The sequence below is a fragment of the Humulus lupulus genome, chromosome 8 (assembly GCF_963169125.1).
Source record: "Humulus lupulus chromosome 8, drHumLupu1.1, whole genome shotgun sequence".
NCBI lineage: Eukaryota > Viridiplantae > Streptophyta > Magnoliopsida > Rosales > Cannabaceae > Humulus > Humulus lupulus.
The window spans coordinates 72,197,141-72,341,319 of NC_084800.1; the positions used below are offsets into that span (position 1 = coordinate 72,197,141).

The 144,179-nt window shown below is 36.2% G+C and overlaps 6 protein-coding genes and 1 long non-coding RNA gene across 9 annotated transcripts; 2 read left to right on the forward strand and 5 right to left on the reverse strand.

The window, feature by feature from the left end:
- Nucleotides 1-8,988: 8,988 nt before the first annotated feature.
- On the reverse strand, nt 8,989-12,808 carry LOC133797768 (uncharacterized). Its single transcript, XM_062235806.1, has 5 exons — nt 12,683-12,808; nt 12,250-12,568; nt 11,090-11,301; nt 10,703-10,982; nt 8,989-9,496 (listed from the first exon to the last, which is right to left on the reverse strand). Exons 1-5 carry the CDS (start codon nt 12,694-12,696, stop codon nt 9,188-9,190), a joined length of 1,134 nt encoding a protein of 377 aa, XP_062091790.1. The 5' UTR covers nt 12,697-12,808; the 3' UTR covers nt 8,989-9,187.
- Nucleotides 12,809-22,890: 10,082 nt separating this feature from the next.
- Nucleotides 22,891-26,603, reverse strand: LOC133797769 (uncharacterized). Of its 2 annotated transcripts, none has more exons than XM_062235808.1 (6): nt 26,432-26,603; nt 26,201-26,315; nt 25,241-25,513; nt 24,524-24,735; nt 23,667-23,871; nt 22,891-23,339 (listed from the first exon to the last, which is right to left on the reverse strand). In XM_062235808.1, the coding sequence occupies exons 2-6, from the start codon at nt 26,273-26,275 to the stop codon at nt 23,043-23,045; spliced, it is 1,062 nt and encodes a 353-aa protein (XP_062091792.1). In that variant the 5' UTR covers nt 26,276-26,315; nt 26,432-26,603; the 3' UTR covers nt 22,891-23,042. The 2 variants fall into 2 exon arrangements, with proteins under 2 accessions (XP_062091792.1, XP_062091791.1); XM_062235807.1 differs by having other exon boundaries at nt 23,667-23,943; nt 26,432-26,602.
- A 983-nt stretch (nt 26,604-27,586) lies between these two features.
- On the reverse strand, nt 27,587-34,091 carry LOC133797771 (probable sodium/metabolite cotransporter BASS4, chloroplastic). Of its 2 annotated transcripts, none has more exons than XM_062235812.1 (14): nt 33,857-34,091; nt 33,528-33,639; nt 33,356-33,400; nt 33,077-33,144; nt 31,692-31,770; nt 31,506-31,564; nt 31,340-31,408; nt 30,997-31,110; nt 30,246-30,267; nt 29,741-29,808; nt 29,229-29,314; nt 28,266-28,395; nt 28,003-28,104; nt 27,587-27,926 (listed from the first exon to the last, which is right to left on the reverse strand). In XM_062235812.1, the coding sequence occupies exons 1-14, from the start codon at nt 34,031-34,033 to the stop codon at nt 27,852-27,854; spliced, it is 1,206 nt and encodes a 401-aa protein (XP_062091796.1). In that variant the 5' UTR covers nt 34,034-34,091; the 3' UTR covers nt 27,587-27,851. The 2 variants fall into 2 exon arrangements, with proteins under 2 accessions (XP_062091796.1, XP_062091794.1); XM_062235810.1 differs by having other exon boundaries at nt 33,293-33,400.
- A 1,975-nt stretch (nt 34,092-36,066) lies between these two features.
- Nucleotides 36,067-42,263, forward strand: LOC133797772 (probable aspartyl aminopeptidase). The gene is made up of 11 exons (XM_062235813.1): nt 36,067-36,293; nt 36,399-36,483; nt 36,925-37,060; nt 37,444-37,716; nt 38,178-38,319; nt 38,903-39,142; nt 39,543-39,675; nt 39,925-40,106; nt 40,815-40,927; nt 41,254-41,421; nt 41,865-42,263. Exons 1-10 carry the CDS (start codon nt 36,084-36,086, stop codon nt 41,360-41,362), a joined length of 1,623 nt encoding a protein of 540 aa, XP_062091797.1. The 5' UTR covers nt 36,067-36,083; the 3' UTR covers nt 41,363-41,421; nt 41,865-42,263.
- LOC133797773 (uncharacterized) lies at nt 41,705-42,987 on the reverse strand. The gene is made up of 2 exons (XR_009875690.1): nt 42,609-42,987; nt 41,705-42,205 (listed from the first exon to the last, which is right to left on the reverse strand). It is a non-coding gene; the product is annotated as an uncharacterized LOC133797773 (long non-coding RNA).
- A 20,719-nt stretch (nt 42,988-63,706) lies between these two features.
- Nucleotides 63,707-68,863, reverse strand: LOC133797774 (uncharacterized). The gene is made up of 5 exons (XM_062235814.1): nt 68,213-68,863; nt 66,884-67,601; nt 66,043-66,412; nt 64,124-64,509; nt 63,707-64,018 (listed from the first exon to the last, which is right to left on the reverse strand). Exons 1-4 carry the CDS (start codon nt 68,487-68,489, stop codon nt 64,462-64,464), a joined length of 1,413 nt encoding a protein of 470 aa, XP_062091798.1. The 5' UTR covers nt 68,490-68,863; the 3' UTR covers nt 63,707-64,018; nt 64,124-64,461.
- A 67,680-nt stretch (nt 68,864-136,543) lies between these two features.
- LOC133797775 (nifU-like protein 4, mitochondrial) lies at nt 136,544-141,425 on the forward strand. The gene is made up of 6 exons (XM_062235815.1): nt 136,544-136,776; nt 137,082-137,243; nt 138,320-138,495; nt 138,966-139,069; nt 139,202-139,313; nt 141,074-141,425. The coding sequence occupies exons 1-6, from the start codon at nt 136,569-136,571 to the stop codon at nt 141,140-141,142; spliced, it is 831 nt and encodes a 276-aa protein (XP_062091799.1). The 5' UTR covers nt 136,544-136,568; the 3' UTR covers nt 141,143-141,425.
- Nucleotides 141,426-144,179: the final 2,754 nt, after the last annotated feature.

Sequence of the window (144,179 nt, forward strand, 5' to 3'; positions counted from 1 at the left end):
AACAGTTTTCGGCACGATGATTTTTTTTATAACCGTGTATATTGTAGTTATTTAGAGCATCCTGTAAATTTTCAGAAAATTCCGAATAGTTTACAGTACCGAAAACTATATTCAAATATGTTGTTTTTCACGCGCATAAAAAAAATTAGTCACGCGTACAACACATGTTTGAACCTAGTTTTCGTTATTGTAAACCATTCAAAATTTTCTGAAAATTTGCAGGATGCTCTAAATAGCTAAAATATACATGGTCATAAAAAAAATCACATCAAAAATTATTCATGGGTTGTAAAGACCGAGAGCCCTACCGGTAGGGCTTAAAGTGAAGCTCCTATAAGAAAATTCCCCCACAATATATATATTAAAAATACAAATGTTAGTTTTTAGTTACATGGGTAACTTAAAATCTTAAATAATAAACATATTAAACAATTGATATGTATATGTATATTAGAAAACCCATGACAAGTAAAAATTATATCACTAAGCTATTGTGGAAGTTACAATGGATTATGGTTTATGGAGCAATGTCATTACTGCCTGATTTGGGCAATCTGCTCCAAATACAAACGAAGAACCAAGCCAAGAGCTACTCAATGGCGCCCATCGCTTTGGAAAGCCAGATTGAGCAGAGCCCAGATTAGCACATCGCCTGTCTTCCATGCGAGCTCTGTCTCGGCTACTCTTCCACCACTTCTCGCCACTCAAGTCGTCCTCAGTGCAAACAATGAATATGTATATATATATATATATATATATATATCACTATATGTGTGTACGCAGCTCACCAAGAAACTTGGTCTTCTCCTCCATAACCGCCAATCGCACAGCACCATAGTTTCCACCATGCTGGCCTTTGACGCGTGCCACCACCCCTAGGCCTTTCCACTTTGATGAGTACCACTGCGCATGCAGCCACGACAGAGATGTTCAACTTCGATGCAAACTGATACCGAGAATGTGTCCACCACCGCATGTGCTTCATCGTTCGTTGTTAGCCTCCCTCCTCCACCGAGCCACATGATTAGGACGTTTGCGTCACGTTATTCTAAGGAAAGTATTTAACATATATTTTTTAAATCCAATGCTGGCAACAAAAGACACAGGACAAAACCAAAGTTTCTTTAATTTATAACCATTTTAATTAAATAATATAAAGTAAAAACACAACACAAATTGAAAGGTTTCTGTTATATTTTGATGACAGTTAATGTATTGGGGTTAATTGCTACTGTTTTATAAACATAGGGACGTAATTGCCAAAAAAAAAACTCAGGGACCAAATTGACAAATCATGACTAACTAAGGGGTAACAGTGCTAAAAACCCAACATTATATTAAAATAGTAAATACCATAGAAATATCCAATCACATATAAATAAATATATATATTCTCTTGGAAAACGTGTATCATTAACAAGAAAAACACTCCCAAAGAGGGAGGAATGAGGCATCTCATTTACAAGAAAACTACTACTATTTGTAATGAATCAATGTCCTAATAAGATTTAGGACTTTGATTAGGAGACTAAGAGAGCTATAATTGATTTATTATGTTATTAAATGACTATATGCATGTTTATGTGAATTATATTATTATATGATGATAAATGCATGTATATGAGTCAATTTTTTATTATAAGGGCATTTTGGTAATTTGGCCCGTTGATGGCATATTTGTATATTTTCATGCATGTTGGTGAATTATGAATAAGAACACATTATAATGTGGATTTGTTCGAGCCATTCGACAAGAGACGATCTTTTAATGCAGATTAGTGGTTTGGTCATAACGGGGTTGATTTCGAAGCTCGGGGTGAGTCTCGGGGTAATTTGGTAATTAGAACATTACCGAAAATTAAAGGGTAATGGGATATGATTTATTAGCATTAGAAAATATTGGGAATAACGGTAATTGGAGGGTGTTAATTATGATTAACGAGATAGACGGGAAATGATAGTTTTACCCTTGGTGGCCTTAAGAGGACTTTAAATAACCTAAGGGTATTTTAGTCTTTTGACCCTAAAGGATATATATCAGCCATTAGAAGCTTACAAGGCTGTAGAAAATAGAGCATCACTTCTTCTTCATCTGATCATCTTCTTCCCTTCATTTCTCTTTAAATTTTGAAGCTCATTTTGAGGAACCAAGCTAGAGAACCAAGCTTTGATAATCTAGGGTTATGTTCTACCATTGAAGATGGTGTGATTATGAGATTGAGGTGAGTTTTTAGCAATTAAAACTCTGGTTCTTTCCATGTTTTTCATTTGGTTTTCAGTTGGATAATGGGAATTGATGGAAGTTTTTGGCAAGGGTTGCTTGGGTTATGATGCCTAGAACTTGTGTAAATGGTTTTTGGATTCAATTGGGAGTTTGAATGAGGTTTGGAAGCTTGTTTTTCAGGTTGGGAATGGAAGAATCGTAGGAGGGAAAAACCAGGGCAGTTCTGCCTGGTCCTAGCGCTACAGCGCCCAAAGGATGGCGCTACAGCGCTAGCTAGGGCAAAAACTCCCCTGCTTGTAGCGCTGGGGCGCTAGGGGGGCAGCGCTACCTTGTTTTTCCTGATGCATATTTTGGGCACTTTGAGGGTTTTTTCTCGGGGTTTCAATTCGTAAGGCTTGGGATCGAATCTACTCACCATTTGGGTACAATTCGAGGTCCCAGGAGTGAGGTTTAGGTCAAGAACCTTTTATTGTTGATTTCATTAATTGGATTCCATATTTAGTTATGACTAGGTGACCACTAAGGAATTAACGGATTGATCATTCTCAAGGGTTGTTCTTAACGTATTTCTCGCTCGAACCAGAGGTAAGAAAACTGCACCCCATATTTGACATGCATGGTTATTAATGAGGCATGTTGAGTGTTTAAATGTGGACATTGATTGCATATCAAGTGCTTGGCATTTGCTATCTGTTAATGGTACTGACTTATTAGTCAGAATCGACAATGGTGTCAGTATTAACTGTGAAGTTGTGGCTCATTAGTCAGGTTCAGCAGTAGTATTGAGCATTGGTCGTATGGTATTGGCTTAAGAGTCAAGAACGGTTTTAGCATGTTTAATGCAAGCCAAAAAGATTAGATCTAATCGACATAAGCATTATGATCAGAAGCATGAAATGTCTGACCGACCTTAAGTTCGATGAAAACTAAAAGCGCGTGTCTAGTCTAAAGGCTAATTATTTAGAGCCAGAAAGGCTAAGGTGACCTACACGTCACATGCCTCGGAGGGTATGGGACCTCAGAGACAGACTTATCAGTCATCTGACCGAGATAGACTTATAGGTCATCTATACAGAGATAGACTTATCAGTCATTTATTTAGAAAGTGACTTATTAGTCAACTATTCAAAGAGAGACTTATTATTCATCTACCTCAGAGCGGGAGACTTATTAGTCATCTACTCAGAGCGCAGGACTTCATAAATATTTATTTGTACTTGCTTGCATGCATGAGTAGGGCTATTAGTGTTAGGCATGCCTGTTGAGACTTAGTAACATGTTATTACTTGTTCATGAGCATATTGAGTTTTCTTGCTGAGCTTCGGCTCACGAGTGCTATGTGGTGCAGGTAAAGGATAAAGAAAGCTGGACTATACTTGAGTTGGAGAGCTTAGGTTATGACGTGTACATATGCAGCTGCTCGACCGCCATGGCCGAGGGTTGAAAGAGGAACTAGGGTTAAACCCTATTTTGACGCTTAGGTCGGCTGGTTGTAAATATTTTGTTGTAATTAACCTTTAAATTATATTTTTGGGATCTCAATGTATACAGTAAATGTTTTAGTCAAATATTGTATCTTAACCAAAAAATTTAACCCTAAACTGCTAATCATACTTAGTTACACGATTATGGCCAAATGACTCGATTAGCGAGTTTAGCACTGTTTAAAATGCACATCGTAACAGTCCCTGGAGATTAGGGCATTACACTACTGGTTGAAGACATCGATAGTCTAATACCTCTTGGCTAAACTACATTAGATTGTCTAAAGATGGACATAAGATAAAAGAGCCATACCATACCATACCATATTAAATATTAAACAGACTAATTACAAAATGATACGTGTTCGTCCAATCGGCATCTAGTAATGTAACACATGGAAATCGACGAAATAATTGCTTTACTAAATACTAGGGGTGAACAAAAAAACCAAGAAACCACTAAAACCGATTACACCGACTGGCCATGCACCGAAAAAACCAACACCGAATAAACCGAACACCGAAAAAACCGTCGTAGGTGTAAACCGAGCTTAAATGGCCTGTTTTGAAACTTTCTGCACGTCGACCATTTGAAACTGAAACCGACCGAACACTTATATTTATATATATATATATATACATCAATACCTTAAAATGGTACACAGCCGGCCCTAACAACTGGAATTCCAAAACCTAAAATATCACTCATCTTATTCTTTTCCTCCACCTTCATTCTCTTTGACCCATGCCCAGTCAGCAGCACACTAGCCTCTTTTCTTTCTCTCTCAGTCCCATCCATGGTGAACAACGCATGAGAACTCTCCTTCCCTCCCTCTCATTTGCACGGTCTCTCTTTCTGTCACTCAGCTAATGCCTCTCCCTCTCACTGTCGATTCAAGGTAAGCTTCAACTTCTTTCATTTAATTTACTCAAAGATTTTTCATGAACTTAATTGTAAATATATTGCAGTTGAGTATATAAATATATATCTTATCCGTTTTAATATATACAATTTTATTTGCGTATATAATTATATATAAATAGCATTTTTATATTTATATTGTATTTATATATATAGTTTAGAGATTTGTGGATATATATAATCTTGTATGTACATATGCGATACTCTGCATTTCTATTTCCACAGCTAAATGGGGCCTGGTTTCTTACTAGTTTTGTTATTCTTTTGCTTTTCTTTTCTTTTTTTCCATCTTTTAACGTTTTTGTTAGTTTTTAAAAAGAACCCACCAATAAAATGGATCACCTTAGTCAAACGAGATAAAACTATGATGTCTTTATTGTTTTATTATTTTTGAGTTAGATAAGGATTGACAATATAATATAGATAGATTTTAGTAGTTTGTTGACTTTGTTAAGTGTTTTTATTTTCTTTTGTTGATTTTGCTTGTCAAAGTAATATTGGGTCTTGTTTCTTCCCCAGTTTCAAGTAGTATTATGAAATATATATGCTCTGTTTTAGACATTACATTGTATATGTATATAATTTGTTAATATTTAGTGTTTACGGTATATTTGTGGATTTGTGGAGATATTTTTAGTTGGGAAATTTTAATATGTATGCGTGATAAGAGTTATAATTACAAAAAAATACTAGGCATATTAAAATTTACAAAATAATGCTAATTTTTTGCACATTACCCAAAATGCCCTTTTCACTTCTTCCTCATTCTCATTTCTCATTTCTCTCTTCTCTCTTCTCTCTTCCCTCTCTCTCTCTCTCTTATTTCACTCTCTCTCACCTCACAACACCACCACCACACTAAATATTATATTTCGAACAGATTTGGACATGATTTTTGGGTTTTTTTTGCGATTTTTTTCAGATCTGAAACTCTGAAATCTGCAAAAAATCGACATTGCTCGATGGTGGTTCGATGGTGCTCGATGCCAGCTCGATGAGACCTTCAAAATCATGATTTTTCATAAAAAAATGACTTTGCTCGATGGTGGTTCGATAGTAGTTCGATAGTGGCTCGATAGTGCTCGATGCCAGCTCGATGAGACCTTCAAAATCATGATTTTTCATGAAAAAATGACTTAGCTCGATGATGGTTCGATGGTAGCTCGATAGTGGTTCGATAGTGCTCGATAGTGCTCGATGCAATTCTTGTAAGAGACATAATTTTTCACTCGGGTGTCTGTTTGGGGTGATTTTTTTTTTAATTTTGGGTATTTTTTCAAGATCTACACGTTTGACATGTTAATATGCACATTTGGGAAGTGTAACACTTGTAAAAAATAGAAAAGTGCAAACATACCTCATGTTTAAGACATCTTTTGGTATATTTTTATGTTTTAAACTTCCCAAATGTGCATATTAACATGTCAAACGTGTAGATCTTGAAAAAATACCCAAAATCAAAAAAAAAAAATCACCCCAAACGGACACCCGAGTGAAAAATTATGTCTCTTACAAAAATTGCATTGAGCACCATCGAGCCATTATCGAGCTACTATCGAACCACCATCGAGCTAAGTCATTTTTTTATGAAAATCTTGATCTTGAAGGCCCCAGCGAATGGTGGCTCGATGCCAGCTCGATGAGACCTTCAAAATCATGATTTTTCATGAAAAAATGACTTAGCTCGATGATGGTTCGATGGTAGCTCGATAGTGGTTCGATAGTGCTCGATGCAATTCTTGTAAGAGACATAATTTTTCACTCGGGTGTCCGTTTGGGGTGATTTTTTTTTTTGATTTTGGGTATTTTTTCAAGATCTACACGTTTGACATGTTAATATGCACATTTAGGAAGTTTAAAACTTAAAAATATACCAAAAGATGTCTTAACCATGAGGTATGTTTGCACTTTTCTATTTTTTACAAGTGTTACACTTCACAAATGTGCATATTAACATGTCAAACGTGTAGATCTTGAAAAAAAACCCAAAATTAAAAAAAAAATCACTCCAAACGGACACCCGAGTGAAAAATTATGTCTCTTACAAGAATTGCATCGAGCACCATCGAGCACTATCGAACCACTATCGAGCTACCATCGAACCATCATCGAGCTAAGTCATTTTTTCATGAAAAATCATGATTTTGAAGGTCTCATCGAGCTGGCATCGAGCACCATCGAGCCACTATCGAACCACCATCGAGCAAAGTCATTTTTTCATGAAAAATCATGATTTTGAAGGTCTCATCGAGCTGGCATCGAGCACCATCGAACCACCATCGAGCAATGTCGATTTTTTACAGATTTCAGAGTTTCAGATCTGAAAAAAATCGCAAAAAAAACCCAAAAATCATGTCCAAATCTGTTCGAAATATAATATTTAGTGTGGTGGTGGTGTTGTGAGGTGAGAGAAAGTGAAATAAGAGAGAGAGGGAAGAGAGAAGAGAGAAGAGAGAAATGAGAAATGAGAATGAGGAAGAAGTGAAAATGGCATTTTGGGTAATGTGCAAAAAATTAGCATTATTTTGTAAATTTTAATATGCCTAGTATTTTTTTGTAATTATAACTCTTATCAAGCATACATATTAAAATTTCCCTTTTAGTTTTAGTTTTAGTTTTAACATTCAAGGAATTAAGAAAATATGCAAATGTGCTTTTGGAATAATACTTGTTATTATGCGATGGGGTTTATACTAATTAATGCTAAGTTTTGAATTCTTAACAAGTTTCTAATATTTTAGCTGTAGGGTCATTAAATTATACTAAGTAACTTAATATTTTAGTTTCTATGAAATTTAATAGATTAATTTCTCAATATTATTATTTATTAATGTATTTCTTTGTTTTTGTCTTAGGTACATTGCTTATCAGCTTTGGATAAATCTTGGATTTTGGAATTTGATTTGTATTTGTTTAAATTTGAACTTTTATTTTTAATTTGGATGAACTTTTTATTAATTAGTTTTTGGAATTTATCAATATGTTTCTGTAATTTTTATTTGGACTTTCCTATTATGTGATTAGGTGATGTGAACTTTAGTTTAAAATTTTGACTTTATATGTTATGGACTTTAATTGTATAATTTTTATTTTGTTTATTTGCATGAGTATGAATTGTAATTAGTTATCAAAACAATATTTTAATTTTTTATTTGTTTGTTGTTTAGATTTTTTTATAAAACATAAATAAATTTCAATCTCTATTATAGATTTTAAATTTTAAATGTATTCCAGCAATTTTTAAAAAATATATATATATAATAAAGAAATGTAACTCAGTTTTGGACGTTTAAACCGCCTAAACCGAGGTTTAAAAATGGTCAGTTTTTTTGTGTACAAATTTTGGTCAGTCAGTTTTTGGATCGTTACACAGTAAACTGAGAACTGAAATTTGGATTTTAAATTGGTTAAAAATTGACTAAACCGACCGTTGCTCACCCCTACTAAATACTAATATTAGGTACTTTCCCCAAACAAAAAATTTAAGTCCATGTCGCATACAATTACCAAACATTGGGTAGTTTTATCGCATTTGTGCCCATTTTGAATATAATTCATACTACAAAAACACATAAAAAAAGATATAAAATATATTTAAAAAGAATATGAAAAAATAAGCTTTGTCGGCAGGGTCGGTCCTAAGCATAAGTGGGTCAGGCTTGTACTTAGAGCTCCTAGTTAAAATGAGCCCAACATTTAGAAAAATGTAATTTTTCTATACAAAATGTCCTCGTATTTTACAAAAATACCACTATATATAAATAGGACAAAATGCTTCCCCCCAGGTTCACGGTCTGGGTTCAGGGCCAGGAGCCGGGGCTAAGGGCCGGGCCAGGGCTTAAGTCGGGGCTAGGGCCGGGGTCGAGGGTCTGGGTCCGGGCCACGGTCGGGCCAGGGATTGGGGCTAGGGTCGAGGTCGGATTCAGGGTCAAGGTTAGGGGTCGGGGATAAGAGCTGGAGTGGGGGCTGGGGTTCAAGGTTGGGGTCTAGGGCTGGGGTAGTATCACATATGATATCGATTTTAAATATTTATTTTATTTAGTTTTAATTATTACAATACAATACAATTGCGTACCAAACATAATATAATTTAATACAAGTAAATATCAAACATAGTGTTGTATTAAACAAATATTATATAATACAATAATATACAATCTTATATACAATACAATATGGCGTACCAGACGTATCTTTAATTTGTTGTTTTTATAGTACAGTGAACAATGTAAAAATTTATTTATTTAAAAAAATGCAATTTGAAACAAGTGGATGAAGATACTAATACTCTTGGCTAAGCCACATAAGATAAGAGACCTAAGAGACCATACTAATACTAAATAGAGTAAATCATAAAGTAGCCAACAATAGAGTCCCACAATTATCTATTCATATATAAAGATACCAAAAATTAGCATAAAATCAATTTTAGTAATAAAATACTCAAAAATAGTCAAGTTAACATATATCCTCTTCCTTCTTTTTTTTTTTAAGAAAATATTAATAAAAACTTTCAGTCCATTCCTGATGAAAAAATAAAGTGAGCATTAAAATAGATTAGTTGTGATTGTCATCATCCCCAATTAAGAATTGCTTTAAGATAGTTTCACCCACTCCATGAGCACTCGGAAAAAGATGACCAGCACCAGGCAACTCATGGTAGTGAATCCATGGAAGCTTATCAACAATGTAACGTTGAAGCTCCAATGGGACAAGCTTATCTTCTTCCCCTTGCCATAGATGGACTGTTCCTTCATTGTTGGGAAAAGGGTTCTTTAGATCTGTTGGGTCAAATTCCCATTTCCCAAATCCAACCATCATGGATCGATGGAATGACTCAAATTCTCCTTGTTGTGTCACTTGTTGCTGCAAACACAAAAATGTTCTATGTTGTCACATAGCTAGTTTAATTTGAATTCAAACTAAGCCAATAGTAGATGAACAATACAAAATGATTTGTGATATACAAGGTAACTTTTAGGTGTCGAACACTATATAAATAGAGATGCATGTAGAACGGGGAATTGGCGAGGAGTGTTCTCTCATCTCGTCCCAATTAACCATTTAAATCCCTATTGTCGTCCTCATCCTTGTTCTTATTCCCGCTTTTTTTTTTGTTACGGGTGAGGTGGGGAATTTTACGAGATCCATTTATTTAAAAATAAATTTTAATTTAAAATTTTTAAAATAAAAAAATAAATCACATGAAATTTAAAATTTTACACAATGTTCATAATTCAAAATACTAAATATTATTTCAAATAAATTTTAAAATACTTAAAATGTGATTCGTAAACTACAAAAACATATAAATAAGGGTTTATATTTATTTGGACTCTATGTTTTTACCAATTACCTTTTTGGACCCTGTGTTATAAAAAAATTCATTTTTGGACCTTATATTTTGTAAAATTATTCAAATAGACTCATAAACTCAATTTTGATGAACAAAAAATTGAATATAACAACACAATTTTTAAGCAAAATAATTTTATTTTTGTTCTAAATTGTTAGTTTGGTGAATTATTTGTGATTTCAGTTGAGAAAACTTTGACCAAAATAAGATTTAGGGTTCTATTTAAACTATTTTACAAAACATAAGGTCCAAAAAGTAATTTGTCAAAACACAAATTCCAAAAATATATAAACTCTATAAATAAAGATATAAAATATATTTTTAAAAATATAAACAAATAAATAAATGGGCCATGTTGACATGATCAGTTCTAGACATAAGTGGATTATGTTTGTGCGTAGGGCTCTAATTAAAAGGAGCTCAAAATTTAGAAAAATGTCATTTTTCTATACAAAAGTGGCTTCCACATTTTACAAAAAATATAATTTTATATAAATATTATAAAAATATAAAAAAAAAAATTCTTAAACCCCTCCATCTCCTCACCCACCCTTGCCTTATTTAATATTCAAGAATAATTACCCCTGCTCTCTATTTAAATAGATGGAACAAAAATATCAAAAAAATGTCATTAGGGGCCCACACTATAAGTTATCTTAACTAGTGTTTGGAAGTTACTTATTATAGCAACACTTTTATAAAATGATTAAGTATACCTTCTGCTTTTCCTTTTCTGGAGTCATTTTTGACAGTGAGCTGTTAAAAATTTTGAGATCTTGAGCAGAGAAATTGATAGGACTTTTAGATATAACGGTGGAAGACGGTAACCAAGTTTGAGTGTTCCACCAATAGGTCAACCATGGCATGTAGTAAGCAACTCTTAGTGCCCATTGGTCTCCTTTGGGCTGTCTGTAATAGCACTCTCTCGACAACTCAGCTGGCAATGATGGCCACCGGTAGTTTATAACAGGAGCCATTAGTCCTGCTCCTGCAAGCCTATCCAAATCCCATATACCATTTTTTTTTAAGAAGACCTATATAATATGACATAATAATTAAAACAATAAAAAACATAAATTGGGTATGTGTTAGTTTTTTCTTACCTATGAGGAATGTACTTGAGACAGCCCCATACAGCTTGGCCGCCCATGGAATTTCCAAGCACATAGAATTTGGATCCAAGTCCCAAATTATCAGCAAGCTCTTCAATATCCAAAGCCAAACTCTTCACTGTTTGTTTAGGATTGGGGTCACTTTCTCCATACCCTGGTTTGTCAAATCCCACCACGTACACACCTAGTTCTTCAATAATTTCCTGACCACATTATATATGAATACTCGGTAAATAAAAATATACATTGTTATTTTCATAGAACTACAGTAAAAAAGACTTGGTGAAGCTCGACTAGAAGTGTTAATTGCCTCTATTATTATTTTATGTCTTTTGCTCAATTAATTGTACCAGGCCTGTGACTAGCCCCACACAATAAAGCTCTAAAATTTAAAAAAAAAAATGTCATTTTTTACACAAATATCCTAAAATTTTAAAAATTGTTACTTCGTAAAATTATATATATATATATTAAAATAATATATCTTGTATAGGGGTCTCCCACAATTTACGGCGGCCCTATCTTCAAGTTTACTTGGGGTTAATTATCTCTCGACAAAGAATTAATGAAAAAGTTAGTGTAGTACCAACTTAGCTTCCCTTTTAAAATTGTTTCATCAAACTAAATAGATATACATGATTCAACTTGTTGCCTCTTTTGTAGAAATTGATTATTTTTTTTTGCCTAAACTAGAAACCTTAACATAAAAAAATTAATATAAATTTATTAAGAAGAGAGTTTTAATTAATTAACACCGGACAAGAAATGAATATAAATTTATTTAAAATTTGGACCTAAATGAGAAATTTCAACATGAAAAAGTAATATTAATTAGTAGGCAGACAAGGAATTAATGAAAAAGTCATTAGTTGGGGTTCCAACTATTAGCTTCTGTTTAAAAATTGCTTAATCAAACTAAATAAATACACACTATTATTCAACCTTTGTTTCCTTTCCTTATAAAAATGGACAAATTTATAAAACGAAATAAAACGATTTTAGAAAGGATATAATGAAATTTTATGATTGTTTCTTCCAATAAATTTTTTTTTTTTTATTTAACCGGTAGAGACCGCTATCTTGATTCATTAGAAATTGGACCTAAACGGAAAAGTTATATATATTAAGAAGAGAGTTTTAATTATTAATACCGGACGATGAGAAAGATCAGTGGAAAGAAGTGATGCAGTATGTCTAGAGGAAGAGAAGCCATGGATGAAGATGATCTTGTAATTGACATGTTGTTTAGGGACACCAAATTCCTTGTAAGCCAAATGTCTTCCATCCCTTAACTTGACTCTTGGAGCTGTGATTTGAGGCCTTCCTTTAGACCCACATATTTTTGGTGGTGGTGGCCTCACTGCTACTATAGCTGCCTTGTATCCCCATGACACCACCAACCCCAACCCCATCCCCATCACCACTGCCGGAGCCACAATCCCCTTAAACATCTCCATCTTTGTCCAATCCCTGAAAATTAATTATTTGTAATAGATGATCATGATCATTAATCCAAAACAAAAACAATAACCAGATATGCATAGATTTATATAGTAAGGCTGTGAAATCAAATCATCAACATACCAGAGAGAAGACATCAGAGAGGGATAATCTTAGGGACAGGCGTGCTCTTTATTTCTTTTCTTTATTATATAGTTTATTTCTATATGACCCTTTTGCTAAGGCTGTTTAATTAATTACATATATATATGTGTGTGAATGTATATAGTTTGGTTGGAGGAAAAAGTTGAATTTGATAGTGCATAATGTGTTTGGTGAGACGTGGATAGGTCGCTGAACTGATCCAGGTACAAACATAGTGCTGTTTGTTCAAGCTATTTTACTTACGAGGAATGTTCTCTCTTCTTTGTATTCTCTTTTTTATTTTGTGACAAGTGTCGTGTTCTAATTAATAATTAGTTATATATTATATTATACTTCTATTACATTAATATCACTCTAACTAAATTACTCTACTAAATTTTTCACTTAGGCCAAGATAATAGGAAATATCACCACACAAAAAAATAGTAGTGAATATGTTTTTCTCAATCATAATAAATGTATAAATAGAACAATAAGTGTTTTTTAACAATATCATTAAATTTAATAAAATTTATTCTACATTGTATAAAAGTTAACATGTATATTTTCCAAGGAGAAAATGACATATTAAAGCATATTTCTACTCAGTACTCGCAATATATATGTTTTGGATCATATATGAAAGAAGGTATATTTTAATCTCAATTTTTATTAATTATTATATTGTATACTATTAATTTGGATTTAATATTCACTTTATTAGAGTTGTTTTTGAGATTATATTTATTTTGTTGATTATTTCATGCATTAATGTTTAAAATTGAGTCTGTATGCCCGTTAAGCAAATAATTTTTTTCTGTATGTAACTTTAGTGGTGTGTTTTTTTTTTATGTTCTTTAGTTTATTTTCCAACAATAGAAAATATAGATTTTAGTTTTAGGTAGAAAATTAAGTATTTGCTTTGTTGTGCAATTTAATTAATTGCTTTTTGCTATATAATGAAAAAAACTTCTAAATATTTATTGTGTTTTTTTTCATGATTAATTTTTTTATTTTCCCTTAAGCTAAAAAAAATTAGTAGAGTAATTTAGTTAGAGTGGCATTAGTGTAATAAAAGTATAATATAATGGCTAATTATTAAGTAAAAATAAGCTTTAATTAAAAGGTGACACTAGTCACAAAACTAAAGAGAAATCGTGCAAAAGATAGTGAAGAAGGGAGTCTTCTTAAAGCACTCCAAATGAATGAGCTAAAATGCCTAATTCTTTATAATATAGAGAAAAAATGGTTAAATAATCTTGTAATGGGTGATGTAAACTTATATTTTTTTTACCTAAATGAATAGTATTTCTCTATATGTAGTGAAACAGTATATCAAGCTATAAATATTTTATTATTTTTTTATAAACTTTTGTATATATATATATGAGTGTGATACTATTATACTTAATTATTTTATTTCTTCAAATGAATCAAATATTTTTTTAAAATTATAATATTTAAATGATGTAAAGAAAAAATAGAGAAGTTGATGTATGGTATAAAAGTTTGAGATAAATTATAAAAAAAATATGTTTTGGTGATGTATTTTGCAATAAACTTTCTCTATAATATTTAGCTAAAACTCACAAAAACGTCTTTCATCAGCTCCTTTATACATATATTTATAATAGCTATGCACAAACTCCAATTAATCTATATCTACATTTACATATCATTTATATAATATTTTAATATTATTATTTTTCTTTATAAGCTTTATCTCTCCCATTTAGTATATATTTATTATTTCTTTTTTCTTTTTCAATTATTTTATTTTACTTTAATTAATAAAATATGTTTAAAGATATAATATATAAATAATGTAGAGAAGCTGGTGTATGATATAATGTAAAACTTGGAAGTAAAATAGAAAAATGTATGTTTTAGGGAGGTATTTTAAATAATGGAGTAGAGCATCCATTGGGAGTGCTCTTATCACTTCTCTTTACTTATTTTATTTCTAAATTTTAGCTGACTTTATTAGTATATGACTCCTCTATTTTTTAGAAGTGTTGCTACTTGGCACCTTAAGATGTCCAACACCACATAAGGTGACACCATTTGATTGGTTAGCAATACCCCATAATACTTATTAAATTCAAATAAGAGGGACCCGATATTGGATTGCACCAATAGCAGTGGTGTTGGGCACCCCCTTAGCAATTCTCTCTTTTTTAGGGGCTCTATTCATTTATATATATATATATGAATTTTCTTATGTATGGCATCACTTTTGCACTTACCATAGAAGTGTTTTCTATTTTCGGCACTTGGAGAAATTATAACTATTTTTTTTTGCATGATGTCATACATTATAGTTATAATAGGCATCCTGCCAATTTTCAAAAAATTCTAAATAATTTACGGTGCCGAAATCAAAGTTCAAATAGTCAGTTGCACGAGTGCTTGGTTTTTTTATACTCGTGGAAAACAGACTATTTGAACTCTGATTTCGACACCGTAAATTATTCGAAATTTTCCAAAAATTGATAGGATGCCTTCTATAACTATCATGTACGATGTCATATAAAAAAATAGATTATAATTTCTCTAAGTACCAAAAATAAAAAAAACGCCCCTACATTAGGGGCAAAAGCAATGTCTCTGTAATGCCCCAACTCTAGGGACCGTTACGGTGCACATTGCAAACAGTGCTAAACTCGCTAATCGAGTCATTTGGCCATAAACGTGTAACTAAGTATGATTAGCGGTTTAGGGATTAAAAATTTCGGTTAAGATATAACGTCTCACTAGAACGTTTACTGTATACATTGGGATCCCAAAAATATAATTTAAAAGTCTATTACAAGAAAATATTTACAACTAGCTGATATAAGCGGCAAATCAGGGTTCAGCCCTGGTTCCTTTCCTTCAAACCTCGGCCGTAGCGGTCGAGCAGCTGCATATGTACACATCGTCACCTAAGCTCTCCGACTCAAGGATGATCCAGCTTTCTTTTGTCTTTACCTACACCACATAGCACTCGTGAGCCGAAGCCCAGCAAGAAAACTCAACATTTCATATAAACATTATCAAATGACTATCATTATAATCACACAGAGCTTATATGTAACGCCCTACTCCCTTAGAGTCGTTACCAAGTGAGTTTTAAAAGAAACTTTGTGCAAAGAACTCGCTAACCGAGGTTTTTAAAACCAAAGTGTGATTAAGTAAAAGTTAAGGCTGTAATCTTTAAAAATGCGTTGTTTCATTGAAAACTTCTAGTATTTAACATCTGGGATCCCAAAAATAAGGTTTGAAAACTATTTACATCTTAAAATAAGTTCACAGTTGATTAGTTATTAAAATCACAAATTATTACAGCAATTTCTCGAAAATACCCCCAACCAAACCAGTCGGGCAGGCCAAACATGTACGCGTCACTTCATGCTCTCCGTACTCATGGCTGGTTGACTCAATTCTTGCCCTTTCCTGCAACACAGAGCACCCGTAAGCCGAAGCCCAGCAAGAAAACTCATACAGTTCATAACATATGCAAATTATACAGTTAACATATGAGATAGTCCACAGATAAACAGGTCATCCATCAGACTAAGCAAACACGGCCATGCCGCCCCAGAAGCCTTACCAAAGCCTGGGGTCTCGGTTCTCACCGTAAGGATATCTCATGTATCCATTGGGTCCTACCCTGACTGTAAGCATCCCATGTGCCAAGTGTTACTTCCGGCCTTGCTGCCATTCTCGGCCTTTCGCCGTTCTCGGCTCCATTGCTGTTCTCGGCCTGGCCTCTCTTGGCCTTAGTCGTTCATTGCACTATAATCACACATATAATACATTTCGAAATAATCATTCAAACATATAATAATTCATTTAAGGTTATACATTAGCACATAATACAATCTAGGGTCATGCCCTGTAATAACACTATGGGCCCATGCCCTATTCTCGGGTGCTACAGTTTTCTTACCTGTATCCCGAGCTTTCCGATGCACCAAGGCCACAAGCACGGTCCTCTAGCACGAGCCTCTCTGAAATTCTAGTCACAACACACATAAAACACTTTTTAATACTAACCAACCCAAAACCACTTCCCGGGACCAATCCCGCACTCTCGGGACCTCTAATTCCTTAAAACAATACATTGGAACCATCCCCCGAGTCCCCGGGCAAAAGCCCTAAAAACCCAAAATTTTGCCTGTCAAAATGGCCTAGGGCCGCAGCACTCCCCTCAAGGGTCGCGGCGCCTAGCGGCTAGTCCCAAATCCTGATGCAACCTCGCGCCGCGGCGCCCAAGAACAGGGCCGCGGTGCTCCTACGCGAACCCAGAATTCTGGGTTTTTCCTTTGCATTTTCTCTAGCCAAAACACTCCCAAATCATCCCAAACTTACACCTAATCCCCAAAACCAACTCAAAACTCCAAATAGACCATTCAACAACCCATAAACATCATAGCCCAACTCAATAACACAATCACACTCAAAATCCACCAATTTGATTTCAACTTCAGAAATTTAAACCCATAAACCAAAACTTGAAAAACTTAAACCATGCTTCAAATTTCCTAAACCACAACAGAAACAAATCTTAAATTTACATAGAATCCTTACCTTGAATGAAGAATCCAACCCTAAGCTTCCTTGATTCATCTCCTAAGTCTCCAATTTCAGCTCATTCTCCTCTTCTTCTTCTTCTTCTTATTCTTTCAAATTTTTTTTTATAAAACCCATAATATGTCTAAGCCTAAACCGTGTACCCCCCTATATCCCAGCTGAAACTTATCTAATCCCCATGCCAAATGACCATTTTACCCCTTCATCAAAACCCTTTGCTAACTAACCTCAAGGGCACACTAGTCATTTCTCCTATATTGCAATTCTACCATTTCTTTCACCTAAACTTGTTACTCTCAGCAGTAACTAATGGTTACCCAGGTTACTCAATCACCAATAACCATTAACCGCTAATTCTCTACCTAACCATAAAATTCCCAAAGTACCCCTAGGCTCCTCCTGAGCCGGATATAAAATCCCGTTGTGAATTTGAAGTTAACTTGCTCTCTAGGACCGTCTTGGCACGTGCATCACAATAATATCACCACACTCACGTGGTACAAATTATATAATACAATTATCACATAACGATACAGTTATGCCCAAAATGGCCAAAATTACAATTATGCCCTTCTAACACAATCAGGGCCTACATGCATACTAATACACATAGTCATGCATCTCAAATAGTCATATAACATGCTTTAAATCATAACCATGCATTTTACTCATTAAAGTCACACATAAATCCCACCATGCCCTCTTGGCACGCTAATCAAGGCCCTTAAGCTTTATTAGCGAATTTGGGTCGTTACATTATAGCTCTTAAGCAGATGAGTGAATATCACTTTGTGGTTCTAGAAAACCATACTGGGTGACTGACAAGCAAGTCACTAATTTAAACAGAAGAGTGGCTGCTAGGTAAGCCATTAGCCTTAAACAAACAAGAGACTGATAGGTAAGTCTCTAACTTTAAACAGAAAAGTGGCTGCTAGGTAAGCCACTAGCCTTAAACAAACAAGAGACTGATAGGTAAGTCTGCTAGGTAAGCCACTAGCCTTAAAGAAACAAGAGACTGATAGGTAAGTCTCTAACTTTGAACAGAAGAGTGGCTGCTAGGTAAGCCACTAGCCTTAAATAGACAAGAGACTGATAGGTAAGTCTCTAACTTTACAGATGAGTGACTGATAGGTAAGTCACACAAGCGCTTATAGTATTCATCGAACTTGAGGTCGGTCCGACATTAATGTTCTTTGAGTCATTCAATGCAGATATCGATTAGATCTAATCTTTATTGGCTTGCGTTGAACACGCTAAGGCCGTCCTGACTTATGAGTCAGCACCGTGTGACCAGTACACAGTACCACTGCCGAACCTGACTAATGATTCACAGCTTCACAGTTGATACTAACACCTTTGCCAATTCTGACTAATGAGTCAGTACCATGCACAAGTAAGCAATGCTACCAAACATATGTCATATGTCGAATATTCAAACGCAGGGCATTCAACATGCTTACTTAACAGTTGCTAGCACAATTATGATCATGCACAAACACAGAGACTCAAGCTCTGATCAATCTCACAGTTAATACACATGGCATGCCCTAATCACATGTTTCTTGTGCATCACACTCAATCATCCAGCATGCCTCAATAATAATCATTTGCAAATGAGCAAGATTGCTAAGCATTCAATATGCTATCAATGTTTACATTTAAACATCCAACATTCATCAAGAATAACCATGCATGTCACATAAGGGATGCAGTTTTCTTACCTCGGGTTCGAGCAAGAATTAGTAAAAGAACGACCCTTGAGAACGATCAATCCTTTGGTCCTTTAGCGGTCACCTAGTCATAACCAAATATGGAATCCCATCAATAAAATAAATCATAAAAAGGTTTATAATCTAAAACCTCACTCCCGGGATCCATCCCGCACTCTCGGGATTCTCAATCTGCCCAAACGGGGTAAAGGAACCAACCCCCGAGCCTTAAAAGTCCTCCCGGGCCCTAAAAATAGGTTGCTGGAAAAATCACTAGCGCTGGGGCGCTGCCCCAAAGTCAGAGAGGCCGAAAACCAGCCCTGCCTAGCGTTGGGGCGCCAGGAATTTGACAGAACTTTTAGCATGTGACAAATTTGGCACAACTTTTGGCACACTATCGGAGCAAGATTTTTTGTAAAATGAGTTATATTTTAGCAATACATTACCAATTCGGCACTCCATTAGAAATGCTCTTACGTTATAATATAATCGGATTTGAGTTACGTTGATAAATTTGTACTTGTACGACATTTAAAGATTATATTTGTTGTGGTCCTCATGTGTGTTATTTCTTTATTATTATTATTATTATTTGGCATGGATTTTTATGGTATATCTTTTTCACTTCTAAGCAAGGGTGTTTGCATGTGACATTATTGGAAGTTATAAGAAATTTGTTAGTCGTTATTCTGTTATGGCTTTAGTATGTGCTTTTTTACTCTTGGCCAATATGATGGCGGTTATGATAGCTACCCTTCTGTCCTAGCCTGATATAAATATCTTGGTAATACTTGCACAAATGAAACTCATTTTAGAGTAACAAAAGCATGCTTTGAACATTGGTGTGTTGTTTATGATTATTGTGATTGTTTCTAGTGTGTGTAATTAATCAAGGGTCTTGCATATCAATTTGGTAATGTTATCTACTACACTAATATGGGCCACATGTAAATTACCAACACATATTTCATCATTATGTTTCGATAAATGTTAAAAAGTAACCATACATGGGTGGTGTTTGGTAACATTTAAAAAATAATTTTTTATTTAATTAATTAAAATTTTGACAATTAAATATAAAATAGTATTTGGTAACTCTATTTTTATTTATTATTTTTAAAAATTTTAATTAAAATTCATTACACTTTGAAAATATAATTTTTTTCACTTTCAAATTTTTTTTTAAACAGTTTTCCACTTTTCATTTTTTTTCTTCTTTTTTTCAAATAAACACCTCATTTTGTTTTGTATTGTTAAACAAAAAATAAAAATAAAAATTATCAAATACAGTTTTTTTTAAACAAAAAACAAAAATAGGTACCAAACATATTTTTATTTTTTAAAAATAAAAAAACAAAATTAAAAATAATATTTTTATTTTTGTGTTTAAAAATTTCAAAAACAAAACTTTTAACAAACACAACGGTGTGAGTATAATTATATGTCAGTGAAACCAATTTTTTTAACAACTATGATGATGATTCTAGAATTGGAGGGTCCAATCTGGGAGAGATAGGAAATGCAAATTTTGATTCGGAACAAGAATGAAAATTTCGGTGTTGATGCAAATATTAACATTAATTTTTTATAAAATTATCTGAAAATATAAAAATTCTTCATAAAATCTATAGAATACAATAATATTCCATAATTATAACAATATATGTGAATATTATTGTATCACTATATAATGTATGTAAATCAAAGTTAGTGATTCTTGAGTGTGTAATCAAGGCTCTTGCATGCACATCAAAATCAAAGTGGAAAAGAGCATTGCATTCTCATATAATTTTTAAAAGTCGTACAAGTAAAGATTATCAATCGGAACTCAAATCTGATTATATTATAACGTAAGAACATCTCTAATAGAGTATGAAATTAGTGACGCATTGTTAAAATATAACTTATAATAAGAAGAAATTAAGAACATTCTACAACAATGGAGTATGACAATCCAATGTACTCTCTTGTTAGAGTTGGATGTTTGGGTTAAGATATATATTTGCTTGTTGATGTTTTTCAATTTAAGGAATAAGGCTTGTGAGATGAATTGAAAAAATTCTACAACAATAAAGGGAGGAGATAATGAGAGAAGATTTTGGAGTTGGTAATTTAGAAATCATCTCACTATTAATTTTAGGTCTTGTAGTATCAATTTTGAAAAAAAAAAAATTAATGCTGTTAAGCAATTATATAGTACAATTATTATTTTTTCATGGCAATTAACTTGATTTCATTTTTAATTCACAATGGCCAAATCGACACATCTCGAATAGCACGAGAGACATCAGTACAACAATGTTATTATGTTTAATTTCTTTTCTTTCATACATATTGAAAAAAATTCTAATATCTAAGTGCCGAAAATACAAAATGTAGTTTTATCTACTTAAAAATTACCCTATAATTTAAATAAAATTATTTTTATCAAAATTGAACCAAAATATATTTTCATACAAATTTGTAAGACACAAGGTGGTGTTTTAGTATAAACTAATCGAAAAGTCTAAACTATATTCCCATTTACAAATTATCAAATCAAGTAATTTTTTTTTCTTTCTTCTTAATATATTCAATAGTATAAATATATATAATGAGGATGAAACTGAATAATGTCATATTTTAAAGACTATGTACTTCTGGTCGCTAATTCTCTATCTATTGCTAAATAACTTGTATCTTGTACGTGCAAACCAGTGCATTCTTCTTGTATTATGCATATATCTCTTTTATGCAAGTGTGTAGATAATGAAAAATTTTAGTTTTAAATATTTTTTATTTTTTTCATTAACTTTAACCAAATAAATATTCTTATATGTAACAAAATATTCTTATATTTAACAGTAGACTGTAAATATGATTTAAACTTAAATCAAATTAAATAAATAAATAATTAAACAAATTAAGATATGATATTTTTTAAATATTTTACAATGACAATTATTTAAAAATAATAAAACCATAACCTATTTTTTGAGTGGTTTTGCACTCTGGCCTATTTTTGAAATTTTTTTGCAAAATAGCCCCTATCTAAAATTCGATCAGTTGTCTAAATTTTTCGACCAACTGTCTAAAATTTTCAACCGGCAATCTAAAATTTTCGACCGATTGTTTAAATTTTTCGACCACCTGTCAAAATTTTCAACTAGCTATCTAAATTATGAGAAGTCATTTTGCAAAGAATTATTAAAACTAGGCTAGAGTGCAAAATGACTTTAAAAAATAGGTCATTTTGCCAAGATGCCCTATATTAAACATATATAATATATAATCTCTTGTTGCATTGCCAAATTCAAAAACTAGAACAAACACAAACTTCAACAAAAATAAATAAATCAATCAATTAAAATATGATGTTATTAAGATATTTTATAAATAATTAAATCATATTTATTTAAAAATAATAAAGTCATCATATCATTTTTTTTATCTTATAAATTTGTGTGATAATTTATTTTTTATCAAGTGATTTGAACTATTTTTCTTCGTCAATTCACCAAAAGACAATGTGAGTTACGTTAGAAACTAAAAATAGTTGATGCATGTATACTACTACACTATGATTTTTTTTATTCTTAACTTATTTTATTTTATTATTAATTTCTTTTTAAATATTATTGTAATTTATATATATATGTCATGTAGTCATGTAAATATATATAAATATATATCTGTGTCATATATATAGAAATTATTGATATAAATACTTATATATACTATAGAATTGTAATTCATTTTATTATATATTAAAAAAAAAGTAAACCGATTTTTTTTTATTAAAATTATAGACAATGTTTTGCCCATTTAATACATTTATATCATACATTATATCAAACATGTTTTTTTTTTTTTTTTATGATATTTGTTTATTTATTTAAAATTTATATGATAATTAAAAAATAATAAAAATAAATACATGTTGAATAATCATGTTTCTAAGGTGCATTGCACTTTATTTTTATATAGTATATTTATATAAATATGTATATGAATGACTCTTCACCGATTTTGTAAGCATTCCAATCCAAGTTCCCAAAAATAGCCAAAAACAGGGCTCTTTCAATATCAAAAGCAGTCTATGCCTCTCCAATTAACAATTGCTTTAAGATAACTTCACCCATTCCATCAGCATTCGGAAAAAAGTGTCCTGCACCTGCTAACTCATGGTAGTTAATCCATGGAAGTTTATCAGCAATATAGCGTTGAAGGGTAACTGGGACAAGCCTATCTTCATCCCCCTGCCATAGATGTACGGACCCTTCATTGTTAGGAAAAAGGTTCTTCAGATCCATTGGATCAAACTCCCAATTCCCAAATCCAATCATCATGGACCGATGAAGCGACTCAAATTCTCCTTGTTGCCTGGCATAATGCTGCATGGAAATTTTTTAAACATGGAATGAATATAACACCCACTTCAGCTCCAACATCCTAGTTAGTGACAATTAAGTTGCCATACTCATATGTCAGTTAGTAAAACACCACAACAAAACTGTTTAAACAGCAGCTCCAGCTTAACAAGTTCAATGCTGTGAAGTTTGGACATGTGGATATGCAGCAATGGTCAATTTACTAACTTACTATAAATAGATTTACTAACACTCGCTAACCACAAAACGAAACTTAAACTACCAACATGTGTTCAGTGTAGAGCTACTACTAATCTATTTAAAAAAAATCAGGTTTTTTTGGGGAAGTACCTTGTATTTTTCTTTCTCTGGATCAGTTGAGAGCTTATTCTTCATAATTTCTAGATCTTGAGCAGAAAAATTTTCAGGATTTCTAGCTATAACGCTGGATGCAGGGAACAATTTCTGAGTATTCCACCAATAGGTTAGCCATGGCGCATAATGAGCAACACGTAGTGCCCATTGATCCCCCACTGGTTGTTGGTAATAGGCTTTTCTAGACAAATTGGCAGGAAATGATGGCCACCAATAGTTAATTACTGGAGCCATTAATACTGCTCCTGCAAGCCTGTTAGCAACTAATTTCAAACAAATTCTAAAACCCGAGGAATTAAGATGATATAGAAAAAGATACATGGAAGCTACAAGAACTAATTAGTTGACTGAAACATTAGTCAATATCATCTTGCTAGTTATATGGATGAAAAACAACCCAAGAAAGATGAAGAAACTGACTGACCAAACACAAGCCAAGTAGGTCGATGCAGTTTTATTCCCTCTATCAATTCAATTGAATCCCAAAAACGCTCTCATTCAGCTACATATTCACCCAACCCGACCTGAAGATTATCAATACAATATTTCTTTTACAGGTTCATATAATACATGCCTTAATCAGATTAGCCACTCAGAACCTTGCATACAACTTCACCCAATATGTAGATTTATTTTCCTCTCCCTCTCAAAGCAACTCAGTTTTGCAAGGAAATTTCTCAAATGGAAAGTTCCTTATATTACTGTTAGAAACCTGTTATTATCAATTGCTAATTCATTATTCTGAAGCTCACCATCCAGAATATAAATGTTGAAAACCTCTACACCATCCAGCTTTTCACAACAGATCATTTTGGCTATTCCTTAGTCCTTACCTGCTAGGAATATATTTGAGACATCCCCAGATAGCCTGGCCGCCCATTGAATTACCAATTACATAGAATTTGGATCCAAGTCCCAGCTGATCACCAAGTTCTTCAATATCCAAAGCCAAACTCTTTACTGTCCGATTAGGATGTGGGTCACTTTCTCCATAGCCTGGTTTGTCAAATCCCACTACGTACACCCCTAGTTCTTGAATAAATTCCTGAGAAGATAAGTCCACCTTGAAAGTCAACCCTTACAACATTTGTAGATAATAGATAATGTACAGGGTAGTTTACCAATACTACAAAATCTTTCAATTCTTAGCACATTTGATCATACAATTTTGATGAGTCACTTATGATCACCATTGATTAGGAGTTCTACTTGTATTATCCTGTGGTGGTTGATGATTACTAACCAAATTATCGTTAAAAGAAACTAACTTCAAAATAAATAATCTTTCCCTTTGGACCTGGCTACCAAATACTTTTTTTTTTTTGCTTACCTTCATTTATATTGCTTAACTTATCAAACAGATGACAGAAAAGGATTCAAAATTAGAAAAAAAAAACTCAAAACTAGATGAACAGATAATGGATTTTATATTAAGAGTTCAAAATAGTGAAATATATTAACTGAATCTTTCTGAACAGGAGATTATACATTAAAAAATTCATCATATTAAAATGACTATGAGTATCATAATGAATCTCAATGTAAAGTACCGGGGAGATGGTTTTCGCAACCACTGCATCATGTCTGGAGGAAGTAAAGCCATGAACAAAGATAATCTTATGTTTGGCATCTTCTCTTGGCATGCCATATTCCTTGTAGGCCAAATGCCTTCCATCTCTTAGCTTGATTCTGGGTGCAGTGATGGGTGGTCCTCCAGGAGAGCCACAGATTTTAGACGGTGGAGGGCATATAGTGACATACGCCCTTGATAGTGATTGAATGGACAAAACTGGAACATTAATTCTCTTTAACATTCCTGCTTCCTGAAAGAAAATGAAGGAAAAGACGTGAGATATTAAATCACATATAGTTCAACACTAGACCAAACATGATATGTGTATTTAGTTTCCTATAGATTTTTTAAATAAAAAGAAAAAAAAAACTCCTAAAAGTTACAAGAGAGTGATAAAAAAAATCTAAAGAACTAAGACACATTGAAGTTCTGAAATCAAATCTTTTGCAAGGCTTCAACTTTCAAAACAGAAAGTAAAAGAGAAAATAGTATTCTGCTGAATTATAACAAAGACCATACTCAGAAAGTTAGCCAAGCCAACTAAACAAACAGACTCTCCTAACTACTAACTAACAACTGAATTGTCTAAGTTTCTCGAAGAGTCTTGGGCATTCTCAAAATTTTGGATAAACTTTATATGCAAAGTATCAGCAGCAACTGTAATACCATAATGGTTATTAAATTAAATAACCTTATAATTGATCTTTTCTACTGTTTTTCCAACAAGGAAATTCTTATCAATACCCAAACAATATTCAACAAAGGGATCGGCATCTTAAAAAGGGATAAATAACCATAACTTCAGTTAATGATTGTCCAATCATATGAGCCAATTTTAAAAGTAAAAAAATTGTGATGTTTCTTAATGATATTATAATGTGATATGAGAAAAATAACACCCATGTCGTGATCAAATAAGAAATACAAAAAACCATACATGATTATGGGCGACTGAAATCCTAAAGAGGCAGGGAGAACCACCAAAAAATTTGGAGGAATACATTTTGATCATGCCCTTTTCTGATGGTTCTACCCCAGTGGCCTCGAAGCAGCTGTTTTGATAACAGGAAAATCTCGTTAGTGGCCGGAACTCATAAGTAATGAGAAAGAAAAAAACAGATTACTAATCAAACCCTAAGAGAGATAAATTGCAGAATTGGATGCGTACCTCTCAGTCACTACTTCACTCTGAATCAATGGCAAGAAGACGACATGGAAGATTAGGGTTTAGCAGAGACAGTTGGATTGGACTGTAGAGAAAATCCAACTACCAACTACCACGGACGACAATCCAATTCTCATATTGGATAAAAAGAACATAAAAATAACGTCTCGTTTTGTTAGTGAATTTACTATAAAAAGGGTTTTTAAAAAAATATAAATCAAAAGTTAAATCAAAATAGTGAAATTTTATTGATTTTTTTTTACCGGTATTGTAATTATTATTTTGTTTTTTCTTACATTTTTATAATTTTTTTTCTTTTTATATTCTAAAAATTACGTATAAATAATATATATTTTAAATATTTAAATAAAAAAAATTAAAACAAAAAATATAAAAAACTTGTTAAAAAAATAGTTTTTTTTCTAAAAAAAATTATACATTATTTTTTTTAAAAAATTATGAAAACAAGATGAAATAAAATTATTAAAATTAATAAAAGAAAAGAAATTAAAGAAAGTAAAAAAAAATATTGAGAAAAAGTGTTAAAAATAATTTTAAAAATTAATTTTGTTTAATTAATGAAGTGCCAGTATATTCTTGAAGTACAAATATAATATCTCAAGATGTCATTAAAACTATTAATTTTTTCTCCAAATTTAAAAAAATATATATTTTTCTCTGAAAAGGAATCATTGTGATTTTCATATAATGAGAAATGAGAATGGGCGAGTGTGTTTGATAAGTTAAATTTTGTGTTTGCATTCTTGAAGGATACGACATTTCTAACAAGGCAATCATTAGAGTTTTATTTGGCTCGTGATATAATGTTAGAATATGGAAAGTAATTTAGAAGTAAAATGTGATGCATTGTAAAAACACATGCAATTATATCTCAAAACTAATTGACAATAAATAAAATAACTCGTGTTCTTCTGTATTGTTGAATGTCCTCACATATTTTCTATGCGGATCTCGTTTAGCTAAGTTTCTAAAATTAAAAAAAAAAAAATTTGAGGTGTTTGGGTAAAAAATAAAAAATTATATTTTAATTTAGAAATATTTTGGGAGAAACTGACCCTAGCTTTTCCCAAAAATACTTTAAACTTTGAAAAAAGAACTTTTCATTAAAAAAATATTTAAGTAATAGTTATCCAAATAGAAGAAATAAGCTACAACTTTTACTTATTTTATACTTTTTATATATAAAATCAAATGCTCTACTTTTCTTTTAAAAAAATAATATTGTACAACAAAACTGGCAGCCGTAGCAATGCAAGTGAACCATTTCAAAGACGTAGTGACCTGACTTTTGTTCTTTCCCACTTTCAACCATAAAAAGTTAAAAATAGTGCAAGCACATGGGCTTGCAAAAGAATGTGAATTGAAATAACTGAGTTCTGTAAACTGGATTTTCCATCATCAACTATGAAGGTTTTAATTTCTTTGAGGAGCTGTCCTTCCGGGCCCAGAAGTTCACAAGAAAAGTATCCAAAATAATCTGCATCGATAATTACTTGTGTCAGCTCAGTAATCTACAAACGAAAATCGGAATGAGAAGGATATGAGTTACCAACCTGGTTCAAATGTGCTGCAACACAAGGAAGAACCAGCAAACCAGACTCACCAAATGCACCTCCAAGCTTCTCTACAACAGCCACCATTACAGGCAAAGTTTTCTACAAAACGAATCTCGCTGATCATTACTCTTGCTAATTTTCTAAAACCAAACAGCTGTCTATATATAATTTATACATGTATATTTTTTTTATGTGGAATAAAGGATTTTAAAAAAGGAACCTTAAACGCTTAAGATAGCTAATTGGGATAAATGTATCACCTGGCTTGCAACAAGTACAAAAGCACTGGAATTTTCCTCCTTGGCAAAAATTGATTGATCACCACCAGAGAGAGCTGAGAGGCTCTTTATAACCAAAATATTAAATGCTAAGAAGATGAAATGCAGAACCCTGCAATACATGAAAATAAGTCACTTGACTGTAGATGGCCACTTATTTGAGACTATAACATTACTACTAAGCAACTCGGTGATTAAAATATCCAAATAGTATATGAAACATCCACTGATCTAGAACTATTAAAACCTCCGCTGAAGACAATGTCTATATATACTCTAATGTGTGAGCCTTGTGTACATGTAGTAACCTGAGATTGCTGACAATGAATAACATATAATAAAATTAGAGTTTGAACATAATAAGTAGTCTAAAAAGTTAAACATTTGGTTTCATAGCCAATCCAATTATTGCTTGATGTTAAGAAATTGTAGGGGAAATTTTGTAGTAGGACTTAATTTCTGTTGAAAAGAAAATAGAAAATAACATGAAAAGTACATAACATCAACATTAAGGCCAAAGTGAACAATTGATATGTGTCAACAGGAAAAAAGATAAAGCTCATAGGAGACTAATTAGCCCATTGAATGAAATGCGTGACAGATTTAACTAAGAGCCAAGATGTGTCATAATTTATGAAATAATCACATATGGTCCAAAGTCTATACCCAAATTCACATAATCAAAACAAGGTTTTCTGAGTAGGAAGAATTTCTTCATGTTCTTCACTTTCAACATGTTGCTTGAGAATGCGAGTCTCAGAAAAAAATTACAAAAGCAAACTAAAATGTCCAGCGGGTTTGTTCTTAAATTCTCTCATTTAAATGCAAATAAATCATTAGGACTATAGGATATAAATTGAAGTTTCTGTACAGAAGAAAAACATTGGATAACGGATAGACTGAAGAAGTACAACTTTACAAGAAGAGTAAGAGTGGTAAACTTACGCTCCTGCTCCAATAGCTACAAGAAAAACTTCTGGCTTAACCATCAATAGCAGTGACCTTGACCTGCTAACTTGCATCCATGGAACCTGAATAACCATTACAAATCTGAAACATAAGTACTTTTGGAAATATAAGCACCAAGCCCTCCTTTACTTAATAGATAAATACCTTAATTAGCTAGCACTTAGTTTCGAACTTTAACCGGAGAATATATGAATAAACCGTCCATCCAACACATACACAAAGGCACTGACTACATATACTCTGAGACCCATTTTATACTGGAAAATTGTTGAAATATCCAAGTAATCATAGTCAAATGATACAAGACATAAAATACATTTTGCACATAACCAACACAAAATAAGCAAATAAATAAGTGGGATTTGGATATGAAAGAAAAAAAATGATATATCCTAATACAAGTGTTGAACGCAGAAATTGTGGTTAGGACATATTTTAATTTTAATAAAAAACATAAACAGAAGGACAAGACAGGACATAGGTCTTACTAAACTTAGTAGTACGGCACTGATCTGAGAAAAAAGCTTACGATTTTGATCAACAAATTCGGCAAGACCTGCGATATGTTCAGCAAGGTTAGTAACAAAGACACAGCTCAGGCATTGAAAATGTGACTAGACTAATATGTAAGTAGTGAGTGTGAAAGATTTTGTTTTTTCAAATTTACCCAGAAAAAATTCTTTGGCAGTGCTTAACCTAGTAGGCTTTTAATGTCTGATATGGCCCAAAAGCATAATAATGCATAATCCTTTGATGTAGAACCAGTAACCCAACTAAATAGGGACAATTCCTAAGCATATTTCAACTCAGAAAAACATCCTTAAAATCATTGAGTATTGTGAGTGTACTGGCTTTATAGTACAGATGCAATGGTTTAGATATCCTTTAGGCAGCATGATTTTATTCTCGATCCATCAACAGGGTTCAAATGCTTCATTATATCCATCATAGTAACTAGAAAGGAAAATAACAAAAAAGCAATGACAAGCTCACCTCTGAAGGATTCCCGTACGACCTATTAAAAAAATGGAGTTTGTTACTACAAGCCGAAAAACACATAAAAAACTAAAACAGGACAAGTTTCACCGAAATATATGCCTAACATTCTAAACAAATAATTGAAAAGTAATATCATGTTAAAACTCTTATTTTATATATGAAAATATCATGTCAAGAACTACATTTTTTTCCAAGAGCTCACCATAGGGAGCATTAAATATTGTTAGCAACATAATACATAAACAGAAAAATACCAGAACTGATGCATGAATAATGAAAAAATAGATTACTATGAACCATGCATGTAGAAAGCAAAAACATGTTATAAAGATTTATGAGAAACAACAAACAGCAGTAAGACTAGAAAATCCGGGTTCTACAAAGAGTAATTTACCATTATTTGAAAATAGTATCATCTGATTCTAAAATAACATCTAATTAAAAGACTAAGTAGCCTTACTCAACCAACAAAAAATAAAAAGGGCGGGAAAAAAAAAGAATAATGCTTTTAAAATTATGCAGTCGCAGGGGGAAAACGATGAAGGCACCAGCTAGCTGACTGTTTGCAGATACTTAAACATAGATAACTACAGAAGGTATAACAGCATATAAAACACATCTTAAACTACATGTTGAAAGATTCCAGAAGTGAACGAGGAGAAAAATTATTTCGATTGGAAGCACTGAAATAAATAAATAAATAAAAATTTCACTTTAGAGATCTGCAACGAAATAAATCAATTACCTTTCCCAAGATCAAGGGGACCAATAATGTCAGCACAAGACTTTTCAGCAGTTGCTTTGTAGGAACAGACACGCCAACTCCAGAAGCTATAAATTTCGAGATAGAAAATGGGATCTGATAAGGTTAAATATTAGCATATGCTTGTATAGATCAACTGTAGTAAGCAAAGTTCTCAGACAAAGAAATGACACCCATATCCCTTAAATATGTTAACTGATTGTTTTTGCTCAGCCACGTATGAAATGAATGAAGCATAGACAAAATAACACCTCACAAGTTCTCCAAAACTATCTTAGTATGCAAATATAAAAATAAATATGAAAAAAGTGATTCGATAACTTACAATTAAAATTCCTAATAGATTAGAGATCACAGTCATAGCGAGAGCAAGGGCAGAATTCCCTCCAGCAAGCTGCAATTAGGGAATGGAAAAAATTTCTTATAATTCAAATAAACGCTGCAATGAAGGAAAAACTCAATATAAGTTATGATATTAGGGATTTTCATACTTGAGTAAGTGCTACACCACTCGATAAAGTAGTTGGCATGCAACAAAATAAAGCTAGCCCTGTAAAAAGCAAAAAGTGAAATAAATTAACAGCTGAAGGTTCAAAAGCTGATGAAAATTAAAGTTTGTGAACCTCAGTCTTCTCAATCAACCAATCTCTTAATAAAAGTAAGTTTGGTAAGTGAACCTGTAACAAATTCTTGAGGTTGAAGCTGAAGATGTAGTATTATCTTTGAAAAGTATGGGGTAAACAATAAAATAGAGATCTGCAATGTAAGTAAGAACTGTAAGATTAATAATGGACAAAGCAAAGCCTATAGGCTACACTCTTCAGCCAAACATAAATTGCATGGATTTTGAGATGCACACATGCAAGTGAGAGAAGGAAGAAAAAAAAAAGAGAGAGAAGCAAGAAAACCAAATGTGGTCCCAACTTGAGGAAAGATGGTAATCCAATTTTCCATGTCTATCTTTAAATCATTCTACTTGATGCAATGTTTTTAGACAAGGTGTGAAGACTATCATAATAAAACAATTGATTATATCACTAAGTTTGTATGCAGTTGCAGTCTTGTAGATAAAGATCAGAAAATTTGAATTTAGGAATAGAAGACAAAACGGCAAAGCATAAGTTAACCACGTATTGACACAATGAAAAATTAGCTATTAGCCACAGTGCACAATCATTTTCGAGATTAAAAAACATTCAATGCAAAACTTAACTGCTAATACTGTAACAGATTATAAGCAAAAGAATTATTTCATTGTTCTTACTATGTAATGATATACACAGACATCTTTTACATGATACTTCTGCACTAGACACTAATGCAATGACATGTTTATTCCACGTGTTTTGCTTAAATACCTAGTTACATACTCAAGTTTTAGTAGATACCACAACACATTCGTGTGTTTTACAAAGTATCATAAATTTATCCTTAAAGCTCTATTTTGGTCATAATTAATTTGAATAATTAGGGGTGTTTTAGTATTAATTTAAATAATTAATTAACGATGTTTTGGTATTAATTTAAATAATTATTGGGTTATTTTATTAAAACAGATTTATAAGGAATTCAATTTATACCGAATTGTAAAATACAGGAAGTGTATTGTTATCAACTAAAAACATAGGGATGTAACATGTATTTAAGAAAACAACAAGCGAATAAAGCCGTATAATCCGAAATATTTTAATATCTCTGGAACTTGGTAAACTATTTCTCATACTTTTCTATTAAATAAACATGAAATTTTCATTCTATTTTTATTTTTGTTGTTGCTATTATTAATAAAAATGAAAATATCCTCTAAATGGTACAAAATCTGCATAACCAAGAAAACCATTAAAATCGATATTTTCAGCACAAAGGAATCAAATGATTTCAAACATAAACCTTCGATGAAAGAAGTTCAAACCTCCTAGGTCCTAGCACTAAACAAACACATCCAAGCACAAACACGCTAGAAAAACACCAATCAAATAAGTCCTGTATAAAAAGAACAAGAAAAGAAAAAGAAAGAAAGAAAGTAAGGAAACAAAAGAAAATCATGAAAAAAATATCATACTAGCCCAAGAAGTCCCACAGGCCATGCTTCTCCAGCGGCACCAATGTCTGCACTACGCAATGTCAACCCTATGCAAATGCCCAATACAAAATTAAATTCAAACTCCATATTTGTATTTGTGTTGCTATTCATGCTCAACTATATTTACACAAACAAAAGCACGCATACTTATAAATTATAATGAAATTCGAAACTCAAGTAGGGTGAAATTCGAACCTGAGACAATAAATATCCCAAATGTGCTAAACTTTGAGAGAGAATATCTATTAGCAAGACAACCTATACTAGGACATCCGAGGCCTAATGCTACTCCACCCAAAAGAGCTGCATTCAATATCCATTCAAAAGAAGAAAGTTTTAATCAGGATGGTACTGACAAATGATAATGAAAAAGAAAAGCACTTAAACAATTCAAGAAGAAAATGTGGACTTCAATCTTATGAACCATTACCTAATGGAAGAAAATTTGTTGAAGCAAAACTCAATAATGGTCTTGCCCAGAGTAACCCATCAGCTGAATTTGATACTTGATCAGCTTTAGCTTTTTTCCCGTTACCTTCTTTCTGATTCAGAGTTCAATTGTCCATCCAACAAGATAAGAAACCCAAATATTCGATAAAACAGTTTTCTTTAAACCATATTCATGTCATGGGCGATTTTTTTTTTCTTTCCTGACTCAATGGTTTCCTATTATCTTCCTGTATATTCTATGGTACCAAACAGAGAGGCAATTAAGTAGCCAAAAAAAAATAATAATAAGAGAATTAGAGGCGATAGGACCTGATTGGAAGCATCGCAAGCTCTGATGGGTCTCGAAATGAAGCTTCTGCGGTGAGAAACGACGGAGCTGGTGAGTGAGATAGAGTGACTGGGAGGAGAACGTGTGATTCGGTAACGAAAGAAAAGCGATTTGGTGGTTAATGGCGTGAAAATGAGGGTTTGGATGGTTCCCGCCATTGATGAACTCCGAATATAGAAAAACGGTAACTGTGGTTAGCTCAGAATCACTGAAATTTGACTAAAATTTTCTCCAAAAAAAAAAAGCCTTAATGTCAGGTGGAAGTGGGCCTAATTCGTCGTTAGATACGAGGATCACACGTGTCACACAATATGAAAAACGACATGTCGTTTCTTTGTCGTTGAAATATTTACCTATGCATAAGAAAAATATAGTGGAGAGTAAAATATGAATGATTTGTTGTTTTTGTGATATTTGAAGGAAAAAAAAGGAAGAATATCTTATTTTTCACCGTGATTTTGTCTTATTAGACTGTGATTTAACAAATTATTTGTATATTTTGTAAATATGTTCAAATACACATCTAAATCTAATTTTAATGAACAAAAAATAAAACATAACAACACACTTACTAGATTTTGATAAAAATCAAATTCAGGGTAGATTTAAATCATTCTACAAATAATAAATAGTATTTTGCAAAAATAGTTACTGAAATTTTGACCCTCAAACTATGACCACTATATGATTGTACCTCAATAATTCACGATGTTAAAAATTCTCCCCGATCTATGCACGTTATTGAAATATGAGATTTATGTTAGATTTCTTCATAGGTGCCTAACAGATTAATGATGTGACATTTTGTCTGTTGATATGACATTGTCATATATAGAATAATTAGTAATTTTTTCTCTCAAACTTTGACGACTACCAAATTGTACCATCTTTATTAAAACTAGGGTTATTAGGGTTTTTTCTGTGTGTTTTTATGATTGCCTGTTTGGACTCTGTATTTTAAAAAATTAATTTTTTGACCCTATATTTTGTAAAATAGTTCAAATATAGACCTCTAAGCACAATTTTGATGAAGAAAAAATTGAATATAACAACATAATTTTTAAGCAGAATTATTTTATTTTTGTTCTGAATTGTTAGTTTAGTAAATTATTTGTGATTTTAGTAGAGAAAATTTTGAACAAAATCAAATTTAGGGTTCTATTTGAATCATTATACAAAACATAGGGTCCAAAAATTAATTTGTCAAAACATAGGATCTAAACAGGTAATGAAACAAAACACATGGTAAAAAAATATATAAACCCTTAAAACTAATTTAATTTTCTTTAAAAAACCTAATATTTTTTCTTAAAAATAATAATTATATCCTTAAAAATAAAAATAAAAAATTATTTTAAAAGATTAAGAAAATAAACAATACTAAAAGTTTCAAATACTCAAAATTAAAATTCTAATTAATAACAAATAACTTTTTGTTTACTTTTTTTTTCTTTTTAAAATATAAAATAAATATATCTTAAAATAAAAAAAATCATAAAACAAAGTTTATTTCCCTTCGTCTTCATCCTCTTTATTTAAAAGTTTTTTTATTTAAGTCATTCATCATTCATCATTTTCCTCTTTAATTAAAGGTTCTTTTATTTGTTTTAGTATTTATTTTAAGTTTTCATTCTAAAATAGATTTATTTTATATTGTAAAAGAAAAGAAAAAGTAAAAAATAATTATTAATAAATTTTGTAATTTTTTAAGGATTTAATTATTATTTTTAGAATTTTTTTTTAATAAAATAAGTATTATTTGGTATCGGTCAAAGTTCGGGAGAAAAAATTGCTAACTATTATACACATGACAGTGTCACATTAACATAAAAAATGATACATCATCAATATGTTAGCCACCTAAGACGAAATCTAACAAAAGTTTCATGTTTCAGTAACGTGCATAGTTTGGGAGAATTTTTAACATCGTGAATTATTCGAGGAGTACGATCATATAGTATTCATAATTCAGGTGGCAAAAATGATATTTATTCTTTTACAAAATATAGGGTCTAAAAAATAATTTATTAAAATACAGAATTAAAAAAGGAAACAAAACACATGTCCAAATAGTATAATCCATTTTTTTGTTGGTGAAATTATAATAATTGTAAAATAAGGGGCAAAATGAGTAATTATTGAAAATTAAATAATTAAGAATAATAACAATGAGATGGGGGGGAGGGAATAGGAAAAACCAAACCCAAAATGGCGAATGTAACTCGTCAGTTCCTCCTCCTCAACCCCCATCACTACCACCCTCAGGCCACCCTTAAAAGTTCCTTTCTATTATCCAAGCTTCCTCGCTCTGCCTCAGGCTCAGGCTCAGGCTCAGGCTCAGGCGCTCGTTATGCCCCTCGCTCTCGCAATTTCTCCACCACTCCACTCCTTTGTTCCCTCTCTCATCCACTCCCTCAGGTCTTATTCTCTCTCTGTATCTATAGACTATGCTATTATACTTGCATATATGTGATGCTTATATGAGTTTGGTTTGTTTCGAAATTCTGACTTTCAACTTAATAGAGTTCGGATGCTGGAGCGAATGCATCCATTGTTGGGGATTTACTGGACTATCTCAATGAGTCATGGACTCAGTTTCACGCCACGGGTAATCCTTCATTTCCCTTTTGTTTGGTTCCATTATTCCCTTGTGTTCTTAGCTCCACTGTTGGGGGTATCTTCATTGTGTTACTATAGCATTTTGTTACACTTTTAGGCCAATAAGTAGTTAGTTATACAGTAGTTACGAATTGTTGGATAACTCTTTGCCTCTTATTGCCACTTTGTCGATGCTAACGTTATTAATCTGAGTGCGCTTTTTTTTTTAACTAATCTCGATGCGCTTGATCCTAATCTAAAACTTGAGACCTGTTTTTGAGCATTTTATGGGCATTGTAAAGGGAAGGTGTTGGGACGATGATTTGCAAGTTTTCTGGCACCACTTTTATTTCAAATTCTCACTTATGGGGATACTTAAGATTAAATTTTAAATTATAAATTTTCTTTTGTTTTACTTTTGTTTCAATTTTTGCTGTGCTCTTCTCTTCAGCTGAAGCAAAACGACAACTAATTGCTGCTGGTTTTCATTTATTGAATGAAAATGATGAATGGGACCTCAAACCGGGCGGCCGCTATTTCTTTACACGAAATATGTCTTGTTTGGTTGCATTTGCTGTTGGAGAAAAGTGAGTAGACAATGTAGTTCTAGAAACTTTTAAGTCTAGTTATTTGAAGTGAAAATAGGACAAGATTCATTAGAAGTTTGTGATTCAAGATTGTGTTCAATTCAGTATAAATACTTGAAGTGTATTTCTAAGTCATTGTTTAGATTCATACTCATAGTGGGCCTCCTTGTTTCCTTACAAGTTTGTTGATTGGTTGTTGTGACGTTTTTCTTTTGAAATTTCAGTGTTCATCATATGGTTATTAACCGGTTTTGTATTCACATGTTACTTTAGATGAGTTTCTTTATAGTTGGTGTTACTTATGTTTTTATTTTATTCCCTTTCATTATTGTTTTTCAATATGCCTGGAAACTATCAATTAAAGGCTTCTCCTAGTTTTTCAGATACAAGGTTGGCAGTGGCTTTCACGTGATTGCTGCTCACACAGATAGCCCATGCCTAAAATTGAAACCCAAATCAGCATCATCCAAGGCTGGTTATTTAATGGTCAATGTGCAGACATACGGAGGTGGTTTATGGCATACTTGGTTTGATAGAGACTTAACAGTGGCAGGAAGAGTCATAGTGAGAAATGGCAATGATTCCTTTGTACAGAAACTTGTGAAAGTGCAGAAACCTTTACTGCGAATACCCACACTTGCCATTCATCTTGACCGGTTTGCCACTCCTGAATTTATTTCTTTCTCAGCTACTCATTTTTGTACTTCTTAGATTCTAATTTAATTGATAAATGCTATTTCAGATTCTATTTTATATAAATATATATATATATCGACTGTGATGAAATTTAGAGTTGACATCTTTCTGGATTCTAGGACTTCTCTGATTGAGAATTAGATTGAGAATGAAAATGGTATTTGTGGTGGTGCGTAAGGTGGACTTAGATTCTTGAACCTAGGAAATTGAGAATTAGAATTGTATTTGTTGGTGCATGTGGTGGACTGTATACCGAGCCAATGTGCTTGTATAGTCTATTTGAGAAAGCACGTCTTCTCCATCTGTCATTATAGCTCTATGACATTCTACAAGATGAATTAGATAATGTGAATTCTTCCTTCCTTAGTACTGCTCCTCTCATTCTGTTACAACTGGCCTTTCTCTTAATATGACAATGCAGCACAGTGAACAAGGATGGATTTAAACCAAATCCAGAGACTCATCTAATTCCGTTACTTGCATCAAAATTGGAGACATCTCTGGACTCAACAGATAAGAATTCTACATCTTCTAAAGATGCTCATCATTCATTACTTATGAAGGTACCTCTTATGATTTTATAGAGTTTACTGGGTTAAAAGACTTAGGTAAAATCTACAGGTTATTGTTGGAAGTGTTTATTTTTGTTATCTGGTTCAAAATCAAGATTCTGTTCTTTCAGCGTACCCTTTTTGATGCAAGGTAAAAATGCCGTGTGTGTGTGTTAAAATCATATCACTTCACAAAATTGGAGAAAAATCAATTATATGAGTAACAAAAAGTCAAAAGCATTTATTGGATGTGAAAAGAGAAAATCATTGCATTGTCTGAAAGAGTTGGATATTTTGTGTTGCAATCTCCTCACTCTTTTTCTATCAGTTTTGGAAAAGTCTATGGTGTCCACTAAAAGGACAGTGCTATTGAATTAATTAATAAATGCAAATGATTCTTCTGTGGACTTTGATTCTAATTTTACACTTGCAATGTTTCCGAAAAAATTCATCAGTATATCTTGTAGCTACTAGCATGTTCTTTTTTTCGTCATTAATTTTTGCTCTTTTAGATTACATGGTACTTGTTTGATTTTGGGTGGGTATCGATTTTTACGTTTATAATACAGATGACATAATCAACTTTCTTGCTCAGGTTTTGTCAGATGAGCTTAGTTGTGAAGTTGATGACATAATGGATATTGAGTTGAGTATTTGTGATACTCAACCAAGCTGCCTTGGTGGGGGAAACAATGAATTTATTTTTTCGGGAAGACTAGATAACCTTGCTTCAAGTTATTGTGCTTTAAGGGCTCTCATTGATTCTAGTAAATCTAGCAGTGATTTATCAAGTGAACACGCAATCCGGATGGTTGCTTTGTTTGATAATGAGGAGGTAATTGCTCCATGTCAAGTTTACAAGTTTTATCTTCATGCTCGTTAATTTTCATTGAGCAGTTGAGGCTAAGGAACAATTTAAACCTGAAATGCTTCATATATGGAATTTAATGTATGTCTGCCTTTTTAGAACTACACTATCTATTTTATGAAACCTCTAAGTTATGTGAATGAAACAAATGTAAGTAGAAATCCGTCTTCCAAAAGCATCAGTATTTGTTTATAAATTCATCTAGCTAGTAGGCAGCTTGTTTTTTCTTGAAAATGGCTGTCATTTTGTGGTCTCGTCCAATTTAAGTGATCTTGGATCCCAGTTTTACTAGGCTCTTTGCTTATCAGATAATTATGTAAGTGGACAGATGATATATTTGGCTCACAACTATTAATTCTAAGTCTAGGTGGGTTCAGATTCAGTTCAGGGGGCTGGTGCTCCAACCATGTTTCAGGCCATTAGACGCATAAGTAGTGGCCTAACAGATTCATATGCTGGTGAAGGTGCTTTTGAGCGCACAATTCGCCAATCATTTCTTGGTATGATATATATTTTCCTTGAAACAAAATATTTTTTTTCATTCGAACAGAAACAGAACATGTATGTATGGAATTGACTTAAAGCAATACTAGAGGAAGGCATTTCAACTCCAAGTGTTAATGGCCAAAACTAGAGGAAGCTTTTCACAATATGCATCTTGTTTACAGTTTTGCTGATGTAATTTCTACTCTTGAGTTTTATGTTGCTAATAAAGTTTCTAAACTCAATATTCTGGTGTTTTTTAATAGTTTCTGCAGATATGGCTCATGGAGTTCACCCAAATTTTATGGATAAGCATGAAGAAAACCACCGACCAATGATGCAAAAGGGACTTGTTATCAAGCACAATGCTAACCAGCGGTATGCTACTAGTGGAATCACATCATTTCTCTTCAAAGAAGTTGGGAAGATTCATAACCTTCCAATTCAGGTACATTAGGTAGTGTTCATTTGTTACCATAGTTTGATTAACATATTCAATCATTCTACACTTAATGAATCAATAAGTTTCCAATCACTGGAAACTAACTTAGTGTATCTGAATAACTAGTTTTGTCATTCGTACTTTTACTCAAGATTTTTGTGTAAACAAGTAAAATGATTATTCCCTCGTCCAACCAAAAGAAAGTTACATCCTTGCTCATGAAAATCATTATTTTTGTGAACTAATGTCATCAGTGATTCCAATGAAATGAATTGGAAATTTTTACTATTTTCATTAGCTCTAGAAATAGAACCCTTGCTCATTAATTTTTTAAGGTTATCTTATAATTGTTGGTCCTAGACTCGTCAACTCCTGCGGCTTAAGTCTCAACCCACCTAAAAAACTAATCAAATCAGGAGTCACAAGTTGGGTACTTTTACTCTGTCAAGTTTATTCATCTTGGACCTTTCAAGTGATCCATTTTCATAAGGATGTAAATTATAATCATACGGTACCCCTGACATTCTATAGTGTAGTCATTCTTGCTTCCAGATCTAGTTTGAAGCACTAGGGATGCAATATGGTGTATACAGTAAACAGTTGACACTTGTAATGCAGAATCTCTAGAATACCTTGTTCATTTTTGTTTACACATATCAGCTTTCACTTCAGACAATGAGTATTAATGTGAGCTGTGGTTTTACTTTTGAGTAGGAATTTGTGGTGAGAAATGATATGGGGTGTGGATCAACTATAGGTCCTATTCTTGCTTCTGGGGTTGGCATCCGTACTGTTGACTGTGGAATTGCGCAACTTTCCATGCACAGGTATCCATGACTTTCCTGCCCTAGTTTCAGTGAAGATTCTCAGCGAAACCTTAAAAGATGTAATCATTTGGTCTGTTGTTTAGTCTTCATTTAATTTAAATTTCTCATTTTTTTTTTAAAACAAACTCATTCATGGTTAAACAACTTTCTTAGCCTTCCTGTGAGACTATCAAATTTGTGGGTATAGCCTTTGTGAAGGGAAAAATGAAAGACCCTTGCACTTAGTTCATTTAACCGAGATAGAAGAAAAGAATAATATTGTATTCTCTTGGATCTGGGTACTAAGATCATTAATGTCTTATTTTTATTTCCATCTTTACCTGCAGTGTGAGAGAGATATGTGGAAAGGAAGATATTGATATTGCTTACCAGCATTTCAAGGCATTCTACAATACTTTCTCAAGTATTGACAGGAAGCTGAATGAAGACTTGTAAGTTTTCAAGACAATCTACAAAACATTCTAAAGTATTGACAGGAAGCTGAATGCAGACTTGTAAGTTGCTCTTCAGCCTTTGAGTATTATCACATTTTTGTCCATTTTCTTTTTCATCTTGACAGAGACAACAGAGGGGGTTTTGTAAGTTGCTGGTTTGGCCTTCTCTTGAGATGGGTTAAATCATTGCATTATTTCTGGTGTCCTATTCCAATACTTCATATTAGTTTGTCTTTTTTAGAGCTATTACCAAGTAATCCATTGATATAAGAGTATTACCTATAGATACTCTTCGCTATATATAAAACAGACATCTATTTAATGGAGGTCCACAATCCACTCATTTTGCTAAGAGCCCCTGAAGTATGGGCATGATGGAGAGAGCTTTTATTCATAATTTTTAATCAAATACTTTGATGGTTCAGCACATTATTTTTTACCTCCACAATCTCACTTTTCTTTTTCTTCTCTCTTTTGGGAACTCGACATATATGGCTGATTAGGTAACAAGAATTCTAGTTGAAGCAAAGATACAATCGATTCTTTGTTTGGAGATTGTTCTCACCCAAGGAATATGGTTTTCAACAATGTAAAATGGACTTTGATCAAGATTTGCTGAATTTGATCAAACCCGTGGAGGAAGTGGAGCTATCGTCACTTTCACTGTTAGGATTTTGACTGGAGGTTGCGCTGGACAGCTTGTGTTTCAGCTCGGTCAGTAAAGCTTGGTTCTCCTTATTGAGTCTTTGAGCTTTCTTCCTCAACAGTTCATTTTGCTGGATTATGTAACAATTCTGCAAATACAGCTCCGAGTTCACCTTATCCATTTGAGACTGCTCTGAACCTTGAATTATAAAACAAAATTATGTTATCAAATAAAAATCATTGTTGGTAGTAAACAATTTGCTTAACGTTGTAAAAATCATTGAATTAGATTTGCATCAACTCAATCTCGAGACTTTATGGGAACAAAGGTGAAAAGGATTATAAGCAAAGGTGTTGCAACTTGAGACTAGCTTTAGGTTGGGTGAATGAGTGTGCGAAGTTCATGTTCCCATATATGTCGTCTTAACAAAATAAATAAACAAAAATAATAGAGGTGTATCAAGCCTTGGGTTCCGATCTAGGATAGAACAAGGCATGGACAGAAAAAACCAAAATCTTAAGGAGAGGACTTTGATAATTGACTTTCCATAAATTGCTGTCATATGAAAAGAGTTGGAAGTTAAAAAAATAAACAAACAAACCTTATCTCCTGTATGGGGAACCAGGCAGAGGCAAATTCTTAAAAAGAGATATAGCTATTAGTTTGGCTTGAAGAAATTTATATAGGAAACATAAAAGAACTCCAAAACCATATGTTCCACTGGAATGAACAAAAAGCCTCCTTGTCTGCCTTTTTCCTGTGAAAGTTAGTTTACTTTAACCGTTAGGAAAAGATTGAAGGAGAAAAAGAGCATGTCAAGAAAAGAATAAAGTGAATTTTGTTTCAGAGGTGCACGTAGGAGTGACTAGTTTTTAGAGTCACAAAGAAAGAGAGGATATAAAACTAAAAAATGGTTGCTTGGGGAACAAGGAGAGAAGGAAAGGTTAATGAGATGTTTATCAAAATGGGGCACTGAAAGAAAGAAAATAGATGATAAAGAGGCACAACACTCGTGCTTGTGTGCTCGTTGGGCCTGTCAACAACACAAGGCAGTTTTAGGAGAAAGGGGAGTTCATGTGAACATCGGTCACAGCAATACAGTTTGGGTTTGCTGATACATTCATTTCGAACATTACATACACAGAACAAGTGTTTTTAAACCGTCCGATTGATTTCGTTAGATTTGTTACCATAAATGATTACTTTATGATCTTGCACATTCTTGCTTACTTTATCCAATCAACATATAATTTGGCTTAGCTTTTAAGGTGAAAACATTGGTACGGTCTATCCAATTATACTCGTGCAATGCAAGGCACGCTTTTCCCATTTGATTGTGAAACTCATGGGTTATCCAAGGCCATCGAGGCCTACAAGGGGTGAATGAAAATGGCAGTGTCCGTAACAGATTTTGCAACATAAACCATTGAACAAACGGGAAGAGGTCAACTTGTTAGAATTATTATATGGACTAATATAAACACAAACATAATTCTATAATTATAACCATTAATTAAAATACCTACTAATTATTAATAATCATACTGGAATGGTTGATAACTCTACAAAATAGAGTTATTTTACCACTTTTTATGTGCTAATTGTTGCTTAATTCTTGAGTTTTAAGTAATTTATTAAGTTTTTAAGTAATTTTGAATTTATTAGGCTTAATTTAATTTTATAGATTTTTGTGTGTTTTTATAATTATTTTGTTATAAAATATTGTAGCTAATTATTTAAATTATTGTTGTTTAGTTTAGGGTAAAAAAATGTTGTTTTATTGAAACTAAATGTTAAATATAAATTAAGTTATAATTAATATTTTCAAAAAAATTAAATTGATTTATTTTTTAATTGAAAATATTTTATTATGATTTAGTTTATGTTTATTTTGTAGGGAAGTTATTGCAATTTTTGACTTTGAAAAGTAAGGAAAAGAATGAAGAAAAGTGACATTTTTGAGAAAAAATAAATAAAAAGCTGGCATTTTCGGAAGACCATCACACCCAGCCCATTCGGCCCAATGCCAAGCACTCTTCCACCATTCTCCACGCCAGCTGTCAACGCTTGAAGACCTCAGCCATTCTCAACGGCAGATGCTTCCCCAGCTGCCTTCCCACAACAAAATTATACATATGCTGAATCACATAATACATATGCAAAGGACACATACATGCTGAATCACTCAAGCAGCCCCAAGACTCAGCTTCAAGCCCAAACCGCCCAACACAAAAGAGTCTCCTTTGGGCCCAATTTGCCAGCTTCGGCCTAGTTCCTCTTCAACCAGCAAGTCCCCATCACGCACAAGGCCCAAATGGCCAGTCAACCAAGTTGCCACAGCCACAAAATAAGACCAAAACTCACATTTTTCCTTCCCAATATTTTTCACTCAAATATCAATTCACTATTCCCTATTTTTCTTACCTAAATAAACATTCCTAATTCATTTTTTTACTCTAACTTTTCACTAATCTTTTACCCAACCAAACATTTCATCTTTCCAATACTCTTACACTTACTCTATTTATCCTACTACTTCCCAACACAATTAAATTAATCAATTTATTTATTTTAATTTGATTAATTTAATCTCCATATTTTGCCTATAAATAGAGTCTTGTAAGACCATTTGGGGAGCTCTTCTTCTTCATCTTTTCAACATCTTCTACACATATTTTTCTCTCTTCTTTTCACTATTTTCTCTCTACCATTTTCATCTTTTGAAGAGCATGTCAAGTATGTTATTTTGTAATTTTTATTTCAATCTAGTTATGAGCTTCTAATCTTTTTCAAAGGTTATTAAGATGGTGATGAAGCAAAATGTAACTAGATAGTATTTTTTTATTGTATGTTGATTTCCCATTTGTGTAACATTGTTTATGGATTTTTCTATCAAAGATATGCATTTTTCATCTATTATTGAGTGTTAAAGCATATTACACTTAGTTCTTCATTATGCAAAAATATGATATTCTTTGATTAAATGTTTTTCATTAAATTGTTCACATCTAATTCTTAGAGCATAAGTATCATATTTTGCCTAAACATAATCTCTTTGATTTTTTGTAGTTTCATTAGATTGTAACACAACTAATGCTTAGAAATTATATCTTATATAAGTGAAGAAAAATCCTACATTTTTTAAAGAGTAACTTGTGCTTGAATAAAAAATATATTTTGAAAAAAATATATAGTGTGATTTATTTCAACTATATCAAAACTTGGGAATCAATATACTTATAAATACTATTGAACTTGCATTTTGTGGATTCCAATATCTTAATAATCTTATTTTACATATCTCATTTGAAAACCATTTTTATCATTAATATTTTTATTACTTGTCTTTTATTTTTCTAAAACAAAATCTCATCAAATATTTGGAACTAGGTTAGAATATTCTTGCTTTGTTTGAAATAGTTTCTTTTGATGTTAGTCAACTCCCATGGGTTCGACCTCGTACTTACATGAACATTATATTCCGAAACGATTCGTGCACTTGCGAGTTTAAATATTAAAACACCCTCTTTTGGGATCAACAATGGTTAGCACTTACTAATTGCATTTGAGGCACATGGTAGCACCCTAATGAGTATAGGTTGGCTCATTAAACCATAGTATATCATCTCTAACAATATGAGCCCAATATACCTGTAACGCCTTGCCAATTAGGGTTCGTTACCACATGTATTTAAATTAGTGCGAGACTCGCCAAACGATTCATTTGGACTAAAACATGTAATTAAGCCACTAAGGGTTCATGTATTAAAAATTTTGGTCAACGAATAAATATTTCCATTAAAACAAAACTTTAGTCTTTACATGGAATCCCAAAGTACAAGTTTAAAATTTTGTTTACAACTTAGGGATTACAAAATAAGCCGACCTAAGCGGCAAAACAGGGTCCAACCCTAGTTCCCCTGCGATACCTCGACCATGGCGGTCGGGCAAACTGCATATGTATACATCGCCCCTAATGCTCTCCAACTCATGGTTGGCCAAGGCTCTTCTTACCCTTACCTACACCACAAAGCACCTGTGAGCCAAAAGACTAGGCAAGAAAACACATTAGCAAATTCAGATAGTCCACAGTAATAACTGGAACCAAGCATACACACTGTACAAGTAAGTGACCATAGGGTCACGCAAGTGCATGTCGCACTCCCGTTCATTCATATGGCATTCGAGTCAGTCAAGTGCATAATGCACTTCCGTTCATTCCTATGGCATCCGAGCCAGTCAAGTGCATAATTCACTCCCGTTTATTCCTATGGCATCCGAGCCAGGTAAGTGCATAATGCACCCCGTTTATTCCTATGGCATCCGAGCCAGTTAAGTGCATAATGCACTCCCGTTTATTCCTATGGCATCTGAGCCAGTCAAGTGCATAATGCACTCCCAGGGTGGCCTAGGCCTAGCCATAACGGCCTGCACTCAATGCGCATAATGCCGATCACAGCTCATAAGTCGAGCCTTGCAAACCCTCCACTCATAAATCGAGCCTTATGAACCCTTGACTTATAAGTCGGCCTTGTAAACCCTTGAGTTATAAGTCGGGACTTGTAATCCCTCGAATTATAAGTCAGCCTTGTAAACCCTCGACTTATAAGTCAGGCCTTGTAAACCCCTCAACTCATAAGTCAAGCCCCTTTTAATCCCTCGGCTTATAATTCGGACCCCTTTTATTCAAGTATGCCCTCGACTAACAGGCCAAGCATTTGGTTAGGTACGATAGACAGACTTCCGACTTATCAGCCGGGCCTCCCAATCGGGGACAGACATACATATACTACCTTAATCATACACAGATACAATGCATTACAACGTACTTACACATGTATACACATGCATAATTATAATTATGTTCATTAGCTGAGCTTGAGCCCTAATCATGTTTACATTTAACAGTTGGGCCAAGTCCCAATCATATTACATTTAACAGTTGGACCAAGTCCCAATCATATTACATTTAACAGTTGGGTCAAGCCCTAATCATATTACATTTAATAGTTGGCATGAGCCCTAATCATAATACATTTGATAGCTTGGTCGAGCCCTAATCATAATACATTCAACAATGGGGCCAAGCCCTAATCATATTACATTCAACAACGGGGCCATGCCTTAATCACGTATCTCACGCATCAGGTGCAGTTTTCTTACCTTTGGTCCAAGCATAAGCAAATAAGCAAGCAAGCACAACCCCCGAGAACAATCCTCTCCTGAACCTTAGCGATAACCTAGTCACAACCCATAGATAATATCTTATCAACATTCGATTCCATAAACGAATCCCTGGACCAATCCCGTGCTCTCGAGACCTCTTATTCCACCAAACGGGGTGGTGAAATCGTCTCCCGAGCCCCTGGGCGAAAATCCTAAAAATTGGATTTTGGGGATCCTGAAATTTGGCCTAGCGCTGCAGCGCACCCCCCAAGCGTTGCGACACACAGCCAGGGCTCCCTGCCCTGGGATACCCCTGCACTGCGGCTCAGAAGAACAACACCGCAACGCTCCTTCGTGAACCCAGAAAAACTAGGTTTTTCCTGTGTTTTCTCCAAACCCAAACCTTCCAAAATCACCCCAAGGTTTCCCCAAAGTCCCAACTCAGTCCGAAAAGCATTATTACACAACATATGCATCCCAATAACCAGCTCAAATCCAATCCCAAACTCAAAACTCATCAAGGTTTAAAATTCTAACAAAACTTAAACCACCAGAAATTAAAGTCACAAACAGAACGAATCCTTACCTCCAATAGCTTAATTATGGCCCCAAGTTACTCCTAGCTTGATCTTAGACACCAAACCTTCAATTCCCAAGCTTTGTTTCCTCAAATACTTCAAAATTCTCAAGTCACCAAGAATGGAGAGAGAGAGAGTGTGTGAAAGCTTTTTTCCCATTTTTTTGAGTGTTTCCCTTATTTTCCACAGCTTTCCAAACTAGCTGAGTCCAGCAAAGGTCTATCCAAAAGACCTAAACACCCTTAACTCAATTCTTCATCTCTAATGCTCACAAGGGCACTTTGGTCATTTACCACTATTCCCTCTAGTTCCTAATAAACTCCACATATACAAATAAATCCCAACTATCTTCAAGTAATAATCATTTAATCTCCCATTACCTGGTAATGTGCTAAATTACCAAAATACCCCTAAGCTCGCCCCGAGCTGGGTACTTTACTCTGTTGTGACTTTTTCGCTAACTAGTTCCATAGGATCGCCTCGTGTCAAGTAACTCAAATATATCCACATAATAATGTGGTCTTAATCATAAAACACACATATATTCAAATATGTCCTTAATGGGCCAAAATTACAAAAATGCCCGCTTAATAAGAAATGGGCCCACATGCATGCTTAATACACCTAAACATGTCGATATAGTCATATTATAATATAACTCACATAATTCATATAATAACATGCTCATAACACATAAGCCCTCAATTAATTCAATTATTGCATCCTGACCCCCTAATTTAGGCACTAAGCCATATTAGGGAATTTGGGGTGTTACAATACCCCTTAGGGTAGAAAGGCATAAGATACATATAGCTTATATGTGTAGTTGGGTGGTACGGTGGTTCTTGGTAAGGGTTTTCTCTCCATAAGCTCTCTCTTGCATTTTGCATTTGATCTTGTGTATTGTTGTTGTTTTTGAACAGATTGTAAATGATCAAGATGAGCATTGGAGACTCAATATCCAGCTTAGGAGGTATGTTTATCTTTGTACAACTAATGCCTTAAATAGAATGTGATCTTGGTTGTTAGATGAGCATTGATTGTTGTTGTGATCTCTGATTTGTGATTCTATAATGCTCATAGTGTTTCTAAACTAAATGACCCAACATAAGTGGGAGGGGAAATATATTTTCAATTTTAGTATGATCGATCACATTTTTCATGCAATTCTTTTTGGGGTCAAAACCTCATTTCTTTAAGCAAAAGCCTCATCCAAATCATCTTTCTACTCATAATGCCTCCAAACCCAAGTATATAATACTAGATTCTTTACTTGTCCTTTAGTGAATTTGCCTACTTAATCAACATTGAAGTCTAAACTTTTATATTGGAATTAATCACTAAGGGTAAGTCGAACCGGATCGGAAAAAGGCAAAATGGTGCCAATTTCACACCAAATAGCATTCCAACTGAACCATATATCCCCTCTCATTTTGATGCTGAGCTACAATGTCTCACCAATAATGGTGGGACACTTTAGCAACGACATAATACTTTTTTATATAATATTAATATCTTATAAATAGATATATATATATATATATGTTATTTTATTTATAAGATAAATAAGATTTTTGGTGTAATTTTTAGTATTGTGTTTGGAATGGAAAAAAAATGTAAAATTTTACTATTTTAGTGTTCATTCAACACCAAAATAACTTTTTCTATTGGAGTTGTTCTAAGAAAAGAAATGAATAGTTGACGGAAAAACTCCTTAGAAAGTTTAATGTAAAAGCATACGCTTGTGCAAAGTGGTCAAATTTACAAATTAGGCTGACACTTTTATTGTAAGGGATCTACCCCAAATTTAGTAGTACTTTTCTAGTTATAATAATAGATAGGGAAATATAACCCTCTTATTAAAAGAGAAAAAAAAATTACAAATTCTTTTATATTTATTATTCAGTATTCTTCCATTAATAAAAGAATTCATATTTTTTTATCAATTAAAATTATGTATAATTCCTTTTAACAATTGGATATTTGCGACATAGATACCTAAAATTTTCGTGTTTATACACTTATATACCAAAATTCTTTTTACGGTAAAACTACCCAACGTTACATATTCCTTGCAGCAGTCACCACCAGCTTCATTAAGTGTCATTTCAGCATACTAAGTTGTCAGGTGTCAATTGATTATTGGCCCACATTATATTTATTTTTAAAAATAATTTAAATATTGTTTAAAATAGAAACAATAACTAAAAATATTTTAAATTATATCTGAAATTTTGTATTTTATACTTACTGAGTGATTAGAATTAAACAACTTATTTAAATGCGGAATATGAATTAAATTGTTTAAATAGATTAATGTGTTGCTACAACAGTTGTGAAATTTGTCAAAACAGAAACTGAAAGCAAGTAAAAATCAACACAAGATCAATTTAACGTGGTTAAGAAATCATTTTGAATAACCAATTAGTAAAGAACAAAGTTGTACAAAAACATTGACTTAAACAAAGTAAGACTCCCTCTTAAACTATTGTCACAATTTTGTTGTACTCTTCTTTACGAATTTGGTTTTGATAAAATGCTGATTCTCTTGAAATCCATTCCCAGAATAGCGGATGCTCTCTTCCTCCCAAAGTGAGTCTTAATGAAATCTTCTCCCGAAGATCGAAAAGAACATTCACAAGAACCACAACCTATTACAAAGAACAAGATGTATGCACGAAACAATGGTGTACTCGGCACAACACCAAGGACTAAGGTGAACACCTTAGTCTTTACAAAAACAACACAAAGTGGTTTCTAAAGAAATCAAAATTTGATCAATTTTTACAAGATAAGAGAGACAACTTTCAAGAGCTCTAGCTATCTATTTGTAGCTGTTTGTATGTTCAGAAGAGACTCTCTTGTAATCTAGAGCAATAAATAAATGATTTGCGAATTTATTTATAAAGAAACAATCTGCCAATATGTCTGATTCTGTCTTGACAGATTGAGCATCCGACTGAGCAATTTATGGGTAGATTTAAGCCCATATTTATTTGAAAAATTAAATCACACTCAGATCAATTATTATCCTGAAAATATGTGATTTAATATGCACAAAATCATCATGATAAGACCATATCTTCAATAATTAACTCAACAATGAGTCATAAGCATTTTTTAATTCACAAAAATCATGAGAAAATAAAATATATGGTCTAAAAAAACATTTGCAAACAAGGTTTTAACAATAGTTATCTTGCATGGTCTGCGACTAGTGATGGAAGGGCTTGCACTACAAAGGGTTGCCGTCAATGGTTGGGCTCGAAGGGTTAACAGCGGGAAGAGGAGCAGGTGGTTTGCACAGAGGCCTCGGGGGAGATTTGTGGTCTCTTCGTCGTCGGAAATCTGCACGCGACTTGAATGACAAGAACAAATATGGGTTGATTTTAATTTTTTGAATTTTTTTCTCCCAAAACCCAGATTTGGGTTTGAATGTTATGTTAGGGATGATTCTTATAAAAGAATGAGATCAATGCTGTGTCAGCATTGAATGCCAAATCAGAGCAGAGACACCTCTGCCATAACCGAATTCTGTTGTGGTCCTCACTCAAATATTTTATCATGATTGTAACAGAAAGTTTTGTTATCATTGTTATTCCCTTTTCTGTTATGGACCACTAACACGTGTATTGAGCACATTGCACACTACTGTATTATATTTTTGTATAAATGGAACAGTCACTCTCAGACTTAGATTGAGCTGAGATCATTCATTTTTCATTCTCCCTATTTTTACAAATCTTATCTTGGTATCAGACACCATTCAAGGCCACTGCCACCATGTCCTCCAACCACAGCCAAACTCCAGCTGCAGGGGGCCCTACTGGAACCTCCTCTCCTCTAGCCGACACCGCCGCTCCAATTGTAGCAGCTGGATCTTCAGCTCAGGGACTCAGCATCCTTTCCAGCCCAGCGACTTCCACTCCTTTGGTGGTACGCTTAGCCAGCCCTTTGTGCTAAAGCTGGATCGTAACAATTTTAGCTTATGGAAAACGATGGTCTCGACCATCATCCGTGGTCACTGTTTGGATCAATGGGACAAGGACAACTCCACCTGAATTTCTTTCTGCACGTTCACCGAGTGATGATGGAACCTCAGATGATGGTCTACAAGTAAACCCAACTTATGAACAATGGATCGTGCACGATCAACTCCTTATGGGATGGCTCTACGGCTCGATGACGGAGGCTATCGCTACTGAGGTTATGGGCTGTCAAACAGCCGCAAGCTTGTGGCGTGCTCTTGAAAACCTCTATGGCGCACACTCGAAGGCTCGAATGGATGAAGTGTTGGAAAAGCTTATACAGGATCTTTATTTATTTTCATGTATATCTAATATTAAACAAATTAATACGAGATAGCCTAAAACATGTTTCTAAAATTGAATTCAAAGAGAAACAAATAATATAATACTTACAGTATACGCAGCGGAATTAAGAGTCCTTCCTTTAGTTTCTCTAACTCTTGTATCCTCTCTGTCGCAGAGTATTATCAAGAAACTGAACCGATCTTCTATTTTCTTCACGATCTTCCAATGTATCATTAGAACCACCTAGACTAGTGTGGGCAATTCTCAACACATGAGATAGATATAGAGAGAAGAAGAGAAAATAACAAAGTGGCTTAGAAAAGGACTTGTGTTTAGAGACAATCTAAAACTATCAGAAAATTTGACTTGTGACTTTTCAAACTTATGTTTTGACTTCTCTCTAAGCACTCCTTTTATAGACTCAATTAGGTCATTTAATTTAATTAAAAAAACAATAAAATAACAGCCATTTTGAAGCCCCAGGTCGAAATTATCATGGGCTATAGGACCGTGAAATTTCCCATTTGATTATAAGCCCATTGGACTTAAAATCAATACCTGTATTATTTTCTATTGATTTAATTAATTAAATAATTATTTAAATCCTTTATCAAATTAATTAGTTATAATTTGAACCTTGATTTAAATTTATTTATTAATTTATATACCAATTTATCTTAATTAATAAATCTTCCATAATTTCTCTTTTCTTCTCAAAATTACACAACTCTGTGAAACTATCCAAAATTGACCTGGTCAACTTTGATAATTCTAATTGATAATTAAATCAATTAATTGAGACTATCTAGATGATTTTATCCAAGGTACAATGGGGACCATGGGCCTATGAAATCAAGCTCCAATAAGTTATCATAAATCTAACAAATAAATTTACTAACTTATTAATTCCTCGTGACTCCACTATAGACTTGGAATTGCACTCTTGAATTCATAGAACGCTCTATAACAAATATAGATACGCTATTAATTATCCATTGTTACAACCATAATTTTCACTCAATCCTCTATAGACGGTCTACAATGAGATAGGACTAAAATACCATTTTACCCCTCATTGTATTTTATCCTTAAAACACTTAGTTCTTTATAAATGATATTTCAGTAAACTAATTTAATTACTGAAATGAGATCTCTATCATTTATCACCTTGAACCAAACTAAAAGGAAACCATCGTTTCACTTCTTCATCAGAAGCTATAGATGTTCATATCTATGATTAACACTCCCATTCAATTATACTACCGAGTTCCCAAGATGTAAGTATGGGCTAGTCCGTAGGGTAAGCTGGTAACGAACAAGTCAAAGAACTCAAATAATACAATCAGTTAGAATACTAACCACTCAGAATTGAGATTGAATTGACCTATGGTCAACTATATGATATGACTAGAATAGATGATAACGGTATGTTTACTTATCTTATCAACTGTCAATATCGGTCCTGTCCGATGTAACAAATACATCCGATCTTATCTACTTTGCTAATGTTCTGGAAAGAACATAACACTGTAATGTGTAAGTAGATCATATCGTAGATTGGCAAGTCAGTGTAAATCCGGTGCACTGACTAATCTTAGGACTAACTTATTTTGAACATATAATCATATTTATATTCCACTGTGATTACGTCACTATAAATAAGATTAGCTATATGCTCGGGATTTAATAGAAGTTTATATTAAACAAATAATCATGAAAATAAAACATGTGAGCAAAGTGATTGACCAAGTCAAAAAATGATTTCTATTCTTTTATTGATAATAAAATGAGATTACAAAGAATTTAGGTTTTAATTAGGGCATAAAACCCCAACATGAAGCACGCACAAAACTCCAGACCACACGGAAAGGAAATCTCAGTATGCCCGAGTATCTTCGGCAAATGCGAATTTGGGCAGACATTCTGGCCCTCGCAGGTAACCCCTATCCTGAATCTCATCTAGTCACTAATGTTCTCAATGGTCTGGATTCAGAATACTTATCTATTGTCGTTCAACTTGAAGCTCGAACATCCCTCACTTGGCAAGAACTTCAAGACACTCTTCTCCGTTTTGACAACCGACTCGATCGACTTAGTAGTCTCAGCTCCTCTAGCAAGTTCCTCAAAGACCTTGGGTCTCCCTCAACCAATCTTGCCAACAAAACTTGTAACGCCCTACTTCTTTAAAGCCGTTACTAAGTGAGTTTAAAAACGTGCATTCAACTCGCTAATCGAGGTTTTAGATCAAATAGTGTAATTAAGCCATAAACAGAGGAGAAACCTTAGAAATAATATCGTTTCATTGAAAATCATAAAAGTTTAACACTTGGAATCCCAAAATACAGGTTAGAAACATTTACAACATATAAATTGAACCAAGTCGACTAAACGACAAAATCTAAGTTTATTTACAAACATCTCCCAAAATCCACTGGCTGTGGCAGCCAGGCTGGCCAAACATGTATACGCCGCTTCACGCCTGCTACACTATTGGTTGGTTGGCTTTCTCCTTACCCTTACCTGCACCACAGAGCATCCGTGAGCCGAAGCCCAGCAAGAAAACCCACAAACAGATAACATATGCAAAACATACACCAAGTATACAAACTGGCCATCAAAAGGCTAAACACATATGGCCTAGCCGTCCCAGGCACTTTACCAGGCCCTGGGTTCGCGGTCTACACCGAGAGGATATCCCAGGTATCCTTTAGGGACTCGCCCTGGCAACTTGCACTCTACATGCTCATCGCTGCTCCCGACCCCTTGCCGTACTCGGCCTTGCACTCAACGTGCCTAACGTCGTTCCCGCCCCCTGCCGACCTCGGCCCACACCGTTCCTGGCTTTTGCCGATCATTCACATAATTGCACCCATAGCATAATAAACAAGTACAGAATACTAGCAAATACAATCAAAGGGGTTGCGCCCTGCAATTCAAACACATTGGGCTCAGCCCTGCATACAAGCTCTGTGGGAACAAGGGTTTTCTTACCTGAGTCCCGAGCTCTCCGAGCACCGATGTCCCGAGCACAATCCTCTAACTTGAGCCTCGCCAAAACCCTAGTCACAACACATTAACAATATCCATCTATCAAGTTATAATCCAATAAATAACTTTGAGCCATATCTCTAATCTCCGGGACCTTGAATTCTATCAATCCAGGTGATAAAATCCATCCCGAGCCCTAACCATTAAGTTCCCAAGCCTAAACACAAGCTGGCACTAAGAGTCGCGGCCCTCCCCACAAGTGCTGCGGCTAGCCTCGAAACAGAGGCTAGCACATCCCTAGAGCACACACGGGCCGCGGCGCGCACACCAAGCGCCGCAGCGTGCCTCTAGCATCTCGGCCTCCCATGGTCACGCGCGCACACGGGCCGCGACCCTAGCCTCCAAACCCAGAATTTTCCTTCAATTCCTGCACTTTCTTCAAACCAAATCATCCTATAATCAAGCTAACAGTTCCAGACAATCAACCCTGATATTCTAGCCCAGTTTCAACATCAAAACCCATCCAAACCTGCTCCAAAACTCAACTAAAACTCCCAAGAACAAATCAGATTCTACCCACATGCATAACCTAAAAACACAACTGAGATTCAAGCATAATTCCCATAGTTAAAGCTTACCTTTGCTGGAAAAAGCCTCATAACCAATTCCCTATGCTCCAAGCTTCAAGCTCCTAAGATTTCTCAGCCTAATTCCTTGTTTTAACTAGCTTCCACCTGAATTTTCCTTGAGTTTGTCTTAGGGAGTGAAAAAGAGAAAAAGATAAGAACTATCTTCAGCTGAGAAGGAAAGTTTATGTTGGTTTCTCCAAGTTTCCCAACTATTCCTCTACTTTGTTTTATTTAACTTAATCTATGTGGTTACCTCAAGGCTCGGGGTACCAAAATGTCCCCGAGGACAAAATAGTAAATTTCCCCAATATTCCCTCCCAGACATTCTATCATCGAATATATCTCCAAATATTTATTTCCTTAACCCGATAACCCCGTATAATAACTAATGCCCAAATTTCCCCTCGACTCGCCCCGAGTCAGACTCTCAACCTCGTTGTGACTTTCTGGCTAACCGCTCCCCAGGACTGTCTTGGATTGTGCTAGACATATCACACACATATATATAGCATTTATCGCATATATACCCCTAATATCTAGACGGGGCCCACATGCACATTTAAATCAAATAAACATGCATCATTATCATATATTCACATAAATCCACATATTAACATATTAAATCATTTATTGCCCTCCCGGCACACTAATCAAGGCCCTAAGCCTTATTAGAAAATTCGGGTCATTACAAAACTGGCCTACTCCTCCGCACAAGAAACATACATCAAACCCCACAGGAGGTCGTGGTGGGACTTCTTTTAGAGGTGGCTCGCCTCGGTCTCGCGGCAGAGGTGGTAGAGGTTCCGGACGCAACCCCACTTGTCATGTGTGTGGGAAATATGGGCATTCGGCTGCTGTGTGCTACAATAGATTTGATGAGGCTTACATGGGTTCTGATCCAAACTTATCTCAACCATCACATAGAGCCTCTCACTCTGCCTTTTTTGCTTCTCCTGAGATAGTGGACAACGATATCTGGTATGACGATAGCGTAGCAAGTCACCACCTCACGTCCAGTGCCACTAACTTGACTCAATCAACTGAATATGGTGGTAGGGATAAGCTAATGATAGGAGATGGTAATGGTATACCCATCACTCATGTTGGAACTAGTTATTTACAAACACATTCCAACCAATCACTTGTTCTTAAAAATCTCTTATGTATTCCTAAAATTGCTAAGAATCTCATTAGTGTTTCCAAACTTACAGCTGATAATCCTATACTAATTGAGTTTCATGCCAATTGTTGTTTTGTGAAGGACAAGGTCACAAGGAAGGTGCTACTTCAAGGAACACTTAGAGATGGGTTGTATCAACTAGACGCTCCAGCCACTTCTACAATTTCGGATCCCAGCCACCAAAGTCATGACAATAGAGTCTATTTTCTGTCCAAGTCGAATGTAACTCAGTCCCTAAGTGAGAGTCGTTTAGCTTCCAAAAATGTTGTTTGGCATAGACGTTTAGGCCATCTGTCCCTTAGAGTCTTGAAGCAAGTCTTAGCTTCCTCAAATGTAAAGAGTTTAATCAATGAAAATGAGTTTTTCTGTGATGCTTGTCAATATGGTAAATCACACTCTCTACCTTACAAACTTTCCATAAGCAAAGCTGAAAATGTTCTCAACCTTATTCACACTGATCTTTGGGGTCCATCCCCCATCATGTCCAACACAAATTATCGCTTCTATATCCACTTTGTTAATGATTACAGTCGCTATACTTGGCTGTATCCTCTGAAATCCAAGTCCGAAGCTATTACTGCTTTTCAACAGTTCAAAATCTTTGCTGAAACACAATTTGAGCGAAAAATCAAAGTTATTAGGTCTGATTGGGGAGGTGAATACCAGGCTTTTGCAAAAATTATTGAGGAAAATGGTATCTTATTTCAACACTCATGTCCACACACATCCGCTCAAAATGGTAGAGCTGAACATAAGCATCGCCATATAGTTGAAATGGGGCTTACTCTCTTAGCACAAGCCGCAATGCCTCTCAAGTATTGGGTGGACGCTTTCCAAATTTCAGTTTATCTCATCAATCATCTTCCCACACCTGTGCTACACCACAAGTCTCCCTTTGAACTCATTTTCCACCAACAACCTGATTACAACTCTCTTCGAGTGTTACGGGCTGCTTGTTTTCCTTGCTTAAGATCATATCAGGAGCACAAGTTTAGTTTCAAATCTCTTAAGTGTGTCAACCTTGGTTATAGTGATCATTTCAAAGGATACAAGTGCCTTAGTTCCACTGGACGTGTGTACATTTCACGCAATGTTACCTTTAATGAACAGGATTTCCCCTTTAGCTATGGTTTCCTCAACACATTTCAGCCAGAAAAAATGGCACCCGTGTCCACTACAGCTTGGTTTCCTTTTTTGCCTCCTTTGTCTTTGCCCCAATTGTTCCAAGAGGTTTCACCCTCCACGCTAGACCCTCCTTCATCAAGTAACATTCAGGTACACTCTTTATCCCACTTTGATTCGGCATCTTCCTCACCCACTCACTGTTCCTCTAGCTCTTCCCATGCCCTTTCAGATCCTCCTGTGCACATTCCGGCTTCACCTCCTACTGCAATCAGTCCACCTTCTGTTATTCAGTCAAGTCATCCCATGACTACACGTGATAACTCTACAAAATAGAGTTATGTTACCACATTTTTTATGTCAATTGTTGCTTAGTCTTTGAGTTTTAAGTGATTTATAAGTTTTTAAGTAATTTTAAATTTATTAGTTTATTTTAATTTGATAGATTTTTGTGTATTTTTATAGTTATATTATTGTAAAATGTTATAGTTTAATTATTTAAAATTAATTCTGTAAGTTAGAAGTAAAAATATGCAATTTTGAGCTTAAATATTTAAGTAAATTAATTTTTAATTAATATTTTCATGGAACTTATATTGTATATTTTATTATTGAAAATATTTAGTTTTAATTTAATTTCTGTTATTTGTGTAGATAATTTGTTGCATTTTTGCTCTTGAAAAGCAAGAATAATGAAGGAAAAGAGATGGCATTTTCAAGGAAAGAAAGGAGAAAAATGATATTATTGAAAGGCTATTTAGGTTTTTTACCCCCCGAACTATTACATATGCATATCGTGCCCCCCGAATTTTTCAGGCAGTTAAAAAATCCCCCCGATCTATTCACAGTCATGTAAATTAGGACTTCCATCCAATTCCGTTCATTTTTTGTAACAGGAGGATGATGTTCAAGATTGGAAACTTTGTTTGGGCATGTGTAATGTTAACTAATCATGTAAACTTTGTTATAAGAGTGAAAATAAATAAATATATATATAAATTTATATGTAGAGAGGGATTGTTAATTAATTATTTAATTCTTTTTGTACACTTTAGAGTCCCACATGTCATCCCAAATTATGTAAAAAAACAGGCCACATCATCCTCCCGTTACAAAAAATGAACGGAATTGGACGAAAGTCCTAATTTACATGACTGTGAATAGATCGGGGGGATTTTTTAACTGCCTGAAAAATTCGGGGGGCACAATATGCATATGTAATAGTTCGGGGAGTAAAAATCCTAAATAGCCTTATTGAAATATCAAGAGAAGCCTCCAAGCAGCCCAGCCGAAGCCCAGCTCCTGCGCCTGAAGCCCAGCCAAGCCCAACCATCCATTCAGTAGCTTCCTGGGCCGCCTGCCCCTTCACCAGCCAGGCCCACTGCCCCTTGCACCCCAAGCCCACACGGGCCAGCCCAATTTAGCCTCCCCAACCTGGGCATGCCTCTTCCCAGCTACCCTTTCCCAGGCCCGCTAGTTGTCAACTCCTGCTCACCCAAATGCCACAGCCGAGCTCCCCACACGCCCACAACTCCTTTCCCCCATCCAACCAAAGCACTAGCTGCACCACCAAAGCAGCCCACGCACCAGCCTGCCACCTTCGGCCCAGCACCCTTCCATAGCTGCCAACAGCCACAAAGCCATTTTTTCTTGAGCCCATAAAAAGCGCATTGTCCCCTTGTCCCTATACCCAAAAATGTCATATTTTTACCCAAATTTTTCTACAAATTTTACCCCAAAATCATCATTACACTCTATAATTTACTCCTATTTGTCATATTATTATTAATTTAATTAATTTAAATTGATTATTTTAATACTCTTATTTTGGCTATAAATAGGGAATTTTCAAGATCATTTGGAGGGCATATTTTTGTGAGAGGTCATACCACAAAGTTTCTACACTTTCAAACCTCTCTATTATCTTCTTCTTCTTCTTCTTTTTGGTTAATTTTCTATATATTTTTAGAGGAACAATATGGGGGTTTTCCTCCAAATTTTCCTAAGTTATGTTTGTAAATTTTTTGTTTGTAATTTCTATTCTAGTTATGTGCTTCTAATCTTTTTCATAAGATTATTAAGATCATGATGAAGCAACTTGTAACTAGGTAATATTTATGTTGTATGTTGATTTCCCTTGTAATGTACCAAAGTTTATGGATTTTTCTTCTTCATATATGTCTTTCATCTTTAATATCTCATATTTTGGATTGTTAGATAATATTGTGTTTTGTTCTTCATTTTGCAAAAACATAATATTCTTTGTGTAAGATGTGTCATTAAATTGTACACATCCATACTTAGAACAAAAATATTATGTTTTGCCTTATAAATAATGTTATTTGAATTTTTTTTTTTTTTTTTCATTAGGTTGATTCACATTAAATACTTTGAAATTATACTTTTTGAAAGTGAAGAAAAATCCTATATTTTTTAGAAGTAATTTGTGCTTAAAATTATAAATCTATTTGTAAAATAATAGTTTGACTTATTTTAACTATCACTAAAACTTGGGAATCAATATACTAATAAGTATTATTAAACTTACATTTTGTGGATTCTAGTATCTTAATAATCTTTCCTTTTCACACTTATTTGAAAATCATTATTGGTTCATGTTTATTCTCTTAAATAGTTTTATTTTCAATCTTTTATTTTATGTTCATAACAATAAAACTCATCAATCTTTGGAGCTAGGTTAGAATTTATTAATTTTTGTTTAAAATAGCTTTTTATTATTATTTTAGACAACTCATTTGGGTTCGATCTCGTGCTTACACAAACACTATATTCTATATGAACGATTCGTGCGCTTGCGAGTTATAAATTTTTAAAACATACATGTTTTGGGTCCATCAACATGCTCCAAGGCAGGCATTTTTAAACCCAAAGTCTACTTGGGACAAGCTCGGTGGACTTCTATTAGTGATGAACCTACATGTGTTGAAGATTCCCTCCAAAGTGAGGGGTGGAAACAAGCAATGCAAGCTGAATTTGATGCCATCCAAGCCAACAAAACTTGGTCCTTGGTTCCTTATTCTTCTCACCATAACTTGGTCGGCAACAAATGTGTGTTCAAGGTCAAAACAAATTCAGAGGGTTCATTTTAGCGACTCAAAGCTCGCCTAGTCGCTAAGGGATTTCATCAATGGTCAGGGATTGATTTCAGTAAAACTTTTAGCCCTATGATCAAAGCCTCCACAGTTCTCATAGTGCTCACCATAGCTGTCTTAAGAAATTGGCATATACACCAGCTAGACATAAATACTGTCTTTCTGAATGGTTACTTGGATGAAGATGTGTACATGTCCCAACCACAAGGTTTTGAAGACCCAACCAAGCCTCATCATGTATGTAAACTCCACAAGTCTTTATATGGCCTGCGTCAAGCTCCTCGGGCGTGGCATACACTTTTGAGGTGGAATTTCAAAAACTCTAAATCTGATAACTCGTTGTTCTTCTACAATGACGATACAACAATTATACTTGTGCTAATCTACGTAGACGATATTATTATTATTGGCAACAAGGCAGGGAAGCTCACAGATTTTATCACAGTCCTCAACAAGAAATTCACACTAAAAGATTTAGGCTCCTTACATTTCTTCCTCGGCATAGAAGTGTTTCGAGATGACAAATGACTTTATTTGAATCAGTCTAAATATATTGAAGAGCTGCTCCACAGACACAACATGAAGAACTTAAAGCCGAGTCCCAAACCTATAGTTGTTGGTTGACCAATGTCCTTGACTGATGGAGAACAACTGGCTGATCTGAAGGCTTACATAAGTGTTATTGGTGCCTTGCAATATCTCTGCCATACACGTCCTGATATCGCCTATGCAATAAATAAATCGAGCCAATTCCTTAAAGCACCTACTACAGTCCATTGGAGTGGAGCAAAGAGAGTTTTGAGATATCTCAAAGGCACCATCAATCATGGTTTGCATCTTGGCTGCAGTGACAGATTGTCCATCATGGGATACTCGGATGCAGATTGGGCTTGTTGCCCGGATGACAGGAAATCAGTAGCTGGGTATTGTGTCTATCTTGGGGAAACACTTGTGTCATGGTCATCAAAGAAGCAAGTTATAGTGTCACGATCCAACACTGAATCAGAATATAGAACCTTAGCACATGTTGTAGCTAAGATTACATGGATTGAATCACTGCTGAGTGAGTTAAAGTTTCCTCTCCCTACAAAGTGTATCACTTGGTGTGATAATGTGAGTGCAAGTGCTCTGGCTGCAAATCCAGTTTACCATGCAAGAACAAAACACATCGAGATTGACATACGTGCGAGACAAAGTTTTAAGGAATGAACTTGAGGTGAGGTATGTACCATCTTCGGATCAAGTAGCAGATTGCCTCACGAAGGGACTGTCACCAGCTAGATTTCAAATGATGATTAGCAAACTTGGAGTGAAAGACTCACCCCGTCGTTTGAGGGGTGGTATAAAGGAATGAGGTCAATGTTGTGTCAGCATTGAGTGCCAAATCAGAGCAGAGACACCTCTGCCATAACCGAATTCTGTTGTGGTCCTCACTCAAATATTTGATCATGATTGTAATAGAAAGTTTTGTTATCATTGTTATTCCCTTTTCTGTTATGGACCACTAACACGTGTATTGAGCACATTGCACGCTACTGTATTATATTTTTGTATAAATGGAACAGTCACTCTCAGACTCAGATTGAGCTGAGATCATTCATTTTTCATTCTCCCCATTTTTACAAATCTTATCTATTCTTTTGTTCGCTGATATAGATATGGTTATTTTGTTCACTAATATTAGAGATCTGGGCTTATTTTATTTTTTATTTTTTGAAATTTTTTCTCCCTAAACCCATATTTGGGTTTGTTTGTTTGTCATTGATTTTTTAGATTGTTCATAGATTTTAGTTGATAGATTATTGATGGAGTTCTTTGTTATCCGTTGAAGAACAACATCATTGATGATGATATGATATGAAAAATATCACGAGTGAAGATGAAAAAAATAAGTTGTTAATTTAATTTTCTGTTTAGTTTAATTTAATTTAGATTTTTGGTTAAATTTTTGGGTTATTTTCTTTAAAATTTAGTTAAAGATATTTTGATTTTTAATTATTTAAATTTTAATTTAATTATAATCAGTATTTTTTAATTTTAAAATTTGTATTATTTCATTTTTTTATTATTTTAAAGTGAATTAATAAGTCTTAAAAATAAATATAACATGGACTAATAATCAATTAACACTTGCAACTTAGTAAGATGAAATGACACTTAGACGAAAAAAATTAACGTAGGTGATTTTACCATAAAAAAAAATAGGTATACAAGTGCATAATCACGAATACTTTGGATATTTATACATTAAAAATTAATAGAAATTCCTTTCTTTTTTTCTTTTTTAATTAGTGCTCTCCTATCCCTCTACTGTCACTTATCTAATTCTTATTGAAATACTGTAGTCGTCAGTGTTATTAGGTAACTGTATAGAAAATTTACAGTACTTCTACAAGTTTATTGCAAAGCCAGCATATCAAGAAAATAAAAAACTGATTTAAATGTCGTGCTGGACGAGGCTAAATAATCCCAAACCCCCACTAACGCTTTTAGTTTTAAACCCAATACGATTTAATCCAACTCGAGCAATAAATTATAAACAATATCAACACAAACTAATCGGAAAAACTGACCCATTTAAGAAAATTAAATTTTAGTAAATTATCTAAGTAAAAAAAACATTTACTTTATTCGTTAAATGAAGTATTAATTCGTGCAAATATTTCAAGGCCATATGACAAAGAGTCAATCTCTGGGGAGGAAAGGCCATATGATGATACGCATTGTGGTTTGCCTTCTAAATTTCAGCAATCAGATGGTCATCCTAGAGCAACACAGCAATCAGATGGTCATCCTAGAGCAACACAGCAATCAAGTGTCATCCTAGAGCAAAAATTGCAAGTTGGCTGTCAAATGCTATCCCGAGATTGAAAACACGCCGAGAATGTTTCCAGCAGCCGCCAAAAAGAAATGGCTGGGGCTCTGAACACCGAAATGAAAAAAATAACACAAACATGGCTTCAGAAGAGTTGGGAAAAAAACTGCAAACATACAAATGTTTCCATAACATATGAATAGATTCCATACCTTCACCCATAGGTAAGAGGAGCATGCTTCCCCGCGCTGGAAAAGATTCTTCATCATTATCCATGGCAAAACAAAGCATCCGAGATCATGCCCGGAAAAAGTTTGGCTAAAACCAGTGTGCTTCTTCATCATTCTTCAAGGATGACAGAAGCTTCCTTCAGAACCGAGAATGGTGGAATGGACTAGTGCATGTTTCCATCTCATTAACATATCTCCACTCCAGTCCACCTCGGTTCTCTATGCCTGCACTCCTGCCAGTTGGGAAATAGGAAACCCCCAACAGCATGTAATTTAAGCTCAGCTTCCAGCTGGCAGGGTGCAGGCATGGCCCCTGCCCCTCACCGGGGCCGGGCTAATCCAAAACTTGCATCATGTTGTTGATGAGACTAAAAAATAAATATTCATAAGATTAAAACTCTTTAAAATCCAACAATAAAAGAAAATTAGAAAACTCTTCAAAGTTAAAACAACTAACTAGGATATCAATTGACATTACAAAACATCCATTTTAATGTATACAGCTGCCAATGCCTATTTCCATTGTATTAAAAAAATAATTAACTCCCAATACTCAGGACGTTAAAAACTTATTAATTACTATAATTATATTTTTTTTGTAGCAATCAAAAGACAAATGCTATAAGGAACCATATGGTGATTGAATTTAATTGTTTTAATATTCTAAATTATAATCCGTGACAAGTGGTATTGGACACCATATGGTGTCTTATAACAATGCTCAATGAATTTTTCATTGAAATAAATTATAAAGTATCACCGTAATCATAATTATACTTTTGATCATGAGCACTCCCAACAGCTCCTCTATTATTTTCTTCAAAACACATCACTAAAAACTCACTTTCTTTATTTTACATCAAATTTTTACATCACACCAAATAATATCAGCTTTTCTATATATTTTTTTCCTTTCTAAAATATTATATCTTTAAACATTTTTATTAATTAAAATAATAAAAAAGAATAAAAATCTAATAAATTTGGAGAGAGAAAGAAAAGCGAATAAAAAATAGAAAAAATGTTTAGAGTAGCTCTAAAAAATATATAAATGTGGAGAAAGATATAAAGAACATAGAGGAGCTTTATTTTACATCAATGGTCTAAAGGAGCTGCTGGAAGGCTATTTAGTTACAATTCTTCAAATTTTTGAAGAAGAAAGGAGCTTCCGTGAGTGCTCAAATAAAAGTAATTGCCATTTCATTTAGCATCATTGCTTCTACTGTAATGACTGGGTTAAAAGTATAGGGTGAATCCAAAAGAAATAAACAGAAGAATTCAGTCCGGCAAGTTTCAATATAAGGTCCCTAGTCTTGTTACTGAGATAGTACCAACATGCTAAACATAATCTTCTTTTATACACACATAAAATTTATAACAGAGAGCAACAACGAAAAATCATCACAAAGTAGGTATGAGATAGTTGTGCCAAATCTTGGGTAGAGCGGTAAAAGACAAAGCATGCTTGACCTTTGACAAAGTCAGCTACAGAGCTGCTTAAGCCAGGCTACCTCTAAAAGCTAAAATTTTACTACAACACAGAAAAAATGTAACAAATTGTAGAGAAAATAGCAGGTTTAATATCCTATTACTCTGGAAAATCTCACGCATAAGACCTAGCTAATGTTTGCATTAAAGCTCTGTCTATCTCCATGTCTAGGATGAACATAATTAGAATCTCCATCAAGAAACAAATAAGTACACAGCACAATATTATCCAAAATTATATGCTAGCTTTACCAGGAAGAGAATGCAGACAAGGAAAAGGCCAGATTTAACTTAAGCCTCACCTTCAATTATAAAGTTATAAACATTACAATTTCTTTTAATAAATTATTAACAAGGTACTTTATTATAAGCATAAAAATCTCGTCATATAAGATACCGAAAAGATTCCATACCTGTGAAAAAGGTTGATGAACATGTTCATGAGGATGGATAAAAGGTACTCCAGGACGCTGACAAGGATATTGGGAGGAATGCAGATACATTCCAGATGTGGAGTGAGCACCAACATGATTAGGATTAAATGGTGCAATCATGGTTTCAGGAAGAGCGTAACCAATTCCCCCAGGAGCTGATGCTGGAGACCATGGCCCAGGTAGATGTTGAGGAAGCGGATGAGGCTGAGGTTCACCAGAAATCTGAGGTCCATGAGCAGAACCCAGTTGAGGAAATTCAGTGTTGTAGTTTATAGCAGGGGTGTACATAGGCTGGATGGTGTATGATCCTCCATTAAACCCAAACCCAGGATCAAATCTTTGCATATACCTGTAAAATATTTTTATGTTACATTCCAATTGACTTAAGAATAATAATATCTGGAGCTAATCAACATCATAATTCATAAACATACACAAAGACTTTGAAAGATGAGCAATAGTCGGTATCACACTCATTACTATGCAGACCCACATTCAAGGACGGGATAAAAAAACATGATGAAGATAAGAAAAGACTAATTATGATGGTCAATGGAACACCTTCATTGGAAAGAAGATGGTCAATTATGTTGGGTTACTGAGAAAAATATGAAAGAAATGGATCATAAAAACAAAACAATAGCTACGATGTCTAAGACAAGATCGCCTCTAAATATTTGTAAGAGAAAACAGCGATTATTTGCATATCAAACTAGCAAAAAATACATTCTCTAATCAACCTTTTGGTAGGAAACATATTCTCCATAGTCCATAATAAATTCTACACACGTAAATATATATGCAGTGTATAGTAACATACCTGTCATAGTTCCTGTCATAGTCAGGATCCTTGCGGTCAATTTCACGGTCCCGAAATATAGCTACCCTATTATTTGGTCTGTACCTACCAATTGGTTCCTTCTCTGTTCTATTTCTAGCTGTTCTACCACTAGTTATTGACGGATCAATCAGAACTCTACTAGAAGGTCCAGAACTTATATCAGCAAAGCCTGGTCCAGGTTTTTCTTCAATCTTTGGAATCCCAAAGTTACTATGTTGGGGAGTATCTTGCAGCCTTAGCTCATTATCCAATCTCCCACTTGCACCACCGCTTGGATCACCACTGGAAAATATTCGAGCACGAGCCCTGTTATACTCCTCTTTCCTCTCCTCAACACTTTTAGCACTGTTTGACTTTAACGAGTTTGAATTCCCAAAATTGGCATGCTGTGACCTCTTCTGTGGCCTCTGCTTAATTGCAACCTTACCTACACTTGCATCTTCAGATGGTAAATTTACAGGGATGTCAGCAAGGCGAATCATAGGTACACGACACTCAGTTGTTTTACGAACAATAATTCTAGAGCCAGAGCCATCAGGCGAGCTATTATCTAACAAGACCATTGACTGAAGCGAATAATGCTGTGCCACACGGTGTGCAGCCAACCGTAAGTAAGAAGTAGGCAGCTGCTGAAACTCTAGCTGCTGCTGAGTAGGATCACGTATAAACTTCTCCACATCTTGCTCCATCCTTAAAACTGCTTAGTACAAACAAAGTAATTAATTAGTATGCTTGAAGCAAAAACAACCTAAATAATAATAATAACAACAGCAGCAGTAGCAGCAGCAACAATAGTAATAATAATAAATATATATAACCAACATGAACTACTCGATCGGAGAGTTGGTAGCATACAGTATCTGAAATTAGTTCCACGGCTGTGAAAATAGCCACAACAAAAATAACACAACAGTGGATATTGCATTAATCATGGTGGTGACAACAAAGCTAAAGATAATGAGGAATACAGCGATTCTGACAACATGGAAACACTGCATATGTGCACCCTCCCAACAGTCATGTAAACACACAACTCTCTCTATACACGCAGGGACAGAAACATACAGTCATCGCCCATGGCCATTAAAGTAGCTAAATTAACAGATACAGCATAACAGTCCAGACAACTCAGCTCATAAAATAACAACTTTAAGGAAAGGGAGCGATATTCGAATCAGTAAAAAAAAAGGCACTGTCCCTCTCTAGCCTACGCCCAATATTATATATACCTTACAAACATATACATATCATATCACATACACTATAAATATGTATCTAGAATTTTGTACATATATTTGCATCACTCACTTGACAGGCGCTCCCGAGGGTTTTGTAATGCTTCGCGAAGAAACTGATCAACCTGATTAAGTACATCCTCCGAAACCTTCTCACCGGAGCACCCAGACACAGCCGAAGACGAAGACGATAAAGAAGAAGCTGAACCATCGGTATCATCGGCAGTCCCATGGGTGGTCCTAGACGAGTCCTTGGAGGAGAGAATCAAGCGGGACATGGACTCGTCCAAATCGGCAACCTCCCATGACTCGGGGGCTCCGCCGAGATCCTCCACCACAGAGCCCTCCATGGCCCGATTAGGGAATATGTTGACGCAACGGGGATGGAAAGAGATGAAGAAGCCCCCAAATGATGGCGTCGCTAGGGTTTGAGGGGCAACAGTAAACAAATCATCAAATGGAGTTTGGGTCCTCTGAAACCCTGTAGAGAATTTGGGGCCAGGATTTCATGTGAATTTTGGGTGAAAGAGGGGTTAGGGTTTGAAAAATTAGGGCAGAGAAAAAGACAGTGATCGAATATCCTAGAGAGAGAGAGAGAGAGAGAGAGAGAGAGGGTTTGACGATGTTATTGTTGTTTCATTGGGAAGAGAGCGATAGGGAGAGAGAGAGAGTTGGGGTGTGCGTGTGAACCTGTGATATTCTTTGCCACGTGGCGCGCCCTTATTATTTCTCTTTCCTTTCATTCACGCCATTCGATATTCCAGATTTCATTTTTACGGATACTCTCAATCTTTGGTGTTCTGCAGATTGGTACAGAAGTTATTTTACTTTCATCCTTACATCCATGTTGGGCTTGGGACCATATTTTAGGCTATTTATCATTTTTGTCCCCACTCTACCACTATTATATTAATGTGCCCCTAAACTTTTTGAGCCTGTAAAAATTTACCGGAACTAGTGTTGTATAGTGAGATTTTTGTTAATTTTTGTCTTACTAGGTATAAAAAAGGTGCAATGCATGTTGTATTTTATATTTTTTTAGAAACAATGTAATATTCACAAAATTAATTTGATAATAAATAACATTATTATTGAAATGTATAACATGATTTAAGTAAAAAGTTGTTGTCGTATCACGTGAAGAATTACTTTGAGGTACTTTTTCAAGTAGCTTGAAATTGCTTTAATAACATAATATATTAAACATATAACTGGTTAAAACCAAATTAAATGAAATAATTGAGTTCGACAAATTGGGCAAGAATGATTTCGACAAAGCCAGCTAACAGTACAGTCGACATGAAACAAATGTAAATATTGTGGCATATGTGCATAGTTCGTTCCCACTTTAAATTCTTCCAAACACACAGGACAACTCTGTCATATTTGTTCATCACCTTCTCCAACTATGAAAGTAATAAGAATCAAATCCACAATCTCCATATTATTCCAATATGGAAACCAATCATCAACTGCCATGTATGTCTCACAGTCTCAAAGTTCTATCTATCTTATCTGTCTTTAAACATTCTTTTTTAAATAGTCAGGAGACTCTGGTCAATAGCCAAAACATAAAAGTTAGACTGTGTTCGATAATAATGGTATTGGTAATTTATAAAAATTATTTTTTTAAAATATTTATAAGTAACAAACTTTAAAAAGCACAAATAACAATTATTTAATTTAAACTGGTTGTTTGGATGATTTTGAACATATGGGTTATTCATTTATGATTTTATTTTCGATTTTGGTAAAGGATAACAATTATTAAATATTTTTGAAGTGTAGTTGAAATGTAACTCTTAATTTTTTCTTAATCTAAATATAATGCAAAGAGTCGAATGGTTTGAAAGTGGTATTCAATCATGTTTGCTTTGGTTTTCATTTTATTTGGTGAAACGATGTTGAATTATGTAGTAGTTAATTTATGTGTAAATAATAAGTTGTAATTTGTTAATGTCCTGAGAATAATAATAATTTAACTAACCTTTGGATTGTTCGGATTGTTCCTGAGATGAAATTACAATGTATTATAACAAAACACCTGAGAAAAATAAATCAAAAGTGGAATAAGTTTTCTAAATTGTCAATCTGTATATAAATATAATATATATTTAATATTTTCGTAATTTTGTTTTTACCTTTTTTGCAAGTGGAATTAATTTAAGAAGGATGATTTTGATTTTCTTATTATGAATTTTTTTATTTATGATGAGAATGCTAAGAAGACTTTTTAGTATTTGTATTGTGTCTGTGATTGCCAAATGTTGTGTCGTTTTGAGTTGATGTGGTTTTTATTATTTGAGAGTTTATATTGATGAAAAGAAGTTTGATAAGATGATATTTATGTATTTGTAATGTATTACTCAATGCGAAAGGTTGTGTACTCTTGAAATGATGTGTACTAAGTGTTGTATTGTTTAATTTTTCTAAGATTAATCTTTCAATTGTGTAAAGAAACAATTATTGTATTTTTTTGAAAATAGAAGCAATTGTTCAATTTGGATGGTTTATCTAAACTTTAACTTCTTTTTAACATATTATGTTAAAGTCATACGAAATTTTGTTAAACATACAAAATTCTGTTTGATAGTCATTTATATAATATGTAAGATAATAGAATATTATTTTTTATTTATTCTTAACTCTAAAAACAATAATGCTTTTATGTTTCCCTTTCCAAATAAACGATTGTTTAAGATATGAGATATTTATATTTGGAACAAAAGCCCAAGCCCACCATTTTGTTAGGGTTTTCTGTCTTTATTTTGCCACCCTGTCTCTTCTGCTCACTTCCTCATTCATATTTGCAATAGTCCCACTAATTTTTACTTTAGTTTCTTTTTCTATGAAAAAAAAAACAAAAGTTAATTGTGGGACCTTTTTAATAAATTTCTAAATGATAATTTTCTAATATTATAATGTTTTTTATTGAACCTTCGTAGGCAAGTCCAGCGTAAGACTTGGTCAAAATTGACTAAACTTCTCACTGGTTGCAATGCATTGACTCATTGACTCTACTAAACACAAAACTAATATACATGTTCTATAAATATTTATATTGGTCTGACAATCTGAGATGATATAAATATATCATTTTTGTATTCAAACAGGGGACAAAACTTTTCATGAGGAAGAAAGAAACAGGGGACAAACTACTTGCAATTATAAGGTTTTGAGGGGGCTAGTGGTGCTGGTGAGGCTAGAGATTCAGAATATGGTTTTGTATGCATGTTTTGTTGTTGTTTTTTTTACGAAAGTATTTGAAAAATTTTAAGTTAGTTTTTACATAAATACTATATTGGATGCGATTTATCTACTGAACTACTATTATTATACTTCAACTATGTGGAAAGAAATTTTACTGACCTTTTAAATGTTCATTCAAAGCTTGAAAGAAGATATCACAATGTATTCCTTAACATCCTTGAAAAGAGAAAAATAGTTCAATAGATGAGTGTTTAGTCTTCTTAATTGCTGGACATGAATGGTAAACTTCTAAGATAATGAATTTTTATTTTTATGTAAATATTTTTGTTACCTTCTTTACGAGTTTAATAGCAGATTGTAAGAACTTATATTTTAAATTTACGATTGTGTTAATTTAGGATTCATAAATAGATAAGATGATTTTTATTGTGTCTGCAAATGCTAATGGTTGTGTCCTATAGCGATGGTTGTATATTTCTCAACTGTTGCATTGCTTGACTGATTTACAGATTCTGTTAAAATGTTAATAACCAATTGTTAAAGCATACAAAATTTTGTTAAACCATACTAAATTCTGTTAAATACAAAATACTGTTTGATAGCAATTTATATAATAGGTAAGATGTGTTAATGGATTACTGACTTGTTATTGTCAAGTCAGCGTCAATAGCTCCTATTTTAATAATAGAAAAAATTAATAAAAATGCCAAAATAAAAAAAAATTGAAATTCTTACATGTTTTTTCTTTAAAAAAATCCCTTTCTATTGCCTTGGAGGTATTCTTGTGAGATTATTAAACAAAAAATAATAATTGTATTTAGCTTCAAACATATAATTGCATGAAAACTAATAAAATGGACCAATTTAAAAAAAAATGTTAGGCAAAGGTATTAATAAATAGGCTTATTAAGATTTTTTTCCCCTGAATTTTTCAACTTGGTTAAAAATTCCCCCTAAATTATTCACGTTACTGAAATGTAGGACTTCCGTCCAATTTCGCTAACAGAATGGTGATGTGGTAGTTTGGTGGCCGATGTGGTATTGTCATGTCAATGCCTTGTTCATAATATAAAGAATAAATATGATTTTTGCCCCCTGAACTATTACTATTACCAAATTATGCCCCCTGAATTTTAAAAATTTAAAATTAAACAATCATTTGAATATTAAAAAAAAGGAAAAAAACCATTAAAATTTAAAAAAAAAAAAAAAAGTGATGGTGAAAAAAAATTGGCTTGGGTGTTAGGCATGCATCAGAATGAGCTCAAAATTGGTTGGGTAACGACATCATCGACAAACTGAGCTTATGTGGGTCCCTGGCGACATTCAACTTTGGTGTCACCTATATCACCTTAAGTTTTTATTTTGTATGATTTAATTTAATTTAAATGAATTTTTAGTTTAATGTTTTTTATATTTTCTTTTTAATATTCAAAATATTATTTAAATTTTAAATTTTAGAATTCGATCGGCATAATTTGGTAACGGTAAAAGTTTGGGGGGTAAAATCTTATCTATTTTTTAAATTATACACGTGGCAATCCATATCAGCACTTCAGTGTCGCCATATCACCATTCCGTTAGCAAAATTTGACGGAAGTCTCACATTTCAGTAACGTGAATAGTTCAGGAGGAATTTTTAATAAGCCAAAAAATTAAGGGGACACGATTTGGTAGTAGTAATAGTTCGGGGAGAAAAAATCCTAATAAGCCTAATAAATGTAGAGAACAACTACCAATAAATGTTCTAAAATACATTTATCTTGAAGATATTATTGCGTAGTCATTCTAACTTATAAATTTTCTTTGATTTTCTCTTTCAAATCTTCCAGTAGAATTTAATTAGGCTCGAGCTTACTCTTTCATTCATTTTGGCTATCAATAACAAGTTTGTATATCTAAATAAATTTGTTGTTTTGTTTTCTAATATTAGAATTTTATGATTAAATTTTTTGGAGACAACTTTATCTTGTGTTGTTCGTCTTGACAATAAAATATCTTGCCAAGCAAGCTTTTAGACTAGATAATAAGCTTTATTAGATGGACAATGTCCCTTCACCTATTTGTGATGTTTTCACTATACAATTTTTAAGGTAATTTTATCCCTTAAAAATAAATAAATAAAGTTTGATGATAATAAAAAGGCTATTGTTTTTTTAAATATAGCTTTGGTACTTTCTAATATGATAAATTCCTATCGGAGACCCTCTATTTGTAAAATCAGTCAAACAATGTACCTTACCTTTAATTATAAATACTTAAATAATAAAAAAATATTTGATTTATATAACTCTTATTAGTTTAGTTTCAGTTATTTAAAAAATATTTAAATTCTAAGTTGTTTGTGTCTGTGATTGCTTGATTAAGCATGCTAAAATACTCTGTATGTGGATAATTGTTAGAAGTTGTATGCATGTTTGCATTATCTGATTGGAAAGCATTGACTTATAAGTCAAGAGCGGCAATAGCGCGCTGAGCGCTGGTCGGAAGCATTGGCTTACAAGTCAAGGGCGGCAATGGCGCGCTGAGCGCTGGTCAATATGGTTAGGCCTAATTAGGAGCGTATTATACGCTTAACCAACCCTGTGGTCGTTGGAAAACTAAAGCGTCAGGTACGCTGGGTCAGCTTTAAGGCTGATTATACAAAGGATAGGGCAGTGAGCCCCATGGTGACTCTATGCCCCATATCCTAGGGCAACGGGCCCCGGTATGACTCATTAGTTATTTATTTAGGGCAGCAGCCCTGGGGTGACTCTATGGTCACGTATTTAGGGAGACGGGCCCCGGTATGACTTATTAGTCACTTATATGAATATAATGCATGCATGAGTAGGGTTATTACTACTAGGCATGCTTATTATGATTTTGTGATGTGTTATTAACTGCTTATGAGTATGTGTTAAGTTTTCTTGTTGAACTTTTGCTCACGAGTGCTATATGGTCCAGGTAAGGGGAAAGGGAAGCTAGACCAGTCATAAGTTGGAGAGCTTCAGTGACGACGTGTACATATGCGGCTGCTCGACCACAACGGCCGAGGTTTCTCAGAGGAACTAGAGTCAAACCCTATTTTGCCGCTTAGGTCGGTTGGTTGTACCTTTTGAACTGTAATTATCCTTTTAAACGTTATTTTAGGATCCCATGTACGAACGTAAAATATTTTAATGGAATGATCATTCATTTTGATCAAAAAATTTAACCCTAAATTGTTAATCACGTTTAGTTACACGTTTATTGTAACACCCTACTACCTTAGAGCCGTTACTAAGTGAGTTTAAAAATGTGCAATTAACTCGCTAAACGAGGTTTTTAGAACAAAAGTGTGATTTAAACAAAAAGACAAGGCTGTAATCTTTAAAAGTACTCTATTTCATTAAAAGTTCAAGAGTTTAACAAACGGGATCCCAGAACTCAGTTTATAAAATATTTACAACTCAAAACAAGTTTATAAGTAGTTAACCATCAAAACTAGGGTTTGTACAGCCATTTCTCAAAAATGCCCCCAACTCAAGCGGTCGGGCAGGCCAAACATGTACGCGCCGCCCCCACGCTCTCCATACTCATGGCTGGTTGACTTTCTCCTTGCCCTTACCTGCAACACAGAGCACCCGTGAGCCAAAGCCCAGCAAGAAAACTCAACAGTACATAACATATGCATAATATACAGTCATTACAGCAGATATCTCAAATCTAGTCAGACAGTCCATATAATCTAACACATATACGGCCATGCCGTCCCAGAAGTGTTACCAAAGCCTGGGATCTCGGTCTACACCGTATGGATATCCCATGTATCCACTGGGGTCTCACCCTAACCACGAGCACTCCATATGCTAAGTGGTATTCTCGGCCCCACTGCCGTTCTCGGCCTTCGCCGTTCTCGGCCATTCACCGTTCTTTCAGCTATAATCACATATAGCATTCGCATTCAACATTCAAACATATAATGGTACATTTAGAGCTATAGCCTAGCAGTAATACAATCTAGGGTCGCGCCTTGCAACAATTCAATGGGCCCAAGCCCTGCAACACGGGTGCTACAGTTCTCTTACCTGTATCCCGAGCTTTCGATGCCCCAAAGCCGCGAGCACGGTCCTCTACCCCGAGCCTCTCCAAAGACTTAGTCACAACACATATGAAACATCCTTTATCACTAACCAATCCAAAACCACTTCCCGGGACCAATCCCACACTCTCGTAATCCCCAAATTCCTAAAACCATTCATCGGAAACATCCCCCGAACCCCCGGAGCAAAAGCTCAAAATTGCAAAATCTCATGCTCTGAAAATAGCCTAGCGCCGCGGCGCTGCCCTAGAGGGCCGCGGCGCCCAGCAAGTCAGAAAGCCTCCCCTGCCCAGAAACAGCCTCGCGCCGCGGCGCCCAAGAACAGGGTCGCAACGCACCTTCGCGAACCCAGAAATCTGGGTTTTTCCTCTACATTTCCCCGAACCAAACACTCCCAAATCATCCCAAACTCACACCTAAGCCCCAAAACCAATTCAAAACCCCAAATGGATCCTTCAACAACCTATAAACATCATAACCTAGCTCAATTACTCAATCACACCCAAAAATCCACTCTTGAGTTTCATGCCTTAGTAATTCAAACCAGAAAGTTAAAAGCTTAAACCCAAACCCAAACCACACTTCAAATTCCTTAACTCATAACAGAAATAAGCTTTACAATTACACAGAATCCTTACCTTGAATGAAGAATCCAACCTTTAGCTTCCTTGCTTCCAGCTCCAAGTCAAGCCTTATAATCCCACAAGCTGAATTCCCACAAAACCAACCATAACTATCCCTGAATTTCCATTCTTCCTTCTAAAATCAAACTTAAAACTCAATAAAACAAAAGAAATTCTTACCTCAGAACAATTTTGGACTAAACTTGATCTTGGTTACTTCAAATCTCTCAATTCTCCTCCTAGGGCTCAAATTCAGCTTCCTTCCTCTTTTTCCCCTTTCTTTCTAGCTCTTTCTTCCAAATTCAGCATAAACTAAAATATAACCAAGTATATGCGTATTCCCTTTTCCCTCAGCTGATATAATCCAAGTCCTTACCTAATGACCACTTCACCCTTCCATCCATTCCTCATTCCAACTAAACCTCAAGGCCCTTTTTGTCATTCCTACTTCCTTACAATTCTACCACTTCTCTTAACCAAGCTTGTTACTCTCAGCAGTTACTAATGGTTACACAAGTTACCAGTTTACCAGTTACCATTAACTCACAAGAACTAAATTTACAAAATCCCCAAAACACCCCTGGGCTCCTCCCGAGCCGGGTATAAAATCCCGTTGTGACTTTTGAGTTATCTAGCTCTCTAGGACCGTCTCGGCACGTGCATCACATTAATATCACCACATCCACGTGGTACAAATCACATAATATAACTATCACATTTATGCCCTCAACGGGCTAAAATTACCAATTTACCCCTATCATGCAAACGGGGCTCACATGCATATTTATACTACCTAAACATGCATTCTAATCACATACTCATTTAAATTCATATATTATCATATTAATTCACTTATTGCCCTCCAGGCACGCTAATCAAAGTCCTAAACCTTATTAGCAACTTAGGGTGTTACATTTATGGCCAAGAGACTCATTTAGAGAGTTTATCACTATTTAAAACACACAATGTAACGGTCTTGGATATTCAGGGTGTTACATGATATGTTGCCACTTAAAGGACAGAAAATCGCAATTTTAAGGATTATGCGACATGTCACCTGGATGTGTTGTGATATGTCTCTAGTTACACATTTTTGACGATTTTATATATATATATTGACTTGTTTTTCACTTCAAATTGTAATGAGAATGGTATTTTTGACAACCAATGGGCTGGATGAGGCTATAAAAGATAAAAAAAAAAAAGAATAATGGAGTTTTAGAATTGCATTGAATTAAGGTTTTACTCTTTCTTATTCTTTCTTTATGCATTTGTATATGAATTTAATAGTTGCTTTTATGTCGATCATGAACTAAACATTTTGTCTAGGGTTTCAATATAGTCTATTGATACTCTATTATTAGTTAGTTCAATTATTTTATAATTTCTTATTCTTTATTGTGATATATTCAATTTATACTTAATGGGTAGCGTCTCAAAACTCCTAATAAGGATTAGTATGTTGATTTTAATCGAATATATATGTGATTATGCGAGTTATATTATGATATGCATGTTTATGTGTATTAAATGTGCTTAAAGGCCCATTTTTGTTAAAAATTGGTATTTTTATAATTTTGACTTGTTGAGGGTATAACTGTAATTTTATATGTTATGTGCTTGAGACCACATTATTATGTGGATATGTTTGTGATATTCGACAGGAGTCGATCCTTTCGAGCAATTTAGCGGAACAGTCACAACGGTGGATAAATACCCAACTCGAGGTGAGTCAATGGGTATTTTGGTAATTTTACACACTTCATGATTTATTGATAAATGAAAGTGTTTGATGGGAAATAAATTGTATTTGATGAATTGGCTAATTAACTTGGAGATTAGGTGTAACGTCCCAAAATTACCTAATAAGGCTTGGGGCCTTTATTAGGGGGTCAGGATGGCAATATATGGAATTATATATTTATTTGATATATTTGATTGTGATTATGTGAGTTATATGATAATATAACTAGTTATGCATGTTTAGAGATATTAAATATGCATGTGGGCTCGTTTCTTATTAGAATGACAACTTTCGTAATTTGGCCCGTTATGGGCATAATTGTATATATGTGAGAGACCACATTATTATGTTAGTTTATTTGGGTTACTCGGCACGAGAATATCTTATGGAGCAAGTTAGAGGGAAAGTCACAACGGGACCCAATACCCGACTCGGGGTGAGTCAAGTGGTATTTAGCAGTAAATCAGGTTATCGTGTAATGGGAATGAAATTGAGGATTTATTTGGAGTTAGTGAGATTAGGAGGGAATACTAGGGATTTTGACCATTTTGCCCTCGGGGACGTTTTTGGTACCCCGAGTCTCAGTATTAGCTTAAGTAAACTTAAGCTTTAAGAAAACATAAAAAAAAAAAAACTCAAACACTCTCAGAACTGACTCTCTCTCTCTCTCTCTCTCTCAACTTTCCTAAGTTAGTTCTTGAAGAATTAAGAAGATTGTGGCTGAAAACCAAGGAATTTAAGACACGGGATTAGAACTCGGATAGCTTGTGGCTAGAGGATCACCATTCATAGCTGAGGTAATGGTTTAATCTCTATTTTTAACAGAATTATGTTAGAGTTATAGGCTGTTCTTGAGTGGTTCTTGAGTCTCATAGTTCAATAGTTGAATTGGGAGTTTTGATTAGTTTTGCATCTAAGTTTTAGTTGGGTTTTATTGCTGGGAAGATATTAAAACTACTATGCGGATTGAATTGTTGTTCTAGGGTGAGATTGGGATGGTTTTGGTTGAATTTGGCTGATGAAAAATGGAGGAAATCTGGGTTCGCAGGGCCAAGTCACGGCCCTGTTCTTGAGGGGCCACGACCTAACCGAACTCAGGGCCCTTGGGGGCTTCTGTTTGGGAGGCGGGCCGCGACCCTCAAGAGCATGTTGCGGCTCGTGTCCCATTTCCAAGAGGAGGAGGGCCTTTGAATTGAGGGGCGCACCGCAACCCTCAAGGGCAGGTCGCGGCCCACCTGGGCTGTTTGGCCATGGTGAGTTTTTAGTAGAATTCGAGGTCCCGTAGGCTAGGACTCGGTCCGGAAGCCTTTATTTGCTCGTTATTGATGGAATCCTATATTATGGTTGTGATTAGGTTATCGCTAGGGGCTTAGAACTGGGACCGTGCTCGAGGGTCGTTCTTATTTTACGCTATACTCGGACCTAAGGTAAGAAAATTGTTGGGAAAGCTTATAAATGATCTTTATTTGTTTTCATGTAGATCTAATATTAAACAAGGTAATATGGGACAACCTAGAACATGTTTCTAAAACTGAATTCAAAGAGAAATTATGATAAGAATACTTACATTATACGCAGCGGAATGAATGAGTCCTTCCTTCAGTTTCCCTAACCCTTGTATCCTTTAGGTCGTAGAGTATTACCAAGAAACTAAACCAATCTTCAATTTTCTTCACAGTCTTCCAAAGTATCATTGGAATCACCTAGACTAGAGTGGGCAATTCTCAACACATGAGATAGATACAGAGAGAAAAAGAGAAAAGAACAAAGAACAAAGAGGCTTAGAAAAAGACTTGTGTTTAGAGAGAATCTAAAAACTATCAGAAACTTGTGTTTTTGACTTTTGAACTTCTATTTTCAACACTCTCTTAACATCCTTTTATAGACTCAATTAGGCCATTTATTTAATTAAAAAATTAATAAAATAATATCCAATTAACAGCCCTAGGTCGAAATTATCATGGGCTTTAGGCCCGTGAAATTTCCCATTTGATTATAAGCCCATTGGACTTAAAATCAAGACTTGTATTATTTTCTATTGATTTAATTAATTAAATAATTATTTATCAAATTAATTATTTATAATTTGAACATTGATTTAAAATTATTTATTAATTTAGATACCAATTTATCTTAATTAATAAATCTGCCTTGATTTCTCTTTTCTTCTCAAAATTACATAATTTTGTGAAACTATCCAAAATTGACCCGATCAACTTTTATAATTCTAATTGATAATTAAATCAATTAATTGAGACTATCTAGATGATTTTATCCAAGGTACAATGGGGACCATGGGCTTATGAAATCAAGCTCCAATAAGTTATCATAAATCTAACAAATAAAGTTACTAAATTATTAATTTCGCGTGGCTCCACTAAAGACTCGGAATTGCACTCTTGAATTAATAGAATGCTCTATAACAAATATAGATACGCTATTAATTATCCATTGTTACAACCATAATTGTCACTTAATCCTCTATAGACGGTCTACAATGAGATGAGACTAAAATACTATTTTACCCCTCATTGTATTTTATCCTTAAAATACTTAGTTCCATGTAAATGATATTTCAGTAAACTATTATTAATTACTAAAATGAGATATCTATCATTTAACACCTTGAACCAAACTAAAATGAAACCATTGTTTCACTTCTTCATTAGAAACTATAGGTGTTCATATCTATGATTAACACCCCCACTCAATTATACTACCGAGTTCCCAAGATGTAAGTATGGGCTAGTCCTAGGGTAAGCTAGTATCGAACAAGTCAAAGTACTCAAATAATACAATCAATTAGAATACTAACCACTCGGAATTGAGATTGAATTGACCTATGATCAACTATATGATATGACTAGAATAGATAATAACAGTATGTTTATGTAGCGTCCCAAATTTGCTAATAAGGCTTAGGGCATTGATTAGCATACCTGGAGGGCAATAATTGATATATTGTATTAATATGTGAATTTGATGATTATGTGATTAGAAATACATGTTTAGGTGAATTAAATATGCATGCGGGCCCCATTTCGTTGCTAGGGGCATATTTATAATTTTTAGCCTGTTGAGGGCATAAATGTAATATTTGTATATATTGTGATTGACACCACGTGTGATGTAATGCCCCAAATTTCTTAATAAGGTTTAGGGCCTTGATTAGGAGGTCGGGAGGGCCATAATTTATTTATTATGCTATTTAATGATAATATGCATGTTTAGGTGTATTAAATATGCATGTGAACCTATTTCTGATTAATTGGATGATTTTTATATTTTGGCCATTTCGGGCATATTTGACATATATGTGATATGTGTATGGTGCTTTATTATTATTTGGTTATGCCAGGGTTAGCCAACACGAGACGATCCTAGGAGGTAAGCTAGTGGGAAAGTCACAACGAGATTTGTTCTTAACTCGGAGTGAGCAAGGGGTATTTAGAGCATTACCGGGTTATTGGGTAATGGGAATAAATATTTTGTGATAAATTGGGAGTTAGTAAGATCAGGGGGAAATTCTGGAGGTTTTGACTATTTTGTTTCCAGAGGTGTTTTCGGGACCCCGAGCGTTAGGATTTGGTTGAGGCTACTTAAGATTGAAGTAACCTTTTGAGAAATAAAAAGAACGTTCAGAACGTTCTCTCTCCCTCTAAGTTCCATTTTTGTCTCCCAATCGTATTTTTTAAGGAAACTTCAGTTCTAAGACTTGGATTAAAGCGAGGATCGAGGCATAGCGATCCTAGGGAATATTAGAAGCTTATTAGCCAAAGGATTTAGTTGGAAACAACTCAATCAGAGGTAATTCAAGTTTTAATTTTTAAGTTTTTAAAGTTTTTAAGCTTGAATTGGACTTTGTGTTTTAATGAGTTTTTGATTGGTTTGAGGCTTGGGTTTTGTTGGTTTTGGATCATGGGGATGTTTGGGAACTTTGATTTTTGAGTTTAGAGATGTTTAGATAGGTTTTTGGAATGTTTTAAAATGGAGAAATCGGGGAAAAATGCCTGGTTCGAGGTTGGGCCGCGGCCCTGTTCTTGGGCGCCGCGGCCCAGGCTCGAAGTGTTATAGAATATGTTATTGCTCAATGGAAATATGGAAAAACCAATATACAACCCTATGCAAAAAATACAACAGACAAGGTAATTGATTAAATAAATATTACAACTCAATTGCTCAAAATACAAGTAAATAGAAATAAGAGAAGGAAGAGAATTATAAGAACTAAAATCCTAAAACAAAAGACACCAATAAAAATGTAAATAGAAATAGAAGAAGATGATTACAAACTCAATACAATAATAATACAAGAAGAACAACTGAATGAAAAGATCAATGGAAAACACAAACTCACACTCAACCAAAGTGTAGAGTAGTGGGGATCACCAACTTGAATAAGGTTAAAACCTTTGTCCAAAAACTTATTTCCCCCTATTTTCTAAGCACTAAGGGATCTCTCAAGGAAATAACTCTCTGGAATAATCAAGCCTCAAGGTGTATTTTTCAGCCAAGTGCTTTGTGGATGAAAAATGGTGTGTCTTACAAATGAGCATTAGGCTCTTATTTATAGAGTTTGAGATACCATTTGGATTTCAAATTCCACCAACCCCCATGGTTGTTACCAATGTTTAATTGGATTAATATGGAATTAAAATTGAGATTTGGGAGTTATTTGGGTTTTTAGAACCGCTCAACACATTTGGAAAAAATTGAAAATTTGGCCTGAAATGCACCTGTGGCCGCGTCTAGGGACATCAGTGGCCGCGGCCACTGCTTTCTGTCCCCCAGGCCGCGCCCACCATCATTCAGTGGCCGCGGCCACAGCCCATTTTCAGCACTTGAAAATGTGTTGTTTTTCCAAACGGTTCCAAACCCTTCCAAATGACTTTGTAACTCCCAAAACACATTATTGGGGTTAAAATCATATCTCCAACAGCCATATTTTATAATGGCTTTATGAAATCCAATCTCAAATGTGTAACATATAATATACACATTATTGGGTAATATTTGGGAGTTACAAATTTGTAACTGATTTTGTAACTCCAAAATATGTCACATTTAGGTACACACATGTGTCCAATTTTGTGACTCTCAATAATATGTTACAAGGTGTGACAAATCACATTTTGTCACATTATTTAATCTAATATTATATTATATGAAATAATATAACACGAAGAAGCAGGTGAAGGTTGCTGAAGGGGTCTGGGGGTCGCGGCCCTTGAATAATAGCGTCGCGGCGCGGCGCTTTGTGCTGATGCCTGATGTTGGCACCTCTGTTTTGGCTGGGGGCCATGGCTCAGTGAGTTGGGGCCGCGACGCTTGATGACATTTGTGGCTAAAGTGATGTTTTAAGCTTGGGAACTCAAACCTTAGGCCTCAGGATCGTTCCTACTACCCGGTTTAGTGGGATTCAATGTTCCGGAGTCTAGGTCTTGGTTCCGGGATTGGTTTTAGAACTTGAACTCACTGGATCACCGTTTATGGTCGTGACTAGGTTATCACTAGAGGCTTGGAATCAGGATCATGCTTGTGGCTCATTTATTGGTAACCTGTGCTTGGACCAAAGGTAAGAAAACTGCACCCTGTGTATATGACATGCATGGTTATTCTTGATGCATGTTGGATGTTTAAATGTGATGTATGTGATGCACGAGAAACATGTTATTAGGGCATGCCATGAATATTGAAGATGAGACTATTCAGAGCTTGAGTCTCTGTGTTTATGCATGATTCCAATTATACTAGCAATTGTCAAGTAAGCATGTTGAATGCCCTGTATTTGGATATTTGACATATAATATATGTTCGATAGCATTGATTACTTGTGCATGGCCCTGACCATTCAGATTTGGCATTGGTCGTGTGTTAGCGACCTAAGAGCCAGAAACGGCACAAGCGTCATGAACGCAGAGCCGATAAAAGATTAGATCTAATCGACATCTGCATCAAATGGTTCAGAAGAGCGTTAATGCTGGACCGACCTCAAGTTCGATGAATACTATAAGCGCTTGTCTAGCCAAAGGCTAGTTACTTAGAGCCACAGTGATTATTTAGTCACATGGTTGTGGGTGCCGAGCCCCGTGTGACTTACCCATCAGTCACTCATCTGATCAGAGCCATTGTAGGAAAGCCCAGGTGACGGTTCTGTCACACGGCTATGCGTGCTGAGCCCCGTAGTGACCTGCTTGTCAGTCACTCATTATGGTTTAACAGAACCTCAAAGTGATATTCACTCATCTGTTCAGAGCTATAAGCTCGATATGATCATTCTGATAATCATTTGCATGGCTTTGGGTGCTAAGCCCCATGGTGACTTGCTCGTCAGTCACTCAGTATGGTTTACCAGAACCTCAAGTGTTAAATCACTCATCTGATTAGGATTTACTTGATAGTCATCCAATCAGGAGGGCAGGATTTCTTATCCTAGATTCCCCAGCATTATCTGAATTTATTTGCATGCTTGAATAGAGCTATGTTTGCTAGGCATGTCAGATATGATTTGATATCATGATATGATTGTTCATGAGCATATTGAGTTTTCTTGCTGGGCTTCGACTCACGGGTGCTATGTGGTGCAGGTAAAGGAAAAAGAAAGCTGGACCATCCTTGAGTTGGAGAGCTTAGGTGACGATGTATACATATGCAGCTGCTCGACCGCCATGGTCGAGGGTTGAAAGAGGAACTAGGATTAAACCCTATTTTGCCGCTTAGATCGGCTGGCTGTAAATATTTTCTTGTAATAGACATTTAAATTATATTTTTGGGATCCTAATGTATACAGTAAACATTCTAGGGAAACGTTATATCTTAACCAAAAATTTTAATCCCTAAATCGTTAATCATACTTAGTTACACGATTATGGCCAAATGACTCGGTTAGCGAGTTTAACACTGTTTAAAATGTGCACCGTAACGGTCCCTGGAGTTTAGGGCATTACATGTGAGTGGTGATATAATTGTGATGCACAATCCGAGACAGTCCTAGGGAGCTGTTTAGCTAGAAAGTCACAACGGGGTCAAATACCCGGCTCGAGAGGAGCTTAGGGGTATTTTGGGAATATTATAATGTGTTTGAGAATTGTTGAGTAGCGGTTAGTGATTTAGTAATATTTTAGGCATGTCGGGATTAAATGGGGATTTATAGGTATACTTGAGGACTTAGCGGGATTTGGGTGAAATGACGGAATTGCCCTTGAGGTTAGTATAGGAATTTTATTAAGGGAAAGGGCAAAGTGGTAATTTGGGCCTTAGGAGAAGTTAACCTTGGCTGAGGAGAAATCATTTACGTTATTTTACACTTAGGCTTATTCAAGAGTTTTCTGCTGGAAGTCTAGAGAACCAAAAGCTAGAAGGAAGGAGAAGAAGAGCTAGTTTTCTTTAAGATCAAAGAAGAAATTCAAGGCTGAAGTTGGGGCAACTAGAGTCAAGCATAGGTCAATATTAATTCAGAGGTAAGGCTTCATCTCTAATTTTGAGTCTCCTTGCATGTTTCAAGAGTTTGGGTTGAATGCTGAAAATTGGATTTGTGGCTTAGTGATTGTGAGGATTCAACTTGGGAAGCAAAGAATTTAAGCTTGGAGTTGGACTTGAAAGTAGCTCAAGGTCGAATACCTACTTGAGGTAAGAATTTCGTGTATCTGTGAAGTTTATTTATTGGTGTGGTTTAAGATTTCTGAAAGGTGGTTTAAAGTTTGTAAAGTGTGGTTTAAGTTTGTGGAGTTTTAAACCACTAGGTGATTCTTGGGTTTGATTGTTGTGTTTGGGCTTGTTGTTGTTGTTTAGGAGTTGTCATACTTTTTATGTAACGCCCTAAACTCCAGGGACCATTACGGTGTGCCTTATAAACAGTGCTAAACTTGCTAATCGAGTCATTTGGCCAAAATCGTGTAACTAAGTATGATTAGCGGTTTAGGGATTAAAATTTTCTGTTAAGATATAACGTCTCATTAGAACGTTTACTGTATACATTGGGATCCCAAAAATATAATTTAAAAGTCTATTACAAGAAAATATTACAACTGGTCGATCTACGCGGCAAAACAAGGTTTAACCCTAGTTCCTCTTTTAACCCTCGGCCGTGGCGGTCGAGCAGCCGCATATGTACACATCATCACCTAAGCTCTCCAACTAAAGGATGATCCAGTTTTCTTTTGCCTTTACCTGCACCATATAGCACCCGTGAGCCGAAGCCCAGCAAGAAAACTTAATATGCTCATGATCAGTAATAAAATGTTATCAAATCATAAGGCATACACTTAACAAATATAGTCATATTCAAGCAGGCAAACAAATTCACGAAATGATGGGTATCCAGGATAAAGAATCCTGCCCTCCTGAATGCATGACTATCAAGTCAATCTCAATCAAATAAGTGATTTAACACTGGTGGTTCTGGTAAACATACCGGGCTTATAGCCCTAAATAGAAGAGTGACAGTTGTAATAGTAACTAAGGTGGGTTCCGTTCCCATTAGCCATGTGACGATAAGGTCACCGGGGCTTATAGATAAGTGCTCATTTCACTAGCCTAAACAAGATAGGTGTTCGATGAACTAATCACCAATATAACCTATCGCATGACCATAGAGTCACAACCGTGGGATTCCGCTCCCTAGCCATGTGACAAATCGTCTCCTAGACTTTTGGCCCTGGCTCTGAGTAACTAGTCCTAGACTAGTCAAGCGCTTATAATTTTCATCAACCTTAGGGTCGGTCCAGCATTAATGCTCCTGGAGTCATTCAACACTGATATCGATTAGATCTAATCTTTTATCGGCTCTGCGCTCATGACGCTTATCCCGTTCTTGACTCTTAGGTCCGTAATACGCGACCAGTGCCGACCCTGACTGGTCAGTGCCATACACAAGTAAGCAATGCTACCAAACATATATCATATGTCAAATATCCAAATACAGGGCATTCAGCATGCTTACTTAACAATTGCTAGCATAATTAGGATCATGCATAAACACAGAGGCTCAAGCTCTGACCAATCTCATAACCAATATTCACGGCATGCCCTAATCACATGTTTCTCATGCAGTACCTGCATCACATTTAGACATTCAACATGCATCAAGAATAACCATGCATGTCACATATACACAGGGTGCAGTTTTCTTACCTCTAGTTCGAGCGAGAATTAGAGCAAGAACGACCCTTGAGAACGATCGATCATTTAATCCTTTAATGGTTACCTAGTCATAACCAAATACAATCTCCATTAATGAGAATCAACAAAGGTAGGATCTTGATCCAAACCCTACTCTCGGGACCCCGAAATGTACCAACACGGTGAGTAGATTCAATCCCAAGCCTTAAGGAATGAAACCTCGAGCCAAAAACCCTTAAAAACACTCAAAACGGGGTTCTGAGACAGAACCAAACTGCCCCAGACCCTCTTCAGGTAGCGCTGTAGTGCCCCCTATTGGGCGCTTGTAGAGGTACCTCCAGCCTGAAAATGCCCAGCAACTTCTCCCTTCGATTCCACCATTTCTAACCCAAACCAAAAGCTTCCAAACATCAAATTAAGTCCCAAATGAACCCAAAATCATCCACACATGTCCTAGGCACCACAACCCCAAAAACCCTAGTCAAAACTCCAATCAATTCCCAACTTTCCAACTCAAAAACCAGCTGAAACTCAACTAGGAAAACAGAGCAAAAACAAGAGTTCTAATGGCTAAAAACTCACCTCAATCTCAGCAACTAATAACTCTACAAAATAGAGTTATTTTACCACTTTTTATGTGCTAATTGTTGCTTAATTCTTGAGTTTTTAATTGATTTATTAAGTTTTAAAGTAATTTTGAATTTATTGGGTTTATTTCAATTTTATATATTTTTGTGTGTTTTTATATATATTTTGTTGTAAAATGTTGTAGTTAATTATTTGAATTATTGTTGTTTAATTTGAGGTAAAAAAATGTTGCATTATTGAACTTAAATGTTACATATAAATTAAGTTATAATTAATATTTTCAAGAATTAACTTGATTTATTTTATAGTGAAAATATTGTATTATGATTTATTTTATGTTTATTTTGTAGGGAATTTATTTTATTTTTGGGCTTTGAAAAGTATGAAAAGGAAAAGAAAAAAAGTGGCATTTGTCAATCAAGCCCATCTCCATGCCCAGGCCCGATGAAGCCAGCCAGCCCTCCAGCTCTTGGGCCCACGCCTGAGGCTCCAGCAGCTTCACGGCCCAAGCCCAATTCGTAGCTGCCCAGCCCAAGTCCTCTTCCCTGCTGCCTCCCGAAGTCACCAGCCCATCTCCATTCCCCTCCCAAGCCGTGCTCTCTCCAGCTAGCTACTTCAATCTCCCCCAACTCCACTCGGGCCTCCTACCAGCAAGCAACTCACAACCTGCTGCCTCCCGAGGCCCACAACTGCCAGGCTTGCTCCACGCTTCAGCTCCTTCAGCCAACTCGCCTCGCCTGGCCTAATTCAGCCTCCAGCCTTCAATGACTCCATGCCACCAGCCACCAAAATGGCTGTCATTTCCCCTTTAGCCCAACAAAAGCCTAAATGTCCCCTTGTCCCCTATGTCCAAAAATACCATTTTTTTTACCCAAACTTTTCTACACATTTTACCCCAAAAAATCATTATTACACCCTATAATTTACCTCTATTTTCCATAATATAATTAATTAAATTAATTTAATCAATTTAATTAATTTAAATTGATTATTTTAATACCACTTTTTTGGCTATAAATAAGGGAGTTTAGTGTGCTTGAATTGGAGGGAGGTTACCATACTACAAAGTTTCTACACTTTCAAATCTCTCTATTCTCTTCATCTTCTTCTTTTTTTGATTAATTTTCTATGTATTTTTAGAAGAACAATTTGGGGGTTCATCCTCCAAATTTTCCTATTTATGTTTGTAATTTTTGGTTTGTATTTGCTATTCTAGTTATGAGTTTCTAATCTTTTTAAGATTATTAAGGTGATGATAAAACAATATGTAACTAGATAGTATTTATTTTGTATGTTGATTTCCCATTTTGTGCAACAACGTTTATGGAATTTTCTTCTTCAAATATCTTCTTTAATCTTAAATATCATGTATTTTGGATTGTTAGCATATATTTACACTTTGTTCTTCATTAGTGAAAAAACATAATATTCTTTGTGTAAGATGTGTCATTAAATTGTACACATTCATGCTTAGAACAAAAATATTACGTTTTGCCTTATAAATAATGTTCATTGATTTATTTGTTATTTCATTAGATTGATTTACACTAAATGTTTTGAAATTATAATTTTGAAAAGTGAAGAAAAATCTTATCTTTTTAGAAATAATTTGTGCTTAAAATTATAAATCTATTTGGAAAATGATAGTTTGATTGATTTTAATTATCACTAAAACTTGGGAATCAATGTACTTATAAATATTATTGAACTTCTATTTTGTGGATTCTAATCCTTAATAAGCTTCTTTTAACATCTTGATTTCTATAATTAATTTATGTTTATATATTGTCTTTAATTTCTTTATTATTATCTTTTATTTTATTTCCATTCTATTAAATTCTCATCAATCTTTGGAGCTAGGTTAAAATTTATTAATTTTGGTTTAAAATAGTTTTCTTTTCGATTTTAGACAACTCATTTGGGTTCGACATCCTTGCTTACACGATCACTATTCTATATGAACGATTCGTACGCTTGCGATATAAATATTTAAAACATACCCGTTTTGGGTCCATCAGCAACACACCCTCTTCAATGGTAGAGCATAACCCTAGCTTATCACAGCTTGGTTCCTTGGCTTGGTCCCTCAAAAAGAGCTTGAAAATTCAAAGAGAAATTGGGAAGAAAAACCATCAGGAGAGAAGGAGGAAGTGAAACTCTATTTTTGGCAAGCTTCTACAGCCTTAATGGCTGATATAAATCCTTAAGGGTGAAAAGACCTAAATGCCCTCAAGTCTAAAATAAAGCCTTAACAGCCACCAAGGGCAAAGTCGTCCTTTCGCACCTATCTCGTTAATCATAATTAACACCCTCCAATTCCCGTTATTCTTAATATTCTCAAATACCAACAAATCATATCCCATTATCCCTTTAATTCCCGATAATGTTCTAACCATTAAAATCACCCCGAGACTCACCCCAAGCCTTGAACTTAATCCCGTTATAACCAGACCGAACACTTGCATTTCATGATCGTCTCATGTCAAAAGGCTCGAACAAATCCACATATAATGTGATACCATTCATAACTCACCCACATGCACGAAAATACACAATTACGCCCTCCCAACCTCCTAATCAAGGTCCTAAACCTAATTAGGAAATTTGGGGCGTTACAGTTTATTTGGGGTTTTAGGTCGAATTAGGACTTGGGTGTACCTTGGTATTGATTTGGAAGAGTTTTGGCTCGAGAAAAATGTTGGGAAAAACCCAGTTTTCTGGGTTCGCGTATGATCGTCACGGCCCTGTTCTTCCGTGCCGCGGCGCTAGGTTGAATCAGGGCAGGGGAGGCTTGCTGGGCGCCGCGGCCCCTATAGGGCTGTGTCGCGGTGCTAGGCCAATTTCAGGAGATGGGAATTTGAGTTTTTAGGGTTTTGGCTCATGGGGCTCGGGGGACGCTTTCGCTACCTTGTGTGGGGAAACGGGAGGTCCTGAGAGCACGGGATTGGTTCCGGGAGATGATTATGAATTGGTTAGTAACGAGAGTGCTATGTATGTGTTGTGACTAGGTTTTCAGCGAGGCTCGGGTTAGAGGACTGTGCTCGGGATTTCGGTGCTCAAGAAGCTCGGGACATAGGTAAGAAAACAGCTGTACCCGTAGAGCAGGGCGAGGCCCCATAGTTGTGTTGCAGGGCACGACCCTATATGATTGTGTGCAAGGTGTAGCCCCATTGATTATGTTGATACATGTTTAAGTATTTGTTTAATTATGCTCTGTATGCATATATGTGAATGAACGGCAAGAGCTGAGAACGGTGAAGACCGAGAATGGCAAGGGCCGAGAACTGCAAGGGGCCGGGAGCAGCGTTTAGCATGCGGAGTGCGACTTGCCAGGGTGAGACCCTAAAGGATACCTAGGATATCCTCACGGTGCAGACCGCGAACCTATGGCCTGGTAAAGCGCCTGGGACGGCATAGCCATATGTGTTTAGCCTGTTGGCAGATTTGTTATATGATGAATGATTGATATGCATATGTTATTTGTTTGTGTGGAGTTTTCTTGCTGGGCTTCGGCTCACAGGTGCTCTGTGTTGCAGGTAAGGGCAAGGGGAAAGTCCACCAACCATGAGTATGGAGAGCGTGAAGCGACGCATACATGTCTGGTCTGCCTGGCTCCCACGGCCAGGGGTATTTTTGGGAGATGTTTTGTACTAAATCTTATTTTGTCGTGTAGTTGACTTTAATCATGTTTTGAGTTGTAAATATTTATAAACAGTAATTTGGGATCCTAAATGTTAAACGTTTTATAATTTTCAATGAATGACTACATTTTCAAAATATGTGATTTTAATACAGTTTAGTTACACTTTTGACCTAATTCTTGATTAACAAGTTAAATGCACATTTTAAACTCACTTAGTAACGACTCTAAGGTAGTAGGGCATTACATTTTACTTATCCTATCAACTGTCAATATCGGTTCAGTCCGATGTAACAAATACAACTTGTAACATCCTAAATTCCCTAATATGGCTTAGTGCCTGAATTAGGGGGCCAGGAGGAAATAATTGTCTTAATTATGTGCTAGTGTATTATGAGCATGTTATTGTGTGAATTATATTATAATATAATTATGTTCGCATGTTAAAAGTATTAAATGTGTGTGTGGGCCCGTTTCTTATAAGAATGACATTTTAGTAATTTGACTCGTTGATGGTATAATTGTAAATTTGCATCTGTGTTATTGAGACCACATTATTATGTGGATATATTCGAGTTACTCGATGCAAGGCGATCCTGGTGAGCAAGTTAGCGGAAAAGTCACAACGGGGTAAAATACCCGTCTAGGGGTGAGCACAGGGGGTATTTTGGTAATTTAGTACATTACCGGGATTTATCAGGTAATGGGAGATTAAATTAGTATTATTTTGAGATAGTTGGAGATTTAGAGGAACACTCGGGGATTCACAGGAAGTGGCAATTGACGGAATTTCCCTTGAAGGGGCTTTGGGGAAAGTGATTTGGGCTAGGGGCATTTAGGTCATTTATGCCTAATTAGAGACTTAACTAGATGTTTCTTCAGCTGAGGGAAAGCTTAAACAGAGTAATAAAAAACATAACTACTTTTTCTCTCTTGTAACTCTCTCTCCCTCTTCTTGGTAGCTTGAGAATTTTGAGGAATTGGAGGAATCAGGCTTGGGAAATTGAAGGATTAAGCTTGTGAAACTTGGGGATTAGCTCGGGGGTCATATCATCTCAGAGGTAAGGGCTTGAATTTGAATTTCTTCATGATAATTATGTGGTTTTTTTGGAAGCTTTAGTATTTGCATGTTTGAGAGGTTAGAGGGTAAATTTTGAATTTCTGATGAGTTTTTAATCAAGTAGTTAGCTAGGTTTTGTTGCTGGAAAAGTGTTATACTGATTTTGGGGAATGAATTGAAGTTTTGAAGGAGTTTGGGTTGAATTTAGCTAGGTTCGGCTAAAGGAAAAACCCATAAATTCTGGGTTCAAAGGGGTCGGGCCGCGGCCCTGTTCTTGGTGTGTCGCGACCCTCTTAAACCAAACCCTCTTAAACCGCGGCGCCTCTAAGGCTGGGCTGCGGCGCGTGTCAGGTGTTTTGGGGAGGCTGAGCCTCTAATTGGGGCGGACCGCGGCTCTTAAGGAGTTTTTGGACCTCGAGAAGGTTTTGAGAGCGGGAACTCAACCTTATGAGTTCAGTATCAATCCTACTACCGTGTTTAGTGGAATTCGATGTCCTAGAGGCTAGGACCCGGTCCGGAAGCCTTTATTCATTCGTTGTTGATGGAATTCTTTATTATGGTTGTGACTAGGTCAACGCTAAGGGCTCGGATCAGGGATCGTACTCAAGAGTCGTTCATTGGTAGCTTGCACTTGGACCGAAGGTAAGAAAATTGCACCCAGAATATGATATACATGATTAGGGCTTGGTCTGAATGCTGAACACAGTCTTGATTTGGGCGTTGGCCCTGTAATTGCACATGATTATGATTATGCCTGTGTATATCTGTTTTAACGTATTGTAATGCATTATATCTGTATGTATGATAAACGTATTATATGATTGTTTATTATAGCAAGGAAGCTTGGTTTATAAGCCGAGGATCTATTGTTGTATCTGATTAAAGATCGACTTGTTAGTCGAGGGCATACATAGGTTAAGGGGCTTGACTTATAGTCGAGGGTCTTCAAGGCTCGACTTATAAGTCAAGGGTCTTAAAGATTCGACTTATAAGTCGGGGGTCTGTGAGGCTCGGCTTATAAGTCAAGGATCTAAAAGACTCGGCTTATGAGCCAAGACCAGCGTTATGCGCGTTGAGCGCAGGCTGCTATGGCTGGGCCACCCTAAGAGTGCACTAAGCACTTGACTGGCTCGGATGCCATATGAACAAAAGGGAGTGCACTAAGCACTTGACTGGCTCAAATGCCATATAAATAAAAGAGAGTGCACTAAGCACTTGACTAGCTCAGACGCCATATGAATAAAAGGAAGTGCAACACGCACTTGTGTAACCCTATGGTTGTTGATTTGTATGTCTGATTGGGGAAGTTCAGCTTATAAGCTGAAGACTTACCTGTGTTATCTGATGAGGGGCTTGGCTTAATAGTTAAGGGTATAACAGGTTCTATAGACTCAACTTATCAGTCGGAGGTTAAAGGACTCGACTTATCAGTCGAAGGTTGAAAGACTTGACTTATCAGTCAAAAAGTGAAAGGTCTTGACTTATCAGTCGTGGATTACAGATTTGACTTATTAGTCGAAGATTACAGACTCGACTTATCAGTCGAAGGTTAAAGAAATCGACATTACCAGTCGAACTCTAAAGGACTTGACTTACCAATCAAAGGCTTTTGGACTCGGCTTATTAGTCGAGGGTTTGAAGGCTTGACTCAGGAGTCGAGGGCGGCAATAACGTGCCAAACGTTGACCGATAGGGTTAAGCCAACCTATAAGTGAGACATACGCTTTAACTCTCCTAAGGTCGCTCGAAATGTTAGGCATCAGACCCTCTTGGACAGTTCTAGGGCCGGTTGTATGAAAGATAGAAATAAGCTCTAGTGTGACTCTATAGCCACTCATCTAGGTTAATTGCATGCATGAGCAGGATTATTATTACTAGGCATGTTAATTATAAATCTATGATATGATAATGTACTTCTTATAAGTATGATTATGTTTTCTTGATGAGCCTTGGCTCACGGGTGCTAATTGGTGTAGGTAAAGAAAAGGAAAGATTGAACTAGCCATGAGTTTGAGAGCTTCAGGAGTGAAGTGTACATATGCGGCCTGCTCGTCCGCCACGGTCGAGGTTGTCAGTTGGAACTAGGGTTGGACCCTGATTTTTCAGCCTAGGACGGTTATTGTGTTCATGCTTGGGTTTGTAATCGTTTTAAATTATAATAGAATTTCATGCATGGAAGTTAAACTCTTTTAATAAGATTGTTGACTTTTGACCGGAATTTTTAGTGCCTAAACCTGTGGTTAGTTTAATTACATGATTTATGTAATGCCCCGAATTCTCCATTGTGTTTAACGGCGTGAATAGTAGGCCGGGAGGGCCATACTTGCTTAATTGTGTTATTAATTGATAAAATGCATGTATATGTTGATTATATTATAATATGATGTGAAATGCATGCATGTGAGTCCATATTTTTAATTACAGGGGTGTGATGGTAATTTGGCCCGTTGAGGGTAAATTGTTTATTTGGATGCATGTTGGTGATATATTTTGAGACCACATTATGATGTGGGTTTGTTCGAGCCATTTGGCATGAGACGATCATGGTGTGTTAAATATCGGTTTGGTCATAACGGGCTTAAGCTCGGGGCTCAGGGTGAGTCTCGGGGTGTTTTAATGATTAGAGTGTTACCGGGCATTAAAGGGTAACGGGATGTGAATTATTGGTAATTGAGGATATTGAGATTAGCGGGAATTAGGAAGTGTTAATTATGATTAACGGGATAAGTGGAAAGTACCAATTTTACCCTTGAAGTGGTTTTAGAGGCTTAAGGTGACTTAAGGGTATTTTGGTCATTTGGGGTTTGGATATATATGACTTAGGAGGGCTGTAGAAACCGTACAAAAATAGAACAAAAACATGGTATTCTTCTTCCTTCACGTACGTTCATTTCCTCCACTTTCTTCTTTGGTGTTCTTGAGCTCAAAGTGTGGAATTAAGCTAGGAGATCAAAGGGCTGAGTTAGTGGACGTGGTTTAGCTATTGAGGAAGGTTCAAAGGAGGTTTGAGGTGAGTTTTATCCATTGAGTTTCTGGTTATACTCTGTTTTAGTGTTAGATTTCAGCTTGTGTTTTTATGGAGGATTATTGGAATTGATGGAAGTTTTAATTGGGGTTTGTCTTGGGTTTTGCTAAGGGTGTGATATAGAACAAGTTTAGGGATTTTGTTGAAGGTTTGGGTGGTGTTTAAACTGGGTTTGAAGGGTTGGTTCCAAGAGAAAACGCAAGGGAAGAAAAACAGGGGTTTTGGCTGAACTGGAGGTTGCGCCGCGGCATGGTTAGGGGGAGCCGCGACCCTTGGGGGATGCTGAGTTTGGGCGCCTCTGTTTGAGGGGCGGGCCACGGCATGGCCAATGAGGGCCGCGGCCCTTAGTGGCTTTTTGGCCAGAAATGGCTTTTTGGCTCGGGGATGCAAGCCTAAGGCCTCGGGGTTGAACCTACTACCCGGTTGGGTAGTGTTTGAGGTCCCGGAGATTAGGTTTTGGTTTGGGAACATTTTATTATTCATTTTATTGATGGAATCCCATAATTGGTTATGACCAGGTAACCGCTAAAGGACCAAAAGGTTGATCGTTCTCAGGGTTGTTCTTTTATTCATTCTAGCTCGAACCAGAGGTAAGAAAACTGCACCCCAAGTGTGACATGCATGGATATTCATGAAGCATGCTGGTTGTGTAAATATGGACTTGGATTGAATATGGAATGTTTAGCATATGTTGCTCACTTGTGCATGGTACTGACTCATTAGTCAGATTTGGCAAAGGTGCTAGTATCAACTGTGAAGCTGTGACTTATTAGTCAGGTTCGGCAGTGGTACTGGGCACTGGTCACGTTGAGCTGACTCATTAGTCAGGACGGCCTTAGCGTGTTAATGCAAGCCAAAAAAGATTAGATCTAATCGACTATCAGCATTGAATGACTCAAAGAGCATTAATGCCAGACCGACCCCGGGGGTCGATGAATGAAATAAGCGCTTGGAGGCTAGTGGCTTACCTAGCAGCCACTCTCCCACTTGAAACAGTGACATGCTTGACAATCACTCAGTATGGTTTACCAGAACCTGTTGAAGGCTAGTGGCTTATCTAGCAGCCACTCTTCCATTTGTTTCAGTGACTTGCTTGTCAGTCACTCAGTATGGTTTATCAGGACCTCATGTGATGTTCACTCATTTGTTTGAAAGCTTTATGCTCAGTGTGATTATAATGATAATCATTTGATAATGTTATTGAATAGTATTATGTTTTCTTGCTGGGCTTTGGCTCATGGGTGCTATGTGGTGCAGGTAAAGGGAAAGAAAAGCTCACCTAGCCTTGAGTGGAGAGCTTAGGTGGTGATGTGTACATATGCGGCCGCTTGACCACCACGGCCAAGGAGTTCTCAGAGGAACTAGGGGGTTTACCCTATTTTTGCCGCTTAGGTCGGCGGAATTGTAAATTTGAAACGGTAGTGACCATTTTGTACTAAGAACATCTTGTAAACATTTTGTTTAGCTCTGCAGAGCAGTTTGTAATGAAAATCTCCATTTCCTTTTTATTGGTTTTATACCTTAACCTGTTAAGTACACTTAGAGCACGTTTTTTACCAAATGACTCGGGTAGTGAGTCAAATTTCCGGTCCACCGTTCACCGTAACTGTTCTGGGGTAGCCAGGGCGTTACAATTTAAACTTAAATAACTCATTTAGCGAGTTAAGCACTATTTAAACTACACATTGTAACGATCCTTATTAGGAGGATGTTACACATCCGATCTAATCTACTTTGCTAATGTTCTTAAAAGAACATAACACTACAATGTATACGTAGATCATATCGTAGATTGGCAAGTCAGTGTAAATCCTGTGCACTGACTAATCTTAGGACTAACTTATTTTGAACATATAATCATATTTATATTCCACTATGATTACGTCACTATAAATACAATTAGTTATATGCTCAAGATTTAATATAAGTTTTTATTAAACAAATAATCATTAAAATAAAACATGTGAGCAAAGTGATTGACCAAGTTAAAAAATGATTTCTATTCTTTTATTGATAATAAATGAGATTACAAAGAAATTTGGTTTTAAGTAGGGCATAAAACCCCAACAAAAACTGCACCCAATACGTGTTATATGTGATTAGGGCTTGGCCCGACTGTTAATAATAATTATGAATAGGGCTTGGTTCCTTGAGAATGATTATGATTAAGTTATCGTTCTGTTTATTGATTAAACATACTTGAATATTCTATACTTGCTTAAGTGTTTCATGACTGTTCGCATGGTTTACGTGGCTAGGGCTTGACTTTGTTAAATAAGCATGATTATTACTATGATTACGGTTACTTGATGATGTTATGTGATTAATATGTATGTGTGTTTGTCTTGTTGAGGTATGCCTATCCATATTTGTTTCTATATCGATATTCGAATACTTGGTTCAGGGCTTGACTTATTAGTCAAGGACAAAAATAGTGCGCCATGCGCTGGTCGAAAGGCTTAGGCCTAAATCAGCAAGATACTATTACGTTGGCTGACCCAATGGTCGTTGGAAAACCAAAAGTATTTGGATTGCTCTATGGTTTGTTACCTAGAGCTAAGGGCGGGGTCCCAGGTGACTCTATGGTCACAAAGCTAGGGCATAGGGCCCCGGGTTGACTATATGGTCAACTACTCAGGGCAGCGGCCCCAGAATGGTCCAATGACCATTTATTTGTAATTGTATGCCTATATGAGTAGGTCACTACTACTGGACATGCCAGATAAGTATCTGGAGATTTATACTTTCTCTTCATGCACATGTTTAAGTTTTCTTGCTGAGTCTTGGCTCACGGGTGCTTTGTGGTGTAGGTAAGGGAAAAGGAAAGCTTGACCAGTCATGAGTTGGAGAGCTTCAGTGATGGTGTGTACATATGCGGCTGCTCGTCTACTACGGCTGAGGATATCTCAGAGGAACTAGGGTTGTAGCCTTGATTTTGCCGCTTAGGTCGGCCGATTGTAACTTTTGATGGATATACATGATGCGTGTCGTATGCCGTATCAAATTTAAATATATTTTATTTTATTCACTTACACCAGCTACTTCAGTATAACGGTAAATAAGGGTCAAACCCACGAGGACTATGATCAAATTATTATTCAAAATAATAACTAAACTAAAATTAGAAAGGGGTTTTAGTTTTAATAGCTGAAAACATAAAATGAAATAAATATCAACGATTGAATAACTAAGGATATAACGATATTAAAAAAATAGTCAATAATTACTCTCCACCTTCAACAATCAATCTATCAACAATGATGAATAATATTCCCTATTCCTAATTAAACTATTAACCCCGCAGATAATACTTAAGCAGTCAATTATCCCAGTTTCCCTAATATAATTAATTAAAGCTAATCGCTCTTAATTAACCCTTTTTACCCAGCAATAAACCCATTAAGCATGTGATCTATTTAACCTAATAAAAGCATTACACTTTGTGGAAATATGTTAATCTAGGCAACAAATTCATTAAGCATGCAATTCATTTAACGTAGGTTCTATTTTTCCTCACAATTAAAATACCTGTCACAATTCCTTAATTGCAATTTATCACTTTACTTAGAATCCTAAACTATTAGGTGAATAGAAATCCTAAGATGATAGTAGAACAATGCAAAACCTTAATTAGTGGCCATCTAAACAAGATTTTACAAGATCCATGACATTCAAATTGGAAAATAGAAGCAATTTAATATAAGGGAATAAAAGGAATAAAATCCATCAATGCATTCAAGATCTCATGTCTAGGGTTTTTAAATAACCCTCAACTATAAAGAAAACTACTCCATAATCATATTCATATTCATAACACATAAATATTCAATGAAAATAAAAGAGTTTTGAGAAGAAAGAAAAACTAGATTGAAGAATATAGATGATGATGTTTTTTCTCATCCTCTGCTGCTCTAGCCTCTAAAATTCACAATCCAAAGTTATAATAAAAGTTAACCCTAATCCCTTTTTATAGCCCATGAAAAATTACATTTAAAATTTGAATTTTAAGGAAAATTTTGTCGCACAGCCGCGGCCAGTGATTCTTGGTGGCCGCGACCATGGGTCAGTTTCTGGGCCAAATTCGCGCAGAGGCCACGGCCAAGAGATCATGATGGCCGCGGCCACTGGTCATTTTCTGCTCACATGCTTTTTCCTCATAATCTCCAACTTAGGCTCAATTCTCGGGTTTAGGAACTTCGGAAACACTTCAAACTTGTTCAAAACTTCATTTTCTCGAGTCTTATCATTGCACCTTCATTTCTAACCACAAAATTGTATCAAATTCATCGATAATACCTTATAAAATATTTTATGAATTAAAAATAAAAAACTCGTAAAACAAAGCTACGACCACCTAAAAACACTTGAAAGGAACATTATCTAAGTGCGAAAGGATAAAAATATATAATATCCAAAATACCCTTTTAAAAGTTTGTTTGTAATATTTTGGGATCCCATGTATGTATAAACTTTTTAAATAAAAGTCAACAGTTCCTTTGACCAAAATTTTTAACCCTAAGCTTTGTCGTTAACCTTAGTTACACGTTTATAACCAAATGACTTGATTAGCAAGTTTGACACAATTTAAAGTTCCAAGTGTAACGGTCCTTGATTAGGAGGGTGTTACATGTAACAGTTAGCCAAGACCGTCACACTGTGTACTTTAAATAGTGCTTAACTTGCTAAACATGTCTTTAGGCCATAAACATGCATCTAAGTGTTGTTAATGAGCCAGGGTTAGAATCTCAGTCAAAAGGAATGGATATATTTTATTTAAAACATGAAACTATACATAGGATCCCATAAAATTGTTTACAATCCTAAATGGTCATTACAATTCAAAAGTTACAATGCGCCGACCTAAGCGACAAAAATAGGGTTAAACCCTAGTTCCCCTGAGAAACACTTTGGTCGTGGTGGTCAAGCGGCCGCATATGTACACATCGCCACCTAAGCTCTCCACCCAAGGCTGGGTGAGTTTTTCTTTCCCTTTACCTGCACCACATAGCACCCGTGAGCCAAGGCTCAGCAAGAAAACTTATTACTACATGTATACAAGTACTAATAAATGATCACGAAATCATTCTGGGGCTCGCTGCCCTAATCAAATGACTATTAAGTCATTCTAGGGTCCTATGCCCTGAAATAATGACTATTAAGTCATTCTAGGGTCCTGTGCCCTGAATAGATGACTAATAAGACATCTTGGGGTCCTGCGCCGTGAATAGATGACTAATAAGACATCCTGGGGTCTTGTGCCCGAAGTCATGTGACCATAAAGTCAACTGAGCCTTTTAGCCCTGGCTTTGAGTAACTAGACATATGCTAGCCAAGCGCTTTAGTTTTCTTCAACCAATAGGTCAGACGAGCATATAATGCTTTTTTTGATTTGATCTAATCATATCGACAGCATTCAATACGCTATTGCCACTCTTGACTCTTAAGTCAATTCCATAAGACTAGTGCTCAGCACTATTGCCGAATCTGACTGATAAGTCAGTGCCACTCACAAGAAAGCAATGCAACCAAGCATTCACAATGCAACAAATATCCATATATAGAGCACTCAACATGCCTCATCAATAATCATGTATGTCACATACTGAGTACAGTTTTCTTACCTCAGACTTGAGCGTAAAATAAGTTAAGAACGACCATTGAGAATGATCTTGTTCTTAGGCCCTTAGCGGTAACCTAATCATAACCAAATATGAAATCCCATCAATAAAATGAGTAATAAAATATTCCCGGATCAAGTCCTAGCCCACGGGACCTCGAATCCTACTAAAACGGTTAGTAGATTCGATCTCGAGCCTTAAGGTTCGAAAACCCGCGCTTAAAGCTAAGTGGAACCAAGCCTGGCCAAAAACAGACAGACGGGCCGTGATCTGCCCCCCAAGGGCCGCGACGCGCCTCCCAGACAGACAACCCCTTGTTTGGGTGCCAGGGGTGGGCCGCGACGTGCCCTTGCAGGTCGCGGTACGCCTGCCAGACAGAGCCTAGTGAAGGCTCTAGGGTTCACTCAAGTTGCGGTGCCCAAGAACTCGGTCGCAACTTGACCCCGTGAACCCAACTCCCCTGCATTTTCCTCAAATCAAACTCAGCCAAAAACACCACCCAACAATCCCAATATCAAAATCAAACATCAACACAACATTATCGCCAATCTAACAGCAAAACCCAAGCTTCACAACACCTAAAACACCTCCAAATACCCAACTCCATAATCAAATTTCCAAACTTACAAATAACCTTAAAAACAAAGTAAACTTCAAAGTTTAAACTTAGAATCTTTACCTCAGTTATGAACTGAATCCTTAAGTGTTGATCCCAAAAGAGGGTGTTTTAATAATTAAGCTCGCAAGTGCACGAATCGTTTCGGAATATAATGTTCATGTAAGTACGAGGTCGAACCCATGGGAGTTGACTAACATCAAAAGAAACTATTTCAAACAAAGCAATAATATTCTAACCTAGTTCCAAATATTTGATGAGATTTTGTTTTAGAAAAATAAAAGACAAGTAATAAAAAGATTTAAGATTAAATAGAAAAATGATTTTCAAATGAGATATGTAAAATAAGATTATTAAGATTTTAGAATCCACAAAATGCAAGTTCAATAGTATTTATAAGTATATTGATTCCCAAGTTTTAATATAGTTGAAATAAATCACACTATATATTTTTTCAAAATATATTTTCTATTCAAGCACAAGTTACTCTTTCAAAAAGGTAGGATTTTTCTTCACTTTTATAAGATATAATTTCTAAGCATTAGTTGTGTTACAACCTAATGAAACTACAAAAAATCAAAGAGATTATGTTTAGGCAAAATATGATACTTATGCTCTAAGAATTAGATGTGAACAATTTAATGAAAAACATTTAATCAAAGAATATCATATTTTTGCATAATGAAGAACTAAGTGTAATATGCTTTAACACTCAATAATAGATGAAAAATGCATATCATTAATAGAAAAATCCATAAACAATGTTACACAAATGGGAAATCAACATACAATAAAAAATACTATCTAGTTACATTTTGCTTCATCATCATCTTAATAACCTTTGAAAAAGATTAGAAGCTCATAACTAGATAAAAATTACAAAATAACATACTTGACATGCTCTTCAAAAGATGAAAATGGTAGAGAGAAACTAGTGAAAAGAAGAGAAAAATGTGTAGAAGAAAAAGATGAAGAAGAAGAGCTCCCCAAATGGTCTTACAAGACTCTATTTATAGGCAAAATATGGAGATTAAATTAATCAAATTAAAATAAATAAATTGATTAATTTAATTGTGTTGGGAAGTGGTAGGATAAATAGAGTAAGTGTAAGAGTATTGGAAAGATGAAATGTTTGGTTGGGTAAAAGATTAGTGAAAAGCTAAGGTAAAAATATGAATTAGGAATGTTTATTGAGGTAAAAAAAATAGGGAATAGTGAATTGATATTTGAGTGAAAAGAAGAAAAATATTGGGAAAAAAATGTAACTTTTGGTCTTATTTTTGTGGCTGTGGCAGCTTGGTTGACTGGGCATTTGGGCCTTGGGGTTGGCGCAGGCCCACGGTGGGAAGGGAGGAAAAACGTGATGGGCAGCAGCTGAATGAAGCTGGGCCGAATTGTTGGAGAAGCTGGCCCACGTTGGGATGCTTTGCTGATGGCCTGGGCTTCAGGCGTGAAGGAGCTGAGGCATGTGACTATATGCTGAAGGATATGATGGTGGTTAAAGATATATGCTGTGGAGAGCTTGGGATCAACGTGGGAAGGCAGGAGCTGCTGGAAGACAAGGTCTTGAAATGGGCCTGGGCTGGCTGAAGGATTGGGCCAGGCTGCTTGGACCTTTAGCTTTTCAGAAATACCAATATGTCCTTATTTCTTTCAGCTTTAACTCTTAAAAATACCACATTTCCTTCATTTTTTCTTTCTTTTTAAGAGCATACATTCCCTACAAAATAAATATAAAATAAATCATAATACAATATTTTCAACTATAAAATAAATCAATTTAATTCTTTGAAAATATTAATTATAACTTAATTTATATTTTACATTTAAGTTCAATAATACAACATTTTTTTACCACTAACTTAACAATAATAATTCAATTAATTAACTACAACATTTTACAACAAAATAATTATAAAAACACACAAAAGTATATAAAATTAAATTAAAGTTAGTAAATTCAAAAAGTAATTAAAACTTACTAATTTAATTAAAAACTTAAGAACTAAATCATTTTTAGCTTAAAAAATGTGGTAAAATAACTCTAATTTCTAGAGTTATCATTAAGCTTTGCTCAATCAAGAACCTGGCACGGAAAAGCTTCAATTCTGCTAAACCTCAAGCTTAAAAAATCCCTGAGAGAGAGAGAGAGTGATTGAGAGAGAAAATAGGAAAAACTTTTTTTTGTGTGCCTTGGTTCCTTCTACGGCCAACCTTAGCTTAAGTATATCTAAAACCTAAAATGACCAAAATGCCCCTAGGGCCATCTAAAACCCTTAAAGCCACCCAAGGGAAAATTTGTCATTTCCACCTACCCTGTTAATCATAATTAACGTCATTCAATTCCCGTCATTCCCAATATCCTCAAATAATAATTGTTGACCTTGATTTTGGCCAACTGACACGGAGTCAAATTTGCTTGATGTGGACAAACATGTTGAAATGAATGTGATGACAAAAAACAATAAAGGACACAAGAATTTATAGTGGTTCGGCCCCAGAATCTGGTAACAACCTACGTCCACTTGAATTATTATTGATATAGGACTCAAAGGAATGATCAAAGAACTAGGGTTCAATGAGTGTCACCAACCTCTGAAGAATAAGGCAATATATCAAATAGAATTACACTAGTCTCAAATAATTCGAAGGCCAAAAGTCCTTTCCTTGAGCTATCTTTCTCTATTTATAGGCTCAAGGGGGATTACATTAATTTGTTACAGATATTCTTTCCTAAATAATCAGATACTCAGGAAATCATGGGAGTCAATCTTGGGATTGACTAAGATCTTTATAAAAGTATCATGAGACACGCGGAACCTGCGACCATACTGGTCGCAGGTAAACTTCGACTGTCTTTTTGTTTACAATATCTCCACTGGTCGATACCCTAGCAGAACTTCGCCAGGTGCCAGCCACGTGTCCAGAAATCATTTGCCATGTCATTCGTACCTGTTTTTTGGATAACATTTTCCCCCCAAGTTTATTTATTACGAGCAATAAATAAACTTTTGAGGAAACGACCCTTCGGTTACCCCACCATACCTGTCAGAACACTTTGTGCAATCTTGGAAAAAGCAACCTACCCTTGTCTAATCACGGCTTTTCGTTTCCCAAGTAACCTTTTGACGGCTATCACCCTTCCCCATGCTTCGAAAAAGGGGAAGTTGATGATTACTTCCCTTTAATGCTTACAGACAAAAATATATATATAGCCTCTTTGAAGTCTCCTTTTTATTTTTACGCAAGCCATCACTCTTTCAAGAAACCCTAACACCAGAGCCCCTGTTTTCCTTTGAAGACCGTCCTTCGGCGTTTCAAGATTCAGTCTGTGAGCCCCTTTACGCCCGAAAAATTTCTCAAATCTCCACAATCTTCATCTTGGTAAGTTTCTGGACTCTTACGCTTTATATTTTTGCCGTTTATGCTTCTGTAGACCGGCTGTTGGGGTCATTCGTTTCTGGGCTGAAATGCATGTCAGTAAGGGGGATTAATAATTGATACTGAATGTTGTGCGATATTTCTCTGTTACTAGGGAGTTACAAGTTAGTTTGATAGTTAAGATCATGACTTTAGGACGTAAAACCGAAGTAAAAATTTGATTTTTATGCTAGCTGAAAAACCAGGTTTTTCCCGCCCTAAAAGGAGTTGAAAAAGCTTTTAAAAAAAAAACTTTTTACTTTCACTTTTGATCTGTTTCTCAAACTGTTCGTGTGAAAAAATTTAGTTTTTTGTTAGAATGCTGCTGTATAAAAGCTTAACTTTTATACTCGACCAGCGTTATTCTAAAAAACTTTCAAAATTCTTCATCCTCACCTCCCCATTCTTCTGTTTGCAGAATTTAATGCAAGATTTGTGGGGAGGTGAACGACCCATCGACGACGATCTTCTTGCCCAGCTGCTCAAAGGCGAAGAACAACCGATCGACCGAGTTCACGAGATTCCATTTTCACGATCTTCTTCTAGACCTCGTCCATCACCACCTCAAATGGCCCGCTCTAAGTCCTTAGGCAAGAAAATACCTGACTCCGAAAACAGTCCAAACTCTCCTGCCCAGCCTGATTCACAGGCTAGGGTTCCCTCGACCAGTGGTCGAGAAAATGCCGCCCCAGACCCTCGTATCCAAGTCAGGGCCAGCCCTCGGCATCAAAACCTTCCTGATGTCGAGTGGTATCTCTCACCCACCAGCCAAGTGACTCCTTGGATGCTTGCCAATTATCGCAGGAAGTATCCTCTTACAGGAGTCAATCTCACAATCCCGGCTGCTGACCAAAGAGCTAACCTTCCCGGGGGTGCCTATAGCGCTTGGTCTAGATATCACATAGAGGTGGGGGCTATCCTCCCTCTACATCCTTTCTATCAGGGGGTGGCCAACTATTTTGGTGTCACCCCATTTCAAATTACTCCAAATGGATATAGAATGCTGGCCGCACTCTATATCCTGTATAAACTTAAAAAATGGCCAGAACCTACCCCTCATGAGGTCAATTTCCTCTTCGACCTTAAGTCCAACCCTCAACAATATGGGACGGGCTTCTTCCATCTCTGTCACCAGGAAACTAGCCGAACTTTCCTGAGTGACACTGCCCATATTTCCAACGTGGGGCAGTACAGTAGGGAGTACTTCCTCACACTGGACATGACTACGAACAACCTGGCCTTTGCTCGCGGAGGTAAATGCTTTCTTCACTTGTCGTTACTTTTCCTTAACAAATTCTTCTGAACCTTTCTAAAGTATACTATGCCTTTCAGGACCATGGTTACATCCGAACCTAACACCAAACATGGTGTTGAGGTCCAACGCACTGGCCAGGTTGGCAGACGCAGAAAAAGGCGTCAAGTCCCTGGTCACTGATGAAAATCTGAGGCTATCTGGCCTCCTGGCTCCTCGCCATGAAATAAGAAGACCTGTGGTAGCAGATGCCACGGCCGAGGGGGATCCCGAGCAGCAACCCCCGGCGTCTCCTCCCCGAAGGAGGCCAACGGGGGTTACAATAAGGGAACCCACTGGCGTCCCTTTAGTAGAGAGGCCTTCCGCGCCCCAAGGCAAGGGGAAACAAAAGGCAACAGAGTCTGTCATGGACCTGGATGAATCCTCAGATGAAAACGGTATTGTTATCTTGCTTTTAAAACAGCTTGCCAATTCCTTGTCACTTGTTTGACGGGGATGGCAATTTTACGTATACTCCAAATCTAGGGCCAGACTTCTTTGTGCCAGTTAGTGAGTGTGTGACTAATAGAGTCAGTAGTATAGCGACCAGTAGTTGTAGCTCGGGTATTTAACTTTGTGACCTCTTTTCTATTTTACCAAGAATTTTCATCCGCCTTCATCTTATCATTTGTATATTTTTCTTTGTACGCAGAGATGGCTACTCCCAACATTTTCGATCTGTACCAGGCTGAAGAGGAGGTAGAAGTCCCCCTGGTTCGACGAAAGACATCCAGGAGGCATAATGGTGAATCGAGCCAAGGACCTCGGGCCAAGAAGGGTCGAACAGAAGATCCTTCCAAGGATGCGCCAACTGGACAAGCTTCTGCTCAGCCTTCTGCTCCTGCTGAGAAGGAGGCTGCCCCTACTGCTAACCCTCCGCCTGCGGCCCGAAGGGAGCATACTCTGCAAGCAGAGCTTCCTGAGACAAAGCTCTCGAACCACTCCCTGAGATCAGCCAAAGATCGCCTTGCCCATATCTTGAAGCACGACCGTTGCAGGGAGGCAATGGCTAAAGATGAGGGCATGGGGGTTGACCAAATCCTCAACATGGCTCTTAACGAAGTGGCCAGTGTAAGTATTTTTTCTCTTGAATTTTACTTCTCCTTTTTGTAGTATAGTCTAACTTTTATTTCCCTAACTGCAAGCCATGCTGACAATAACTGCCGCTCACACCTGTGCCCTAGCTACCATCGACCAGGCTCGGGCAAAGGCCGTCGAGGAGTTCCAGGTGAGAGCCACCGAGGAGCTTCAGACTGCAGAAGCCAGGCACGCTGGTGTAACGCCCTAAACTCCAGGGACCGTTACGGTGTGCCTTGTAAACAGTGTTAAACTCGCTAATCGAGTCATTTGGCCAAAATCGTGAACTAAGTGTGATTAGCGGTTTAGGGAATAAAAACTTTGGTTAAGATGTAACGTTTCACTAGAACGTTTAATTTATACATTGGGATCCCGGAAATAAAGTTTAAGAGTTTATTACAGAAAATATTTACAACAGGCCGTTCTAAGCGGCAAAACAGGGTTCAAACCTAGTTCCACTTTAAACCTCGGCCGTGGCGGACGAGCAGCTGCATATGTACACATCATCACCTAAGCTCTTCAACTCAAGGATGGTCCAGCTTCCTCTTGCCTTTACCTGCACCACGTAGCACCCGTGAGCCATAGCCCAGCAAGAAAACACAATATAACGTGATATAATATCAACTAGAACCATAGTAACCATTTGGAACCAATGGTCCATCCAGATAGGTGACAATAGCCAAAAGTCACAATAATGAGCATCGCTCCCTCTAGCCATGTGACGATAGGGTCACCAGGGCTTAACTGATAAGTGATTCTTTCTTAAGTTTGATTAGGACAGGTGCAAGGTGATTAGTCACCAACATAACCTTCCTCACGACTCTAGACTCGAAACTATGGACAACGTCCCTTAGCCATGTGACAAACGGTCACCGGGGTCATATACCTTGGCTATAGTCATCTGATCATAGGCCAGGCAAGCGCTTATAGTTCTCATTGACCTTCCGGTCGGTCCAGCATTAATACCCCATATGAGTCATTCAATGCCGACCTTGATTGGATCCAATCTTTATTTGGCCCGGCGTTCACAACGCACTGCCACTTCTGACCCTTGGGTCGGTGAAACATGACCAGTGCTCAGCCCGTGGTGAACTTAACTAATAAGTCACAGCTTCACAGACGGATCTGACACCATTGTCGATTCTGACTAATAAGTCAGCGCCATACACAGGTAAGCCATGCCGCCAAACATATATCACATGTCTATTATCCATAAACAAGGTATTCAACATGCTTACTTAACAGGTATTAGTACAATTAGGACTATGCATAAACACAGAGGTTCAAGCTCTGAACAATATCATACCCAGTATACAAAGCATGTCCTATTCACATGTTTCTCATGCATCATATGCAATATATCCTGCAATCAACGTGCATCAATACCAGCCATGCATGCCACGCTTAATAACCAACCAACATGCATCAAGAATAGCCATGCATGTCATACTCAATAATCAACCAACATGCATCATAATAGCCATGCATGTCATACTCAATAATCAACCAACACGCACCAATAACAGCCATGCATGTCACATATACACAAGGTGCAGTTTTCTTACCTCAAAGTCGAGCTAGAACGATTAAAAGAACGACCCTTGAGAACGATCAACTTCTAGTCCATTAGCGGTCACCTAGTCATAACCAAATATAAAACCTCATCAAAATGAGTAATTAAATACTTCCAAACCCAACCCAAGCCGCCGGAATATCAAATCCCACTGAACTAGGTAGTAGGATCGATCCTAGGCCCTTAGAGTTAAGTTCCCATCACAAAACCACCATTTAGTAATTTTTTTCCCTTAAGGGCCGTGGCCCTACATGGACCATGCCGCGGCGCGCCCCCCTGACAGAGCCTCCACCACCTTCTTCAAGCTAGGGCCGCGGCGCCCAAGAACAGGGCCGCGACCCAACTTCACACCAGCCATTTTTCTTTGTTTTTCCACCTCTAAAATCTTCCAAGAACCCATCTAAGCATCTCCAAATCATCAAATCAATGTTACCAAACTTCTCAATGGTCCAAAACCACCAAAACCTGAAGCTCAAACCAACCAAAAACTCAACAATTCACAAAGTCCAATCCTAAACTTAAAAACTTAAGAAACTCAAAACTTAACTCAAAAAATCAGAGCACACCTTAAATTCATAACTAGAACTCACCTCAAACACGGTTTTGAATCCCCTTTAATGGCCATGATAAGTTCCCTAGCTTCCCCCTTTGATCTCCAAGCTTAACTCCTCAAGGTGGCTCTCAAAATTCAAAGAAAAGGATGAAGGAAGGTTTGTACGGGAGAGAAAGGAAGAAAGGATGAGGTTAGGCTCTGTTTTGCTCTGTTTCTACAGCCTTCCAAACCCCCAAAAACTGATATAAATCCTTAAGGTCAAAAGACCATAATGCCCCTAGACCAACTTAAAAGCTTCTAAACACTCCCGAGGGTAAATTCGTCATTTCCAACCTATACCGTTAATTATAATTAACGCTCTCCAATTCCCGCTAATCTCAACATTCCCAAATACCAATAAATCATATCTCATTACCCTTTAATTCCGGGTAATGCTCTAATCATTAAATTCACCCCGAGACTCACCCCGAGCCCCGAACTTAAACCCGTTATGACTAGACCGAACACTTACATCTCATGATCGTCTCATGTCGATAGCTCGAACCAATCCACCTTATAGTGTGGCTATATTAATTAATCAAAATCATGCACCCAAAATATACAATTACGCCCACAGTGGCCAAATTACCAAAATACCCTCACAATAATAAATTCTCCCATATGCATGCATTTACCATTATATAATAATATAATTCACGTAAATATGCATATAATCATTAAATATTATAATAAATCAATTATGGCCCTCCCGGCCTCCTAATCAAGGTCCTAAACCTTATTAGGAAATTTGGGGCATTACAACTATCCCCTCCTTACAGAAATTTCGTCCTCGAAATTTACTCAACAGCTCGGAACTAGAATTCCACTTACTTGTCACAAATTCCTTAAGTCATTCCTTGACTTCAGTATTTCGATAGCCTTACCTTAACCCGAGGTATATTCTGTTCAACAGAACCTCATTACTTATGTCACAATCTGAACTGGTTGTTCCTTACCAGAATACTTAACCTAACCTTCAGATTCTCATAATTCAATTTATAAATTCCTTCGGCCCATGCCCACTGCACGGAAGCACATAACTCACTGTATACAACTGCCAGTGCCAAAAGTAAAACTGATTCAGAGTCACCCTGCTCTAACCCAATTAGGTTCCAATTACTGAAGCAAACTAGGGCTTAACTTGAACTCGGGTTTCCTCACTTCTCACTATAGTAATACTTTAGAGAAAACACATTCTCCGACTTGGAATTCCACATTCCTACTTTCCAGTTCAATAATATTGTTCTGTCTATTCTGAGGAATGAGCAACCAAAATTCAAGCTCCAGCAATCTCATAAATCCCCTGAACCACCTCAGGATCCAGACATATATATATATATTTCCTCACTCATCTTATAAGATGTTCCTCCAATAATAATTGGATAACCCTCTCTCTCTGATTTACCACCAGTCTGAGAGTGATAAACTGTACTGAGTTCCATTTATATACTCATCGCCTTCCTAACCCTTCCAAAACCTGGAAGTCACAATAAAGTCTTCATCTGATAAGATAGACCTTGAGTTCACGAAGGCTCTCTATCCTTACTGATAAAATAAAATCACTTGGACTACCAGTCCACAATGTCTTAATGCCAAATCATACCGATCCATCAACCTGGGAATCCCACCGCGAAACTCACCACGATGCTCTCTTATTCCCACTATAAAATACCCAAAGGCTGTAATGGCCTTGCTGTTTCCTGATATTCTGCCTCGATCTGCTAACAGGTTAAGAACTTTACACATGCCTTAATATATGCCCCTTCATCTCAGGCCATCACTACAAAGCTTTCACATCATGTAACCCTTTCACGATGCTTGAATGAAGCTAATAAAAGAATAGCGTGAGATTCATCTGGAATCTCTCAGTTAATCTCAATGTCCATCGGATCCCAAATCCGATCTCTATACCACCATAAACTCATGTCTGTCACCAAACAACCTTTAGCTAATCCAGCTAAAGCTTTCCATTCAATCTTGCCCGTTTGTGGTTCACTTAACCATCTTTCCCTTTTACCTTTCTCGAGATAATAATCTCAAACAATAAACTGGCCACTTGGCCCGCCAGAAACTCTACCCAGTCCTGGCCAGATCCTTTAATCAACATGTTGCATAGGCAAGCACTTTTCTCTATCACTAGGATGTCATAACAATCCTCAAACTGATCCTGGTCTATGAAGACCCAGCACTTTCTTCCCAAGGCACCTGAAATATCTTTACTATCTATAGACACTCCTGTCCCCAAGGCACTCTTCACTCTTGGCAATTCTCCACAGAGAAAACACCACTATACCATCGTCCAAGACGATCATAAATCCCATTCAAATCTACCCTTGAATGCGCTATACATCTTATTCACAAACACTTAGCATCAAACAATTCTCAAGATATGCTCAGCACTCGCAGTGCTCCAATCCGATACCAACACAACCCTTTACTTGATTTTCTCACTCTGATCTCTAACTGGTCTTAACCAGATCCAAGATCCACCTTAAAAGATTCCATCTTACTTAGCAACTATCTCTTTAATTCTTATAACCCCACTGAGCCACTCGAAACAGTGTTTACATCTGATTCCATCTCTGGTACTAAACCAATCACCATTCTAATCTTCTTTTAATAAAAAGAAGGCCTGGCAAACCACCTGGAAACACATTTAAAAACACACAGACTAATCCAGTCTGTCCTGATCTCACTAACACAATCTAGGTGGTATCCACCACACTGGCTAAGAGTTCCATGCACCTCCCTGCACAAACTCCAGCCCTCACATCCGGTATCATAAACATATCAAATCCATGCACAGTGTCAATTGTCACAAGACTTTCCGCTTTCAAGCTCAAGAATTGTTGCACTTTCCTTGCCATTCAAGACCACTCTTTAATTACTTAACCAATCCATACTTGGGTCAAACCAAAGCCAGTCATAACTAACTCAGGGAAACCACTAATGAGTCCCTTTCATAACCCAACTCATCTCTTAGATTACCAGTACCGTCTTCCATTTCCCATCACAACATAACCATGTGATCTACATATATCATCAATATACCCTTCTCTATATACATACCAACAAAAGAATAGCATGACGCTAAAGCCGAACAACATAATTCAAAACTCAGAACTAGAAGACTGACCTGTCATCCCCGAGAAACTGGTCTCGGTCTTAGACTCTGATTGCCCTGGAATAAACACTCGAGTTGGAATCGAGCTGTCTATCCCCCTTTGCTCAACCTTCTTCCGCACTGGGCAATTCTTCTTATGATGCCCAAACATTCTGCAAAAGAAGCAGGCCTTTGCTCGGCACACTCCAAGGTGATGCCTCTTGCACCGAGTGCATACCGGATATGTCTTCCGGCCTTCCCAGTTACTTGCTCCAATAAGTGGAGGTACCACTGTCTTAGCTCCATACTCTCCAGCAGTTTGCTGCCCAACCACTATACTCTCAACAGCAAGAGCCTTCTCTACCACCTGAGCATAGGTAGAGACTTCATGCACTGGGGCAACTCTAATGCCCTGAACTATTCCAGGATTCAACCCCTGAATAAACCTTTCCTTTCGGGCTACATCTGTGGGTACCATGCTTAAGGCAAACTTGGCCAACTCATCAAATTTAGTAACATACTCAGTCACTGATGCATTACCCTGAACAAGATTCAGAAACTCATTCATCTTGGCAGTCTTAGCTACATCACAATAATACTTCTCATTGAACAGCTGCCTAAATTATTTCCAGTCCATCACAGCTGTGTCTCGTGTCTGGGATACTACCTCCCACCATGTCTGGGCATCACCCCGCAGTACATATGTAAACATAACTCTTATAATACAGCAAAACAACACACGTAATTAAAATACTTGTAAAAATAAATTTACAAAGGTTGGCAAGAATGACTGGCTGCGCACAGTCCCTTATAATCTCGTATTAAAAATGGACTAAACATGTCATTATGAGTGATCTTAAAAATATCTTGCACTTATAAGCGATTAGCCATACAACGTGGCTAACCCTTTTTCGAAACTTGTAAAAAGTAAAAATTAATACAAGCTAGTCCTTTAAAAAAGACTGTTTATTGGTAGTACTTGCACAGGTGTTCACCGTTCCAATAGCGTGGAACGAGATCTCCATTTAAGCGTGCAAGTTTGTAGGTGCCCGGATGAAGGACTTCTTCAATCTGGTAAGGTCCTTCCCAGTTTGGTCTGAGCACTCCAGCAATGGGGTCGCGGGTATTCAAGAAAACTCGTCGTAGCACTAGGTCGCCGACGTTGAATTTCCTTTCTTTCACCTTTGAGTTAAAATACCGGGCGACCTTTTGCTGGTACGCAACAGCTCGGAGTTGGGCTCTTTCTCGTATTTCTTCAATTGAGTCTAGGGACTCCATCATCAGTTGGCCATTCTGGCTCTGGTCGTATATAATGCGTCGATGTGAGGGGGGATCTAATTCAACAGGTAACATAGCTTCATACTCGTATGCCAAGGAAAACAGGGTGTGACCTGTCGCTGTTCGATGAGAAGTTCTATACGACCAGAGGACTTCAGGCAGCTGTTCTGGCCATGCTCCTTTAGCGTCTTCAAGTCTTTTCTTCAGGGTGTCCTTAAATGTTTTATTCACTGCTTTGACCTGCCCATTTGCTTGTGGATGCGCGACTGAAGAAAAGCTTTTAATAATCTCGTGCCTTTCGCAGAAGTCGGTGAATAAGTCACTATCAAACTGGGTTCCGTTGTCTGAGACAATCTTTTGAGGCAAACCATAACAGCAAACAATGTTCTTGATGACAAAGTCAAGAACTTTCTTGGTCGTTATGGTAGCGAGTGGTTCAGCTTCGACCCATTTGGTGAAGTAGTCGACTACTACAACTGCGTACTTCACTCCACCTTTTCCCGTTGGCAGGGATTCGATCAAGTCTATACCCCATACTGCGAAATGCCAAGGACTCTTCATCTGTTTTAACTCGTTTGGAGCTGCGCGTGAGATTTTGGAAAATCTCTGACACTTATCGCACTTTCGCACAAACTCCATTGAATCTTCGTTCATAGTCGGCCAGAAATAGCCCTGCCTTAGAATCTTTTTCGCCAAACTTTTCCCCCCAGCGTGATCCCCGCATAAGCCTTCATGTACTTATTTCATCAGCTCCTTAGCTTTCTCTGGTGTAATACATCTGAGCAGTGGCATGGAATATCCCCTTCGGTATAGAACACCATCGACCAGTATATACCTAGCAGCCTGCCTTTGAAGAGTTCTGGCCTTGTTCCTATCTGCCGGTAGTACACCATTTGTAAGATACTCCAAGTAAGGTGCCATCCATGTATCTTCCATTCGGATTTCCATATTGGTTCCATTTGCTCGTATGCTTGGCTCGCTCAATCTTTCCACTGGCACAATATTCAAGGTGTCAGCATCTTTCGCGCTGGCGAGTTTGGCTAAGGCATCTGCGTTTGAATTCTGGTCCCGAGGTATTTGCTGGAGGGTATACTTCTTGAACTAGGCCAACAGATCTTTAGTTTTGTTCAACTAGGCCACCATTTTTAGGCCTCGTGCTAGTTATTCCCCTAGGACTTGATTCACTACCAGCTGTGAATCACTGTAAATATCCAGCACCTTTATACTCATGTCTTTTGCCATTCTTAATCCAGCGAGGAGTGCTTCGTATTCGGCTTCATTATTTGACGCTGTGAAGTCGAACCTAATGGCGCAGTGAAATCGATGCCCTTCTGGCGTTATCAAGATCACCCCTGCTTCTGCGTGAGATTCGTTGGACGACCCATCTGTGAATAACTTCCACGAAGGAGCTTCATCTTGAGGCTCAGGCGCACTAGGCTTTTCGCACTGCTCGTTGTTTGGGAGTTCGGTGAACTCTGCAATAAGATCAGCCAAGACTTGTCCCTTTACTGCTGCTCGCGGTGAATATGTAATATCAAACTGCCCCAGTTCGATTGCCCATTTTAATAAACACCCAGCCGCTTCTGGTTTTTGGAGGACTTGCCGAAGGGGCTGGTCAGTTAAGACTGTAATGGGATGGGCTTGGAAGTAAGGACGTAGCTTCCTTGAGGCCAAGATTAAACAATACGCTAACCTCTCGATGGGAGGATACCTCAGTTCTGCTCCGATTAGCCTCTTGCTTACATAGTAAACCTCTTTTTGTACGCCTTCTTCCTCTCGTACTAGTACCGCACTAGCAGCAACTTCAGTGATCGCTAGGTAAATAAACAAAGTTTCTCCTTCGATAGGCTTTGATAAAATAGGAGGATGTGCCATATGGGCTTTTAAGGCCTGAAAAGCTTGCTCGCAGTCTCCTGTCCATTCAAACTTCTTGTTGCCCCTAAGTAGATTGAAGAAAGGGATGCATTTATCCGTTTACTTGGAAATAAATCTACTTAGGGCTGCAATTCTCCCAGTTAAACTTTGTACATCCTTGATCTTCTCTGGCGATTTCATGTCAATCAGGGCTTTTATCTTGTCGGGGTTGGCTTCGATTCCTCTTGAATTAACAATGAACCCCAAAAATTTCCCTGATCCAACTCCGAAGGAACATTTGAGAGGATTTAGTTTCATCTGATACTTGTTCAATACATCGAAACACTCTTGTAAATCCTTCACATGTCCTTCTGCTTTTTTCGACTTTACCAGCATGTCGTCCACGTACACCTCCATGTTTACTCCGATTAATTCTTTAAAAATGTGGTTAACCAATCGCTGGTAAGTTGCACCTGCGTTTTTCAGTCCGAAGGGCATTACTTTATAACAGTATAATCTTGTATCGGTTCGAAAGCTGGTGTGATCCTCGTCAGGGGGATGCATACTGATCTGATTGTAGCCTGAGTATGCATCCATGAAGGAGAGGATCTCGTGTCCTGCAGTAACATCGACCAACTGGTCGATCCTTGGGAGTGGGAAGCAATCCTTCGGGCAGGCTTTATTGAGGTCTGTAAAATCCACACAGGTTCGCCATTTTCCGTTAGACTTGGGAACCAGCACTGGATTAGAGACCCACGATGGATAAAACGCCACCCTGATGAACCCATTCTCCTTTAATCTTTCAACTTCTTCTTTTAAGGCCCTCGACCGATCCTTATCGAGCAGCCTTATTTTCTGTTGCACGGGTGGAAAACTCTTGTCTATGTTCAGGACATGGCTGATAACTGCAGGATCTATCCCAGCCATGTCTTTGTGCGACCAGGCAAAGACTTCCTAGTTTTTCCGCAAAAACTCCACCAGTGCATGCTTCGTGGTTGGTTCTAAGTTTTTCCCGACCTTCACGACTCTGGTCGAGTCTTTTTCGTCAAGTTGGACCTCTTCCAGGTCCTCGATGGGTCCAACATTTTCCTCAAAATCCCCAAAGCGAGGATCTAAATCTCTATCCTCACTTTGGGCAACACCCTATTTGGTGACTTCATCACCGGATTGGGCTTGTGTATCAATTGCCATCTGCAACCTATCTGGGGGAGTGCTTTTTAACGTTCCCTTCTTCGCCTTCGTGACTGAGGCATTGTAGCACTCCCTGGCCTCCCTCTGGTTTCCCAACACGCGTCCTACCCCTGCGTCTGTCGGGAATTTCACGACTAAGTGCCATATAGAGGTGACGACCCGTAGATCAACCAGTATAGGCCTCCCAATGACGGCATTGTACGCCGAAGGACAATCGACTACTATGAAAGTAGCGAGTAATGTCCTGGTAGCAGGCGTTGTGCCTGCTGTCATTGGTAGTCTGATTGTCCCTGCTGGGGCAAGTCCCTCACCAGAGAAGCCGTGTATTGTTTGGTTGCAGGGCTCCAGGTCCTTAACGACAACTTCATGCGTTCCAGCGAAGACTTATACAGGATGTTCACCAAACTTCCTGTATCAACTAGCACTCTCTTCACCATCATATTGGCCATTTGGATATCCATGACCAGCGGATCGGAATGTGGGAACCGGACATGTTGGGCATTGCTATCAGAGAAGGTTATTTCGCTTTCTTCTGACCGAGCCTTTTTAGGCACGCGGTCATCCACAGTCATCATCTCGATGTCCTGGTCGTGGCGAAGAGTCCGAGCATATCGTTCTCTGGCCTTTCCGCTGTTTCCCGCGAGGTGCGGGCCTCCACAGATGGTTAACAATGTGCTAGTTACGGGATTAGGCTGCAAAGGTGGCGAGCGTTGGCGTGTGGGCGCTTGCTCGTTGCCACATGGAGCTTCTCGTTGGGAATTTCCCAAGGCCCGTATATATCTTCTCAAGTGTCCTTGTCTAATAAGGAATTCAATCTCATCCTTCAGCTGGTTGCATTCATTGGTATCATGTCCGTAGTCGTTATGATAACGACAGAACTTGGTAGTGTCTCTTCTCGAAATATCCTTTCGAAAGGGAGAAGGTTTCTTATAAGGCACATTGGAACTCGTGGCCTGATAAACCTCTCCCCGAGACTCAATAAGGGCAGTATAGTTAGTGAACCGAGGTTCATAACGATTACCCTTGGCTCGTTTATTGTCAGAGGTGGAAGGCTCATTGTGCGGCCGTTTCCCCCCATTCTTGCCATTGTCGTTCCTGTTGCCTTTGTCGTTGGGCTTGGACCCATTGGCGGCTTTGGCGGGCTCGGCAATCCCCTTGTCCTTGCCTGGGGGCTTCCCTTCATTGGCGATGGCATCTTCGAGCTTGATATATCGATCAGCTCGATCCAAAAATTCCTTGGTAGTTCTATGTTAGGAAAATATGTATTGCCTCAATGGAAATGGTAAGAAAATATTACAATAGACAAGGATTGATTAAATAAAGTGTTACAACTCTATAACTAAAAAATACAAATAAAAGGAGAAGGAGATGTAAGATGATAGAAATTGAAAGTACAACTCTATAACAAAAAGATACAAGTAAACTAGAAGTGTTTCAACAAAGGAAATAAAATGATTATAACTTTTAAACAAAAGTACAAGTAAATAGAATAAGAAGAAAAGAAGAAAGAGAAATAGAAGAAAATAAGAACAAGAATCAAAATAATAAACTCTCACTCACACAACCAAAGTGAAGAGTGTTGGGGATCACCAACTTGAACAAGGTTTGAAACCTTTGTCCAAAAGCTTATTTTCCCCTAACTCAAGCACTAAGGGATCTCTCACAGATTATAGGAAATGCTTTCTGGAAAAATCAAGCCTCAAGGTGTTTCTAGCCAAGTGCTCTAGTGGATAGAAATGGTGTGTCTTACAAGTGAGCATTAGGCTTCTATTTATAAAGTTTAGAGACACCATTTGAATTTCAAATTCCACCAACCCCCATGGCTGTTACCAATGATTAATTGGATGTTTTATGGAATTAAAATAGAGATTTGGGAGTTACTTGACTTTTGGAAACGTTCAAAATTGGATAAAAACCAAAGTTGGAAGAGGCTGTCAAGCACTAGGGCCGCGGCGCTTGCTACCAGGCGCTGCTGCCCTCAGTCAGTTCCAGCAACGATTTTTTCAGTTTTTTTCAAAACGTTCCAATTTATTCCCACTTGATTTTGTAACTTCCATACACAATATGGGAGTTAAAATCACATCTCTATCAGCCATTTCTCATATGGCTTTAAGAAATTCATCTCAATATTGTGTAACAACAAATCTACACAATAATGGGAGATATTTAGGAGTTACAAATTTGTGATGAATTTGTAACACCAAATATGTTACATGTTTGGATATTTCACATATATCCAAATAATGTAACTTTCTATTATATGTTACAATATGTGACACTCTATGTCACATTTATTTAATCTAAAACATTATATTATAAAATAATATAACATTCTAACCCCATGTTTTCAGAGGCTGTCCCAGAGAGGCGTGTGGCGTTTAACCCCCGCGATTATGGCCATCATCTTGCCTTCGTCTCTTTCTATTTTCGCCCCAGCAGCTGCTCGCATAAAGCGCTGGATGTAGTCCTTCAGTGGCTCTTCGTCTTGTTGGCATATTTCAACCAGTTGGTTTGCCTCAGTCGGGTGCACACGACCCACGTAGAACTGTCCGTAAAACTCCTTTACAAACATTTCCCAGGAAACTATACTTGCAGGAGGGAATTTGAAAAACCACTTCTGTGCGGCATCAAAAAGTGTTACAGGGAAGATCCTGCACCGAGCGTCTTCAGACACTTTCTGAATGTCCATTTGTATCTCAAACTTGTTGACGTGAGATACTGGATCACCATACCCGTCAAAGTTCAAAAGCGTAGGCATCTTAAACTTGCTAGGAGTTTCTGCCATAGCTATCCTCTGGATGAAAGGAGTGCCTTTTCTCCTATCGTGGTCGATATAAGATGTTCTTCCCTCGACCAGCTGCTGCACTGCCTGGTTGAGGGCATCTATCTGGGCCTGCACAGCGCCAGGAATCGCCGTGGCCTCTGGTGCTGGGGGGACTCGTCATGCCGCTCCCGACGATCGTTGAGTACATCTCTTAAGTCCTCGTCTCTTCTCCGCTACTCGCTAGCTTCGAGCCGGTTGAAGACGTTATTTTGTCTGGGCTGCCTCCCAGCATCCCGTCTATCGGGTTGGTCATCCCTAGGCGGCAGGCTTCTGCCTCCACCCCTTTCTTCATTCCTCTGATCGACATTTCCTCTGCCTGAGTCGGCCTCATTATAACTATGACTATCCCTGAATCTTGATTGGCTATGGTGGGATCGACTGTTCCCTCGGTTGCCTTCCCGGGCTGGAACCTCCCGAGCATTAGAGGGTGGCCTGCGTTGGTCGGTGGGTCCCCGTGCATTATCATGTCGTGGGGGGCCCCGGACAGCAGAGCCTGACTCTGAGTTCCATTTGTTACCAGGAGGACGCTGTCCTCTGCTTTGAGGGTTTGGCTCGTCGCCCCTATGGCGTCTAGGACTGCGAGGCGGCTGCCCGGCCCTATTCTGCCTCTGCTGCGGGGGATTGCCGCGACCAGCTTGGGATAGAGGCTGTGCTTCAGGGTCCCTTAGCGGGACATCGTCCTAAGGCGCTGGTGGCTGCTCGGGCCTTTGAGGCAGGTGCAACCTGATTCCTAGCCAGTTGTAGGGCTGCCATGGCCTCCCTCTGGCGATGGTCCATCTCCGCCTATCTTTCACTTAGCTCCAGGCGCTGCCGTTCAATTTCTTGTTGCTGCCGCGCCATGATTTCGGCAGCACTTTCCTGGCTGGCCCTCAGATTGGCCAGTTCATCCTGCAATACCCCTAGGATATTCTTCAGCATCTCGGAGTCCATTTCTTCCTCATCAAATTCCAAATGTGGCTCATCCTCAGCCACATTTGGAGGAGGAGGAGGCGGGTGAGATGGTGTAGCGCCGGCCGCCTGTCCAGTTTTCTTGGTAGTTTTCGCCATTGATCTTTCAACGATAATGTATCAAGCTCTCAATGAAAGCACCAGAATGTTGACCCTGATTTTGGCCAACTGACACGGAGTCAAATTTGCTTGATGTGGACAAACACGTTGAAATGAATGTGATGACAAAAAACAATAAAGGACACAAGAATTTATAGTGGTTCGGCCCCAGAATCTGGTAACAACCTACGTCCACTTGAATTATTATTGATATAGGACTCAAAGGAGTGATCAAAGAACTAGGGTTCAATGAGTTTCACTAACCTCTGAAGAACAAGGCAATATATCAAATAGAATTGCTCTAGTCTCAAATAATTCGAAGGCCAAAAGTCCTTTCCTTGAGCTATCTTTCTCTATTTATAGGCTCAAGGGGGATTACATTAATTTGTTACAGATATTCTTTCCTAAATAATCGGATACTCAGGAAATCATGGGAGTCAATCTCGGGATTGACTAAGATCTTTGTAAAAGTATCATGAGACACGCAGAACCTGCGACCATACTGGTCGCAGGTAAACTTCGACTGTCTTTTTGTTTACAATATCTCCACTGGTCGATACCCTAGCAAAACTTCGCCAGGTGTCAGCCACGTGTCCAGAAATCATTTGCCACGTCATTCGTGCCTGTTTTTTGGATAACAATAATTAAATCATATCTCATTACCCGTTCAATCTCGGCAATATACTAAGCACCAAATTACCCCTAGGCTCACCCTGAGCCCAGTAATTAACCCCGTTATGACAAAACCACTAACTTGCTTCTTAGGATCGTCTCATGTCGAATAGCTCAAACATAATCACATAATAATGTGATCTCACACATATATCACATACATGCACATAAATATACAATTACGCCATCAACGGGTCAAAGTTTACAAAAATGCCCTTCTTATAAGAAACGACCCACGTATATGCAAACATAGTCACATAATATTACAACACAAAGAATCATGCATATAATCATATAATAACACATTAAATCAATTATGACCCTCCTAGCCCCCTAATCTAGGCAGTAAGCTGTTAGGAACGAGTTTCCTAATACGCAACGGAATAGTGATTTGTTGGCCCAGTGTACAACAAAAATTTTGCAACATATTTAAACTACTTTTAAATATGCGGATCCATTAATATACATACATTAATCATAAACAAGAAAAGAATAAAGAACATACCTCTTGATGCCTATCAAGTGTCCTTGCTATCTTTTCATAAAATAAACGATCTTCCTATCCAAGTTACTCTCACGTACTCACACCAAGATCTTCCACAATGTTCTCTACACCTCAAGAAGTGTGTGGGCACTTAAAAAATAAAGGATGATATATTTCTGATTCATCTTGATGTACTCAACATATGAGATCAAGAGAATATGCTTGAGATTGATTCGGTATCTTTTTTAGGGAGCTATGGAAATTATCGTTCTTTTCTTAAAGCGAATAAATTCAGTATCTTATTATTTTCAGATAAGTCTAACTTAAATAAAAAATATTTAAAATTTTAAAAATAAATATGTAACCAATTACAATTTATGTTTTAATTAATTATTTATTTTATTAATGAAAATATCAAACTAATTTTTTGAATTTTTCATTGATTAATTAATTAAATAAATAAAAGTGAAAAAAATCATCCCTGATTTCTATAGCTGCATGCCACACACAGTCCAGGGACTGTGTGTGTCGTGCAGTACCCTATAAAATAAGGATATTTATTTTTTCATCTATTATTTAATTATTTATTCAAACTATCTTATCAGATAAAATCCAACAACTTGATAATTAATTCAAATTTGAATTTATTATCTTTATAACTAATTATCACATATAATTAATTATTTGAATAAATATTAATTTTTTAAATTCAAATACAATGTGAACTTATTAGATTATTATCTCCCACTCAAATAAAGATATTTAATTAATTCTACTAATTAATTAAAACTAATTTTAATTATATATCAATTTCAAAAATTTGATATTTATTTTATTATAATTTAGAAAATTATAATAAATTAATTATTTATGTAAATTCAAAAATTATACAATAATTAATTATTAATTAATTTTGATAATTGCAACTATTTTGTAATTAATTAATTAATCATTATTATCACATAATTGCATATTTGGCCCAAACAACAAATTTCTTCTTATATATTTCTTTTTACCATTTTACCCTTTATGTCAACTCTTGCCTTGATTAGTGTTGATAGAGCTGTTGTGGGAACCTATGGACCTATAATTCCAAGCTCCAATAAATTTGTGATTATTAATTAAACTCTTTAATTAAATAATCTTAATTTATTAGTATCATGATTACTCCACTATAAATATGAGACTGCACTCTTGTAATTATAGACATTTCATTTACTAAGTACTTTATAACAATAAAGCGTACACTGATATAATCATTACATACAAATTAACCCTCTAATAATAGTTCATAATTAACCGAGAATAAAATTACCGTTTTACCCTTTTAATTATATCTTATTTCCTTAAGTACTATTGACTTTACTAGTGAAGGTTAATTCATAACTAAATTATGAATTTGAGCTCAATAACATTTAAGTCCCAAAAGTCAGCCCTTAAGAGAACCATTATTCAATCTCTTACGAGAAGGTATAGATTCCTTATTTGTATACTATGTCCCTAGCCATTTACATTAATGAGTTCCCAAAACAAAAGTTTATAGCCTGATCATTTTGACAAACCCTAACGAGTGAATCAAAGAACTCATACAACATAAACAAGAGTTCATAGTAAATTCAAGATTAAGATCTATTTGTATGTGATCATCAGTTGATAAATTTAATTAATACTTCGAAACGGTATTTAACTAAGTATTAATAAACATATCTAGTCCAGTTCTATATATTCTCTAATATATAAAGTACCTCCACTAAAGTGTCCTACTACACTAGTGATCCGGATCTAGATCACATGTATTCATAATACTAGTGGACCGTACTTGCAGTAATTATTCTAAAGATTCCATAACTTTATTTTACTGCGTATTATTGAAGTTCATTTATCTCAAACACAATCCTCTTGTACCAATACGTATTTGAGATCACATATATGAACTTAGGAGTTTTTCTGATATTTACATAATATTATCACAAAATAATATAGTCCATAAAATATATGCATAACAAATTCAATTTATTTATTTATTTCTTAAAACAATGTCTACTACATATGCTTTCAGGGCACAATTCCCAAAAATTACCCACCTATCTAAAAAAAATCAACCAATAACATTGATTTAGGATGAGCACCACTAAATATGTGTGCATAATATTTTGGAGAAATATTATTATGTTTTGTGTATCTCATATTAGTTGTTTGAACTTTGAAATAAATCAATGGAGAAATGAATGAAAATATAATATGAAAAAATCATAATCATAATCATAATCATATTAGTATTATATTGTTTATTAAAATCGGCTAGAATAGGAATTATAATCATATTATCTTGTTTACATAATTAGGAAACGTAACGGTAATGCTTATGTAACACCCTGAATAACCAAGATCGTTACACTGCGTATTTTAAATAGTGTTAGCCATCTTTCACGTTCACGTTCACGTTCCCATTCACATTCTTAGCCCTTTTTCTCTCCCCTTTGGCTATCATGAAGAGCACTCCCAAGGACACAAAGCTTAAGAATGTTGGCATTTTATGCCCTAATTAAAACCCAAATTCTTTGTAATCTCATTTTATTATCAATAAAAGAATAGAAATCATTTTTTTGACTTGGTCAATCACTTTGCTTACATGTTTTATTTTCATGATTATTTATTTAATATAAACTTCTATTAAATCCCGAGCATATAGCTAATCGTATATATAGTGACGTAATCACAGTGGAATATAAATATGATTATATGCTCAAAATAAGTTAGTCCTAAGATTAGTCAGTGCACATGATTTACACTAACTTGCCAATCTACGATATGATCTACTTACACATTGTGGTGTTATGTTATTTCTAGAACATTAGCAAAGTAGATAAGATCGGATATATTTGTTACATCGGACAAGACCGATATTGACAGTTGATAAGATAAGTAAACATACCGTTATTATCTATTCTAGTCATATCATATAGTTGACCATAGGTCAATTCAATCTCAATTCTGAGTGGTTAGTATTCTAACTGATTGTATTATTTGAGTTATTTGACTTGTTTGTTACCAGTTTACCCTATAGACTAGCCCATACTTACATCTTGGGAACTCGGTAGTATAATTGAGTGGGAGTGTTAATCATAGATATGAATATCTATAGCTTCTGATGAAGAAGTGAAACGATGGTTTCCTTTTAGTTTGGTTCAATGTGTTAAATGATAGAGATCTCACTTCAGTAATTAAATTAGTTTGCTGAAATATTATTTAAAAGAAACTAAGTGTTTTAAGGATAAAATACAATGAGGGGTAAAACGGTATTTTAGTCCCATTTCTGTAATGACCCAACTACTCTAGACTTTAGACCATTAACGAAAACTATACATAGACACTAATTTTTAATAAAACTTACAAGTGAAATAATCATAACTTCATTAAAAACTTGTAAAACAAATGTTAAACTACATAAAATTTAAAATAGGATATGAGATCCCATTGTTTTAAAAGAAAAACATAACATAATTGTAAATAAAATTGATTACATAGTAAAGTGCGGAAAATACATATAAAACCATAATTAAAGAAACTTCATCCTCGAATCGAACTCTCGGTCCTTTGATTCCATTCTGCCTCAATACACATCCCCAAGCTTCCAAGAACCTTTCCCGCCATAAAACTATTTTCCTGCACATAAAAACATAAAGGAGTGAGCCTAATGCCCAGCAAGGAAAACCTAACACATAAACCATATACACATATAATTCATAATGCAACATAAAACATATCATAAACATATGTCACATATACTATAATGACCATTATTACTTGGGGTCCCATAAACAACAAGTCATATGCCCATTAGATTTGTGGGGCTTGCTAGCTAAGTAAGTCATATGCCCATAAATTTATTGGGGCTTGTTAGTTATACAGGTCATATGCCCAAGTCTACAAACATACATAACATCACATAAATCATAGGTTAATCATAACACATATATTATAAGATAACACATAACATAACATATAGAATCCTATCCTATTTTCCTTACCAAAAGTTCCGGGATATGAGAACAGATTTGGGACTTTGGAACACTCCTAAAAACCATAAATGGAAAGGTGAGTATACTAAAGAGAATGAGATGAAAAGAATGGACGAACTATACCATCAAGAATATACTTACCAAAAACCTTATGTTCAAGATCTTAGATTTCCTATCCAAGAATAAAGAATAAAGTTAGGATGCTGAGTTGAAAACTATAAGAACTTAAAGAAAACAATACCAAAATGAACTAGAGTTTGGAATACCTTGAATGCTTCTATGACCAATCTAAACCTTGAACCGAAATGTGCTATAAACCTTACTTCCCAAGTGTTTGTTAGGAAAAAATGTTTTGCCTCAACGGAAATTGATAATAATATTACAACTCTATGCAAAATATTACAATAGACAAGGATTGATTAAATAAAGTGTTACAACTCTATAACTGAAAATTACAAATAAACAAAGGAAATGAAGAAGATGATGAAGAAGGAGAGAATAGTAAAATACAACTCTAAGCAAAAGGTTACAAATAAAGTAAAGTGTTTAAAACAAAAGAAAATAAAAGATTACAACTCTTGAACAAGAAATACAAGTAATAGGAACAAGAGAATAAGAAGAAAACAATACAATAGAAAGAAGAACAGAAATACAAGAAACTCTCACTTACACAACCTAAGTGAAGAGGGTTGGGGATCACCAACTTGAACAAGGTTTAAAACCTTTGTCCAAAAGCTTATTTCCCCCTAACTCAAGCACTAAGGGATCTCTCTCAGATATTGGAAAAGCTTTCTAGAATTATCAAGCCTCAAGGTGTTTCTAGCCAAGTGCTCTAATGGATAGAAATGTTGTGTCTTACAAGTGAGCTATAGACTCCTATTTATAGAGTTTAGAGACACCCTTTGAATTTCAAAATCCACCAACCCCCATGGCTGTTACCAATGTTTAATTGGATTAATATGAAATTAAAAAAGAGATTTGGGAGTTATTCGGGTTTTTTGAGCCGTTTAACAAAGATTGAAAAAACTGAAAATTGGTCAGTTTTTGGCCTGTGGCTGCGGCCAGAGACATTAGTGGCCGCGACCACTAGACTCTGTCCCACAGGCTGCGGCCACTTCAAGCTACTTTGAACATCTTTAATTTTGGCAATCCTCCCGGTTAGACTTTGAACATCTTTAATTTTGGCAGGCGACTTCATCTCGATCAGGCCCTTGATTTTTTCGGGATTAGCTTCGATACCTCGCGAGTTTACTATGAATCCCAAAAAATTTCCCGATCCAAATCCGAATGAACACTTGAGGGGATTTAGCTTCATCTGATATTTTTTCAAGACGTTGAAGCATTCTCGCAGGTCCCCAATGTGCTCTCTTGCCTTCTTCGACTTGACCAGCATGTCATCGACATATACATCCATGTTAACACCGATCAGCTCTTTGAACATGTGGTTGACCAGTCGTTGGTAAGTTGCACCAGCATTTTTCAAACCGAAAGGCATTACTTTGTAACAGTAAAGCCCTGTATCAGTTCAAAAGCTAGTGTGATCCTCACCAAGTGGGTGCATACTGATCTGATTGTATCCAGAGTATGCATCCATGAATGACAAGATCTCATGCCTTAATGTGGCATCGACCAGCTGGTCGATCCTTGGGAGTGGGAAACAATCCTTTGGGCAAGCTTTTATTGAGGTCTGTGAAAGCCACGCATGTCCTCCACTTGCCATTTGGCTTGGGAACCAATACAGGATTAGAGACCTAAGATGGATAAAACGCTACCCTGATGAATCCATTCTCCTTTAGCTTCTTGAATTCTTCTTTTAACGCCTTTGATCTATCTTTGTCAAGTAGCCTCCTTTTTTGTTATACTGGTGGAAATTTTTTATCTATATTCAAGACATGGTTGATAACTGCTTGGTCAATCCCAACCATATCTTTATGTGACTAGGCAAACACCTCCTCGTTCTCCTTCAAAAATTCTACCAGTTTTTGCTTTGTTGTTGTCTCTAAGTTTTTACCGACTTTCACAACCCTGGTTGGATTTGCCTCATCAAGTTGGATCTCCTTGAGGTCCTCCACTGGTCCTACATCTTCTTCGAAATCCCCAAAGTGAGGATCTAAATCCCTATCCTTACTTTGGGCAACACCCTATTTGGTGACCTGTTCACCTGATTGGGTATGTAATTTGTTCGCCAACAACAACCTTTTCTCGGTTTTTTCCCCCGATGCACTCATTTTTTCCTTGGTGATTGAGGAATTATAACATTCCCGCGCTTCTCGCTGGTTTCCCAACATGCATCCTACCCCTGCGTCAGTTGGAAACTTCATGGGAAAGTGTCAGACCGAGGTCACGACTCGCAGGTTGACTAGAATAGGCCTTACAATCACAACATTATATGTAGAAGGACAATCAACCACTACAAAGGAAGTGAGTAATGTCCGGTTCGCTAGTGCACTTCCTGCTGTGACTGGAAGTCTGATCAACCTTGTTGGCGCAAGCCCTTCGCCGGAAAAACCATAAATGGTTTGGTTGCATGGCTCCAAATCTTGCACTGATAACTTCATTATTTCCAGCGAAGATTTGTTCCGAATGTTCACTGAGCTCCATGTATCCACCAATACTCGCTTAACCATCATATTAGTGATCTGGACATCTACGACCAGAGGATCCGAATGGTTGAATCGGACATGCTGAGCGTCAAGCTCAGAGAAAGTTATCGGTTCTTCCTCTGTTCGAACTTTTTTGGGAGTTCGCTCCTCTACGTTCATCATTTCAATGTCCTGGTCGTGACGTAAGGTTCAGGCATACCTTTCCCTTGCCTTCCCACTATCTCCTGCCAGGTGTGGGGCATCGCAAATGGTTAGCAATGTACCAGCAACTAGAGTTGGCTTTAAAGGGGGCGAACGTTGGCATACAGGTGCCTGCTCATTGCCTTCTTGAGCCTCTCATTGAGAACCTCCAGGGGCTCGTACATATATTCTCAGGTGTCCTTGTCTGATAAGGAACTCAATCTCATCTTTGAGCTTGTTGCATTTGTTGGTTTCATGACCATAGTTGTTATGAAAACTGTGACAGTCAGAATCCCGTGATCCATAAGGGGAAAGACTAGGTAAAAACTGTGCAATCCCACACCGCCTGGGGAAGGTCAAGTGTGTTGATTCTAAGACTGTGTAGGTATGAGACTACACAGTTGAAGAGGGCTTAAATGGATTGATGGGCACTACCTATGCCAACAAGATGAATCTTCTTTTTAGTAGCCCATCACTTGAGAACTCCAAAGTTAAGCGTGCTTGACCTGGAGTAATCTCAAGATGGGTGACCTCCTAGGAAGTTTTCCCAGGAAGCGTGCAAGTGAGGACAAAACAAGCTGGAAAGACTCGTGTTGGTTTGTAGGGCCAGTCGTGATTCCAGGAAACAGTCATAGTGACGTGGGGCGTTACAAATGGTATCAGAGCCTTGACCTAGCTGGAAGTGTGGCCGATGAGGACGTCGGGCCCGTAAGGGGGGGTGATTGTGACAGTCAAAATCCTGTGATCCATAAGGGGAAAGACTAGGTAAAAACTGTGCAATCCCACACCGCCTGGGAAAGGTCAAGCGTGTTGATTCTAAGAATGTGTAGGTATGGGACTACACAGTTGAAGATGGCTTAAATGGATTGATGGGCACTGCCTATGCCAACAAGATCCATCTTATTTTCAGTAGCCCATCACTTGAGAACTCCAAAGTTAAGTGTGCTTGACCTGGAGTAATCTCAAGATGGGTGACCTCCTGGGAAGTTTTCCCAGAAAACGTGCGAGTGAGGACAAAGCAAGTTGGAAAGACTCGTGTTGGTTTGTAGGGCCCGTCGTGATTCCAGGAAACAGTCATAGTGATGTGGGGTGTCACAAAAACGACAGAACTTAGTTGTATCTCTCTTGGAGATATCTTTTCTGATTGGGGCTGGACGCCTGAAAGGAACAGTGGTGTTAGTGGCCTGGTACACTTCTGCTCTGCTATTGACTAGGGTCGTGTAATTGGTGAACCTCGACTCATATCTGTTACTTTTAGGGCGCTTGTTCTCAGATGTTGATGGCTCATGGTTCACCCTTTTTCCTCCGTTTTCCTATTATTTTTGTCATTGCCATTGGGTTTTCCAGATCCACTGGCGGCTTTGGTGGGATCTTCTTTCGGCTCATGGTCGTCTGCAGGTGCCTTCCCTTTGTTGGCAATGGTTTCTTCGAGCTTGATGTACCGGTCCGCTCGGTCCATAAATTCTTGGGTGCTCTTTACCCCATTCTTCCGCAAACTGTTCCAAATGGATGAATGGCGTTGTACTTCAACAGTAAGTGCCATCATCTTCCCTTCATCACCAACTGTCTTAGCCCTAGTAGCGGCTCGCATAAAACCTTGGACATATCCCTTCAGGGTTTCTCCCTCCTTCTGGCGTATCTCGACGAGTTGGTTAGCCTCATTAGGATGTACACGACTAGCGTAAAACTGTCTGTAAAACTCCTTCACGAACATTTCCCAAGACACTATGCTGGCAGAAGGGAATTTGAAAAACCACTCCTGAGCAATATTGGACAAGGTAGCTGGAAAGATTCTGCATCAAGCGTCATCTGACACCTTCTGGATATCCATTTGTATTTCGAATTTATTTATGTGAGATATTGGGTCTTCTAATCCTATGAAGTTGGGCAAGATTGGCATCTTAAATTTTCTTGGAGTCTCGGCCATTGCTATTCTTTGTACAAACGGAGTGCCTCTTCTTCGGTTGTATTCAATGTGGGATGTCCGACTCCCCACACCATTTGCTGGACGGTCTGATTCAATAAATCGAGCTGGGCTTGTACATCGTCTGGTATTATTGGGGCGACCGGTGTTGGACGGGCATACTCGTAGTGTCTTTCTCGTCTATCATTGAGAACATCCCTCAAATCTTCATCCCTACACCTTTGTTTGCTAGCGCCCAGTCGTTCAAAGATGTTAGGTTGCCTAGGTTGCCCCCAGCATTCTGGCTCGTCGGCCGGTTCTCTCTTAGTGGGGGTTTCCGCTCTCCACCCCTATCTCCTTGCCTTCAACCAACATTTCCTCTGCCGGAATTTGCCTCATAGTAGTCATGCCCATCCCTAAAGTGTGATCGACTATGGTGCAACCTGGTGATCTCACTGTTTCCCCCTCCCCTTGCTAGCATGTCTCGACCGTTAGGTGGAGGCCTGCGTTGGTCGGTAGGTCCCTGGGCATTATTATGTTGTGGGGGCCCTCTAACTGCAGAGCCTGATTCAACTTGACTTCTGTTAGCAGAAGGACGTTGTCCTTTGCTTGGTGGGTTTGGCTCCTCAACAGTCTGGTGTCTAGGGCTTCAGGGAGGCTGCCCAGCCCTATTCTGCCTTTGCTGCTGGGGATTGCCTTGACCAGCACAAGAAGGTGGCTGCTGCTCAGGATCCTGAAATGTAATGCCCCGGATTCTCTATTATGGTTAATGGCTGGATTAGTAGGCCGGGAGGGCCATAACTGTTTAATTATGCCATTAAATGTGTTTATGCATGTTTGTGAGAATTATATTATGATATGATGTTAGATGCATGCATGTGAGTCCACGTTTGTTTACAGGGGTATTTTGGTAATTTGGCCCGTTGAGGGTATAATTGTATATTTGTATGTGTGTTAATGATATATTGTGAGATCACATTATAAAGTGGATTGGTTCGAGTATTTCGACATGAGACGATCTTTAAACATGATTTATCGGTTTAGTCATAACAGGTTTGAGCTCGGGGCTGGGGGCTCGGGGCGAGTCTCGGGGTGTTATTAATGATTATGGCGTTACCGGGGATTTTAGGGTAACGAGATATGAATTATTGGTGTTTGAGGATTTTGAGATTAGCGGGAATTGGGAAGCGTTAATTATAATTAACGGGTTAAGCTAAAAGTACCAATTTTGCCCTTGTGATGGTTTTAGAGGTTTAAGATGACACAAGGGTATTTTGGTGTTTTTGGGAGGATATATGTGACTTAAGTGACTTAGAAGGCTGTAGAATAAACAGGGTAAGAACAGAGGCTCTATCTTCTCTTCCCGTACACACCACTTCCTCCATTGCTTTCCTTGGTGTTTTGAGTTCAAGGTGGGATATCAAGCTAAGGAACTTCAAGGCTGAGTTAGTAGACTTGGTTCTGCTTGTGTGGGAGTTCAAAACAGGTTTTAAGGTAAGTTTTGATCATTGAACTCAAGTTATGCTCTGTTTTCGTTTTAGCTTTTAAGTCATGAGTTTTGATGTGGAAAGTGTGAATCAAAGGGGGTTTTAGTGTTAGTTTGATTGGGGTTTGATGTGAGTAAGCTAGGGGTGTTGTTTGGGGGTTCAATTATATGTTTGGAAGAGGTTTTAAGATGGTTTGAGGGACTGGTTTGAGAGGGAGAATGCAGGGTTAAAATCTGGTTTGTGTGTGGCCGACTTAGCTGAACTGGGCTGGGCGCCGCGGCGCAGCAGGGGTGTGCCGCGGCCCTTGGTGTCTGTCAGGAGGGAGCCCTTCTGTCTGAAGGGCGCGCCGTGGCGCATCAGGGGAGGGCCGCGGCCCTTAGGGCCAATTTTGCTAAAATGTGGTTTTTAGCTCGGGGATTCAAACCAGAGGCCCCGGGGTTGGATCTAGTACCCGGTTGGGTAGTGTTTGAGGTCTCGGGGGCTGGGTTTTGGTCTGGGAACCCTCGGTTATCATTTTTATTGATAAATTCTATAATTTGGTTATGACCAGGTGACCGTCAAGGATTTTAAAGGTTGATCGTTCTCAGGGGTCGTTCATATTATAATCCTCACTCGAACCAGAGGTAAGAAAACAGTGTATGAATGCAGTTGCACCCTGTACAGGTATATGACATGCATGGTTGGATATTTGAGGCATGTTGGTTGATATATGTGGACATGGATTGCATGTTAAATGCTAGTGAATGCTGATTACCTGCTTGAGACACTGACTAGTCAGGGACCGACTCTAAAGTCGATGATCACGCATTGAATGGCCCTATGGCATTAATGCGGGACCGACCCTAAGGTCGAAGAAATTATAAGCGCTTGCCTGGTCTATGACCAGATGACTATAGCCAAGGTATATGACCCCGGTGACCGTTTGTCACGTGGCTAAGGGACGTTGTCCATAGTTTCGACTCTAGAGTCGTGAGGAAGGTTATGTTGGTGACCAATCACCATGCACCTGTCCTGAACAAGCTTATGAAAGAATCACCTATCAGTTAAGCCCTGGTGACCCTATCGTCACATGGCTAGAGGGAGCGATGCTCATTACTGTGACTTTTGGCTATTGTCACCTATTTGTTGGACTCATAGTCCTGAATGGTTATTATGATCGTTGTTGATATTATATCATGCTTTATTGTGTTTTCTTGCTGGGCCTTGGCTCATGGGTGCTAGGTGGTGCAGGTAAAGGAAAGGAAAAGCTTGGCCAGCCTTGAGTGGAGAGCTTGGGCGAGGTGATGTACATACAGGGCCGCTTGACCGCCACGGTCAAGGATTTCTCAGAGGGACTAGGGGTTTACCCTATTTTTGCCGCTTAGGCCGGCGGGGATTGTAAATTTGGAACTGTAGCAACTCTTTTGTATTACGAACTACTTGTAAACATTTTAAAAGGCTCATGAGCAGTTTATTTACTTAATGAAATGTACCATTTCCTTTTTATTGGTTTTTCACCTTAACCTGTTAATGGTACCTAGATCACATTTTTAACCAAAGGACTCGGGTAGTGAGTCAAATTTCTGGTTCACTGTTCACCGTAACTGTTCTGGGGTAACCAGGGCGTTACATGAAATGACCTATCCTGTTGAGCAGTAGGGGGTTGCTCCGGCCTCTAGGGGCTTGCCGGTTAAGGCGGAGTGTGGTGATGTTGTGGATGACCTGAATGTGGACCTTGTTGTGGTGGTACACTGGGTGTTTGATCCGGTTGGGAGGCTGGTGCTGGCTGTCCTCGAGCCAACTGAATGGCTGCCTCTGCAGTGGCGTCCCTCTGCTGGCGGTCCATATCGGTCTGCCGCTCATTCAATTCTTGGCATTGCCTGTCAATTTCTCTCTACTACAACGCCATCCTTTCAGCCACATTTTCCTGACTAGCCCTCAGATTGGCTAACTCCTCTTGCAACACAATCAATGTCGTCCTCAAGGTTTTAGAATCCATTTCCTCCTCTTCAAACTCCACTTGTGGCTCATCCTCAACCACATTTTGCGGAGGAGACTGGGTTGGTGCAGCACCAGAGGTTTGTCCAATCTTTCTAGCCATTTTTGCCATTTGGTCTTTTTGGAGGTCTTGAGTTTCGCTTTCAATGAAAGCACCAAAAGGTTGACCCTTGAATTGGTCAATGACACGGAGTCATGTAAAATGATAGAAATGAGATGAAATCAAGACGAAAAGATAAATGACACAAAAAGATTTATAGTGGTTCGACCCTAATAAAATTGTAATAACCTACGTCTACTTAATGTTCTTATTGATGTAAAATCGCAAGAACTGTGATCAATGAACTAGGGTTCACGAGTTTCACCAGTTTCAGGATGAATACAAGTATGGTAGATAAGAACACTCTGATTCTCTCTTATAATTCTGAAGTTTTTAAATTCTCCAGGAAAAAAATCCCCTCTCTTGAGCCATTTGATTCTTATTTATAGGCCCAAGGAGTTTTACATGGCCGATGGGCCTTAATTACATTTAATACATGCGTATCTAAATAATAATGGAAATTGAAATTATTACATAAATGCAAAATTACTTATCTGAAGAAAATAAATGAAATGTTGCAACCAGACTGGTCGCCCATAAAATATGATATATGCTGAGTGGATTCTCTTATGGTCGATGGTCGAACAAATCATACTCACTTTAACAGTCATGTGCATCCCACGTGTAGGTTAATTCTGTCACGTCATCAGGTAGTCATTTTTTGGGTAAACAGATTTAAAACCGTTGGGTTCCCTTGTATGTATTCAAACATTTTTAATGAAAAAGTTTAGCTTCATTGACCAAAATTTTTAATACCTAAACTTCTGTTTAACCTTAATTACACTTTTAAGTCAAAATGACTTTTTTAACGAGTTAAACACTATTTTCAACACACAGTGTAACTGTCTTGTATTAGTAGGACGTTACATAATGCCTGTAATTGATTGAACATATTTTGCATGATTCATGATTTTAATTCGAGATCTGGGAAATGAGAGTTAAATATGCTATAGTTTTTATTTTTTTATTTTTTATAAAACCCAAAAGCCTACAAGAATCCATATATAAAAACTTAATCATAGAGTTAGAGAGTGGTAGTAGGATTGAGCATAAGTACTACTTATAATCCACACACATAACCAATGTGGGACTGAGTGGCAAACACACACACCCAAGTGACAAGGGTCCCTAGCTCATTGCTTTTTTTTTTTTTTTGTAAAGCCCAATAGCCAAAGAGTTAAATATGCTATAGTTGAATAGACATAAATTAGATATTGGATGAGAATACCTGTATGGTTTGTGTAGTTTTCAGGGTTTTTGTTCTTAATACTTGCTATATATTAGAATTTATCACAGAAATGTAGAAAATCCACATATAGGTTGAGATCTTATATCTTGAGAAATAATAATATTCGTCTTAGTAAACATGCTATTACAATAAGAAGAAGAATAGTAAAAAATGGATCAATGATATAATAAAGTGAATAATTAATGAAATTAAATAACTTAGGTTTCTATTCATTGAATTTTGTTATTATTGCAATTGTTATTTGTTTTTATTCTTTAATTATTTGAAATTTCAATCCTACTGTTGTTTACCAAATAGAACCAAAGTAAAATTAATTGGTAATTAATAATCAATAATTTAGGGATCGAACTCTACTTTCATTATTATTACATATTTATGATTGTGTGCACTTGTTTACATATTTTCTACAATAGAAGACTGTTCGAGAATTGGGTATAACAAGTGCCAGCACTATTTAGCTCATATTTATTAGGGGAATTTGCGACATAAATCCCTATGTAAGTTTTTTGGTGGCAAAAATATATACTGTTACACATTTGGTGTGGATGTTGGTCCTTTAATTATTAATTGTGTCAAGCGGTACTCGTAGTAGCACCCGATTAGCGATAAAATTCACTTTTGATAAATTTGCAGTATAAATACTTATGTAGTTTGTTTTGTTGCACTTTAATACCTAAGTCAAATTTTTGTAGGCAAACATTGAATAAAATAATTTATTCACCTAAAAAAGTTACTAAACTATTTTATTAACATTTCAATAATTTGTTAACTAGATTATAGATTTTAGTAATTTTTTTTAGGTAAATAAATTATTTTATTCAATTTTTGGTAACAAATTTTCCTTAGTTATTATGACAGAAATTTCTCAAAAGCGAATTTTACTGCCAAAAAAATTCTGTCACGTATAGTCGTATATTGCTTGACACACTTAAATGTTGGGACTAATCTACCCACCACCAAATGTATCATGGCCAAAAAATTTACATATAGATTTAAGTGTTACAAAATGAAATATGCCAAAAATTTCCGTATTTATTTTATTTAAAATATTAAAATAAATAAATTTAACTAATTAGTACCATATGGTCTAAAAAAATGATGTCCTAAGGCGACAGCAAACGCATACAAACGACGTATCGTTTCTTAAGTATATATATGGGTTTTGGCTTATAGCCTAGAAGAGGAGCGACGAACGATGAAGGGGTTCGGGAGACTGGTTCGGCGAGCCATTTCATACCGACGACGAAGCTTGGAATCTCCTTCCAACCATTTCTTCTTTTCTCGCCGATATTTTATATCTGCTTCAGCTGCATCAACCTCATATTTAAATCACTCTGGTTTCGCTTCCTTGAAATTGTCTACGGTTTCTTCTTCCCCCTTTGCTAAATGGGGTCTCTTCGCCGGTTAGTTGCTTCTGTTGATAATTTATCCTCTGGGAAAATCGTGAAAATGACAATAAGTGAAGGAGAAGTTTAATTATTTGAGGTTTAACGTATTTTTTTATCCACTCACTTTGATTTGTGGTTTCTTCTTCACCATAAGCGAAATGGGGTCTCTTCGGTGTTTAGTTGCAACAATTCACCATTTCTATCAAAATTAATCGCTTTTTGTATTCATAAAATCTGATTTGGGAGGTTAAGCAATTTCTTAATAGCACTGAATTCGAATTTTGATTTGGAGATTGAGATTGTGGGTGTGATATTCTCAGGGCAAAAGAGAAGCATGTTTATCCAAACTCAATCCACACCAAATCCGTCATCTTTGATGTTTTATCCTGGGAAGCCTGTAATGGAGGTTGGTAGTGCAGACTTTCCAAATGCGCGGGCGGCCTTGAATTCACCATTGGCGAAAGCCCTTTACGGAGTTGATGGTAAGATTATTTTCAGCTCTATATATGCTGTTGTACTAATCTTATTCCTTTTCTCATTCCGGGATTTATTTCCATGTCGGTCATTTACTTCTTTTGATAAGGTACTTCTCCCTGCTTACTAATGAAACTGAAATAAAGTCGTTATTGTTCATGGGTTGAGATTAAAGCTAGTAATCCATTATCTGTGTTGTGGACTGTGATTAGAAAGTGCAGAAGTTTTAGCTTTGTCTGCAAATTTATATCCATGTAATTGGCTAATTCTAGTTGTTATCTGGATATTAGTTTGAGAGAATAGCGAAGCTAGGGCCTTTGTTGAACTTGAAAGTGTTTTTTTTTTTTAAAAAAAAAAAACTAGGATCCCACCTGCCTAACCCTGCAATATTTGGGAACTCGGAAAATTATAGCAATTGCTATGTAGGTGCCCGGAGGAGGGACTTAAACCTCAGACCTTGTGGGAACTAACCACGTGCCACCAATTGAGCTACCCTTCTTGGTTGCTTCATTTTATTTAACTAGTGTTAAAGTATTGTTTGATGCTGTAATGTAAGCTCTTAATTGTAGCTTTTGCCTGTCATACATTCATCTATTTTGCATATTTGCATCTGGTCCGGTATACATTTTTTTTTCATTGTAGTTTATGTTATTTTTGTGGTGGACAGTATAGGAAGTGCCTTTTCATTGTAAATTCCTGCTAGCTTAGACTTTTCTCTAACTATTTAATTTTTTTTAATAATGCTATAAAATTTTAGAAGTCTAGATACAAGTTATTAAGATATGTATAGTGGATGGCAAATAGGCACATGATTATAGCTAGTAGATTGTTTTTTCTTTCCTTTCTTAGGAGTCAAGATAATTTTTCACGTATCTTAAGGTTATTCACTTTAACTGAAAAAAGAAAAAAAAGAAAGAAGTGTTATGTGAGTGATTATTATTATTATTATTATTAAAAAGATTACTATTATTGTTATTATTATTAAAAAGATTAATAGTTTTCTTCTTTTGCTTTATTAATTTAACTGCTTTTTTAATTTGTATAGATTTTCTAATGAATAAAATGTCTGATATCTTACATTCAGGTATTACCAGGGTGTTCTTTGGATCAGATTTTATTACTGTTACAAAGTCAGAAGACACTTCCTGGAATGTTTTGAAGCCTCAAATCTTTGCTGCAATAATGGACTTTTATTCTTCTGGACAGCCACTCTTTCTAGACAGTGAAACTGCGGCGGCCAAGGATACAGCTATTCATGAGGTATGCCTTAAGATTTTATTTTGATTCAACTAATCTTGAAATACGGCTCAAACTTTGGTTTAATCCAGTTATGAACTTTTTTACACAAACCATTTAATCTTTCAATTTCATTATGTTAATTTTTCTCCTCATCTTCCCCACCTAGCTACTCTAGGTTGGGGGTAGGGCCCAGCGGGGAAGTTCTAGACCCTCAGAGGCTGCGCTTCCTTCCAATTAATGAATTTTCAATCAATTTTATATTGCATAGATGTGTTAAATTAGAAGTCCTGGTTATAAAAATGATTGAAATAAATTTGTATGATCAATTGAAAGATCCACGCCACTTGTTCACTGCAAGTTTGTTGCTTTTCTTTACAAAAACCCCTGAAACTGCATAATCTGGAAATTGTAAAGAAATGCTAGATGATTCTCTTCTTGATCATGCCTATTAGTTTCATGGATGCTGTTATTTCTAATGTTTGGAATTGCAGGATGATTCAGAAACTGTAGCAATGATCAAAGAATTGTTGGAAACGCGAATTCGACCAGCAGTGCAAGATGATGGTGGAGACATTGAGTACCGAGGATTTGATATGTATATTTTATTGCATTAATAATGTTTTCAATAAATGAGAATTATATACATTGTTTCTTGCCTGTTTTGTTTATTTAATTGTTTTTATCCTTGTCTTTGATCTGGTACTTGCTTTTCTGTTGCTTCTTTTAGAGATACTGGAATAGTAAAATTGAGAATGCAAGGAGCATGTAGTGGCTGCCCAAGCTCCTCAGTCACTCTGAAATCTGGCATTGAGAATATGTTGATGCATTATGTACCTGAGGTAACATTTGGCTCTTGCTTATAGTTAGATATTATTATTTAACATTTATAGGGAGAAACTTTACGTTTTTTATATCTTATAGTCAATACAAACACGACACTTAGCATGTGGACAGGGAATATGAGCTATCTAGCCGTAAAAAACGAGAAGTGAGCTTTGTTTCACCTTTTGTAGAGGAAATTGAATTTTATAAAAATTAACCATTATTCTTGATGCCTGTGTATTTTTGGGAGCAATAATTTCTTATGTACAAGTTAATTTTGACGATGTAAGAGGTGGTTGCTTGACACACACATATATTAGATAATGGAAGGAGGAAAGAAAGTCTATCAGGAATTCTTGATACCTTTTTATGTATTGTTGATGGTGAATCTTAAACTATGCACTCTAGTTTATATTAAACATCAACTAGTACTTAGCAACAATTAGAGATCACTAGTTTACTGTTCATGGAAAACTTGAATTATGAATTGCTTGCTGAGAATATCTTTTTTACTTAAATATTTTCAGCAAGCAATTTGTAATTCAAGTCAGAAATATAAAAGTGCGTACTAAAGAAAAAGAAAAAAAAAGAAGTTGAAAAGTAAGTGAAACCAGTAAGCTGGAAATACAGTAACTAAAGTGCAGGAAATGAAAAGATTGTTGGAAATTGAAATAAAAGGATCTTTTAAACTGGAATTGCTGGAAATAAATTGCAGCAAATGAAAGTTCTGGAAATCTAAACTGAACTAATATAAAATAAGTGGAAAAATAGAGTTATAAACTAAAGTACAATAATTTTATCGATCTGTGCTAGGTTAAAATAAGATTAGTTATTTTGTAACAGAATTCTGAGCCGCTCAACTATTATAGAACTATTGATATAGGACTTTAGATGAGAAAAACTCTGGAAGATTAACATATGAAGCTCAGTTCAGGTTGTAAGGTTGATATAGCTTTAGACTATTGGCAGAAATTAGTTTGAGAGAAAAAAGCAGGTTATCTGTTGAGTAGGAACAGATACAGAGCAGAGGTTCATTTTTGGAATTCAATTTATGTTATTTTTTGTAGTGTTACTGTTCCTTCACATCACGTGTAAAGAGTTACTATTCTTATTTTATTTTTTCTTTTGAAACGAAGCAACACTAGTTGTATTATTAATATATGGTTCATAATACAAGAAGATAGAGTATACAGAAACTGTATCTGTATCACTCACGACATAAAAATACAAAAATAAAACCTTATCCTGATTAAATCAGGAAAAAAGCTACAACAAAAAACTCTAATCTCGCAACCAAAACGAGAAAGGAAGCAACTTGTACTATTATTAATTTCTTCAACGAAGAGATTTTTCTAGAGGTATTAACACTTTGAAAGGTAAATAGATATCTGGCATCTGTTGTAATGAAGCAACTTGTACTACAGTTTATTGTTTATTTTAGGTCAGCATAATTTGCTGCTTGAATTCTTTTATCTTTATGTATTGCATTTGGTTAAAAAAAAACTGGTCGGGCCTACCACTTCTCTTCTTAAAATGACTTTGAACTTTTTTTAATGTTTTAGATCTATGGTGTCTATGCATGTTAATGAAAGATATGACAAGATTCAGTTATTCTTTCTATTTCTTGTATGTGAGTATGCGCATTAGGTTACCTCTCATTTACTACATCTCATCTTATGGCCGTGGGCTGGTCATTGATGGACTTAATGATAGATAAACTTTTGGCTGCCCTTCAGTTTGTGATTATTCTGATCGGCTTATCTCATTGTACTTACAGGTCAAAGCTGTAGAGGAAGAATTAGATGCCGAAGAAGAAGATGCAGCACTGAGTGGTCAGATGGAATAGGTGAATAAATTACTTTATTTGCAAACATTTTATCACACAACTTTAGCTCACAAGGGATTTGGGATACAATTTCCTGTACAGAAAACAAAGTTGATTTTGGCTGAGTCTGTAGAATAAATATTGTGAACTGGTTAGCAAATAGATGCGGAGTAGTAAGAATAAGATTTAAGGTATTATGGAGATTATTGTGCTAACTAGATTTCTGCCTTATGTCTCACAAATTCTACTGTTGTCTGGCAACGGCTGGTCGAATTTTGGAATTGTCATAATTTTTCTCTTGGAATTTCTTGTCCTTTCAGATGACTTATGTTATACCATAAGTATATTCATACATATATTCACAATTTTGAAATTGGCTTGTCTCATGATGGAACAATTTATACTTTTTTAAACTTGGCTCACAATTTTGAAATTGGCTTGTCTCATGATGGAACAATTTATACTTTTTTAGACTTGGCTCACAATTTTGAAATTGGCTTGTCTCATGATGGAACAATTTATACTTTTTTAGACTTGGCTCACAATTTTGAAATTGGCTTGTCTCATGATGGAACAATTTATACTTTTTTAGACTTGGCTTCCTACCTAAGCCTACAATATTTGGGAACTTAGGAGGGACTCAAATCTCAGACATCGGTTGTATCTTCTCAAACTTTAAATTAGCTTTTTCTTTGGTTGAACTTGGAAGTTCTTAACTAGATCGAAGCTATTTTGACTTTAAGCAATAGTTTGTGTGCTAGATCACAGAGTTATTTTAATACTATGTGGCATTTAGACCAAGGGATAAGGTGATTGATTTGATTTGGTTTTGAAAAAAATGGTAAGTTTAGAGGTGACTTGAGGTGTCAAAAACTAATCCTGGCCGTTTATTGTGGTGGGGTCTAACCGTCCTGGCTTCTAATGTAAAATTTACATCTATATTAGCTGAAGATAACATAGTTAGTGAAAGTCATTATCACTCCGAGTCTTTTTCTTTTTTCTACCTTTCTTTGTAAAAGGGCAATGATCATAAACTGTCTATAATCCCATCAAAATAGAGGTTCAATACCTTATGGCAATGTGAGCCACTCCTTTTTTTATTGCTGGCCCTTTTCTCTTCTTTATGAGAGAGAGGATTTGGGTGTTGTGGTGCCTTGGACGCAAACACATCCATCATTTTACTTCTTTTCTTTTATATTTTCTAGAAAAGGGCACAAGTTTTTAGTTTTGATTCTTGGCTCTAATCCGACATTCCGCAATTGGACATGTGACCAAAACCCCACATTCCACTGGGGTGTGTTCCTATGCTGATTGCTACTTCTATGCTGCCCCCTTTATGTTTTTTCACCAACAAAAAATGCCATAAATTTCCAAATTGGTTTATTTTGTCCCAAAACTAGGAAACTGATCTTTCTGGGATTTTCATCTAATTGGTGTTGTTTTTTTTTCTCAACGTAAAATTAAAATGTACGCCTATCCTATAATAAAAAAATTAAAATTATGATGGTCTCGGTGTAGAAAATAAAAAGTAGTTGCACCAAATTGCTGCCTTGTATTCATATATATATATATATATATATATATAAAGGAGAGTTTCAAGGAGATGATGTGGCACTCTAAAATTACTCCAAACTATTTTTTCTATTTTCTCCTTTAATCTAATTTTTTTATTCGTTTTTATTATTAATAACTATTTTGTCCTTTAATCTAATTTTTTTATTCATTTTTATTATTAATTATTTAAACTTTATTTTTTTAAATATTTAATTAAGATATTTTTTTAATCTATATATATATATATATATAAAGGAGAGTTTCAAGGATATTATGTGGCACTCTAAATTCTCTTCAAATCACTCTTTCTATTTTCCCATTTAATCTAATTTTTTTATTCATTTTCTATTTTCTAAATTATCTTAACAATTGAAAATATTAATATATATACATATTAATTTGATTAAAAATTTATTTAGTTAAATATCTTAACTACTTATTTATTGAAAAATACTAAAAAAATTAATTTTCGATTATCTATATATCTATTTTTTTTATTATATTATAATTATGTTTTTTTATTCCAAAGTGGATAGTTTTACAAAATATTTATATTTATATCTATATATATAAATGAGAAGGTGGCATCCTATATTTTTTACAATCTATTTTTACTATTTTGTGAGAATTTTATATTGTGTCCAAAAAAATATATATACATACATATATACGTACATCAACCCTTCAACAAATGTAACAGAAATAACTAAATTAATACACATACTTATAAATACATTGATTCTAATATAGTCATACGTAACACTAGTTATCCAATAATAATAGCATGAAAGAGATATCCATGAGAATTGTCACATATGGTTTAACTAAACAGTTATCACAATTAGATTTTATTATACTATTATATCATATAATTAACATTTTACAATCTAAAGTATCTAATTTTTTATTTTCTTAAATATTTTATTCATTTTTTCAGTTTTAACCCATAAAAGTATGTCGTTACAAAATAATATGTTGCTTTTGCAGGTAGTTCTCTTCATTAGAAAGAGAACTACCTTGATATTGGTAAGAACATATAATACCTGAATATTAATGAGAATTAAAATTTATTATCGGGTGTTAAATCGCTTGATGCTGTCATTTTTATTTAAAATTCTAATTATTATTATTTTCACTAAAGAAAATAAACTCTAAGTATATCGATTTACACTGTATATATGAATTTTAAAGAACCCACGTACCAAATTTTCAATTTTTCTTTTCGCTATGTAATTTAGTAAACATTAAATCTATATCTTTATATCTATATCTATATATATAAATGAGAGTTTCAAGAAGATTATGTGAGACTCTAAAATTTATTCAAAGCACTCATACTATTTTCTCATTTAATCTAATTTTTATTCATTTTCTATTGAAAAATTAAAAATTTAATTTGTTTAAATATCTTAACTACTTAATCATTGAAAAATACTAAAAAAAATTAATTAAAAATTACATAATAGTTTTCGGTTCTCTATATATCTATTTTTCTGATTATATT

Excerpts from the sequence above, each read along its gene's own strand:
- LOC133797771 (XM_062235810.1), bottom strand. The coding sequence starts at position 34,033 with ATGGCGGGAACCATCCAAACCCTCATTTTCACGCCATTAACCACCAAA. Across the intron at positions 33,640-33,856 it reads CTTGCGATGCTTCCAATCAG|AAAGAAGGTAACGGGAAAAA; the intron begins GTCCTATCGCCT and ends ACTCTGAATCAG. Across the intron at positions 33,145-33,292 it reads TGGGATATTTATTGTCTCAG|GGTTGACATTGCGTAGTGCA; the intron begins GTTCGAATTTCA and ends GCATTTGCATAG.
- LOC133797769 (XM_062235807.1), bottom strand. The coding sequence starts at position 26,275 with ATGATCAAAATGTATTCCTCCAAATTTTTTGGTGGTTCTCCCTGCCTC. Across the intron at positions 23,944-24,523 it reads CTCAAATATATTCCTAGCAG|GCTTGCAGGAGCAGTATTAA; the intron begins GTAAGGACTAAG and ends AGTTGCTAACAG. Across the intron at positions 23,340-23,666 it reads CAGAGAAAGAAAAATACAAG|CATTATGCCAGGCAACAAGG; the intron begins GTACTTCCCCAA and ends ATTTCCATGCAG.
- LOC133797772 (XM_062235813.1), top strand. The coding sequence starts at position 36,084 with ATGGCGAATGTAACTCGTCAGTTCCTCCTCCTCAACCCCCATCACTAC. Across the intron at positions 36,484-36,924 it reads GACTCAGTTTCACGCCACGG|CTGAAGCAAAACGACAACTA; the intron begins GTAATCCTTCAT and ends TCTTCTCTTCAG. Across the intron at positions 37,717-38,177 it reads CTTGCCATTCATCTTGACCG|CACAGTGAACAAGGATGGAT; the intron begins GTTTGCCACTCC and ends ATGACAATGCAG.
- LOC133797775 (XM_062235815.1), top strand. The coding sequence starts at position 136,569 with ATGAAGGGGTTCGGGAGACTGGTTCGGCGAGCCATTTCATACCGACGA. Across the intron at positions 139,070-139,201 it reads GAGTACCGAGGATTTGATAT|AGATACTGGAATAGTAAAAT; the intron begins GTATATTTTATT and ends TGCTTCTTTTAG. Across the intron at positions 139,314-141,073 it reads TGATGCATTATGTACCTGAG|GTCAAAGCTGTAGAGGAAGA; the intron begins GTAACATTTGGC and ends TTGTACTTACAG.
- LOC133797768 (XM_062235806.1), bottom strand. Across the intron at positions 11,302-12,249 it reads CTGATCTTTCTCATCGTCCG|GAAATTATTGAAGAACTAGG; the intron begins GTATTAATAATT and ends TAATGTGGTCAG. Across the intron at positions 9,497-10,702 it reads CAGAAAAGGAAAAGCAGAAG|CAACAAGTGACACAACAAGG; the intron begins GTATACTTAATC and ends TTGTGTTTGCAG.
- LOC133797774 (XM_062235814.1), bottom strand. The coding sequence starts at position 68,489 with ATGGAGGGCTCTGTGGTGGAGGATCTCGGCGGAGCCCCCGAGTCATGG. Across the intron at positions 67,602-68,212 it reads CCCTCGGGAGCGCCTGTCAA|TTTTAAGGATGGAGCAAGAT; the intron begins GTGAGTGATGCA and ends TGTACTAAGCAG. Across the intron at positions 64,510-66,042 it reads TTCATCAACCTTTTTCACAG|TCTCATCAACAACATGATGC; the intron begins GTATGGAATCTT and ends TTTATTTTTTAG.